The following is a 138103-nucleotide window of genomic DNA, read 5'->3' on the forward strand; positions in this document are numbered from 1 at the left end:
CCTCAGGAAAGGCTGTGCAGAGAGAGAAGAGGACCTTGTGCAAGGTCAGTCGGCAGGGCTTACTGCCTGTCTTCCTACAGAGGAGTGTGGGAAAAGATCAGCTTTGACAGAAGACTCCCTGCCCCGGGCCCCCCCCCCCCCCCCGCAAGGCACTCCTTACCTGTTAAGAGAATGAGGTCGTCTTTCCCAGCACCACACAAGTGAGTCTTGAAGTCAGGTGACAAACGTGCTCCCAAACCATGAGATGACCAACTCTGCTTTGTAAAACCAAGCTCTACTTGAAACACCCACACAGTTCTTCACGGGTTGCAAGCTACTTTTACTTTTCCCTAACTTTTATTTGCTGTGTTCTATCGGGTTTGTTTAAGAGACTCTCATGGGCCAGGAAGACAGCTTAGCAGCTAAAAACACTTGTGTAGGCCTGATGATCTGAGTCCTGGCCTCAGAACCCATGTCAAAGTGGAGAGAATAGACTTCACGGAGTTAGCCTGAGTGTGTATGTCCTCAGATACATTACAGGCATGCACACACACACACACACACACACACACGCGCACGCACACACACACACACACACCCCACAAAAGATAGTCTCTCTACACTCATGCACATCTATTGCCCTAACCCAGCATCCCTCCAACACTAGCCCCTGCTTCTGTCTGCCTGCAGCCAATGCCATGGCCAAGAAAATCAGTATCAGAGCCTGTCCTCCCCCTCCCATGTCACCAGGAGGCAGTGGTGAAGACAGGCGGAGAAGGAAGGCGGGGGACAGTGACACACAGCTATCCATCTGTTGCAGCTTGAGAAGGGCTCCAAAGCAAAATCAAAGCCAGGTGAGTGCTACTGGTCCTGACAGCGGGAACCCACCGGTCTGCTCGTGGGTTTCTCTGCATCCCACCACCCTCACCCTTAAGCTGAATAGCCCCCTCCGCCTATTGCTGGCGGCTTGAGGCATCTCCTGTCTCTGGCTCAATCTATGAGTGAAACCTCAAATCACACTGCCCTCTCCCTGTGATGCTGGGCAGTCCTGAACACCGACCCTGCCAGGCAAGTCCTGGGGGCGCTGCCTTTTGTCTAGTCATGGTGACCACAGTGAGCCTAGTCCCAGCCCAAATGCTTGCCAGTGATTTCTTTCCTTTTTTTTAGAAGCTAATAAGGAACCCCTCAAAGGGTCAGAAACCCTTTTTGTCCTTTTTTATTTATTTATTTATAAAAATTTCCACTTCCTCCCCTCCTCCCAATACCCTCCCACTCCCCCCACTCCCTCTCCTCCTTCCTCTCCAGTCCTAAGAGCAGTCAGGGTTTCCTGCCCTGTGGGAAGTTCAAGTTCCTCCCCCCTTCCTCCAGGTCTAGGAAGGTGAGCATCCAAACAGACTAGGATCCCAAAAAGCCAGTACATGCAGACGAAACAAGTCCCAGTGCCATTATCAATGGCTTCTCAGTCAGCCCCCATGTCAGCCACATTCAGAGAATCCAGGTTGATCACATACTCGTTCAGTCCCAGTCCAGTTGGCCTTGGTGAGCTCTCATTAGATCAGTCCCGTTGTTTCAGTGGTTGAACGCACCCCTCGCTGTCCTGTTGCCAGTGATTTCAAACTGGTAGGTTATATCAACTGGCCCCCAGAGCAATGGCTTTACACCCATTAGGGGATTTTACAAGGTTATCTTTGTTAAACATTGCGTGCACAAGGAACTAGTCTCTAGAGCAAGTGGCAAAGTCAGGAGCCAGCCACCTCTTCACATACAAGAGAAGCACCTCATATACCCCAAGTAACCCCAGAGCAGACACGCAGGCCTCACACCCGACCCGCACAGCTTACAGGTAAAGAACGGGAGTCCATGTCCAGATTTCCCTCTGCTAAGTGGCCCAGACTCCCCACTCCACCCTCCTAGCAGGGAATCTTAGCCCAAGCTTGTTCCTGGAGAATAGCCTCCATCTATCTTCTCACTGCCCACAAGCTGCAGTAGGAAGTTGCTCTAGGAACCACCATTCTTAGTTTCCTGTCTTCTGCATGGATCCTGCCACTCGCCAGCAGAGCCTCTGGCCTAGGTCCCCAACCTGCACTGGGCTTACCGCTACACGCAACAGACCTCCATGCTTCCTGTATACCTAATCCCCAACTCAGGACAGTCTAGAATCCTACTAGGACCCTCTCAAAAGTGGTGTTCTGCTGCCACCCAGCTCAGAAGCAGCTCCTCACGCTCTGCCTGCAGCAAAGGGCCATATAATTCATGCAACCCCCAACCAACACCCTTGATCTGTAGCACATCTATCAAACCCTTCCTGGTGTGTGTGAGGCCAGGTATGGCAAGGGTCCCCAGCAAGGGCTTTTATGTATTGTCAGTGAGGACACGGTGGGAAGGTGAAGGAAGCTCCTGAGGTACTAGTACGAACCGGAAAAGATTAGGTCTTCTAGTCATGCATCTTTCCAGAGCTCCCTCGCTTCTCTGGTGGAAGCGAACTGCAAAGCTCCTGTTTAGAGCGTGCACATCACGCTAGGGAAGCATACAGGCTCAGCTCCAAACAGTTTTCAGAAGATCCCGATCCCCCAACCCCAGCACGGTCCAACACAGGCACCTGCATGGGCAAGCTGGAAGGGCATAGGCCAACAGCAGATGAGGAGCAGGCAGCCCAGGCACTCCAGAGTTCTCCTTTTGGGTCAGACTCCACTGAGTGTGAACCGGAGAAGGGCATCTAGGAATTCTCAATCTGGGCAAAAGTCCCTTTTTCATTCAAGCTTCATCTGCATAGGCAAGAAAGTTGCCAGTCCGTGACCGGGCCTGACTGCTGGGGTCACTTACCAGTGGGGGTTGAGACAGGGGGTGCTCTTCCTGCTCCGGAGGCCCGTGGGTAGTGCATGAGCAGATGGAAGGCAGAGTAGACAGTCTCTTTGTACATGCCGCTGGCACACTCCGGCGCCTTCAGGCCTGGAAAAAACACAGCTGGGTCAGACACCAGCCCAGCCAGCTGCTCCTAAGGGCTGAAAGCTGTCTGATCAAGAGAAAAACAAAACAAAACAAAAACTGCCAAGGGGTCCCTTTCAAGTTCGTGACTTGGTAGGGAACGGGGACCGACGAAAGGGTAAGAATATCCGCAATGGTAAGTTTTGGGGAAAGACCCAGAGTCCAGACCTCCACTTTAGGCCGGGGCGTGACTCTTCACCCCACCCTTCCTTCTGGGAACCTTAGCCAAGGCTGGCTCCTCAAGGTAAAGGATTAGTCAGTCACCTGGGCTGGAGGGGAGACGGGGATGGCGGGGGTCTGTTTACTCCTATAATGGTCAGGGCACCAGAAGTGACTCTAGCTCAGCAGCGCCCGGGAAACACGCCCCCCACTCCCCGCATCCCGGGTTCTAGCGCCTTCCCGAGCCGCGCAGAGTTCACCGTCCTCTAGGGACTCTGGAAGTTTGTCCGGGAAAAGTCTCTGCGAAGTGTGCTCTCGTCCCAGGGCCTGCAGAGCGAAACAGAGGGGTCGTGAGGGGCGGAGGAGACACGAGGGTGTCCGGGGATGGGACCCACGAGGGCCGCGGGCGCGGGGGGCGGGTCCTCTCTATCCCAACCCTGGACGAGGCCCTCCGGGAAGGAGCGGGCCGGGCTCACCTCGGGCGCTCCCTCGGCCTCTCCGTGCATCCGGACGCCGGGACCCGGGATCCCGGCGCCTGCGGCTGCGCCCTCGGACTAATTCACCAGTGAGGACTTGAGCTCAGCCAGGTCCCGCTCGGGGCCCGCGGCGCTGTCGCGGCTCTTGCGGTCCAGTTCCTCCTCTTCGTCTTGGAAGGCCAACAGCTCGTGGGGGGCGCCGAGGTCATCGCCAGCACCCGCACCGCCCCCGCCCGAGTCCAGCTGCCGCATGGTGCGCTGCGCGCGCCGCGGGGCGACGGATGAGGGGCGCGGTAGGCGGCGTGCCCCGGGGTGCGGAGCTCCGAGTCTGGAGCGCGGTGGGCGGACCGCGCGCTGACTCCGCCTGAGCGGCCAGTGGGCGTGGGGAACAGCGGCTTCGAGAGCTGGCGAGTCGGAACATCAAAGGCGCGCGGGCAGAGAGTCGGGGGCGGGACGGGCGCCTGGGCGGGGCCTAGGTGGGAGGGGCTAACGCGCCAGGCCCCGCCTCTCCTCTCCCTGAAGTTTTAGCTATATAAATAAGACCACTGAGGGGATCGAAGGGATAAAAGGTGGAATGGAAGAACTCAAAGTATTACATTTTTTTATTTTTTAAATCTTTTTTAAATTTTTATTTTTCCATTCAATTATTTACACTTCCTTCCTTCCTCCCAATCCCCTCCCGTTCACCCACACCCCCTCTTCCCTCTCCTACCCTGTTTGAAAGAGGGCAGGGAACCCTGCCCTGTGAGAAGTCCAAGGCCCTCCCCACTACATCCAGCACTAGGGAGCTGTGGATCCATGTTGACTAGGGTCCCCAAAAGCCAGAATATGCCATAAAAACAAGTCCCAGTGCCTTTATCAATGGCTTCCCAGTCAGCCCACATTGTCAGCCATAATCAGAGAGTTTTGATTACATGCTCCTTCAGACCCGGTCCAGCTGGATTTGGTGAGCTCCCATTAGAATAGGCACACTACGGGCTGGAGAGATGGCTCAGCGGTTAAGAGCATTGCTTGCTCTTCCAAAGGTCCTGAGTTCAATTCCCAGCAACCACATGGTGGCTCACAACCATCTGAAATGAAATCTGATGCCCTCTTCTGGCCTGCAGGCAGACACACAGACAGAATATTGTATACATAATAAATAAATAAATATTAAAAAAAAAAAAAGAATAGGCACACTACCTCAGTTGGTGGACCAAGATATTAACTCTTCTTTGACGTTCTGGTAGAATTCTGCATTAAAACCATCCATCCCTGGGCTTTTTTTTTTTTTTTTTTTTTTTTTGGTTGGGAGGCTTTTTGTGACTGTTTCTATTTCCTTGAGAATTATAGGTTCATTTAAACTGGTCTTGATTTAATTTTGGTTTGTGGTATCTATTCGAAAATCAATAGCACTCCTATATACAAATGGTAAAGAAGCTAAAAATGAAATCAGGGAAACATCACCCTTCACAGTAGCCATAAATAACATAAATATCTTGGCGTAGCACTAACCAAAGAAGTGAAAGACCTGTTCGACATGAACTTTAAATCTTTGACGAAAGAAATTGAAGACTATTCCCTCTGATTGTGGTTGACAGTTGCATGGCTGGGGCAGACTTGGGGAGCTACTGCATTTACTGACTCTTTGGGAACCTATTCTCCTTGGATGATACCTTACTCAGCATAGATATAGTAGGCAGGGCCTTGGATCTCACCCAAAGCAATGTGCCTTACCCTCTTTGTGGAGTGAATGAAGGGTGTGTGGGGGGGAAGGATGGAATGGGATGAGGGGAGGGAGTAGGAACTGGGATTGGTACATAAAATAAGAAAAAAATAGTTGTATTCTTTTTTTAAAAGAAATAACAAAAAAACTAACTTTTGAAACAGACTGTTAATTTAAAATACTTGGGAAAGACTTTTTTTTCATTGTGAAAATATTCAAAGGCATAATCTCTAAGGCAGACAATAAACACACTTGCACATAATAAAAAAATGTTTCAAAATGTTAGAAAAGTTTTTCCTGTCAAATCCTAAGGGGTTGTGTTCTTAATATAGAAAATCGTCTGACAATGCACACAAAATCAAATACTCTGTGAAAATGGAAAATTAATACCTGGGATTCAGCTAAGAAAAGTATAAGCAGCTTCAAATTGTTGAAATATTTTAATCTTGACTCAAAGTATAATAGCATGTTAAGTTGCAAACTGTCATTTTCGGCCCACCTAGTTTTCAAACTTTAAGCAACTAATAAATCATCAAATTGGTTGAATTATAAGGATAAGGAATCATCACCTTGAAATAGTTCAAGCTACAATGGAGTTAGAAGTACTACTAACTTCATTACAAAGTATTTTGTGCATATGCCTATACCAGCAACTCTTTTCTTACAAATCTGTCCTATAATTTACTATAGAACTATATTAAAGGGCCTTAGTACAGTGTAGTAGAAATGACAAGACACTGGAAACATAGTCACATTCATACCTGAGGATCTAGTGACGTCAGGATATCTATGATTCTGATACTAAACTATGAATAACCTAAAAGGAACTGTGTTGTTTCTGTGGTATGTTACAGTAGAGCTAGTAGGTACTATGTTAGAAATGTGGGCTGAAGAACAACATGTACAATATGGTAAAAAACCATCTTGCATGTGGAAAGCCACATGTGCTGTGTTTTAGTTTTTCTCTCAGTTTCTAGGATACAACAGCTTTACAAAAGTCAGGTTTCTTTTCTTTCTTTCTCTCTTTCTTTCTTTCTTTCTTTTTTTATAGTGGTTAAGACGGGTGATATTGAGCATTGCCTGGATTCATAGATGTTTTTAAAAATATATACCAAGGTCTATGAAAATTCCATTTACTAGCTTGTTTAACTCACAACCTTCTTCCATGGCATCTATAATCTCGTCATGAAGAAACTCACCTAAGTTCATGTAGATTCCTACTTTCTAAAGATGTGCTAATAGGTGTACATTCTTCACGTAGGTTGTTAAAGTTACGCTCTACAATGTGGTAAACCTATCATCTATAGTTACATTTTAAAACTCTACTAGGGGCGGGAGCATGGGTCACATTTTCAGAGTACCCAGGTTCAGTTCTCAGAATCCATATCATTGGTGACAACCATCTGTAAATTGATTTCCAAGGCAACTGCAACTACAGTCCCATCTTTAACTTCTTTTGGCCTCCACAGGCACAAAGCATACATATGGTAGACAAACATCATCATCATCATCGTCATCATCATCATCACCATAATAATAATAACAATAACAATAATCATAGCAATAGTAAATGCTTCAGGATGTTCTGACCATAGAAGAACCACTGAGCCTTAGGCCTTGTTAGACAAGGGCCTCACACTGTGGTACTCAGGTGCTCATTTCCTTGTCTTGAACTTGGCTTTCTCACTCTTTGCTGGCCCTTTCCAAGAGAAAGGATATCCCTTCATCAGTTAGTGGCAAACAGAAGCAAAAGGAGGGAAAAAAATGTTGTTTCAGCTTCAGAGCAAAGAAATAAGTGCCTTCCTTTGTATTCTTACAAGACTCTGGCATCTAATATGCCCTTATTAAACTGTCCTGATTTTAGGTGACAGTAGTCCATCCACACTCATGTGGGCTGAGAATTGTGAGAAAGGGATAGGGATTTTGAAGCAAACAGGATTTTCCAGAAGCGGAAGACTTCCTGCGTACACAAACATGGATGGAAATGACACAGGGTACATGTAGGGTCACATTCTCTCCAGCTGCGTCTGCTGTCTAGGCAGGTTTCTGAGGAAAGTCCTGAGAAGCCTACAAGACCCAGAAGTAGCCAAATGGAAGCTGTATAGAGAAAAGATTCATTGGAAACCCAAGTCAGAGAACCATCTCTGAAGGGCGTTTGTGTTCAGCATCAAGGTATTTCAAGTTCATCTGAAGTATAGTAGCCCCACCACTCAGACATCCCCCCCCCCCACAGAACACAAAGTTGCTTAGGCCCCTGATAACTCTGAAGGATGAAAGAATTAAAAGACATGGGGAATAGCTTTGGGCTGATACTCATATTTCTACGTGACTCAGATGTTCATACCTGGTACTGAGAGCGTAATGTACCAAGGCATAAGAACAGTGACTCCCAGAACAATGGATACCTCTCTGTTTTGCTTTCATGATTTAGGGTTCTCTGGAAAAATCTTTCAAGTGGTTTCTCTGTTTTAAACCTCAGAGTTCTCAAATGTTCACAAAGACAGGTGCCTAGAACTCAGGTCCTCATCTAGGGGGTGAACATTCCTAAAGGTCTATATGCTAAGGATTCAAATGTCATTGCAAATTACTCTGGAGTAAGTCTATTATGGGTTCTTGCTCTTTATGAGGGGAAGCATGTTAGAGGTCATTAGGTCACTGAGTTTTGCTCTTGAAGGGGATTATGTAGATCTTCCCTTTCCCCTCTGTCCTTTATATCCTGTTTATGGGGAGGACAGACATTTCTTTACTCTACTCCTTTCCATTGCCTTGCTGTCTACCAGAGGTTTCTGAAAACAGATCAGTCCAATATTGGACTGATACCTGCAATGCCATGAATTAAAATAATCTTTTACTTTTAAAAAGTTATTTATCCCATGTATGTTCTTACAGTGACAGAAAACCCATTGTACTTAAAATACTTTGGCAAAATTAATCTTACTTATCATGTAATTTCCAGGAATAGCATTAAAAAGTAGCTTCATTGACCCTGCATCATGTTCCTCACAGATATTCACACATATGTGCCTCCATATGTATGCATAGAATATGACCATAGTTTGAATAGTTTATTAAAATAAGCTATAAAAGCATACATAAGTTGCTGAACATTTTCTTCTGCATTAAATTTTATCCTGAATGGTTGATTTATAATTATATCATTCATTATCTATTTTATATTATTATACTAGACATTTAATTCATATCATAATTTATATAAATGTAAAATTAACAAAAAGAAAGTTTCCTCACAGTCTGCTTTCTTGGCTCTACACTCTCATCATCTATGACAGTTAGCTTTCCTAGCTTTCTCAGTTCATGCTGAAGGTCGTCAATACATGCATGAGAACACAAGTTGTGGTGGTTAATATTAATGGCCATTTTGATGAAATCTAGAATCACCTCCACAAGGAGTTTTTCCACATCGGATTTTTCTGTGGGCAGGTTTATGGGGAATTGTCTTGATTTGACCGACTGATTGGACCAAGCCATTGAAGAAGGTACCAATTTCTGGGTAGGGAGTAGTTCCTTTACTGCTCCTGGAGACATCAAACAGATCATATCCTCATTTCTCCCTGATATTGTCTCTGCATGGAATGAGAGTACCTTTTTAAAGTCCCTGCATGGCCTACAATGATAGTCTGTATCCTCATATAAACTCTTTTTCTGCCAAAATAAAAAAAGAAAGAAAGAAAGAAAAGAAACCTGACTTTTGTAAAGCTGTTGTATCCTAGAAACTGAGAGAAAAACTAAAACACAGCACATGTGGCTTTCCACATGCAAGATGGTTTTTTACCATATTGTACATGTTGTTCTTCAGCCCACATTTCTAACATAGTACCTACTAGCTCTACTGTAACATACCGCAGAAACAACACAGTTCCTTTTAGGTTATTCATAGTTTAGTATCAGAATCATAGATATCCTGACGTCACTAGATCCTCAGGTATGAATGTGACTATGTTTCCAGTGTCTTGTCATTTCTACTACACTGTACTAAGGCCCTTTAATATAGTTCTATAGTAAATTATAGGACAGATTTGTAAGAAAAGAGTTGCTGGTATAGGCATATGCACAAAATACTTTGTAATGAAGTTAGTAGTACTTCTAACTCCATTGTAGCTTGAACTATTTCAAGGTGATGATTCCTTATCCTTATAATTCAACCAATTTGATGATTTATTAGTTGCTTAAAGTTTGAAAACTAGGTGGGCCGAAAATGACAGTTTGCAACTTAACATGCTATTATACTTTGAGTCAAGATTAAAATATTTCAACAATTTGAAGCTGCTTATACTTTTCTTAGCTGAATCCCAGGTATTAATTTTCCATTTTCACAGAGTATTTGATTTTGTGTGCATTGTCAGACGATTTTCTATATTAAGAACACAACCCCTTAGGATTTGACAGGAAAAACTTTTCTAACATTTTGAAACATTTTTTTATTATGTGCAAGTGTGTTTATTGTCTGCCTTAGAGATTATGCCTTTGAATATTTTCACAATGAAAAAAAAGTCTTTCCCAAGTATTTTAAATTAACAGTCTGTTTCAAAAGTTAGTTTTTTTGTTATTTCTTTTAAAAAAAGAATACAACTATTTTTTTCTTATTTTATGTACCAATCCCAGTTCCTACTCCCTCCCCTCATCCCATTCCATCCTTCCCCCCCACACACCCTTCATTCACTCCACAAAGAGGGTAAGGCACATTGCTTTGGGTGAGATCCAAGGCCCTGCCTACTATATCTATGCTGAGTAAGGTATCATCCAAGGAGAATAGGTTCCCAAAGAGTCAGTAAATGCAGTAGCTCCCCAAGTCTGCCCCAGCCATGCAACTGTCAACCACAATCAGAGGGAATAGTCTTCAATTTCTTTCGTCAAAGATTTAAAGTTCATGTCGAACAGGTCTTTCACTTCTTTGGTTAGTGCTACGCCAAGATATTTATGTTATTTATGGCTACTGTGAAGGGTGATGTTTCCCTGATTTCATTTTTAGCTTCTTTACCATTTGTATATAGGAGTGCTATTGATTTTCGAATAGATACCACAAACCAAAATTAAATCAAGACCAGTTTAAATGAACCTATAATTCTCAAGGAAATAGAAACAGTCACAAAAAGCCTCCCAACCAAAAAAAAAAAAAAAAAAAAAAAAAGCCCAGGGATGGATGGTTTTAATGCAGAATTCTACCAGAACGTCAAAGAAGAGTTAATATCTTGGTCCACCAACTGAGGTAGTGTGCCTATTCTTTTTTTTTTTTTAATATTTATTTATTTATTATGTATACAATATTCTGTCTGTGTGTCTGCCTGCAGGCCAGAAGAGGGCATCAGATTTCATTTCAGATGGTTGTGAGCCACCATGTGGTTGCTGGGAATTGAACTCAGGACCTTTGGAAGAGCAAGCAATGCTCTTAACCGCTGAGCCATCTCTCCAGCCCGTAGTGTGCCTATTCTAATGGGAGCTCACCAAATCCAGCTGGACCGGGTCTGAAGGAGCATGTAATCAAAACTCTCTGATTATGGCTGACAATGTGGGCTGACTGGGAAGCCATTGATAAAGGCACTGGGACTTGTTTTTATGGCATATTCTGGCTTTTGGGGACCCTAGTCAACATGGATCCACAGCTCCCTAGTGCTGGATGTAGTGGGGAGGGCCTTGGACTTCTCACAGGGCAGGGTTCCCTGCCCTCTTTCAAACAGGGTAGGAGAGGGAAGAGGGGGTGTGGGTGAACGGGAGGGGATTGGGAGGAAGGAAGGAAGTGTAAATAATTGAATGGAAAAATAAAAATTTAAAAAAGATTTAAAAAATAAAAAAATGTAATACTTTGAGTTCTTCCATTCCACCTTTTATCCCTTCGATCCCCTCAGTGGTCTTATTTATATAGCTAAAACTTCAGGGAGAGGAGAGGCGGGGCCTGGCGCGTTAGCCCCTCCCACCTAGGCCCCGCCCAGGCGCCCGTCCCGCCCCCGACTCTCTGCCCGCGCGCCTTTGATGTTCCGACTCGCCAGCTCTCGAAGCCGCTGTTCCCCACGCCCACTGGCCGCTCAGGCGGAGTCAGCGCGCGGTCCGCCCACCGCGCTCCAGACTCGGAGCTCCGCACCCCGGGGCACGCCGCCTACCGCGCCCCTCATCCGTCGCCCCGCGGCGCGCGCAGCGCACCATGCGGCAGCTGGACTCGGGCGGGGGCGGTGCGGGTGCTGGCGATGACCTCGGCGCCCCCCACGAGCTGTTGGCCTTCCAAGACGAAGAGGAGGAACTGGACCGCAAGAGCCGCGACAGCGCCGCGGGCCCCGAGCGGGACCTGGCTGAGCTCAAGTCCTCACTGGTGAATTAGTCCGAGGGCGCAGCCGCAGGCGCCGGGATCCCGGGTCCCGGCGTCCGGATGCACGGAGAGGCCGAGGGAGCGCCCGAGGTGAGCCCGGCCCGCTCCTTCCCGGAGGGCCTCGTCCAGGGTTGGGATAGAGAGGACCCGCCCCCCGCGCCCGCGGCCCTCGTGGGTCCCATCCCCGGACACCCTCGTGTCTCCTCCGCCCCTCACGACCCCTCTGTTTCGCTCTGCAGGCCCTGGGACGAGAGCACACTTCGCAGAGACTTTTCCCGGACAAACTTCCAGAGTCCCTAGAGGACGGTGAACTCTGCGCGGCTCGGGAAGGCGCTAGAACCCGGGATGCGGGGAGTGGGGGGCGGGTTTCCCGGGCGCCGCTGAGCTAGAGTCACTTCTGGTGCCCTGACCATTATAGGAGTAAACAGACCCCCGCCATCCCCGTCTCCCCTCCAGCCCAGGTGACTGACTAATCCTTTGCCTTGAGGAGCCAGCCTTGGCTAAGATTCCCAGACTGGAGGGTGGGGTGAAGAGTCAAGTCCAGCCTCTAAGTGGAGGCCTGGACTCTGGGTCTTTCCCCAAAACTTATCATTGCGGATATTCTCACCCTTTCGTCGGTCCCTGTTCCCTACCAAGTCACGAACTTGAAAGGGACCCCTTGGTCCTTATTTGTTTTTTTTTTTTTTCTCTTGATCAGACAGCTTTCAGCCCTTAGGAGCAGCTGGCTGGGCTGGTGTCTGACCCAGCTGTGTTTTTTCCAGGCCTGAAGGCGCCGGAGTGTGCCAGCGGCATGTACAAAGAGACTGTCTACTCTGCCTTCCATCTGCTCATGCACTACCCACCGGCCTCCGGAGCAGGGCAGCACCCCTCGTCTCAACCCCCACTGGTAAGTGACCCCAGCAGTCAGGCCCGGTCATGGACTGGCTACTAGCTTTTTCAGTATTTTGACTTCTTTTACACCTTCTCTAGGTTGACTCCTCAACCAGGACTGGTGGGCATCTCCTGTCGGCTTGCGGGCAGTTAGTAGTCTAGACCCATAGCCAGGGATTGTGGGGGTTTTGTATGTTTATGTGTGTGTGTATGTGTGTGTGTGTGTGCGCTCACACATGCTAGTGCATGTGTGTCAGAGTCAGAGAACTTGGGAGAGTTGTTTTCTCCTTTCATCTGTGTCCCAGGGATCAAACCGAAGCTGTGTCAGGCTTGGCAACAGGTTTCTGCTTGGTTTTTATCTTGTGTCCTCTGATTTGGGACCCAGAACAGAGTTGGGGTAAGGAGAGCAGGGAGCAAGCCAAGGCTCTGGGGGACTGGGGTGGGTGCTGGGCTGAGTAAGGTGTCGTGCCTTAGGAAACCTCGGGAAAATGGCTTTGTGGGATGGTGCCATCCCAAACAGGGCAGAGGCAACATGAATCCTTGGCCTTTCCAATGGGCTCTTGTTGGAGAGCCTATGACCTGGAATGGCAAATCATCCAAATGGCAAAATCCAGGAGAGTTAGTTAGTTAGTTAGTGGTTGCCAGGGGTTGTAGGCAGTTGAGAAGGGGGGGGGGCTGCTAGTGGTTGTGGGGTTTCTTTGGGGAGATAAAGATGTCATAGAGTGAAATCGCAATGACTGCTGCACCGCCCTCCATAGCGACTAAAGCCACAGAACTGGTTGCTTTAAAGTGGTAAGTTTTACAGTATGTGAGTTACTTCTTGCTTTTTTCTTTTTGTTTTTTAAAGCTGAAGCCTTTGTCCATGGCAGAGGCCACAGTTCCTTGTCCCTAGTCTCCCTGCAGCCCTCTGGTTACTTAATGTCTGTGCTCATCTGGAGGGCCTAAGAGCTGGTCCTGTTTGGGAGACACAGGACTCATCCTTGGGTCCCTGGGCTCCCTATAAGAGCTGGGTGAGAAGTGCCATCAGCCTTCTCCGCAGAGGGGGTTTGCTGCAAGCCTTAGTGGTGACTGGGTACCAGTCTAGGTCACGGTGAAGCTTGTTAGGGGGACTTAGGTGGGGTGTGGCGCCAGGATGCCACATGACCATAAACAGATTTTCCCCGGGAATGCCCAGCTATTTCAGAAGGCCTGGCTATGGCTGTGAGGGATTCCAGTGAGCAGCCTTGTAAGCCACTGGCTATTCAACAGAAGACGACAGGGAGGGCCCAGCATTCACTGGGGCCTCCCTCCAGACAGCTGTGTGGTTAGGGATGTGTCTCCAGATATGTCTCAGACCTCCCTGTTCTTTACTTTGTCAGGTCCCCACCCAGTATCTATCCTGTTGCTTCTTCTCGATGGCAGCAGATGCCTCCTCCAGGGTCCCCTTGTCTCCCCATCTGTCCCTGACCCATACCTTAACCAGCAATCACGTAGCAGTGAAAGGGTTCCTTAGGAACCTGGGTCAGCTCTTGAATCACCTAGGGCTTCCCCTGCTTGCAGAGGAAAGTCTAAACCACGGCAGCCTGAGTGCCGAGGCTCCCCATCTCCCCACAGTAGCCAACCCCATGTCCTTGTGGGGCCCATGCCTAGAGATCCCCCCCTTACCTCCAACTTTCGCACTTGTGCCCCCAGCTTACTGTCTCTTCCCTAGCTCTTAGCGTGGGTACCACCTTCTCATGCCTCATTCAGACCTTACTTCAGCTGTCTCCTCCAGGAGTCTCTGTCTAGTCGGGCTCAGGTCCTTGGCTCCCTGGCAACTCCTCAGACCAAGGCAGTGGGCATTGCTTTCCAGAGCACTTGCTGTATCCGTCTGTTAATGTCACCTGGTTTCCCATCTGAACAGTGGACTAGCAAGCACCCTTCTAGAAGCAGAGCAAAGATTTACAACTTCACCAGACAGGTGCCAGGGCATCTGGGGGCAGGCAGTGACCGTGGTTGACCGTGGCTCTCCTGGGCCCAGGAGTGGTTCATGGGCCTTCACATAGCTTCCCATCTAAAGGATCATGCTTCCTCTTCGGATGAGAGAGGTCTGAGTCCTGAAGGTATAGTACTCACGCTCCTATGTGGCACCTGTCCAGCCTTAGGGGTTCTTGGATGGGATGCACCATTCCTAAAAGTCCACCACAACGGGTCAGTCCATACATAGCCCTCATTCAGAATGTGAGGAAATCAGGTTTTGTACAGAAAAGGGAGCAGAGATTTCCCGTCTTTGGCCGCTGTGCCATTCGCAGGCCTTTTCCTGGCCCTGCACACAGAGGCTCCCGGTTTGGAGGCTCTGTGGAAGTATAGCCCCAGGCAGTGCCCGTATGGCTTCCAGTTCTTTACCTCAGCGTCTGTTTGGCTGATGTTCCTAAAGAGCAATATCCAGACTAATTCTGGGACCAGAAAGTAGTGAAGCCCAGGTCACTCGCTGTAGGTTTGGAGCCTGTGACTGTTCCCCAGCTCACAAAACCTGAGCACCCCTGGACTGAAGTGACATTTTGTCTTTATTGCTTTGCACTCAGTGGGTGGGCAGTGGAACTTGAAGTTTCCAGGAACTGCATTTCTTTGAAGCCTATGCGGCTGTGAAGGATTGGTGTAGCATTTAGACTGTTTGCTGCCTCTCTCTGTCCCCAAGCTGGAAATCTCTGAGGGTGGCTCACACCTTGTTGTTGTCAGAGTCAGGAAACATGCCATGCCTTACAGATCCCTGCCCTGGGCTCCAGCTGCAGGGCTGCTTCTGAAATCGTCTGGGAGGGTAGGGTGAACTGGCTCACCAGGGCAGATGGACTATATCCTCAGGCTGAGGCCAACACCCAGCCCTGATAGGGTGGTTTCTGGGACCAGTAGGATCCAGTGTTCTGCCCCAGCTCTGCCTGGTTCTGTGGTTGCTCTGAGCTGTGGGTTGGGGTGCAGTCACAGGAGGGTGGGGTGGAGGGTGCACTCGATAGTACCCACAGTTCTCCCCTGCCCCCGAAAGCAGCAAGGTTGAGTGCTAGGGGTGCCAGTTTGAAGTCCTATAACTGAGGTTAGATCAGGTCATGGTGGGCCAAGAGCGGGGGCAGGCAAGCCACAGTCCCTCTGAACCTCCTCAGACTGCTGTGGTCCCAGAGCCATGGAGTCACACCCCCTCACACCTTGTGACTGGTGTTTCCTGCCACTGTGTACAAACAAAGCTCCATTGAAGGAAGCAGGTGTTTTGTCAGGTCACAGGAACATCACCATCCCCCAGCTGTACCATGCTCAGGTTCTCAGGAACATTCCCATGCAGTCTCTGTTCCTGGTGGATAAGGCCCCTCCCTAGCCGGATGGCCCCGGGAAGGTCACCTGCCACCCTCAGAAGGCAAGGATGCCAGGGGAGCATTCTCTTTGGGGAATGAGACATCACATGTGAAATCCACAGTTGAGTGGGAGTTACACTGGAGGCCTGGGACTGAGCCGTGGCAGGCTGGGCTGGGTTCCCAGACAGCCAACATCCCCTAGTAGCAGTCCCTGCTAGAACCTTGGGTCCACACTCTAGTTCTGAGCCACATGGATGGGAGGTTACCGCTGCCCGCAGAGCTCAATCCTTGGCAAGACAGAGGTGCTGCCCGACAGTCCCAGCTCAGCTGAGGTTCTGCTCTGCTGGATAGAAGGCACAGGAGTGAAAGAGGCTGTGGGGGCAGCTGGTGAGGCTTCCTGAGAGAAGCCTGTGCAGCAGAGTGGGAGGGCGCGCTGGGTGGAGCAGAGCAGAGCAGGCCTAGATGGGCTCGTTTCCTGTCACCTGGACAAACCCAATCCCAGGGTCCTTGAGGAGTGTGAGGTGAGGCTGGGGAAGGCTGCCAGTAAGGGGCTTTCATGTGACCTTGGGACCCACGTCTCACTGGTTCCAGAGCCAGGGAAGGCGGGTGGGCACATGCAGTGGGCTGGCAGCCTTGGCAGGGCAGGGCGGTACCCACCACAGATGGTTTGGGTTGGATATGGAGGCAGAGGACTGTGGCAGGCAGAGCTGGCAGCTGGGGCAGGGTGGACACTGGGAGTGGCAGGGTGATTGGAGGAATGTGAGCAGAGTGTGGGAGGGTTGAGCTCTGGGCTAGGGAAACCTAAGGGTGTTGGCCAGAGAGCCTCCAAGGTGGGCTCTCTGTCCTTCAGCCCATTAGTGATCCAGTCAAGGTGGGGGAGGGCCTCTATCTAACCAAGGGTTCAGTTAGCAAGACACCTGGGATTTAAGGAGGTCCCTGGACCCCTGGCAGTGGGACCAGGATCTTTCGCTGGGGCATGAGCTGGCTTTTTGTAGCCCATTCCGTATGGTGGGATGCCTTGCTCAGCCTTGATGCAGAAGAAGTGTCTTGGTCCTGCCTCAACTAAATGTGCCAGGCTTTGTTGACTCCCCATGGGAGCCTTACCCTTTCTGTCTGAGGAGTAGATGGGGAGTAGGGTGAGGTTGGGGGAAAGGGTGGGCTCATCATGTGTTTTATTGGGGTTCTCTTTGTTTGTTTTTGGTGGTATTGAGGATTTAAAGAAAACCCCTCTACCACTGAGCTATATTCCCAGGTACCTCTCTTCTCTCTCACCCATTTGGTGTCACTCTGGTTAACTTGGAACTGGCTATGTAGCCCAGGCTGGCCCAGAATTTATAATCCTCCTCCCCCTCTGCCACCCGAGTCCTGGAGTCAGTAGTTGTGAGCTACCATAACCGCTTGTACTTTTTTTTTAAATTTGTTTAAGATTTATTTATTTATTATGTATACAGTGTTCTGCCTGCGTATATGCCTGTACACCAGAAGAGGGTACCAGATCTCATTATGGATGGTTGTGAGTCACCATGTGGGTGCTGGGAATTGAACTTGGGACCTCTGGAAGAGCAGTCAATGCTCTAAACCTCTGAGGCATCTCTCCAACCCACCGCTTGTACTTCTTGAGATAAGGTCTCACTATGCTTCCTAAGCTGGCTTGCACCCATTCTGGAGCTCTTGCAGCTCTTGAGCTCCTCTGGTTTCAGCCCCCTGGGTAACTGAGATTACAGGCTGGTGTCACCAGCGCTAAGAGGTTCTGTAACTAACTACTGCCGCAGGTCTGCTTGGTACACTGGGCTTCTGGAGTGTCCCTCAGGATGGAGGATGCCTGTCACTTGCTGCGGGCCTTTGCCTCAGCAGAGTTGGGAAGGGTGTGAGTTTGGCTCTGAGCTGCCAGGAGGCTGCTCTTGAGGCCTGTCCCACTCATGGAGACTGCCTCCCTGGACTGCACCCAGATTCTGCCTTAGAGCCAGAGCCAACCGGGTGACACAGCCTTCCCTCTGGCTCATCCTTAGTTAGTTTCTAATACAACCAGAGACCACCTGCCTAGGAATGATACTGCACACGGTGGTCTGGACCCTCCTGTATCAATTATTAAGACAATCATTCTCAGAAATGTATAGCCTGACCTAACTTGGTTGAGATTCTGTGTTCTTTTCTGTTGTGTTATTGTTTATTTTGGCACCCTGACCACAGTTTCCCCTCAACACCTCCTCCCTGTTCATCTGCCTACTTCTCCAATCCATTGATCCACCTGTCTATTTTTATACTAATGCAATACAATTGTTATTACTATAGCTCTATAGTAGATCTTGAAATTAGGGGTAGTGTTACCTCATATACTTCCTTTATTATACAGGATTGTTTTAGCTTTCTTGGGTTTCCTTGTTTTTCCCAAAGGAGTTGAACATTGTTTTTGAAGCTTTGTAAAGAATTGTGTTAGAAAAAAAAAAAAAAGAATTGTGTTAGAATTTTGATGGGAATTACATTGACTCTATAGATTGCTTTTGGTAAGATAGCCGTTTTTACAATGTTAACACTACCGATCCATGAGCATAGGAGATCTTTCCATATTCTGATATCTTTCCCAAAGACTTGAGGTTATTGTCATGAAGGTCTTTCATATGCTTGGTGTCTTATGGGTTATATTGCTGTGAAGAGAAACCACAATTATCATTACTCCTATAAAGGAACATATTTATTTGAGGTCGCTCACTTAGAGTTTCAGAGGTCCCACTATTGATATCATGGAGGAGAGCATGGCAGTGTGCAGACAGATAAAGGGCTTGAGAATTAACTGAGATTCCTACATCAACCATATAACAGGAAATGATGTCTGTCACAAAAGCAAATCTTGAGCAAAATAAACATCAAGGCCTACTCCCAGAGTAGCACACCTACTTCAATAACATCACAAGTCCTAATAGTGCCACTCCCTTTGGAAGACATTATCTTTCAAACCACCACTTTGAGTTAAAGTTACACTAAGGTCAATATTACTGTTTCTGGAAACTGTGAAGGATGTTTTATCTCTGATTTTTTTCCTGAACACAGTACCGTTTATATATACGAAGACTACTGATTTTTTTAAAGTAATGTTACAACCAGTCAACTCTTGGAAGGTGTTTATGAGTTTTAGGAATTCCCTGGTCAAATTTTTGGGCTCAGTTATATAGACAATCATATAACCTGCAAATTGTAATACTTTGAGTTCTTCCATTCTAAGTTTTACCCCTTTGATCTCCCTCAGTTGTCTTATTTATATAGCTAAAACTTCATGAACTCTAATACATCTTGCAAGAGTGGACAGCCTTGTCTCTTCTCTGATTTCAGTGTAATTGTTTTGAATTTTTCTGTATTTAATGTGATGTTCACTACTGGTTTGCTATATGCTGCCTTTATTATATTTAGATATGTCCCTTGTAGCCCTCTTTTCTTAAAAGCATTTCTCATGAAGGAATGGTTGATTGTTTCAAAGGCTTTGTCAGCATCCCATGAGAGATGATTACATAGAGTTTTTTCTTTTAGTTTGTTTATATGGTGGGTTACATTGATAGATTTTCATATATTGAACAATTCCAGCTTTGCTTGGATGAACCCACTAGATCATGGTGGATGATCTTTTTGATGTGTCCTTGTATACGATTTGCAAATTTTATTGAATATTTTGAACCAGTGTTCCTGAAGGAAACTGGTCTGCAGCTCTCTATCCTTGTTGAGGCTCTGTATAGTTTGTGTATCAGGGTGACTGTGGCCTCCTAAAAAGAATTTGGAAATGTTCCTTCTGTTTCTATGTTGTGGAGAAATTTGAGAGGTATTGGTATTAACTCTACTTTTAAAGCCTGGTAGAATTTTATGCTAAAAACTTCTTGCCCTGGCCTTCTTTGTTTGTTAGAATTTTCATGACTGCTTCTATTTCCTTTGGGTTATAGGCCTATTTGAATTGTTCATGTGATCTTGATTCGCCTTTGGTAAGTGGTACCTATTGAAAACATTGTCCATTTCTTTTATATTTTCTAATTTCATGGAAAACAATTTTTTGATGTATTACCTTGTGATTCTTTGGATTTCCTAATTCTGATGTTATGTACCCTTTGCTTAATGGTTTGTCTCTCTTGTTGATTTATTGTTCTCTCCATTGGTATTTTATTTATTTAACCTTCAGTTTGATTATTTCCTGCTTTCATATAGTCCTCCTGAGTGTGTTTGCTTCTTTTTGTTCTAGAGCCTTCAGGTGTGGTGATCACTATTATGAGATCTCCCTATGTTCTTTATGAAGGCTCTTATTCCTAGCACCACTGTTATTGGGTCACATAACTTTGGATATGACCTGTATTCTTTTATATTGAAATCTTGGAAGTCTTTAATTTCCTTCTTTATTTCTTCCTTGACTAAGTCATAATTCCATAGAGATTTGTTCAGTTTCCATTAATTTATGGGGTTTCTGCTGTTTTTGTTGTTGTTGAAATCCGGCTTTAATCCATGGTGGTTTGATAAGACCCAGGGGATTCTTTCAATTTTCTTGTATCAGAAAAGACTTGCATTGGTGACCAAATATATGGTCAATTTTGGATAATGTTGCGTGAGTTACTTAGAAAAGGTATATTCTTTTGTGATTGGGTGAAATGTTCTGCAGAGAGCAGTTAGGTCCATTTCAGTCATAATGTCTGTTGGTTCTTTATTTCTCTGTTAATTTTCTGTCTGGACAATATGCCCATTGATGAAATTGAGGTGTTGCTATCTTCCACTATTAATGCAAGGGGTTCAATGATTAATTTGAGCTTAAGTAATATGGCTTTTATAAATATGGATGCTCTTGTACTGGCACGTAGATGTTCAGAATTGAATTATCACATTACTAGGCTTGTTTTTTGAAGAATACATGAAATTTCTATCTCCATCTCTTTTAATTAGTTTTTGTTTGAAGTCATTTTGTCATATTAGGACACCTCCACCAACTTGCTCCTTAAGTGGTTTAATTGCAAAATCATTTCTCCAACTCTTTACTCTGATCTGGAAGTGAGTCACTGTTGAGGTTAGGAACTAGTGTTTAGAAAATTAGCTTTGCATTTTGTGAAGCATGAGGACTCTGTTCTTAGTGCTGTGGCCTGCAACTCTTCTGATAGATGTCAACTAAGCCTAAGCATCAAAAATTAGCCAGAAACAGGGACAGTGCCAAAGAGCAGTGCAGTTGATCTGGGACAGAATACTTGGTGGGAGGGGTCCTTTGAAATAGAACCTAGGGAGTGTTGCATTTCAATTGGCAGCGAGATAACTCACTAGGTTTTCTAACTAGTGTGGCCTGCGCCTCAAGACTGTTTTCACATAAGGTGATTTGGGACAATCTCAAGATGCCAGCTATTGTTAACTAGCTAATGTTTCAAACTGTTAAGTACTCCTCCTCCATAGAGAGATTCCAGAAGATGTTCCTCATTCTCCAAGTGACTACCCCTCTCTAATTGCCATGGTAATCACATGTGCTGGTCCAACCTGAGCCGGAATCGTCCTCAAAGACATAGCCTGAGTGTCACTTTTCTCACCTCCCTGATCTATTACCAGGGATGCTATGATGTCCACAAGAGATATAGTCTAGAGTTAAGGAAACAGCATCATCATAACATGTTTCATCCTGACTTATGACAGTCCTCTAAGGTACATCCATCACCTGCCTCTTCTGACTCCTTTGGAATCAGAGCAAAAGCCAATTATCAGCTGAAACAAGACAGGAAATGGAAGCACCTTTGGTAAAGGAAAATAAGCATGGGTTAAAGTTCTAAGTATTTCTTCTAGGTCATAGAGACCATGATAGCAGATGGAAGGGGTAATGCATGAGTTAGTGACAGAAAGAAAAATCTACTTTACGTTAAGTAAAGTTTTCTACTTGGGATGTTCCTCCATCCTGGGAGAAGCCCCCCCCCACTTCATATCCCAATACCAGTCCAAGGTGTGCTAACAGAAAGCAGAATTTGCCTTCAAATTTCAAGATATCATTGTTTTTTGCCTCTGAGTAATATTCCATTGTAGAAATGTACCATATTTTCTTTTCTTTTTATCAACAAACTTTTAATAAGTTAATAAGAAAGCAGAAGTGTCAAACTTTGTCCTGCCTTTAGTAATTCACATAGGCAGAGACTCTGCTTACAGCAAGAGCAGTCTCTGAACAGTCAGTTCTGTTTTATTTAGATTTGTCTTCTAAACTTGATACATATATGCACTATATGTACCAGAAACTAACATACATAGCTTGCATAAAGCTCCTTTCCTTCTATAATGGTTGAAGTGAGTGAACTCTTTAGGATCCCATATTACACAGTGCCAGTACAAATTGTCTTCTCAGAGAAAAAGTTTCTTTTTAAATAAGTGTATGCAAACTTTAAACAATACATTTCATTTTTTAATTTTGGCAGTGGTTTCTCCTATTACTGTGAGAAAGTCAACATCAATGACCATTTTTCATTAAAACCATTAGCCACGTCCTAAAGTCAATGATAAAATAAGTTATTCACGTGGGAACTTCCTGGGCTTTATCCATTCTGTGACTGAGGAGCATCTAGGTAGTTTCCAGGTTCTGGCTATTATAAATAATGCAATTTTGAGCAAGTGTCATTGTGGTATAATTGAGCATCCTTTGAATATGTGCCCAAGAGTGATATCTTTGGGTCTTGAAGTAGATTGATTCCAATTTTTTTGAGAAACTGCCAAACTGATTTGCAAATTGGTGTATAACTTTTCACTCCCACCAGCAATGGAGGAGTGTTCCCCTTACTCCATATCCTCTCCAGCATAAGCAGTCATGAGTGTTTTTAATCTTTACTATTCTGACAGGTGTAAGATGGTATCTCAGAGTCATTTTGATTTGCATTTCCCTGATGGCTAAGGATGTTGAACAATTCCTTAAATATCTTTCAGCCATTTGAGATTCTTCTGTTGAGAATTCTCTGTTTAGATCTGTACCCTATATTTTTTAAATATTTATTTATTTATTTATTATGTATACAATATTCTTTCTGTGTGTATGCCCGCAGGCCAGAAGAAGGTACCAGATCCCCTTACAGATGGTTGTGAGCCACCAGGTGGTTGCTGGGAATTGAACTCTGGATGTTTGGAAGAGCAGGCAATGCTCTTAACCTCTGTGCCATCTCTCCAGCCCCTGTGTCCTATTTTTTAACTGGATTGTATTTGTATTTTGGTGTCTAGTTTCTTAATTTCCTTATATATTTTGAAGATCAGTTCTCTGTCTGATATGGGTTAATAAAGATCTTATCCCGTCTTGTAGGCAGCCGTTTTGTCTTATTGACCATGTACTGTGCCTTACATAACCTTCTCTATTTCAGGATGTCCCATTTATTAATTGTTGCTCTCCAGTGTTTGTGCTCCTTGTGTTATATTTAGGAAGTAGTCACTGTCACAATTCATTCAAGGCTACTTCCCACTTTCCCTTCTATCAGTTTTAGTGTAACTGAATTTGTATTGAGGCTTTGATCCACTTAGATTGAGTTTTGTTCATTTTGATATATAAGGTGATAGATGTACATTCATCTACATGGAGAATCCAGTTATTCCAGCCCATTTTCTGAAGATGCATTCTATTTTTCCACTGTAAAGTTTTGGCTTCTTTGCCAAAAATCAGGTGTTCATAGGTGTTTGAATTAATATCAGGGTCCTTGATTCAATTACATTGGTCACAAGTCTGTTTTTATGTCACTACCAAACTGTTTTATTGTGAAAGCTCTATAGTATTGTTTGCAGTCAGGGATGATGATGCTTCTGGAGAATCCTTTGTTGAACAGGATTGTTTTGTCCATCTTGGGTTTTTGGCTTTTTTAAATGAAGTTAAATATTATTCTTTAGAGGTGTGTGACGATTTGTGTTGTGATTTTGATGTGAATTGCATTGAATCTGTTGATTTCTTTTGGTAATATTGCCATTTTTTCTATGTTGATCATACTTGCCCAAGAGTATGAGAGATCTTTCCATTTACTGATATCTTCTTTAATTTCTTTCTTCAAAGACTTAAAGTTCATGTCACCGGAACTTTCACTTCTTTGGTGAGAATTTCCCAAGATATTTTATGTTATTAGTAGCTATTGTAAAGGCTCAAGTTTCTCTAGTTTTATTTTCAGTCCATTTATCATTTGTATACAAGTGGGCTACTTATTTTTGTTAGTATTGTATTCTACTATTTGCTGAAGGTATTTATTAAGTGTAGGAGTGCCCTGGTAGAATTCTGAGGGTAGCATGTATACTATTATATCATCTACGCAGAGTGAAATTCTGACTTCTTGCTTTCTATTTTATATCAATTTGATATCCTTTTGTTGCCTTATTGCTTCTGCTAGAATTTTGAACACTATATAGAATAGATGTGGAAAGAGTAGACAGCCCTGTATTGCTCCCACATCGGAGCCCTTGATTGAGCTCCCAAGGTCCAGCTGAAGAGTGGAAGGAGGGAGAATATGACCAAGGAAATCAGGACCACGAGGGGTTGGTCCAACCACAGAGACAATGTGCCTGAGCTAATGGGAGCTCACCAAATCCAGCTGGACTGAGAAAGAACGAACATGGGAACAAAATGGACCCTCTGAATGTGGCTGACCCTTGGGGCAGACTGAGAAGCCAATGATAATGGCACTGGGATTTGTCTCTACTGCATGTACTGGCTTTTTGGGGATCCTATTCTATTTGGATGCTTACCTTCCTAAGCCTGGATGGAGTGGGAGGGCCTTGGACTTCCCACAGGGCGCTGTACCTTGCCCTCTCTTAGGACAGGTGTGGGAGAAGAAGTGAAAGTTTTGATTGGTATTATTTATAAAGTAATAAAAAATAGAAAGTTGTTACTAGGAAATAATGAAAAAAAAGAAAATTGGTTGACTTTTAGAAATTATTCCTTAGGAAATTAGGTACTATGTTAATGAGAAAACACCGAAAGATTTGAAATTTGGAGTTTTTTCCCTGAAAGCCAGAGCACTTTTCGGCAACTGTCACAATCTAGGTTTGCACTCCACTCCAGTCTTTTTCCCCTTTGGTTCCTGTACTTAACATGTACCAGACCCTGACTCGGAACAGCACATCTCTTCTCAAAGCGTGTTTTAAATTCAGTAATTGAATTACCCCTAATTGATACCGTTGTTAGGAAGCAGTTCTTATCCTCCTTCTCCTTTTTTTTTGTTGTTGTTTTCTATTTGCTTTTGCTGTTGTTGTTGTGACTGGCTCACTTGCTGCCTGATTTCTCTGACTTCGTGTTAATGGAAGATAGGGGTCTGTCGTGACACACGTAAACCAGCTTCAAGACTGTTAGGCCACAGAGGTGAGCAGCCATCGACAATTTGGAAATTGGAGATAATTCAAGGTGATTTGTCTCTGACCCTGCAACACTCCATCCAGCACTCCTCAAGCAAGGAAGTTCACCAAGCAAAGGGGGCAAAGAGGATGCCTGTGATGTCACCCCTGGGTGCTGGTTGGAGGCATGATCTATGCAGAGAGGGTCGGACAGGGACTGTGGCATCAGTACCCTCTAAGGAAACTTTCTGGATTTCCATCACTGTGTGGAAGTGTGCACAGGTCCACGGGGAGCAGCAAGTCGAAGAAATGGGATGCAGGTCCAATTGGTCCTGGTGTATGTGCCGCAAAGTGACCGTGTGTTCACAGCACATGGACCGTTGTGTTGAGTCTGGGCTGCAGGACAGCAAAGCATATTTTTTCTGGCAGGGGAGACACCATGATCACGCAGGTGGTTTTCCCAGGGTGAGGCTCACCCATTGCACTTGGGGTGTGTTGACCCCTGGAATTTCCCCAAATGCGGGAAACTCGACTGCATAATTTTTGTGAGTGGGGGACTTCATTTGCGCTCTCCCCTGAGCCTAATGCTAACTTGGGCTCTTTTGCGGAGTCCCAGTGGTCTCCCAGAATGCTACTCTGCCAGCATGGAGGTCCCAGAGGCCCCAATCCCCGGGCAGCCGGCAAGTTGGCTTCGAGGCCTCCTGTTCCAGATGCTTGGCCACGACATGGTAAATATCCCAGATGTGGCTGCCATGGTGACTCCTTACGACAAACCAACAACCACTTCTAGGTGCCCAGGAATGTACAGGTCTATATTCAGTGGTTCTGGGATGCTACCAACAAGTCCTGAGGGTCACTGTTGTCTTCTGTCTTTCCCACTGAACATAATGAGAAGGTCCCTGTGGAGCTTCCCCTAACTCCACAACAGGGCTCAGATAATTCTGTTCTTCCTTCCTGAGACCACTCTCGCCATCGGGGAGATAAGGTACCCTGGAGACAGCACCCCTCCAAGTCTGCACTGGGCCACACTAATTACCAACTGCACAAATTCTGTCACCCATCTCTCCATCTCTCAAGGCAGATCTCCCTGCCTGGGGTCTCCCTGCTGGTGTTCTGATGAGACAGTTCTCTCTCTCTCTCTCTCTCTCTCTCTCTCTCTCTCTCTCTCTCTCTCTCAAAACAGTCCTCATGTAGCCCAGGCTGGCCTCCATCTCACCATGCAGCAAAGGCTAACTTGCATGCTCTGATCTCTCTTTCTTCCTGGATGTCAAGGCATGTTTACATGGTGCTGAAATGCAGCTTGGGGTTTAATGTCTCCTAGGGAAGACCTCCACCAACTGAACTCCCATCCTGGTCTGCCTGTCTTCTTTGTACCAGAGTTTCTGTAGTCCAGGTTGGTCTAGAACTCCTGATCTTCCTATGCTGTACCCCAACACTGGGATGACAACCTTGTGTCTCATACACCTTCCTTTCTGATCAATGACCATCTCTCCAGTATCCTCAGGGTCTGGTATTGGGTCACTATCATGAGAATGTGGCGATGAGGGAGGTGAATGACACTAACCACCTAGGGTGCCATGCAAAGGTGCATTCCCACAGTCACACAGTCATTAGGCAGCCTGGACAGGTCTGATTTGCTCACCACTATTTTTGGCTGAAAGTTCTTGCATGGAACACTAGTGGAATGGATGAAGCCAGACCCTAAGCATTGCTCTGGGTGTCAGTGTCAGGAAAACCATCTGCTACAGCAAAGAAGAACTTGTCTCAAATATCTGACGACCAGACAGACCCATAAATTCACATATTATGATGTATGTTTCAGGTGAGGAGGTTAGGAGGTATTGAAGCCACAAGAAGCAGACACAGCTGGAAGGAGCCAGGAATACGAGGAACATTGTGGTTGGACCGATGTGAGGGGAATGTGAGCCACAGGATACCTGGGGCTAGTTTGGCAACAGAGCATCCAGTGTGGACATAAGAGAAGCCAAATAGACAGGGTCAGATCCTGAGACTCCACAAAAGTATGAAACTGAAAGGGGCTGAACTGCTAATTGTATCAGATAGGGACCGTGTGAGGATTGATGGAGGATCTGGGAGGGACAAGGTCCCATGCAGTGGTGTCTGCAGGTGCCAACGTTGTATACATTGGCATAGGTCATATCTGGAGATCATGTATTCCAGGGTGACCATGCACTGGCTTCTCTTTACAGGGACTGTCAGGATTGTAGAAATGTGGTGATGGCTATAAATCACCTGTATGGTGTAAAAACTCTGAGTCTCCCTTGCCTGTCCTTCTCATGCTCTCCCAAAGCTAGCAGCGCCACCTATTGGAGAGTAAGGGAACTGGAACAGGTGGCCCCAGAAAAGGAATTTGACTTTTATTTGCTGTTTGACCGAGCATAACAGTGATCTACAGTATGTTCTGTGCTGTAATTATGTGATTGTGTGATTGTGTGCCTGTTTTTCCTCTTCGTTCTGTGTGTGTGAATGTCTGTGCTTGTGTGCTGGTAATCCTATTTACACGTGTGTGTGTGTGTATGTGTGTGTGTGTGTGTGTTTGCTTGTGTGTGCTTCACTAACGATTCCTTTAGATGGTGCACACTGACATCTGGTCACCACTACTCTTTCCTCAGTCTATCGGTTGGGGCCATCATACCCTTTCTACGACTGTTTGCTCTCAGTATCTGAAGCTCACCTGGGCTCAGTGGCTCCGGGTAGACCTGCCAAGACCTACTGACATCTTCACTATCAACGTCATAGTTTGAGTGAGCTCTAGTGATACTCTGAGTGAAATTTTAATCACTTCCTATGTGTCTTCCCTGTGTTTTGAACCCTCCAATCTCTAAAAGTCTGAGGATCTGCACCAGGTGCTTGTTCACTTCAGAGATCTCCTCTGTTCTACCCCCTTTATCCTGACCTCATTTCTAAGCATCCTTTGTTTCTCACGTTACTTGAGTATGGAATCAAGACAGGAAAAAGCCATCCCTGGGCAGTGGTTGGGCAGTGAGCTTTCGAATTCTCACATAAAACGTAAGAAGCAGAGGGATAGATTTCTGTCTAAAGGCTTCCCCGGTGGCCCCAGAGAGGCTCTTGGAAATGGCACCTTAGTTACAGGTCACTTTCGAGTGAAGTAGTTAGCAGGGGTTAATAGCTGTATCGTATGACATCAGCAGTCCCCCACCTGGACATTCTACTGTTTCCTGGAGAGCCTGGAATTCTGTGATGTCACCAGTGTTGTGGCAACGCCAACTGCCCTTGAGGCATTCGTTCGGTGCCTGTGTGGCTCACCCACAGCCATGCTGACACGACTGAACAGGCTGCTTGGGAGACAGGATGGAGAGCGCAGGGAGACCAGAGAGAGGCACAGGAAAGATGGACTTCAGTCTCCGAGTCACACATCAAGAAGTAAATGGTTCTGGAGAAAGTGCAGTGAGTCCTGGGCAGGGGTCAGAGAGATTCCTGAAGGAGGAAGGCTTAAGTTGATCCTTTCAGGAGTGGGACTCAGGAGGTGGGAGTTTCTGGGAAGCAATGGTCCTCTTCTGCTTCTCTGAGTTACTAAAGAGCAGACCCAGCGTCGAGGATTTTTGATGGTGTGTATGGCAGAGAGCCAGGGATGGGTCAAGGCTTCAACTACTGTGCTGAGGGCTCTCCCTTAGCCTCTGCGGTGGAAGCACAGAGGGACCACGGTGGTTCCAGTTCCACCCTGCCATTCACTGGCACTGGATTTCTTTTGCTTGTGTGTCACTAAAAAGAGGGAGAGTAATGTCTCCCAGACAAGATCCCAAATAAAGCACACACACTTGCTTCTCCTTTCTTATGAATGCCTGCCCTTATCTTGGTGTGTCTCCTGTGAGCTCTTCTTAATTTAAATTATCTCGACTACTTTTGCCTCTGGGCTTTGATCGTTCTCTTCTGTAAATCTTCCTTTCATTCTTACTCCATGGCTGCTGAGTGAGCTGGTGTCTCATCCCTGGAGTTCTCCCCTCTTGTTCTTGGGCTCCTCCTTATTCTCCTCTCAGAGTTCACCTTCTATTTATACTCTCTGCCTGCTAGTCCCGCCTATCCCTGCTCTTGTCTCACTATAGTCTGTTCATCTCTTTATTAGGATGTTGAGGTGTTATAGACAGGCACAGTAACATAGTTTCACACAGTTAAACAAGTGCAGCATAAACAAAGTCAATACCTGAAAATAATATTCCCCAACATGATGGACATATCTAGAGACAGTGATATGCAAAAGAGACATGGCTTATGGGTTCGATTTGAGGATAGTTTTTCTGCTCTTTCAGGTCTTCAGTGAGTTCCATGCACTCCCTCTTCCTCAGGCCTCTTCTGAGGACTCAACATGGTCTCTCATGGCACTGTACCATGCAACTGCACAAATTAACTGATGTTTATCTACAGGGAGTACTGGAAAGGCACGGACCTCAGCCTCCCTTACTGAGCAGGAGCAGCAGATGAACAAGGTCCATGAACTGACCCTTCAGCTTCAGATGATGACCAACGAAAGGAATGAACTTCGTGCAATCCTGGCCAATTATACCAACAGTGATGTGAACAACAGGTAGTCATTATGTCCAGTTCTCTGGTGACTGTCTTGACCCCCCTGTGCCCACCCCAGCATTCCTCATGCCACTTGAGACTGCACCTCCATGGTGTCCTCCTACCCAAACTACTTTTCCTGAGTGCATCTGAGAGGCAGAACTGAAGCCTGGGTGGGAGTGAGATGGGGACGCAGACTGTTCTGCTTCCTCCCAACGAAAAGCAGAGCCTGTGACCTGAGTCACATTCTATGGATGGGGAAGTAGTGTATGAGCTCACAACACACATTTCAAAGAGGCGTGAACAGGTGTTGGCTTGTGGGAGCTTATGGGGAGTCTTTGTATTTGACTGGGGGATTACTTGCTGATTGCTGTAGGAGTTGGGCCTGCTCCTAGTGATTCATCTCAGTGTGTGACTGTAAGGCCTGGAGCTCATCTGGTCACCTCTCTACTCTTGTTCCTTGCACTCTTAGAAAATGTCACCTATTGCATGTCCTTGAGATATGATATCACAGGGGTCAGGTAGGTTCAGACCCTGAGATATGATATCACAGGTTTTAGGTAGGCCCAGACCCATAGCACAGAATCCTGGGACATCTTAAAAAGAGCTAGTTTGTTCCTCCAGGCCTACTGAAAAAGCTCATGTAGCCCTGTCTGTCTCCCTCTTGACGCTCTGCCTTTCTGACACTGAGGCAGGGTAGCAAGTCTAATAACATCAACAGGTCCTAGAACCTAGGATTCAGGATGTGGCACCCAGTGCTCTAGAATAATCTGAGACACAGCCTCAATTCGTGTGTTCATGGGGTTCTGATGACTGTGTTCATGGGGTTCTTTGTTCCTGGGCCCATGCTCTACCACAGGCAGAATTCGGAGCGTGAGGAGCTGAAAATGGATCATCAGAAGGAGACATCAGAGCTGGAGAAATTCCCCAAAGAAATTAGTGAGGACTCTTCCAGGAGCAAGGAGCTGACTGAGAAGACCAACTCCTACAGGTGAGTGTCTGATTGGATGGGACCCGCACTTCGGAAGGACAGCTGCTGCACTTATTTCTCTTTGAACCAAAGTGAGGGCTGTGGTCCTAGCTTGTTTACCTTGTACTTGTCCTCCCAGACTGATTTCTCCAGAGTGCAAGGAGTCAGAGAGCCCCTCCCAACAGTGTCCTGTCGGCTTCCAGAGCTTCTAGATAGAAAACTTGGTTTGCACCATGAATGGTCTCTGGGACTCTGAGAGGGGCTTACAGAGCCTGTTGCTATGGGATACAGATGTGGAATGTATTCCTCTTGGGTCCTCTGTCCTCCCTCAGACCATGTTTGCTCTATACCTGACGATGTTCTCCCAATACCATGATCAGTGTAAGACCAGTGTGTGTTGGGTATACAGAATCCTGTTCTCATAGCTACATCACCTGGGTGATACCGGCATGGCTAATGTGGGCTGCAGTCTGGGGCTGTCTGAGGACATGGGACCTTGCAGGGAAGGTGGTATTAGTAGGTAGGAGTGGCAGATGGAGGTGGACTGGAGCTCATCATTGTTTGTGATGGTTAAACACCCTCCACAGCCTGCCTCTGAGGGAAAGGACACAGATGAAGGAAAAAGTAGGCATGTTGAGAGAGGTCAACAGAAAGCTGCAGCAGGAGCAGATTTTCCTGCAAAAGTCCTGTGAGGAGACAAAGAGGCTCTGTGAGGAGGACCTTGAGAAGATCTATGACCTCTTGACAAAGCAGCAGCAGGTAAGCTGAGGCAGCAGGAGCAAGCTGCCCACCTATCTAACCACACACACATATGTACACCGTCATGTAACCGTCCACTCAGTTACCCAGCTGACCACCTACGTTCCATCTCAGAGTTCATTTCTGGGATCTTTCACAAGTCTTTCTGGGGAGTTACCTCTTGGAAGACACAACCCCAGTGAAAAGAAACCATCCTATTCTGATAGAAGCTGTAGATCTTTGTGGGAGATGGGTAGGTAAATCACATATCACACACCTACATGTCAGTATGGTAGGAAGGATTCTATGCTGGGAACCACTTTGGAAGAATCACAGAGCTTCCAATGAGTGTGTGAGTGAGGAAAAGGGCGTGTGGATCATTTGCTTGCTAGAACAGAGTATTTTTGGTCTGCTTAAGCTACCAGGCCAGAGCTCTTTGGATCTCCTTTCTCGTCACAGGGAGAGCTTCCTATATTTTCCTGTCTCATCTTATTGCTAAATGGTTCATTTAGTAAGAAATAGAAAGGTCTTGGTGTTTTCTCTCAATTTTTACACATTTTATTACTTTGGAATTATTGAGTTTTGTAATAGAAAATTCAAACCCCAGAGCTATTTTGAAAATAAAAAGTATATCTTTCCTTTCAGTGAACTGAAGTAACCTCCCAGGAAATGTCTGGTTTGTCTCATTCGCTTCGCATCACACAACCGGTCAAGTCTGTCTCTTTGCTGACATTTTATGCTCACTCTATCATGCGCATGGTTATATCTTAGTACAGATTCCCTTCATAGTTGTACAGAGTGATACATTTCAGAACATCGTTCTGGTGACTTCACTAAGCTCGTACTGACTGATCTGGGGCTATTTTCCTATTATATGCGCTGTGTTATGGTCCAAAGTTGTTGGGTCATGACCATGGGTGTCTTCATTCTCTGGTGCTATCAAGGTCTTCTCTGGAGGAGCCTGGGTAAGGTTTCTTAGGAGACTTAATGGGTCAGCTTAGAGCTATCAGAAGGCTTCATGTGCAGCCTCTTCCTTTGGGACTTGGTCTTTTGTGGTCAAGCTCAGGTGTGCAGAGGTTTTCACTTACTGTATAATCAGTGAGACTTGAGATGAAGAACTTTTCTGAAGGGGGAAAGAAGTTCAGACTAGGGCAGGAGCCTGACTGAGTCTAAGAGCACTGAGAGACAGCACTGAGGACCCGCTACCTCCCCCTGCAGCAGGAAAGATGCTGCAACACTCTAGTCCTCTCTGCTTTTCTGGGTTCAGGAAGGGTGTGTGTGTGTGTGTGTGTGTGTCTGTGTGTGTGTGTGTTGTGTTTATATGTATCTTTGTGGGTTGGAGAATATGTGATTGAGCCTCTATATGCATGTTCACTCATGGAAGGATGGACATCTTTCGTGTTAATAGAAAGTACTCTTCCTGCTTTGGTTAGCATCAGTTTGCATCAGTCACAGAGCACATGGAGCTGCCCATCTTTTGGCATGTCCACACCGCTAACCTGCACAAAGGACCACAAAACTGATGCAAGCTAAAAGTTTTTCAGATGTTGTAGAGGCATAAATGTTCATCTGGAAAAATCCTTTGTAGAAAACGAAGGTAATGCAGGACATGGCGGTGAAAAAGAAGCCGTTGAGGCAACTCAAGGTGCCTGAGAGCAAGAAAACCTAGCATAGGTTGTGTGTCCTTCTCTGCTCTGGGTGAAAGGTGCTTCACACTAACAACTTTTATGCATCCTATTTTGTTCCCATCATATTACCTGTTGACATTTTCCTTTCACCTTTGTCTAATCTTGACTCATTTGGATCTTGGATCGTGGCCTGGATTTTATCATGTAAGAGATTCTGAACTGCAGAGGTGTCTCCCCCAGCAGAAGTCCCACAGCCATGCTGAGCTGTGGGAACAGCTGTCTTAGTGCAGCCCACTTAGGCTCATCCTAGTCTAAAGCACTCACTGCATGTTGTGTCTGCAGCGCTCAGAAGCTGCTTTCATTCCAAGCTTCTTTACACTGAGATAAAGTTGGCCTGATGGGGTTGGGAGAAATGAGGACCCTCAGGTATTATTATGCTGGAAAAGTGTGTAGCCCTGTGAGAAGCTATGTATGATTATTCAGAAGCTTGGATTGCAGCCCTAAGATTACCCTGTGATCACAGAAGAAAATTAATGGTCCACAGAGGATCTAGGGGACACCCAGTTATAGAAACACTCCTCAGAGCACCACCAATATAAAATTTTCAAATGCCCACCAGTGATGAATAAAAATTCAATGAAGTCCACCCCTTCCATGAAATATTGTAAAGCATGAAGTAATCCACGTACCCTTTTGGCCATGAGTCAGTCTGCCTTCTGTTACTTAGAGAAATCCCTAACGTAATCATCTTACTGGAAGGCTCGGGTTTCTTTTACTTCTGGTTGTAGAGTTTGCCTGGTTTTCTGCGCTTACTTTTTACACTCATTGGGCTGAAATTTAGGTGACCTGTGGTTTAGAGAGTTCCTTTAGCATGAACCTGCTCTCTTTGGAGCCACTGAGAAGCACTGAGTGTGAGCAAGGGGCTCTTCCACCATCGGGCAGGGGTGCTGTATCATGGAACTAAGTCTTTAATGTACAGTCAGGAAACCTTGTTGTGCAGGCTTAGATAACTGGTCAAGGAACCCTGGCATCCACCATTTTCTGGCCTGGGTTTATAGGGCAAGCACTACATTGACTGCTCTGCCCCCTGTGTTCTTCTCCCAGGAACCAGGTGTGCATGTGGTGCATAGACACACAGGCAGGCAAAACACCCACACATATAAAGTAAAAATAAGATGAAAAATTATCAAAAGAGAGACAAAGTACACAATCCTCACCACATCACCGCATCCCTGTGCCTGGGTTGGAATATGGGCGGGAGAGGGTGTGTGCTATTAAAATTTAAATCTCCTCTCTAGAAGATCCCAGGTGATCTCTTCTTCCATTATTGTTAGCTAGGAACTACACATGTGGGTAAAATGCAGTGTGCTTGTATGTGTGCATCCATGTACTTGTGATGATCAGGAGTGTGTGTGTTTGTTTGTATTTGTGTACATACATGCACACATGTGTACATCGGTGCAGACAACCCTGCCCTAAGAACACAATTCTCTAATGAATAGGGACATCAAAGACTGGAGGAACAATTTCAATCCCTGCTGAAGCAGAGGGAACTGTTTACCCAGCAAAAGAACTTGGCAATAAAGCTGCAGCATCACTTCACTGAGTCCCAGACGAGGTAGGAGCATGGACTGAGAGAAGCATGGACTGAGAGTATCTAGTGGATTCTCTGTTTCGGGATCTCTGACCTCTTTGGGATTTAGAGTATTTGGCAAGGCTCCCACCCATCCAGGGAAAGAATACCTCCGAGTATCGAGTTGGCTAATCACCGAGATCTTGTGTCCAGGAAACAATATGTTTAGTTTTGGGTTTATGGGGGTTGTGTCTCCTCCTTCTCCTGTGAGAAGCGGGATGTCAATTGTGAAGGACAGTGTGTCCTCTGCCACTTCATTTCCCTTCAGCAACATTACATTTACAGATAAGTTTCTAGTCTTTGGCTGATTTGAATGCAGCACACTCCTGCTGGTTGCAGGGTCTCTGAGGGGTTCATTAGTTTCCTGTGAGAAGATTTACTCTGGCCATAAACAGATTAGGAGTTGTCAAATTCACCCCATGTAGGTTCTGAGCTATAAGAATGATCAGAGCCTTCTCTGCCGTGTTGTGTAGGCTCCACTAGAGAACAGACATGGAGTTTTACAGGTTGCCCACATTCACCTGATTTCTAATCAAGGCCATGAATATCTGACTCAGACATTGATATACCTCCAAAACATTTTTTGGAGTATTAGAAAAATATGCTGTTTTTTCAAGTCCAGCACAGTGTATTTTCCAGTTCAACTCATAAGAGTTTTTAAACGTGAAGAATTATCCAGCCCAGGGGCCTCTGACCCTTTTCCCTTGGGGAAGCAGGGAATGAGCTCAGCTGAAAGGTAATGCTGGGTTGTTCAGCTGGTGGGGGCTCAAAAGCTGATATGTCAGGGCCACACCAGGCCTGTGTCCCAGCTGCCTTCCTCCTCTAGGTTTGAACATCTCCAGCATGAAATGAAACAGACCACAGCCCAGGAGGAGAGCCTCCTGCAGATAAGGCTGCTGCATCAGGAGCTTATGTGCCAGGCAAGTGAGCCACCATTGAGCCCCATTCCCACCAACCACGGGATTCACAGTGTGGGTTTTCTTCCTTGACTTTTTCATTACTATGTGTGAATAGGCCCTGACATTTTTCTTGCCAGTGCCCCAGAGAGACTGTTCCTATGTCTGATTTCCATTTCTTCTTGACAGCACATCTTAAAAGAAATGACAAGGCTAGAGGAATCCAGAGACACCTTGGAGGAATTACATTCTACACTCCAGGATCCAGGCCTCCTCTGAAAAAGCCACATCCTTTCTCCTGTGAGCACAGCATTGAGGAAAATATCAACCGATCATCAGAGGATCCAGCCACAATCTGATCCATCTCTGTTGGCTCACTGTTTCCAGAGAAAAGACTATATCAGAAATAAGCTTGAGATTCAGAGGACACCCCACAAACTACTCAGAAGCCTAACATCCATCAGCAAGTGGACAAAACAACATGGAGGAAGATATGTGGCTCAGCAAGAGTTATTCTGTCAGCTACTGTCAAGGGCTTTGGCAAGCTGACTCCATATGTGACGTGGAATCTGACAAGGAAGACTCTGTCACACTGCTATCCAGACCACATCCAAAAGCCCAAGATTCTCTCTCTAGTGCAGAGCTGACGCTGACCCCATATCATGCACAGCTTTGATGATAATTCCCTACAGAGACTGATCCACTTCCTTTTGACTCATGTTATTGATTTGCTTTTCCTTAAAGAAAATTCCAAAGGAAGTGGGAATTTTGCTTAATTTTATTTGGTTGGTTGTTTTTGTTATGTTTTAGATTGTTTTGGTTGGTTTGGTTTATATCTCGGGATATCTGCGCATTAGTTTTTTGGTTTTCTTCATTTTAGTATAAGGTTTTGTTATGTCTTTTATATTTCCATTGTTTTTATAGTTTGCTAAGGCTGTACACCGTCTCTAATGACCACTGTTATGAAGCCCCCATTGAATAAAACGAATGTTTTATGAATAAAAATCAATTTCCAACTTTTCACTCTTCAGACTCTTCTTCAGTCAGGTGAGCTGTCACACTCCTGTAAACCCACAACTCACAGGCGTGGATCTGTATCAACAAGTTCCAGGTAGGTTGGGCTGCACAATGATTTCCCAGTCATGGTCTACACAGGCAGATTATGGCACCTTGGATATGGATACAGATGGCATGGCCTACTCCGTGTATACCCACTAGTGTACAGAAAGACTAGGCATATTGCATCCTCGGGGTCATATATTTAGCTTCAGTAGAATGTGGACACACACTGTACAACATGTTCATGAAATCATCACGCAGACCAAACTAAAGGGAAACACAACTAACTGTAGCTGGAAGCTCTCCTGTGTTCTGCCCGGTCCTGTGGATGCTTATAAATAATTATTCTGAGACTTAATATTAATTATAATTGTTTAGCCAATGACTCAGGCTTATTACTAGATAGTTCTTACATTTAAATGAATCCATTTCTATTAATCTGTGTATGGCCACATGGTTGTGATTTACCAATAATTCTCCGACATCCCACTCCTCCAGTGGCTACATGACATTTCCCAAGTTTGCCTTCCATTTGTTTGTATCTCTGTTTGGAATTGCTGTGTAGCTATAATCTGCCTTACCATTGGCTAAATCAGCTTCTTTATTTACTAATGGTAGTAAACATATTCACAGCATACAGAGAGGCGTCCGACATCACACAACTACATTGTTCCTGTCCTCTCAGGAAATGAGAACATTCAATAAAGGAATGTACAAAAGAAATCAGGAAATGCAAAGTAATCTGCCTCTGGTTTTCTTGAAATGCGAATGATATGCAGAAATGATAACCACACAGCAGAAATAATGTCATCCAAGACATGTTGGGTCATTTTGTGGTGCTTTTATTTCTACTTGTGAGTGTTTTGACACCACATGCATGCATTTCCCACTGAGGCCAGATAAGAGCTGTAGATTCCACATGGAAAACACATTTAATATGGTTGTTTGCTGACATGTGGGTCTTCTGATACAACAAAAAATGCTCTTAATGAATGAGCTGTCTCTCCAGTCCCTGCACCTGACTCTGTTCTCCTAGTCATGTGTTCTATTAGTAGATTGGATCACTTCCAACCAAAGACATACACATACACAGAGAGAGAGAGAGAGAGAGAGAGAGAGAGACAGAAACCACAAATGCTTCTCTTTATTTTGTTCCAGGGCAGCTTAAATAGGGTCTCCTTGAGTAATGGCCATGCTCTAACTCTCAGTTGAAAGCCCACCAGAAACCATTCCCCCTACCATCAGGAACTCCTGTGGGTCTCATTCTAAACACAAGAAAACAAGCTGTTTGCCCAGAGCAACTGCAAGCATAAGAAAGCAAACTGTTGACTCTGACAGGCAGGGGGTCACAGAGAATTCAGGGTCAGGGTCTACACTTCCCAACATCTCCCCTTTTCCATATAGTTAAAACAAGGTTTTGGACTGACATCATATCAGCTGTGTGGCAGATGGCAATTCCAGATGCCAAGGAGGCCACAGTGATGACAACAGTGCCCACTGCAGTCTCAGTCTGGCTTTGGGTAGATCCCAAAGTCTCAGTCTGGATAGCTTGGAAGTTGTCCTCAAACTCCAGATCCTCCTTCTTCTTCTTCCTTCAGCAAATCCTACAGGTGTGCACCACAAAAACCAGCCAGGGTGGCTCTACCAGGCCTGGCATCAAACCTGCTGGGATGATGTACCTCCTGCTGTCACTGGGAGCTGGGGTGTTAGGTATTCTTAGGGACCTTTGGCGGCGACTGCTGTGCAGGTCCCTAACCCACTGTTCACACTGCAAACCCTTGGACACACAGATCCAGGGACTTCTGCTGCCTCTATGCAGATGGGCAGCCTGGTGGGGTTTGGACGGCTCTGGCTTCCCTCACTGCCGACACCTATAGAGTCACCCTAGGCCCCACAACCTTCAGTAAACAATTATTTAGGAAATTTGGGTGTCATGCTCTCTAAATTACTTCCTGCTGTAGTTGGGTGAAGTTATTTTGGGGGAGTATTCCCAGCAACCTTTCACGAGGTCTTGATTCATCAAACCACATTAGCCTGGAATGTTTCCAAAGGTTCTCATCTTCTGTGGAAACAAAATAAGAACCTCTTTTCCAAAGCAACATATCCTTAGACTCAAATTCTGAAGTCAAGATACCATTATAATATACATGCTGATTTTATTATCAACACATACAATGAAATGTCTCTCTGTACTTAGCTCCTTCACAGTCAAAAAATTCAAAGAAAACACAATAATATACATAATCCATCTTCTCTGTGCACATTCCATCTTTTCGAGACCTTCCATTCACCCTCCTGCATCCTCTTTATTACTTTCCTGCTGGCCAGTCTTCCAGACGGCATCTCTCAGAGAGTCTCTAATTCCCGGTCTCAGCTGTGCCTCCTGTGGTGCCTTACTACCTGGAATCACTATTGGGTAAAGTCTGGAAATGAAAAAACACATAGTCACATACCCATCTTCAATTCAACCTCACCATTGCCAAGGGCCTCTCTCAGGGATCCCAAGTTTCCAATCTCAATGGGGGCCTCGATTTCTAGTGAAACTCCGACTCTGCATGCTATGTGCTACAGGACGTGGCAACTCTTCCCTGGTCATGGGACCCCTGAGAATCTCCCTCCTCATTCTTGGGAACTCTGCAGAGCCCACTCTATCTTCCATCTTGGGACCTTCCTTCCTCAATCACCTTGAGGAAGAATTTCCTCAATTTGAGATCCTTAATCAGGATCTCAAAGTTTATCACCAGAATCAAAATCTTTCTAAAGGTAATCTTCTGCATTGCCAGCATCTTCTTGGGTTCAAGCCGACAGCCAGCCAGTTCCACAAAGCCCAGAAAACACTGAAGTAACCATCCACCTCAGGATGTGGCCAAGCATACCAACTTTCCAATGCCCACAAATCAGCAGGAAGCAGTCCTGTGAGACGGAACACCACATTCCCACCCATTGTCACCCTTATCCCCCCCCCCACAACTTTTCTAATACACAAAAGGATGAAACGTTATCATTTTCATCACTCAGTGTTCTGGCAAATGTCTGGCCACCCCAAGTGCTGGCACTTCTAGGTTCCAGGTCATACCTGTGTCATCAAGCGCTCTTGCGTCTTACATAGCCACCCAGGGCTCTCAAGCCCTTTGTGATCTTGATCCACCCTGCAGAAGCCACAGCTTTGTTAGCCAAGTCCCTATGCACATGCACCAGGCAGTCTTTAAAATCTGGACATGCCCACTCCACGTTTTCTTCTCAGCACCAGTAGGAACCTGAGGAGGCCAAGAGAGGGCGGAGTGGATCCCCTCGACCAGGAACACAGACTCGGGACACCCCAAATACCGTGTCCCAACGTAGTGTCAGTCTCATGGTGTTTCTGTAGAAGAGAGCAGAGACATCCATACATTGAGAGCCTTGTAAAATGCAGTGGTGGAGACATGAGGTAGGCAGGTTCCAGGGAAGCTGGAGACCTCTGCTGTAGGGCTGGCTGTCTTGCTGCCTGACTTCTCACTTCCTATTGGCAGAAGATAGGGGTCTGCCAGTACACACCAAAACCGGGGACAATGTTGATAGGCCTTGGCAGTGAGCAGTCCTGGTTTTGGGGGCGTGGTCTATGCAGATAAGCTGTCACACAGGGCTGTGGAGTCCCCACCCTCTGAGGAAAAGTGAGGATTTTCCAGCAGGGCTTGGAAGAGAGTGAGGGTGGCAGCAGGGCACAGGAATTGGGTTGATGTCCAGGCAGGTTCTGGAGCAAGTGCAGCTAAGTGATCTTGTGTTCAGAGCACGGGGCCTGTGGGGCTGAGTCTGTGCTGCAGTATTCAAGTCTATTCACCTCATGGAGGAGACTCTATTCTCACGCTGGTTGTTATCCCAAGACAAGGCTCACACAATGCTTTCGAGGATTGTTGATCCTCCGATTTCCCCAAATGCGGGAAACTTGAATTAATAATTAGGTAGTGGGGTCCTGCGGACGTGCTCCCCCCCCCCCCCATATCATTGTTAAGAAATGTACTTGCTAGCATTTGGTGTGTTTGTTTGTTTTCTTCCTTCGTTTTCTTTTAGTTTCTGTTAGCGATCAAGCTTTTCAAGAAAACTAATACATCGGCCTTAGAAATGATATCTTTAGGAAATTATTCCCTGGGTTAGAAAGGAGCACTAGTAAATTATGCCTCAAATTTGGGATTGATTTCCAGACCTTCCTTCTTTCGTTCCTGTACTTACCATGCTCGGGACCAGCACACCCCTAGCTGAAAGACAAACACCCACACCAGTAAGCAATTCTTCTGGTTAATTAAAAACAAAACAAAACACTCCTAGTGGCTTTATTGTCTTCCTAAGATAAATGGGCTTCAAATGCTCCAGTCTCTTAATAGTCACCATTCTCTGGGATGTGCCCTGGGGCTCAGACTGGCTCTGCCTCCTCTGGTCCCTGCCATGCTTAGCCCCCAATCCCACCCCAGGCCCCGGTTGGTCGCTCTCCACTCCGGGTCAAGTTTGTCTGTCTCCAGCCCATCTGGACCCCCTGAGCACTGGAACCGCACTCGTCGCCTTTCCCACGTGGGCAGCGCCTAGGCTCCAGCATACACCTGGGTTGACCAGCTTCCTCGCGCGCCTGTGCTTGTGGTTTGTAAAGGACCGGACCCTAAAGCGCACTTGGGCTCCGTAGCAGAGTCGTGATTGGCGCCTGGACTGCGAGTTCGCCAGCGTGGAGTCCCCTTAGCCCCCGACTTCCGGGTGGGGGCGGGGTCCCAGCATCCCAGAGGCACTGGGTTCATAACGTTCCCGATAGCTAAGGAAGCAGCCGCTGAGCCGGCAGGCGCCAGGCAGGTTGGTTTTTAGGCCTCCGGCTCTGGATACTTGGCCGCGGGCATGGTGGGCAGTCGGGTGCGGCCGCCGCGGGGATGTCTGGCTCACCAAGGCGACCAGTCAAGGTCTTGTACACCTTCTCTGTGGTGGAATAGACTGTCACCTTTGACCAACTGGAAGGTTGGTCGTTCCAGTCCACCCGGGGACTTAGGCTTTTAGGCTTTTAGCAAATGGCTTTCCAAATTTACAGCCACTGTGAGCTGACATGACAACTGGAAAGGGCACACTTCTGCATCCTTCTCAACGTGATCAAGGTAAATGAGGAGCAGTGGTGTTCTTAACACGGCTAGGACTCAATAAATCTAACACACGAAAATCATGATTACATTTTGAAAGAAAAAGCACAAAATGCAAATAGGAACTTTTGAGACCGTTTTCCTTTGAAAGTAATCTTAATGCTATGAAATTCACAAATATGCTAGTTTTTATTACCCAATCTTAATCATCTAAAACACACATGGCAAACATAAAAATATCTATTCTCTCCACCTGTCAGTGCCCATTTATCATGGTTTTGAAAGTGGAGAGAATAAATTCCCCTTTAATTACAAGTCACTAACTTTAGCAAATTTCATACACAATAGTAATTAACAATGATCTTCTTTACTTGTTAACTCTCAAGGAAACACCTTCAAAACTGCATACTTTTGTTAAAGTTTATGTACTAAAATGTAGAAAAACTGAACTACACAAATATTGAAAAGTTAAAAATTCCTTAATTTTTTTTTATTCCTGGTACCACTACCACAATTTACAGGGCAATATGCCTGATGCAATGGAAAGAAAAAGACAAAGGTATAACCGATAAAGGTCCTCAGGAACGTACATATAATCGACACTGTGTTGAATTAATCAGGAACAGCACTTTTGCAAACTGTGGCTGTGACAACCTGAACAGGAGGGGTTTCCTGTTTAAGCTGCAGGGGCTTTTCTGACTGTGGATCAACCGCTCCTTCTGCAGCAGATTGTTACAGGTTCTCCACTGCATTTAGGATGACTATCTCAAAGTAACCTGCAGCTTTCCCGTCAACTCCTCACTCTCTCCTACTAAGAACCACAGCCATTTTCTGCTGCCTTTTGAAAACCATCTGCTACCATGTCCACCGCTTCCACCACCAGATCCATAGCCCCCACCACAGGGACTGCCTGAGCTTCTTCCACCAAAACTGCCCCCTTTCATGAGTCCATAATTTGATTGCTGTTCTCCACTATAGTTTCCAAAGTCATTATAGTTCCCACCATCACCATAGTTACCTCCACCAAAATTACTCCCTTCATTGTAACCATCATATTCCTCCACCACCTCCATATCCACCACCTTGGTTTCCACAGCCTGGTTCTCCACTACCACAGCCTCCTCCACTGCTGTAACCAGGACCAGCACTATAGGTGTCACCGTCACCTCCAAATCCACTGTGTCACCATCACCACCTCCATAATCACCTACACCACCATAGCCTCCTCTTGTAGGGGTCGTCCTTCCACGCCACCCACATCCCACGAGTTCCATATTGTCCTAGGGGTTAAAGCATAAGACGGACGCACACACACAGATACAGAGTTCCAGTCATCCTCAAGAAGAGAATGCCCCTTTATTGAACTAAATCCAGGGTTAAAATACCTTTGGCCCCAGTAAAGGAAAACTCCTCCCACCCAGAGGGGGCTGGGGAAACTGGCCTCTGTGGGAGTTTTTCCCCAGGCAGGTGGTCGAGGGTTTAAGGCAATGTCAGACAGGTTAGATGGGCCTTGGCGCCTGAGCTTCTTTGAGGCAGGTTGAGAAATTACCATTTTAAAGTAAAATAGATCCCTCAGGCTAATGTACCAGGCTGAAGCAGAACCAAGGACAGAACTAGCAGGAAGCTTAGCTGGTTAGCGTAAACATTATTTGCATCCAGTATTTTGGCCTCAAGGATCAGGGAGGACAGGGTCCCACAAGTCCCCCTTTTATATAAAATATGATGACTAGCACCTTGTCTTAGGTGGTGATGGCCAGGCAGACTCTTTACCCGTCGTGGAAAAAGTATTCCAGGTCAAAATACCTTTCTGTCTTAGGTCAGAATCTCCTCCATTCAATCCTTACCCGTCTTTGGTTCCTAGTCATACATTGAGTCCAGCCAGATTATGCTGAAAGATATTTTGAGGTGAATGTCAAAAGGACTTGACCTGAGTAGTCCTGACTCCGGCTTCATGAGATCATGAATGTCATGCTCCAGCATATACAAGCATTCCCAAAGGAGATTGTGCTTTGGCACAATCCTGAAAACTCTGCTCAGAATAGAGCCCCTTTAAGTAAGGTCTCAATAGCACTGGTGTAAGGTCCCTGGAAAGCTAACTAGAATAAATGACAGCCAATTAGTAAATTTTGTATTTCAGGGACCATGAAAAACAGCAAAAATCCTATTCTGTGACCAGCAAAGGTCAAAAAACCATGTCCAATCTGTCAAGATTCACCTCAGTATCCAATTCTTAATTTGAACAACCATGGCATTTTGCAACCTGCCTTGAAGATACCCATAGTGCTCAGCAGAAATAGCTGACAGGATAAGAAAAACTAATGGCAAGCAGTAACTGACAAATCAAGGGGAAATCCAGCAGTACAGCAATTGTACAGCAATAACAATATAGCAATGTACAGCAATAACAGTACAGCAATAACTGATAGAACAAGGGTAGGAGATGGATCACTTTTCAGGAACCCGCCAGCTCCGCAGCAATCAGGTCAGACAGCTCCATAGCAGAGGCTTTGTCCTCAGGCCTCTGGACAGATGAATCCACAGCATGAACAGTACCCAGATGCATGTCAGCATTCCTAGAAAAAACATAAACAAAACTCTTCTCCCAAATTAACGTTTAAGAGTACTAAAAAAACTCAGTGTAAAAATTCAGCACAGTCAGTACTGGAAGTAGGCTGGTCTTGAACTTAGAGACCTGTAGGTCTCTGCTCCAAAGAGCAAATTCTATTGGCCTGTGCCATAGCAACCGGCATAAATATTGGCCTGAATTAGCCAACCTTAAAACATCATTTTTTATTGGCCTGCACCATCATAGCAGGTTTTGAATTGGGCTGAATGGTCAGCTCCAAAACATCTTTTAGAATCAGCTCCACCTGGAACTTTTCCAGGGGCAGAAAATTATTATCTGATCCAGTACGTGAGCACTTACACAACTGGACAGAATTATCAAAATTATCTTTATGGGGACACATTGCCTCCTGTCAACATTAGAGAAATAAATAATAGGATCGACATATCTGGCTATAGATATGGAAATCTTGTCAGTCATCAATCCATATAAAAAATATTAGGACTCCATAAATTAGTCCTCCAAAGAGCAATTAATAAAATTAAAATATATGCAACAAACCTAAACTGAAAACTCTCAATAGACAAATTTAAAATGACTGAAAGACATTTAAAAAATCCTCAAATATAACATCTTTAATCATAGGAGAAGTGTGAATCAAAATAACTCTTGACTCTTATCTTATCCCTTAAACATGATTAAGATCAAATATTGCTCATAACTTGTACTTAAGAGAAACTATTCCACCACTGGTGGAAATGCAAACTAGCACAGTTTGAATTTACAGAAAATTAGGCAACAAACCATTCCAAGATTTAGCTAACCTCTTTTGGGTCTGTAAAACCTTTGAATCTATTACAGTCTCCACTTAAAACTGCTAAAGCTGTTCTGCACAGCAAGGGGGCGGGACACAGACCCGCTCCCTCCGGCTGCAAACTGTCATCTGAGATTTGGCGGGCGGAATTTAACTATTTTTTGTACCATCAAGGCCTGCTATTGTCGCTTTTTTCGGCCGCCTAGCACTCTCTTTTTATCTGTCTGCTCAGGCGCCGCCACAACCGCCATTGTGCCCTGTCCTAGGTCCCTGTGGCCCGCCGCTCACTGGCCACCTTGGGCTAGGGAGCCAGCATATGTGACTGCCTTTTGCGTCGCCTTTCTGCGTGTGATCAGCGCGGCTGTGCCTCCGGACGAGTTTGCACCCGCGGCTGAATGTACTGGCACACCGCTGCGTTTTACCCTCCTTGGCCTGTCTGTAATGGCCCCACTGCTCACAGGCAGGGCCTGGCGGCTGCCTGCGCTTCTCCCTGCACCATACAGCAGCCTGTTTCTCTGCTCCTAAGTGTACCTAGCAGAACCTCAGCCACAGTGAGTGACCCAGTGCAGTCCTGTGACCCGCATTCAAACATGCGTGGGAGCTTTCTGGTCTCCCTGAAAGACAAGCTCTGTGAAGCTGTTCTTTTGTTACTCAAAAACTCTTAATAGAACTTACAAATATATTTTTTGAATCCTCTCTCAGCCTGTTCTCCTCAACCAAAATTAAAACCCCGTGCTAGCAAAGCCAGGGATTGAATTCTCTCATAAAAATTAGGCAAAATATCACCTCAAGAAGCAAACTGTCTTAATGAACTCTCATGTGGTGTCGTCTACCTTAAAATATTGGTGCTTCTCCAAAAGCACTGTCAATTGACCTCAATAGGCCTCCCAGTTCCAAACAAGAACAGAGATACTTACATTTCAAAATCCCAATACACCCTTCTGGCTAACCTTTTTCCTTTTAGGGTGACCCCATAGGTTTACCTTTCCAGAAACTCGTGGCTGCTTCTTCTTCATATCCCAGCGGTGCCTCCATCTGTAGGGGTCGTCCTTCCACGCCACCCACATCCCACGAGTTCCATATTGTCCTAGGGGTTAAAGCATAAGACGGACGCACACACACAGATACAGAGTTCCAGTCATCCTCAAGAAGAGAATGCCCCTTTATTGAACTAAATCCAGGGTTAAAATACCTTTGGCCCCAGTAAAGGAAAACTCCTCCCACCCAGAGGGGGCTGGGGAAACTGGCCTCTGTGGGAGTTTTTCCCCAGGCAGGTGGTCGAGGGTTTAAGGCAATGTCAGACAGGTTAGATGGGCCTTGGCGCCTGAGCTTCTTTGAGGCAGGTTGAGAAATTACCATTTTAAAGTAAAATAGATCCCTCAGGCTAATGTACCAGGCTGTAGCAGAACCAAGGACAGAACTAGCAGGAAGCTTAGCTGGTTAGCGTAAACATTATTTGCATCCAGTATTTTGGCCTCAAGGATCAGGGAGGACAGGGTCCCACATCCTCTTCCACCAAAGTTGCCACCATCACCAAAATTAACTTCACCTCCTCCAAAGTTTTCTACAAAACATGAGAAGGCCCAGATGGTAGTCTAGAAGCTGCTGGAAGACACCATCCCATGGTCTGGAACTCGTTTCCCTAGGTTCAGAAAACGAACCTACATTTGCTGCCCAGTAACTCAGAACTTGGCCGTTGTGTTTGAGGGCAGATTGGAAATTACACTGTGCATATAGATCCCAAAGTTCTGGGCAGGTAGAGCGTATGAATCAGACCCTAATGACACCCTTGCCAAATTAACATTGGACTGACGGAAATACAGTTGTTCTCTTTCCCTTTGCCTTATTCTGAGTCCAGAATCCCCTTATGCCCTCGGACACACCTCCTTGGAATTTGTGTTTGGCAGTCCCTACCCAGACTACCTAACTTGAGGTAAAATTTGCTTACTAAAGTTAATGATGTTGACTTGTTTGCTTCCCTAGAGTCAGCAACTCTGGTGCGCAAAGACTTCTGGTCAAGACTACAAAAGGTGCATACACGTCACCGCTGTCCCCACCTCATCAGTTCCAGCCAGGAGACTGGGTCTGTATCCAGAGACACCAACAGAAGACCCTAGAGCCCCGCCAGAAGGGAGCTTATACTGTGACCTTGATCACCACCACAGCTATCCAGGTTGACCATTCACACACTCAAGCAGCAGATTCAGAATTGACTGGGCCTCCAGAACTACAGCCAGACAATGCCAAACTCCTCTGAGATTGGACCACGAGACCAGACCCTGTTAACCCCTCAAACTAAGGCTACAGTGGGTAAAGCCATGACAAGTCTACTCCTTCTCCTATGGCTGCCATGCCCCACCCAAGTTTCCCCACATACCCTTTGGAGCCAAACCTGAGTAATCTCCAAACCTCAAGCAGGTAAGACACTGAACCTTGCTTCTAAGACGGGACCAGGCAATACCTGGTACCAAGATTTGACATTTGATATCTGTTCCTTGGTGAAATCCTTTAATTACGTTAATCATGGGGCCACTCCTGGATTCTATGTTCAGCAGGTTGAACGAGCCATGTGCAGCAGGCCAGTAAGCAGCACTCCTCCATGGCCCTCATCAGTTCCTGCCTTCAGGTTCCTGTCCTGTTTGAGTTCCTATCCTGACTTCCCTGATGATAGTGATGTGGAAGTGTAAGCCAAAGAGAACTTTCCTCCCCAGGATGCTTTGGTGACAGTGTTTTAACCCAGCAATAGTCAGCCCAACTCATACACCAGGCAAGCCAAATCGCAGGAGGCTGTGACCCATAATGAGCAGGAAAATTGCCAGTGAACCAAAATCAGATTTGCTATTAGGTTAGAAGGAGGAAAGACTAGCTGGGCAGTGGTGATCCCTTTAATCTGAGAACTCAGAAAGCAGAGGCAGGTTCATCCATGTTTGTTTGAGGCCAGCCTGATCTACATCATGAGTTCCAGGCCAACCAGGGTAGCATAGTGAGACCCTATATCAAAAGAATTAGGAGAGATTTTTTTTGAAACAGGGCTGTCACTCTGTAGACCAGGCTGGCCTTAAAGTCACAGAGATCCACCTGCCTCTATTTCCCAAGTGGTGTCATTAATGGTGTTGTATTCCATGATGCCTGGGAGGAGAATGGACCTTTGAAAAAGCTAATTCTGCAGGTGTTTCATATGTCCAAATTGTTAAAAAAAAAAAATGAAGACTCTGTAAAATGGTTCGGTGACATTGTAGAGACTAAAAATACGATGTAGGGGACAGAGAGATGCTGCTCAGTGGTTAAGAGCACTTGCTGCTCTTGCCGAGTGTCCAGGTTCAGTCACCAGCACCGACTCCAGGTGGATCATAGCCACCTGTCACTCCAGTTCCACTTTTCTTTCTGTGTTTTGAGACAATAAATCTTCTATAACCCAGGCTGGCCTGTAACTATACAGACACTGATGATATTGAATTCCTCCTGCTCTATCATCTCCTGCGTGGTGGGATTGCAGGCAGGGGCCGTTACACCACACCCAAGTGTTCTCTCTGGCTGCCCTGAATCTGCTATGTAGACCAGGCTGGTTTGGAACTTGTTTGGTCTCACAGACAGTTCAAATAGCAGAAACGAGTTTAAACTGGGTTATAGGAGTTCTGGTGGTGAGGTAAAAACCAGCATTCTCAGGAACTTGTGAAACTGGTTCCCATACCCAAATGGAGTCATTTCCTTTGCCTGAAGGCAGAAGGGACACATGGCTGACTACCTGTGACATCTATTAGCATATCAGATCCTAGCTGGTCTCTAAGAGACTCAGTACCACAGGAACCTGTTATACATTTTAAAGCTCACTAGAATCCTAGCCCTGCATACTCCCTCCCTCCTCTACCCTAATTCCCCCAGCAACACATTCTTCTTAAAGCCAATAGCGAGGCAGGAGAAAGGTTAGAAGGGGCTGGAGGCAGAGAGGATAAATAGGAGGGGGAGACACAACACAATAAGGAGAGGGGCCAACCACACGGCCAGCCTGGGGGTAAGAGTGAAAGTAAGATACACAGAAGAGAAAGGTAAAAGCCCCAAGGCAAAGGTCAACAGGATAAATTAAGATAAGAAAAGCTGGCTAGAAACAACCCGAGCTAAGGCCGACATTCATTACAAGGATAAAGCCTCTGTGTGAATTATTTGGGAGCTGGGTGGTGGGTCCCCAAAAGAACAATGAGTAAAATAAACATTTTGACATTCTAATGTCAAAATGGCCTGGCCTTGAACTCACTGAGATCCATCTGCCTCTGCCTCCTAAGTGCTGGTGTTAAAGGCCTGCAGCACCACCCCTGCCTGGCTTTCTCTCTACTTTCCATGTCTGGTCATCCTCCCTTCTCTCACAGACAACACTGATTATGTCCAGTCTGCTTCTTTCTCTCGCTGCTCTAGAGTCCTCCAGGCATCTCTGGAGATATTTTCTCTCTTTTAGCTACATTCCTTCAGGGTCCCTCCTGTTTCACACAGATTCCAGTTTCAAGCAGAAGATGGAGGCGGGCAGGTTCATCAGGACCCCATCATGAGGGGCCTAAAAGTTAAAAGACTCTTGCAGCTTCACAGCCTGTGTCCAGAGGCTCAGTGCCTGAGCCTGGTGCGGGAGAATTGTCTGTATTCTGTCAATCATATTTTAATAAAACGCTGATTGGCCAGGCAGGCAGTATAGGCGGGAAAGCCAGACAGGAAGTAGAAGTGGAGTGAAGAGACTGGGAATATTCTGGGACACAGGAAGCCCTCAGCCACTCCTGTCCAGACCACCGAAGAGGCAACATGTAAGCTGTCACACTGAGAAAGGTACTGAGCCCATGTGGCTAACATAGATAAGAATAATGGGGTAACATAAGTTATAAGAGTTAACAAGAAGCCTGACCTAATGGGCCAATCAGTTTATAACCTTATGGAGTCCTGTGTGTAATTTCTCTTTGGGATTTGCCGGCTGTTGGGGTACCGGGCGGGACGGAAACCCCAACAAGCCGGCCGTCATGTTACATATGGCGCCCAGACGTGGATAGGTGAGTCCACGGAAGGCCTGGGAGAGTTTGGGAAAGAGTAGAGTGGGGTATGTTTTCTTGGTGGCAGCAATTTTTCGGTTCTGCTCTGCTTGCTAGAGGCGGGCAAGTGCTCTCATCTAGGAGAGGCTTCTTGACTCAGCCTTGGCTGCAAAACCTTGCAGCTCATTGGGAGGTCCTGCCACGAAACACTTGGATGCTGTTGGTGGAGAGCTGAGTGCATGCTTTTCGGTCGTAGCAGGAAAAAAGCTGTGCTGTTTTGAAGTGCCGGCTTTCTGGGCTGTCCTGCCAGGACAAACTCTGACTCTTGCAGGCAGGCAGTCCGACTGAGTGTGGTCTGTGAGCAGAATGATGCAGCTTGCTTGCTAGCAAGGACCTTGAAACACGACAAGTTGTGGCAGTGAACACAGCTGTGGCTGGTATCTCAGCTATGAGTCTGGAAAGCTAAGGAATGAGCTGGATCTAGCTGTCAAAGCCACGGCTTCCCATATTGCTTTGTAAATTAAAGGCTCATGTGGTCAGAAAAAGAGAGATAAACAGTAAAGAGAGATTCAAAGATGAAGAAAACCTCTAAATGGTTTACAGTGTGTATATGCAGGCTAAAAGTTAAAGTTCTTAAAGTTAAAAGGAAAGAAAGAGAGTAGTTGGGTGTGGTGGTACACACCTTTAATCCCAATGCCTGGGAGGCAGAGGCATATTGACCTCTGTGACTTCAAGGGGTAGAGGTAGATTGACCTCTGTGACCTCAAGGTGTGGTAGTACACGCCTTTAATCCCAATGCCTGGGAGGCAGAGACAGATCTCTGTGAGTTCAAGGTGTGGTAGCATACACCTTTAATCCCAGCACTGGGGAGGCAGAGACAGGAGGATCTCTGTGAGTTCAAAGACAGCCTGGTCTACAGAGTTATTCCAGGACAAAGATATACAGAGAACCTGTCTCAAAAAGTAAAAGTAAAAATAAAAGAAATAGAAGTTAAAATAAAGATGGAAAATACACAGAGAATCTTGATACCGTATGTTATTATGCTCTCTTTAAATTGTTTGATTGCTGAGGAAGGAGCAACAACTGCTAAAAGACTTTTGTTTATAAATGCTGCTGAACTAACCCAAGATAGGAATTTTGAAAATACCTTGGCTTCAAAATTGAAGTCAAAAGGTATGATACTTTGGAGAAGAGATTTTGCTTTTGTTTCCACAGAAAATGAGAGGCTCTGGATTTATTCAGAGTTAAGAAAAATCATCTTTGACCAAGGGAGGCCACCTGAAAAATCTCCGACAGGAATAGATGGCCCAGATGTCTGAGTTCTACATCCAGAATGGATTCAAGGCGCTGCCTGAGATGATCAGGTCTCACAGGATACTCCAGTCAGGACTTGACTATAACTCTAAATTTTCTTTAGGTCCCCATAAGATCATCAGCGCCCCCAACCAGCAGGAAGTAGCCTGAAATACTACGCCCACATTCCCAACAAATGGACTATGGGTACTTTCCTTTGTTTAAAAAAAAAAAAAAAAGAGGGAAATGATGCGGGGGAATTGTCTGTATTCTGTCAATCATATTTTAATAAAACGCTGATTGGCCAGGCAGGCAGTATAGGCGGGAAAGCCAGACAGGAAGTAGAAGTGGAGTGAAGAGACTGGAAATATTCTGGGACACAGGAAGCCCTCAGCCACTCCTGTCCAGACCACCGAAGAGGCAACATGTAAGCTGTCACATTGAGAAAGGTACTGAGCCCATGTGGCTAACATAGATAAGAATAATGGGGTAACATAAGTTATAAGAGTTAACAAGAAGCCTGACCTAATGGGCCAATCAGTTTATAACCTTATGGAGTCCTGTGTGTAATTTCTCTTTGGGATTTGCCGGCTGTTGGGGTACCGGGCGGGACGGAAACCCCAACAAGCCGGCCGTCATGTTACATGAGCCCTTAATGGTATTTCCCTTGTAGGACTCCTTTGCTGCCCATTTTCGACCACTAGACCTTGTTTAGTTTTCTTTGGTGCACCTTTGCCGTTCTTGAATCCTCCCTGTCCAATCATTGTGAACAATCCGATCACCAAGACAATTCCCCAGATAGAAAGACCTTGCCTTGAACACTGGTCCCAAAAAGGAGGAACCCACTTATTTGCACATTTAACATGAATAGCACTTTCAAACAATAGAAGCCAGAGCATTCACACAAGCAAGTCTCTTCTCTAAACCTAGAGCTTAACGCATTAGCAACAGCCTCTGAATTAAGAATCAGGAGTCAACAATTCACAAGTTTCAAGAAGTTCCTGAAATTTAAAATAGTAGCAAGGACCCACTTTCCTTGAGTTTATTTGAGCAGCAAGAATTGATGAGAGGAGATTCTCTGGCCTGTCAAGATGCCCACACAGAGTTCTAGGAGCAGCTTTCATGACTCATCATTTGTGGTAGAGGTAGGCCTTTGAGCCCTCTTGTTGGTGGAGAGCTGCTTGTTTGTCCCAGCCCCAAGTGCTCCCATAGCACCCTCTCTTCTCCAGTGAGTAATCCCTAACCAATTCTCATGTCTATAATGCCAATAAACTTATTGGTTCCCCAAGTTCAACTTTAGAAGAGTCATTTCTTTTATCTGACATCGGAGGCCCCACAGAAGTGTCCGAGGACACCCACACACCCCAGCTGGTGCCTGAGCAGGGATCTACAGAACCACTGATGAGCTTGAGAAGACTGACTTCATGGTCTTGGCTATGACCCTGCCTTCCAAGTTCTCTTTTATCCATTTATCTGTGAATGCAGATTATGGCAAGGGGTGCAACTGATGTTGTCAGTCTGAGGAGGAAGCTTCCTTAGGAGGACTCTGGATATGGCATGGCTGTCCTTTCCCGTGCAGGGATGTTGGAATGCTTCCTTGCTGTGGCTGTGGTTATGTGGGCCTTGCTATGGGTTGTGAAACATGTAACTTAGGGAGGTGGAATGTCTGGGAGGGAAATCCCTAAGTGAGCATTTTCTTCTGCTTGTATGGGGTTCTATGTCTCTTCGATGGATGGGACCCACCGAGTGAGGACAGAGGTGTCCCCAGACAGCTGATAGTTGAAAGAATGAATCCCATAACATAGCAGGCCTGGGGTAGGATCGTGTGCAGGCCTGGACTTCCCTTCATGACCCATTTGTCTTTCAAGAACGTGCTTGCTCATGGGAGGTATTACAATGAGAAGGGACACATGTCTAGCTTCCTCTACTTTAGCTTCTGAAGTGGTAGGGAAATTGGGTAAAAGTGAATTTGGGAAGCAGAGGAAAGGGGATTTCTATGAGTGGAAGTTTAGCCTAGTCTGTAATGGATTAAGAAAAATGCTGTGGAGTCCCAAGTGGCTGTAGCAGCAGAAACGCTATAGGTCCCCAAGTGGCAGCAGTGGGCACACTGTTACACCGTTAAAGTATTCTTCATCATAAACTAATGTAATACATCTTTGCCTAGTTAAAATAATATTCCACAGCAGCAGCCCCTAGTAGAAACCAGTGGAGCACTTGGTTGTTGCCTATGTGGCTTCCCATGAATATCAGGGACTGGAAGACATGCATTAGCGAGAGACCTGGGTATGGGAGGTATCTGATATGTAGCCACCTGACTAGATAAGACTACACTAAGTTCAACCATGTTGTCTAGCTTCATTCTGCAGCTGCAACAAGGACAGTGAGCAAAAACAACTTGGTAGAATGTATTTGGCCTCCACTCCCAGGTAGCAGTCCATCAGCTAGGGAAGTCTGAAACCTGAAGAAAATAGTCGATACCTTAACCCCTACATTTTAACATAAAGGCAGCAGACAATAGAGACAGGCACATTAGTTAATTAAATTAATATTTTACTTATTAATTTAATTTGGTTTTTTGAGACAAGGTCTCTCTGTGTTGCAGCTCTGGCTGTCCTGGAGCTCACTCTGTAGAAAAGACTGGATAATTTTTGTTAGTGGGGGACTATGTTTGTGCTTTTCCCTGATATTTTCTGTTACAAAACAATAGGAAACTCTTCTCTTACTTTCCATGTTTTTGTGGGTTTCTTTTTTCTATTTTGTTTTGGTTTGTCTTTTTTGTTTTTTTTTTTATGTCTACATTAGCTGTCAACCTTGCCATGACAATTATAGACCTCTTCCTTATTAGTGACATTTTTAGGAATATTAGTAAACTCCCTTCAGGACTGGAGGTTTTGTCTTGAAGTCCAGGAGCATTCTGTCTCAAATTTTGGTTACTACTCCAGACCTTCCTTCTTTCCTGCACTTAATATGCACCAACCCGAGTGTGGAGCCAGTACACCTCTAGGTGAAAGACAGGAAACATCCATTTTTAGGAAGCAAAAATTCTGGTTAATTCAAAATAAAACACCCCTCGTGATTATAATTATCCTCCTAACAAAAATTGGCTTCAAACTGCATCAGCTCAGTTCAAAAGCACCTTTCTCTGGGATATGCCCTGGGGCTCTGCTGGGCTCTGCCTCCTCTGGTCCCTGCAGGCACAACCTCCAATCCCACCCCAGGCCAACCTTGCCCCCATTGGTCCCTCTCCACTCTGGGTCAAGCCCATCCATCTCTTGCCTGTCCGGACTCCCTGAGCACTGGCACCGCACTCGCCTCCTTTCCCACACGTGTCCTGCCGAGACTCCAGCACACACCTGGTGTAGTGTATGTAGGCCCGTGCTTGCTGTGTCCATCCCTGTGAGCTCATATGCACCTTCCTTAGTTGGTTCAAGGGCCTTGTTCTCCTGGTGGCCCCCATCCTCATTGGCTCTTACAATGGCTCAGCCTCCTCTTCCATGGGCTTCCCTGAGTTTTGAGAGCAGAGATTTGATAGAGACCTCCCATTTAGAAACTCTCCAAATAATTTCTGGTTTTGGGTCTACATTGTTCCTCTCTCGTGCTAGAGGAAGCCTCTATGATGGTGACGGCATAAGGCACTTATTTATGAGTATAGCAGAATATCATTAGGGGTTAATTTATTGATACTTTTTTAAAAAACAGAAATGTTTGGTTTTAGCCTAGGTCTCTTGGCTATCTAATGCTGTCTTATCGTCTATCTATCTATCTATCTATCTATCTATCTATCTATCTATCATCTACTCTAGTTCTTGGTTACCCCAGCAAATGTTGGGTGTGGGTTCCTTCTGGTGGAATGTGCCTTAAGTTAATGCAGACACCAGTTTGCTTTTCCCACAAGTTCTGTGCCACTATTGTCCTTGTAAATTTTGTAGGCAGGACATTTTGTAGGTCAAAAGTTTTGTAACTGGTTTGATGTCCACATTTCTCTTCTGATAGCCTGCAGAGAACCTTTCCTCAACAAAGAGATGAGAACATAGGGATACAAGTTTCCTGTGTGAACCAGCTCATCTTCCCCAAGTTCCATGTGTAGATATTACCTCAGCAATGGAGCCTGCTGTCAGTTTTTGGAGAGAAGCCCTTTGTTTTAGCCACAGATTCAGTTGTTTGGGGATTTCCATGGGTCCCCCTTGGCCAATAACTCAATTGAATGCAACCCAGTCCTACCAGTAGAAGTCTTGCCTGGTGACAGGAGATGACCAGTTGATTCTCCGTTACTAGGACTCTATTGTGTCTTCAGCGCTTGAAATTCTCTCTTCTGTTTCTTGTATTCTGCTGTTCATGCTTGCATTTGTGGTTCCTGATCTTTTTCTCATGATTTCTGTTTCTATAATTCCTTCGGCTTGTGTTTTTTTTTATTGTTTTTATTTCAGTTTTCAAGTCCTGAATAGTTTCTTTTATACATTTGATTTCTTTTTCTTGGTTTTCTTTAAGTGTCTTGTTAATATCTTCCAATTTTTTGTTTGTTTTTATCTTTATTTCTTTAAGGGAATTTCTCATTTCATCTTTAAGAATTTCAAAATTCTCTTGAGATTATTTTGTAGATTATTTTCTTCTGGTTCATCCATATTTGGTTGTTCAGGTCTTGCTTTTGTAGGGTGATGTAGGAGGCCTTTCTGTATTTGTGTGGCTTTCATTGGTTATTAAAGAAACTGCCTTGGCCTAATTGATAGGGCAGAACTCAGGTAGGTGGGGAAGACAGAGCAGAATGCTGGGAAGAAGGGAAGTGTGGCAGATGCCGTGAATCTCCTGTCTGAGACAGATGTAGGTTAGACTCTTGCTGGTAAGCCACAATCGCGTGGTGATACACAGATTTAATTGAAATGGGTTAATCAAGATGTGAGAGTTAGCCAATAAGAGGCTAGAGCTAATGGTCCAGGCAGTAATTTAAATAATACAATTTCTGTGTGGTTATTTCGGGGTTAAGCTAGCTGGGTGGCGGGATGCCGCCCGCTCGTTCCTTCTACTACAGTAGGGTCTTTTTACTGGTAATGTGTTACTCTTTGTGGTGTAGCTTATGATCTTACCTTTTCTACTCATCTTTTCCTCTAATAGGTGTGGTTGGGACTGTCTGAGATTCTATTGAATAATGTTCTAGGTGCCACTGAATCCGAAGCACAGATGGTTGTTCCTCGTGGTACAGTCAGTGTCACAGTTCTGGTTCCCCCATTAGTTACTCCCGTTCCTGGAGATAGTTCAGTGCTCCTGTGCTTTGCTCTGCAACCTAGGACTTTGCTGTCTCAGGCCTACTTTGGTCTAGGCTGCTGCTTTGATCTGTTTCTGTAAATCCTCGTCTGGATCCCCTCCTGCAGAAGTCCCTGGCTTGGAGTTGAACCTGTTCCGGTGGAGATCACTGACTCTGGATCTGGTCACTGGCTCAGTCCTGATCTGCCAGTGATCTGAGACTGGGTTGGATACAATGACTGGATTTGCTCCTGGCTTCTGCTCCCAGTGGAGCTTGTTTCCTCAGGCCCTCTCTGTCCTAGGTGTCTCTGAAATTCTATACACTGAAGGAAGCCTCGGAAACCAGTTCGTGCAGGGCTGAGCTTTACTGAGGCTTAGGTGAGCACCCACTTTAGGGCTCATTGCTCGGCGTGTAGTGTCTGTGTTGTGGCAGGAGTAACCACAGTTCGAATCTGAGTCACAACAATTATTGTCCTTCCCGCGTAGTCTGGAATGTGATGTACCCAGAATATGACCCCCAGTGTCGCCCAGACTGTAATAAGCAAGGTTTAATCAGCATAATACAAACATGTTTGGAACTGATCTCCATCCACTTACAATGAGATAGGAAAGAGTTGTATCTCCTCTGTGGGGTAAGCCTTTAAAGACTTAAAGACTTTTAAGACTACAAAGAGAATCTGTGAAGCTGCTTTGGCACGGGGGAAAGGACTTTTGCTCTCTCCCATTCTGCTAAGTCAGTTTTTCCTTTTTCTTATAGTTAGGCCATCTTTATCAGCCTGTACCAGGGGGTTGGCTGGGCTGAGCTAAGTGACCTTGTATTCAGAATCTACCTGGTGGGAGAGGGGAAAACCACTATCTTCCTTGGAAAGCTTTCTGCTAGGAAATTTCTTCTCGTCCCTTTGAAAATAGAGTGTGAGGGTTCCATAGAATGCTGCTTTCTTGCCCCATGCACCCAAGCCTAGCTAATGTCTTGACACAGACTCCAGTCTCCCTAGTTCAAGTCCTGCGGACACGGAGGAACTCAAACACTATTAGTATAGTTTGTAGCTTGGAGTCTTCACTGTTAATCATGCTGTCTCAGGTGGACTCACAAAATCGCCTTCACTATCAATCACCCTAAGACTCAGGGCATAGTAAACACCATCTTTGACCAACACCCCTACCCTTGGTTTTGGTCATGTCAGCATGATGCAGGGTCTGAATGTTCCTATCTGGTATTTGTCTAAGTAATAACACATTAAGTGGGAAAGTTTATTTTCTATGTCCTGCCCTCCTTTTATGTGTCCCCCCACCCCCATCACGAGTGATGGCTCTTAGTAATGGAGTCTCAACTGGCCATCTCCTTCACCAGGCCAAGATTCCAGTGGTAGGACTGGGCTGCATTCAATTCAGTTGTTGGCCAAGGGTGCCCCATAGAAACCACCCAGGCTGCTGCTGGGACACAGGGCTGCTCTCCAGAAACTGCCAGCGAGACCCATTGCTGAGGTAACATCCACACATGTAGCATGGGGGAAGTCAAACTGGTTCATACATTAAGCCTGCATCTCTACCTTCTAGTCTCTTGTCTGAGGGAAGGTATTCTGAGGGCTATTGAAAGAGAAAAGCAGATGCCAACCAACTCAGTCACAAAACCCTTGACTTACAAAATATCCTGCCTACAACATATGAAGGACAATGGAGGCACAGAACTTGTGGGAATAGCCAACTGGTGTCTGAACTGACTTAAGCCCACTCCACAAGAAGGAACCCACATCAAAAACTTGCTTCAGAAACTAAGAATCAGAGTAGATAGATAGATAAATAGATATATAGATGAAAGATAGATATATAGATAGATGATAGATAGATAGATAGATAGATAGATAGATAGATAGATAGATAGATAGATAGGCTGACAGACAGATAGTTGATAGGCCAGTAGTAGATAGCCCCAAGACCTAGGGTAAAACCTAACATTACTGATTTATAAAAAAAAAAGTTTTTGCCCTGGGTATCTGAGCTATCTACTTCTGAGATATCTATCTATCTATTATCTATCTATCTATCTATCATCTATCTATCTATCTATCTACAGGAGGTCTGTGGCCCCTGATACAGGGTTCTTTCACTCCAGCTAGTCATAAGGCTCCTCATAATCTTGCTAAGTTAGGCTATCAAGAGGGGTTCCTGCAGATTAAGCACAATGCCTATCAAAATCCCAGCAAAATTCTACAAAAACCTTAAAAGAAACATACTCAACTTCGTATGGAAAAGCAAAAAACCTAGGATAGCAAAAAATAATCCTGTACAATAAAAAAACTTCTGGAGGTATCACAATCCCTGACTTCAAACTCTACTACAGAGTCACAATACTGAAAACAGCCTTAAATTGGCATAAAAACCGAAAGGAGGAACAATGGAACTGAATAGGAGACCCAGATATCAATACACACATCTTCAAACACCTTATTTTTTACAAGGAGGCCAAAAATATCAAATGGAAAACAGAATGCATATTTAACAAGTGGTCCTGGCATAACTGGATACCATCATGTAAAAGGATGAAAATAGACCCATATCTGTCACCATGTCCAAAACTCAAGTCCAATTGGATCAAAGACCTCAACCTAAAGTCAGTCACAGTGAGCCTTATAGAAGAGAAAGTCGGAGTTCACTTGAATGCATTGGCACAGAAGATTACTTCCTAAATATAACCCCAGGAGCATGGACACTGGGAGAAACAATTAATAAATGGGACCTCCTGAAACTAAGAAGCTTCTGTAAAGCAAAGGACAGAGTCAACAAGACAAAACAACAGCCTACAGAATGGGAAAATATCTTCACTAACCCCCACATCAAACAGAGGTTTTATCTCCAAAATATACAAAGAACTCAAGAAATTGGATACCAAAAGAACGCATAATCCAATTTTTAAAAAAATGGAGTACAGACCCAAACAGAGAACTCTGAACAGAGGAATCTAAAATGGCTGAAAGACACTTAAGGAAATGTTCAACATCCTTAGCCATCAGGGAAATGCAAGTCAAAACAACTGTGAGATTCCATCTTCCACCTGTAAGAATGGCCAGGATCAAAAACACTAACTATGACTTATGCTAGAGAAGTTGTGGGGTAAAGGGAACACTCAGGCATTGCTGTTGGGAATGCAATCTGGTACAACCCCTTTGGATGTTAGTGTGGTGATTTCTCAGAAAATTTGGAAACAACCTTCCTCAAGACCCAGAAATACCCCTTTTGGATATATATCCAAAGGATGCTCAATCGTGCCACAAGATGTGCTTAACTATGTTTATAGCAGCTTTGTTTGTCATAACATGAACCTAGAAATAACCTAAATGTCCCTTGACCTAAGAATGGATAAGGAAAATGTGGTACATTTACACAATGGAGAACAGCAGAAAAAAATAACGACATCTCGAATTTTGCAAAAAAAAAAAAAAAAAAGGATGCTGCTAGAAAACATTATTTTGAGTGAGGTAACCCAGACACAGAAAGACAATTATCACATGTACTGACCCATAGGTGGTTTTTAAACATAAAGCAAAGGAAGCCAACCTACAAACCACAATCCCAGAGAATTTAGGCAATAAAGAGGATACTAAGAGAGACTTACATAGATTTAATCTACATGGGAAGGAGAAAGTAGAAAGAGACAAGATCTCCCGAGTAAATTGGGAGCATGGGGATATTGGGAGAGTATTGAAGGGGGAGGGGAGAGGCAGGGAGGGGAGCAGAGAAAAATGTAGAGCTCAATAAAAATCAATATAAAAAAGAGAGGTTCTTCACCCTACCTTTAACCAATAGGGTCTTCTCAAATTCTGCATTTGATTAGACAGTCCTAACCTGCATTGTCAACCTAGATGAGGGGTGAAGAAATCCGTTCCAATCAGTCAGTGATGCTGGGGCTGGGTCCTGAACCTATGTGAGCCCTGCATGGATGCGTGGCAGCCTAAGACAATCAGCATGCCTACTCCATGAACCTGTCCCTACAGGTCTCAAGAAACTTCTGTCCTTGGTTGGAGGTGATCCAATCTATTGATAGAGCACATATGACTGGAAGGAGAAAGTCAAGTGCAGGGACTGGAAAGATGACTCATGCATTAAGAGCTCTTTTGGCTTTCTCAGAAGACCAACAGAATAGCAAACAAATGTCATTAATGTGCTTTTCAGTTGGAATCCACTGCCCTCATCTCGTCACTGTGGGAATTGCATGTATGTGGTGGCAAAACACCCACAAGCACCACAAAACGACCCAATATGTCTTGGAGGACATTTCTTCTGTGTGGTTATCATTTTTGCTTATCACTTGGGTTTCAAAAACAACAGAGGCAGATTGCTTTGAATGTTCTGATTTCTTTTGTACATTCCTTTGTTGATTGTTCTCCTATCCTGTGAGGCCAGGAACAATGTAGTTGTGTGATGTCAGACGCCCCTCTGTGTGTTGTGAATTTGTTTTACTTCCATTGGTTAATAAAGAAGCTGATTTGGCCTAGGGTAAGACAGATTAAAGCTATGCAGGAAATACAAACAGAGATAAAAAGAGAAAAAAGGCAGAGTCTAGGAGGTGCCATGCAACAACCAGAGTAGGGGGATGCAAGAGAATTAGTGCTAAATCACAACCATGTGGCAATACACAGTTTAATAGAAATGGGTTCATTAAAATGTAAGAATTAGCTAGGAATAAGCCTGAGTCATTGGCTAAACAATTATAATTAATATTAAGCCTCAAAGTAATTATTTATAAGCATTCATGGGACCGGGCAGAACACAGGAAAGCTTTCAGCTACAGTTAGCTGTGTTTCCTTTTAGTTTGGTCTGCGTGATGATTTCATGAACATGTTGTACAGTGTGTGTCCACATTCTACTGAAGCTAAATATATGACCCCGAGGATGCAATATGTCTAGTTTTTCTGTATACTAGTGGGAATACATGGAGTAGGCCATGCCATCCATATCCTTATCCAAGGTGCCATCTGCCTGTGCAGACCTTGACAGGGAAATCATTGTGCAGCCCTAGTTACCTGGAACTTGCTGATACAGATCCACGCCTGTGAGTTGTGGGTTTACAGGAGTGTGACAGCTCACCTGACTAAAGAAGAGTCTTTAAAAAAAGTTGGAAACTGCTTTTTATTAATAAGACATTCATTTCATCAATGGGGGCTTTAAGACAGCGGCCATCACAGACAGTGTGTAACCTTAGCAAACTATGAAAGCAATGGAAAGAAGAAATGAAATAACAAAGCATAGCAAAACCTTACACTAAAATGAAGAAAACCAAAAAACTAATAAACAAATATCCTGAGATATAAACCAAACCAAACCAAAACAATCTAAAACATAACAAAAACAACCAACCAAACAAAATTCCCACTTCCCTTTGGAATTTTCTTTAAGAAAAAGCAAATCAATAACATGAGCCAGGAGGCAGTGGATTAGTCTTTGTAGTGAATGATCTTCAGCAAAACTTGTGCGTGATATGGGGTCAGCATCAGCTCTGCACTAGAGAGAGACTCTTAGGCTTTTGGGTGTGGTCTGTTTGGATAACAGTGTGACAGAGTCTTCCTTGTCAGATTCCACATCACATATGGAGTCAGCTTGCCAAAGCCCTTGACAGTAGCTGACAGAATAACTCTTGCTCACCCACATATCTCCCTCCATGTTGTTTTGCCTACTTGCTGATGGATGTTCGGCTTCTGAGTAATTTGTGGGGTGTCCTCTGAATCTCAAGCTTATTTCTGATACAGTCTTTTCTCTGGAAATTGTGAGCCAATAGAGATGGATAAGATTGTGGCTGGACCCTCTGATGATTGGTTGATATTTGCCTCAATGCTCACAGGGAAGAGGAGGTGGCCTGGATCCTGGAGTATAGAATATTGTGCCTTCAAGGTGTCTCACATTTCCTCTAGGCTTCTCAGTTCTCTTACGAGGTGCTGTCAGAGAAGAAATGGAAATCAGACATAGAAACAGTCTCTCTGGGACACAGACAAGAAAAAAATCAGGGCCTATTCACTCTCAGTAACGAAAAGTCAAGGAAGAAAGCCCACATTGTGAATCCTGTGGTTGGTGGAAATGGGGTTGGATGGTGGGTCACTTGCCTGGCACATAGCGCTCCTGCTGCAGCAGCTCCCTCTGCAGGAGGCTCTCCTCCTGGGCTGTGGTCTGTTCTAGTTCATGCTGGAGATGTTCAAACCTAGAGGAGAAAGGCAGCTGGTACAGAGGCCTGGTGGGGCCTTGCCATGTCAGCTTCTGAGCCCCCACCAGTTGGAAAATCCATTGTCTTTTAGCTGAGCTCATTGACTGCTTCTCCAAGGGAAAAAGGGTCTGAGTGTCCCTGGGAGGGATTTTATTTCTCAACATTTAAAAACTGCTATAAGTTGAACAGGAAAATACACTGTGCTGTACTTGAAAAAAAACAGCATATTTTTTCAACAGTCAAAAAACATTATTTAGGAGAAATATCAATATCTGAGTCACATTTCAGGAAAGATACTCCTGGCCTTAATTAGATACCAGGTGAATGTGAGCAAACTGTAAAACTCCATGTCTGCCCTCTAGTGGAGCCCACACAACACCTCAGAGAAGGCTACACTCCTACAGCCCAGAATGTGCAAGGGGTTATTATGTCAGCTCCATATCTGTTTATGGCCAGAGTAAATCTTCTCACAGGAAAAGGATGAACCCTACAGAGAGCCTGCAATCAGCAGGAGTGTGCTGCATTCATGTCAGCAAGAAGATTAGAAACTTATCTCTAAATGTGATGTTCCTGAAGGAAAATAAAGTGGCAGAGGACACACTGTCGCTCACAATTGACCTCCCACTTCTCACGGGAGAAGAAGGGGACACAGTCCCTAGAAGATTCATAACCAAGCATACTGCTACCTGAACAAAAGTTTCTGGTGATTCACCAAGTCGATACTCTGAGGTATTGTTTCCCTGGATGTGTGTGGGAACCTTGCCAAATACTCTAAATCCCAAAGACGTCAGAGATACCGAAACAGAGGATCGACTAGACAACAACTGCTTCTGTCAGTCCGTGCTCCTACCTCTTCTGGGACTCAGTGAAGTGATGCTGCAGCTTTACTGCCAAGTCCCTTTGCTGGATAACCAGTTCCTTCCGCTTCAGTAAAAATTGAAGGTGTTCCTCCAGTCTTTGATGTTCCTATTCATTAGAAGATTGTGGTTCTTAGGTCAGGGTTGTTTGCACCCACGTACACAGGTCTGCATGCTTGTACACAGACACACTCACACAGTTCTGATCATCACAAGTACAGGATGCACACATACAAGCACACTACATTGCATCCGCATATGTAGTTCCTAGGTAACACGAATGGAAGAAGAGATCACCTGGGATCTTCTAGAGAAGAGAGTTAAATTTCAGTAGCCCACACCCTCTCCCCATGTATTTTAAAACAGGCACAGGGATATGGTGATGTGGTGACAATTGTATACTTTGTCTCTGTTTTGATAATTTCTCATTTTATTTCTACTTTATATATGTGGGATTTGTGTGCCTGTGTGTCTATGAACCACATGCATGCCTGGGAGAACACAGGGGCAGAGCAGTCAATGTAGTGCTTGCCTTACAAACCCAGGCCACAAAATGGTGGATGTCAGGGTTCCTTGACCAGTTATCTAAGCTTGCATAGCAAGTTTTCAAGACTGTACTTTCTTGGAAAGGGAAAGAAATGCAGACTAAGACAGGAGCCGGACTGAATCGAAGAGCACTGAGAGACAGCACTGAGGACCCGCTGCCTCCCCCTGTAGCAGAAAATGTACTGCAACACTCTAGTCCTCTACTCAAAAAGCTTAGTTCTGTGGTACAGGACCCCTGCCTGATGGTGGAACAGCCCCTTCCTCTCACTCAGTGCTTCCCTGTGGCTCCAAGGAGGGCAGCTTCCTCCAAGAGGAGCTTTCTAAACCACAGGTTACCTCAATTTCATCCCAATGAGTTTAAGGAATGAGCTCAGAAAATCAGGAAAACTCTACAATCAGGAGTTAAAGAAACCCTATTCTTGCAGTAAGATGGTTAAGTCATAGATTTCTCTAAGTAACAGAAGGCTGGTTGATTCATGACCAAAATAGGTACGTCTATTACTTCATGCTTAACAATATTCCATGGAAGGGCTTGACTTCACTGAATTTCTACTCATCAATAATGGGCATTTGGATATTTTCTGGTTTGGCGATTGCTCTGAGAAATGCTTCTGTAACCCAGATGTCCCCTAAATTCTCTGTGGACCCTACTTCTCCTTCTGGGATCACAGTGTCATCTTGTGACTGCAAACAAAGCTTCTGAAAAGTTATACATAGCTTCTCATTGGGCTACACAGTTTTCAACCCTCGCAATATCTGAGGGTCCTCATTTCTCCCAACCCCCATCAGCCCAACATTAACTCAGTGCAAAGAAGCTTGGAATGAAAGCAGCTTCTGAGTGCTGCAGACACAACATGCAGTGAGTGCTTTAGACTAGGATGAGCCTAAGTGGGCTGCACTAAGACAGCTGTTCTCACAGCTCAGCATGGCTGTGGGACGTCTGCTGGGGGGGACACCTCTGCCGTTCAGAATCTCTTATGATAAAATCTAGGCCAAGTTCCAAAATACAAATGAGCCAAGATTAGACAAGGTGAAAGGAAACTGGCAGCAGGCAATGATGAGGAGAACAAAACAGGATGCACAAAAGTCATTCGTGGGCAGTCACCTTTCACCCAGCAGAGAAGAACACACATCCTCATCCGGGCTTTATTGCTCTCAGGTCCCTTGATTTCCCTCATCAGCCTCGTTCTCACCTTAATGTCCTGCATTTGCTTGGTTTTCACCAAGGATTTCTTTGCAGATGAATATTTATGTTTCTACAACACCTGAGAAACTTTTAGCTGCATCGGTTTGTGGTTCTTTGTGCAGGTTAGCTGTGTGGACATGCCAAAAGATGGGCAGCTCCATGTGCTCTATGACAGATGCAAACTGAGGCTAACCAGAGCAGGAACAGTACTTTCTATTAACACTGGTCTCCATCATCCTTAAGGATGTCCATCATCCCACAAGTGAGCATACATATAGAGGCTCAAACAATTCTCAAACCCACAAAATTACATATGAACACAACACACACACACACACACACACACACACACACACACCCTTCCTGAACCCAGAAAAGCAGAGAAGACTAGAGTGTTGCAGCATCTTTCCTGCTGCAGGGGGAGGTAGCGGGTCCTCAGGGCTGTCTCTCAGTGCTCTTAGACTCAGTCAGGCTCCAGCCTTCGTCTGAACTTCTTTCCCCTTCCAGGAAAGTCATTCATCTCAAGACTCACTGATCATACAGTAAGTGAAAACCTCTGCACACCTGAGCTTGACCGCAAAAGACCAAGTCCCAAAGGAAGAGGCTGCACATGAAGCCTCCCGATAGCTCTAAACTGACCCATGAAGTCTCCTAAGAAACCTTACCCAGGCTCCTCCAAAGAAGACCTTGATAGCACCAGAGAATGAAGACACCCATGGTCATGACCCAACAACTTTGGACCATAACACAGGGCATATAATATGAAAATAGCCCCAGATCATTCAGTAGGAGCCTAGTGAGGTCACCGAGTGTTGTTCTGAAATGCATCACTCTTTACAACTATGAGGGGAATCTGTCCTAAGACATAACCATGCACATGATAGAGTGAACATCAAAATGTCAGCACTGAGATGGACTGCCCGGTTGTGTGTTGTGAGACCAATGAGACAAACCAGACATTTCCTGGGAGGTTACCTCAGTTTGGTGAAAGGAAAGAAGTCTACTGTTTCTCTTCAAAATAGCTCTGGGGTTGAATGTTTTATTACAAAACTCAAAAATTCCAAAGTAGTAAAAATATGTAAAAATGAGAGAAAACACCAAGTCCTTTCTTTTTCTTACCAAACAAACCAGTTAGCAATAAGATGAGACAGAAAAAGACAGGAAGCTCTCCCTGTGAAGAGACAGATGATCCAAAGAGCTCTGGCCTGGTCGCTTACCCAAAATGAAAATTTTCTATTCGACCAAGCAAATGATCCACACACCTTTGTCTTCACTCACACACTCACTCAAAGCTCTGGGATTCTCCCTATGTGGCTCCCAACATTGAACCCTTCCTACCTTACTGACATGTAGGTGTGTGATATGTGATTTACCCATCTCCTTCAAGGAACTGCAGCTTCTACCAGAGCAGGATGTTTGCAGTCAGATTGTGTTTTCAAAGAGGTAACTCCCCAGAAAGACTTGTGAAGGATCCCAGAAATGAACTCTGAGATGGAGCGTAGGTGGTCAGCTGGGTAACTGAGTGGACGGTTACATGACGGTGTACATATGTGTGTGTGCGGTTAGATAGGTGGGCAGCTTGCTCCTGCTGCCTCAGCTTACCTGCTGCTGCTTTGTCAAGAGGTCATAGATCTTCTCAAGGTCCTCCTCACAGAGCCTCTTTGTCTCCTCACAGGACTTTTGCAGGAAGATCTGCTCCTGCTGCAGCTTTCTGTTGTCCTCTCTCAACATGCCCACTCTTTCCTTCATCTGTGTCCTTTCCCTCAGAAGCCGGCTGTGCAGGGTGTTTAACCATCACAAACAATGATGAGCTCCAGTCCACCTCCATCTGCCACTCCTACCTACTAATACCACCTTTCCTGCGAGGTCCCATGTCCTCAGACAGCCCCAGACTGCAGCCCACATTAGCCATGCCAGTATCATCCAGGTGATGTACTTCTGAGAACAGGATTCTGCAACCCCAACACACACCGGTCCTAAACTGATCATGGTATTGGAAGAACATCGTCAGGTATAGAGTAAACATGGTCTGAGGGAGGACAGAGGACCCAAGAGGAATACATTCCACATCTGTATCCCATAGCAACAGGCTCTGTAAGCCCCTCTCAGAGTCCCAGAGACCATTCATGATGCAAACCATGTATTCTATCTAGAAGCTCTGGAAGCTGACAGGACACTGTTGGGAGGGGCTCTCTGACTCCTTGCACTCGGGAGAAATCAGTCTGGGAGGACAAGTACAAGGTAAATAAGCTAGGACCACAGCCCTCACTTTGGTTCAAAGAGAAAAAGTGCAGCAGCTGTCCTTCCGAAGTGCGGGGTCCCAGCCAATCAGACACTCACCTGTAGGAATTGGTCTTCTCAGTCAGCTCCTTGCACTTGGAAGAGGCCTCACTAATTTCTTTGGGGAATTTCTCCAGCTCTGACGTTTCCTTCTGATGATCCTTTTTCAGCTCCTCACGCTCAGAATTCAGCCTGTGGCAGAACATGGACCCAGGAACAAAGAACCCCATGAACACAGTTATCAGCACCCCATGAACACATGAATTGAGCCTGTGTCTTGGATTATCCTAGTCCACTGGGTGTCACATCCTGAATCCTAGGTACTAGGACCTGTTGATGTTATTAGACTTGCTACCCTGCCTCAGTGTCAGAAAGGCAGAGCGTCAAGAGGGAGACAGACAGGGCTACATGAGCTTCCCCAATAGGCCTGGAGGAACAAACTAGCTCTTTTGAAGATGTCCCAGGAGTCTGTGCTATGGGTCTGGGCCTACCTGAAAACTCTGATGACATGTCTCCTCTATTCAGAATAGGGATTGTTTATTCTGTGTTCTTGTTATCACAGAGATCCCAGAACTCATTATCAGGATTTCCATTGAGGAGACCATACAGCACAATGACTTTATAAACTCTCCAGGGAAATTCATTCAGTCACCAAGGCGAGCACCAAGAATGAGGGCAGGGATGCTCAAAGTGGGACTCCCTGACCTCAGCACTTATATCACCAGAGACTCTCCTCAGGACAAATCCTCAGTCCTGCTACCAATCTCTGACTCACAGGACCTTGATGGACACACATACGAATACACACTATAAGGGAACCCTCAGAGACAGTACAGAACACACTCAGACACGACAGCATAAAGAAGATTTGTTGACACAGAAGAGCAATCATGGAATTGGTCCTGGGTGGAGAGGAGCCTTATCTGAATCAGGCAAAGGCTGAGAGCAAGCAACTGGTGTTTTTTTCAGCACTGGGTTTTTAAGGAGATAAGGGGAAATCTGTGCTAGGATGAGTTGGTGAGACCTGATTGGACAGCTAAGCCAAAATAACCAATTAATGAATTTTGATTGCTGGACCTTAGTGTTTGGTTTCAGAAATGAGTCAGTGGCCAAATAAGGGTATGAATCTTGGGAAGAAATTTTAGGAATTCAATTTAATGTTTTACCAAGAGAGTGGGAAGGGAAAAGGGCAAAACCTGGCACTGCCGTGTTGGCAGTGTTGGGCAATACACAATTAGGATGCCAGAGACATGCAAGCAGGTGGCATTATCTCAGAGTGCAAGGAAGAAGGGCAGAGAGGTGCCGGGATGAGCTCTAGGCCTTCTGATCACACACTGAGATGGACCAAGTGGAACCAGGCCCTGCTCCAAGAGCAACCAGCATGAAATCCTCCGTGTCAAATACAAAGACTCCCATGAACTCAGCACCCAGCATCTCCCACAAGCCAACACCTGTCCAGGCCTTCTGGAAATGCATGTTGTGAGCTTACACACTACTACTCCACCCATAGAATGTGAATCAGGCCACGGGCTCTGCTTTTCATTGGGAGGAAGCAGTACAGTCTGTGTCCCCATCTCTCTCCCACCCAGGCTTCAGTTCTGCCTCTCAGATGCACTCAGGAAAAGTAGTTTGGTCAAGAGGACACCTTGGAGCTGCAGCCTCAAGTGGCATGAGGAATGCTGGGACTGACACAGTGGGGTCAAGACAGTCACCAGAGAACTGGACATAATAAGTACCTGTTGTTCACATCACTGTTGGTATAATTGGCCAGGATTGCACGAAGTTCATTCCTTTCGTTGGTCATCATCTGAAGCTGAAGGGTCAGTTCATGGACCTTGTTCATCTGCTGCTCCTGCTCAGTGAGGGAGGCTGAGGTCCGTGCCTTTCCAGTACTCCCTGTAGGTAGACAGACATCAGTGATTTTGTAGATGTAGATGGTACAGGGCCATGAGAGACCATGTTGAGTCCTCAGAAGAGGCCTGAGGAAGAGGGAATGCATGGAACTCACTGAAGACCCCACAGAGCAGAACAACTATCCTCGAGTTGGGACCCATAAGCCATGTCTCTTTTGCCAATCACTGTCTCTAGATATGTCTATCAATGTTGGGGAATATTATTTTCAGGTGTTGACTTTGGTTTTACTGCGTTTGTTTAATTCTATGAAGGTGTGTTACTGTGCCTGTCTATAACACCTGAACATCCTAATAAAGAGATGGACAGCCAATAGTGAGACAGGAGCAGGGATAGGCGGGACTAGCAGGCAGAGAGTATAAATAGAAGGTGAACTCTGGGAGGAGAACAAGGAGGAGCCCAACAAAAGAAGGGGAGGACTCCAGGGATCAGACACCAGCTCACTCAGCAGCCACGGAGTAAGAGTGAAAGTAAGATTTACAGAAGAGAAAGATAAAAGCCTAGAGGCAAAAGGTAGTCAGGATAATTTATGTCAAGAAGAGCTGACAAGAAACATGACAAGCTGAGGCTGGGCATAGATAAAAAGGAGCCTCGGTGTGTGATTTATTTGGCAGCTTGGTGCTGGGCCCCTCCAGAAAGCCAAAGGAGTAAAATTTTTCACAAGACCTCAGTCTCTACTGCAGCCCCACTGACCCTGGGAGGTACAGGCTAGCCCAGTCATGCTGGTTTGGAAATGTCAGCTCATGTCTGATGAGAAGCAGGAAGGTCCTGATGCCCTACTGCTTTTCACCTCCCACACCTGCTAACCTGTGTCCAAGACTAAAAGCAACTGAATGTCTCAGAGCTGAGTGCAGGGAAAGGGAGTTTCCCTCCCAGATATTCACATCAGATACCCACAGAACCAACAGAAATCCACTGGGGATGAAGGCAGGAACACCCAACCATGACAACTCACAGTGACACTGTCTCCTGCTGTATTCTTCCCACTCACAATTATAGTAAGGAGCTCCCAGCATAACCTTGACCATTCCTAACTCCCTGCCAAACTAAACGTCAGAAACCCTCCAATTGTGGTCTGCTCTTTAGGAACCCAGAGAAGAAGCATAGGCCCATTGCTTCAGATGGTCCCTGCTTCCAAACCCCATTTCTAGAAGGTCCAATTTGAGTCTCACTTTCTTCTTAGAAAACCAGAGATTTGTCTGCCAATCGGTGTGCTTAGTCTTGCCAACACGTCTCTTAGTGAACCATATAAACAATGAATGCCTCAAGGACAACTGGTGTCACAACTACAGTGGTAATTTCACAGAAGATGCCAAGGGCTCTTCAGGATACAATAAAATGTCCAGACAAGAGACTTGTAGGATCACAAACTATCTGATAGATAGCACTTTCCCAAATCACAAAAAACCAATCTACCCTTTCCAGGAGCCTTCCCTGGGACACAGTGGAAGCCCTTCAGCACCATTTCCTGTCAACCCAGAGGTTTCCCTGATTCATTAGAATCTAGTTCATTCTAATTCATCCTGTGTGGAGGTCAAGTTTTACTTTCCATACACTACCCAGGAATGACTCTTCCCATCCTTAAGATGACTAATCAGTAAGATGAGAAATAAAGGATGCTAAGACATTAGCTCAGGATGATGGGGAAGGAAGATCAGATTCATGAAGTGAACAAGCACATCTTGGTAGGTCCTTGGGACTTAAACAATGTTTGGGGTAGTTGGGGATTGGAGTGTCCTGTAAGAACATTAATATATCACATAGGAAATAATTTAATATTCATCAAAAGCTTCAGAAGAATACTTTCCAGCCCTCACAGTGTTAGGAAAGACATAACCAACTGTTCCTAGTTAAGGCTGAATATTCCTAAGCCTGGGCATCCCCAGGGGAGCCCCCAGTCACCAGGAATAAACAGTTGCAGGAGGAGTGAGGGTCCATTCCTGCACTCTAGTTAGAAGAGAGATGATTGGCTAGCGAGAGGACAGGAATTCTACCTTAGGGGTCACTGACATGCAGCAATAATTGGTGGCTCCTGCCCGGCAAGAGGATGTGATGTAAAATATGAGAACCTCCAGCTTTGTCTGGGAGAAGTTACTCTCCCTCTTTTTAGTGACATGCAAATAAAAGAAATCCAGTGCAGGTGGAGGGCAGGGCTGGAACTGGAACCACCGTGCTTCCTACACAGAGGCCAAGGGAAAGCAGAGGGCCCTCAGCACAGCAGTTAAGCCTTGACCATCCCTGGCTCTCTGCCAAACACACCATCAGAAATCCTCGACCCTGGGTCTGCTCTTTAGTAACTCAGAAAAGCAGAAATGGGCCATCGCTTCCCAGAAACTCCCACCTCCTGAGTCCCACTCCTGAAAGGAACAACTTAACCCTTCCTCCTTCAGGAATCTCTCTGTCCCCTGCCCAGGACTCACTGCGCTTTCTCCAGAACCATTTACTTCTTGATGTGTGACTCGGAGACTGAAGGCCATCTTCCCTGTGCCTCTCTCTGGTCTCCCTGCGCTCTCCATCCTGTCTCCCAAGCAGCCTGTTCAGTCGTGTCAGCATGGCTGTGGGTGAACCACACAGGCACTGAACGAACGCCTCAAGGGCAGTTGGCGTTGCCACAACACTGGTGACATCACAGAATTCCAGGCTCTCCAGGATACAGTAGAATGTTCAGGTGGGGGACTGCTGATGTCATATGATACAGCTATTAACCCCTGCTAACAACTTTACCCAAAAGTGACCTAAAACTATATGTGGGATAGAGTGTTCCATGATGTGATGTCTCTCACAGGGTCCCCACAATACAGCTGACTCAGGCTGCACTCTTGGGCTTCTGATACAGACTTAGAGCCTGACACTATGTCACTGATAATCCCACCATCCCTGTGTCCTTGGATGGCTCCCACCACAGGTCCTTAATCTGATCTGTCTTCCTAGTCTGGAAATAAAATGCCTTTCAAAGCAGATTGGGAGTCTCAGTCACTCTGAGGCAGGAGGGTTAGGAGCCTAAGGTTAGTCTGTGCTCCAGAGGGAGACACTTTTGTTTGGTTGAGTTTGTTTGTTTGTTGAGATGGTGAGTGATTTCCTGCCTCTATGTGGCCCTGAGATTGCCATAAGACTCGGTTGTCTCACTAATTTAAAAAGCAGCAGGCTGGACATTGATGCCTCCTGAGGTCTAGTGACAGGTGCCCTGTGGAAATTCTAGAAAGGTCCACAGAGATATCTGTTCTGTGCGTGGAACCTGACTGCTGCCTAGAGTTCTTTGACTTTATTTTGCAGCCCACGGGGCACAGGAAATGTTCCCTACCCTGGGCATTCATAGGGCCTGTGTCACACCTCCCATCTGCAGCCAGTGCCTGCCTGCTTGTCATAGGTCTGACCTCTGCTACTGTCAGCAATGTTGGCACCTGCAGCTACCACTGCATGGGACCTTGTCCCTCCCAGACCCTCCATTAATCCCCACAGTGTTCCTATCAGATACAAGTGGCTGCCCAGCTCCTTCCCTCTTTTGTGGAGTCTCAGGATCTGACCCTGTCTGTTTGGCTCCTCTCATGTCCACACTGGATGCTCTGTTACCAAACTAGCCCAGCTGGCCTGTGTCTCACATTCCTCTCACATAGGTCCAACCACAATTTCCTTGTATTCCTGTCTCCTCCAGCTGTGTCTGGTTCTTCTGGCTTATATGCCTCCCGTCCCCCACACCACAAACACACATTATAACATTTAGATTTGTGAGTCACTCCAGTTTTTGGAAATTTCTGATAAGTCCTTCTTTGCTGTAGCAGATGGTTTTCCTGACACTGGAGGACCCAGAGCAATGCCGAGGGCCTGGCTTCATCCATGCCAGTAGTGTTTTATGCAAGAACTTGCAGTCAAAAATGGTGCTGAGCAAATCAGTCCTGTCCAGGCTGCCTAATGACTATGTGACTGTGGGAATGCACCTTTGCATGGCATCCCAGGTGGTTAGTGTCATTCACCTCCCTCATGGCCACAATCTCATGATAGTGACCCAGTACCAGACCCTGGGGTACTGGAGAGGTGTTCATTGATCAGAAATGAAGATGTATGAGACACAAGCCTGTCATTCCAGTGTTGGGGGTACAACATAGGAAGATCAGGAGTTCTAGACCAACCTGGACTACAGAAACTCTGGTACAAAGAAGACAGGCAGACCAGGATGGGAGCTCAGTTGGTGGAGGGCTTCCCTAGGAGACATTAAACCCCAAGCTCCATTTCAGCACCGTGTAAACATGCCTTGACATCCAGGAAGAAAGAGAGATCAGAGCATGAAAGTTAGCCTTAGCTACATGGTGAGATGGAGGCCAGCCTGGGCTACATGTTGGAAGAGAGAAAACTGGATTTTCAGGACACAGGCAGGGAGACCCCAGGGATGGAGAAATGCCTTGAGAGATGGAGAGATGGGTGACAGAATTTGTGCAGTTGGTAATTAGTGTGGCCCAGTACAGTCTTGGAGGGGTGCTGTCTCCAGGGTACCTTATCCCACAAATGGCAAGAGTGGTCTCAGGAAGAAAGAACGGAATTATCTGAGCCCTGCTGTGGAGTTAGGGGAGGCTCCACAGGGACCTTCTCACCATGTTCAACTGGGAGAGACAGAAGGCCACAGTGACCCTCAGGACTTGTTGGTAGTATCCCAGAACCACTGCATGGAGAACACACCGTGTCCCTTTTTGGGCACCTAGAAGTGGGTGTTGGGTTGTGCATACGTGAGTAATGTGCATTCAGAAAGAAAGAATCGAATTTAAAGAAGTATAGAGAAGTGGAAAGTTTAAATCAGGAGTAAAAAAATTGTAAATAATAAGTTTCATATATGGGATAAGGAAAGAATATTCAGTTAGATATGCTGATAGCTAAAGGGAGTTAAAATGGAGCAGACACAGAGGCAGAGATATTTAGAGTCTGTAAGCGTGATAGCCGCAGAAATGCAACTTTTATCGCTAGCTAAACAGGTAGGAGAAGTAAAAGAACTATGGCATTTGGCCTAAGAATCGCCTAGGTTGCTGCTGAGATTGAGGTGCCAGGCACAGGAGGCACACAGTAGCCGCTGAATCTGACCCACCTGCGGATGAAAGGCAAGCCAAAGTGTAGAGAACAAATTTTACCCTACACAGTCAGTAGCCCAGAGTAGTCTAATAGAACAATGGAGAGGATTCAGGAATTCTCCTAATTTTATGATGACAAGTTAAAATTGAAAAAAAAAAAAAAAGTTTAAAATCGGTGTGGCTATCCGCAGCAGAGCTTGTGGTGGCAGACTGACAGGCAGAGGGAGCCTATGCCCTGCCCCCTGCCACATGGCCTGGCTTCAGCAGGGAGCTGAAAGGCAGCTTTGATAAAGGAGCCTCAGAGAGCTGCAGCTTCAGGACAATTGAAAATAAACAAGCAGGTTAAATATGCTTCTTTTTCCAGTTCACAATTTTGCTTGTTTGTCAAAAATCTGCTGTTTGGGGCTGGAGAGATGGCTCAGAAGATAAGAGTTCAATGCCCAGCAACCACATGGTGGCTCACAACCGTCTGTAATCAGACCTGGTGCCTTTCTTGCTAGCAGTACATTGTATGCGTAATAAATAAATAAATTTATTTTAAAAAATCTGCTGTTCAGAGGCGTGTGGATTCGTATCCAAGGTTATTGATACCAGTTCTTTTGATCCTCAACTCCTTTTCAGTCTGTTTTCAGGACTGTGACTCTGCAGTGACGTTTAAGCCCATGGATTGTGATGCATTCAGAAGTTCCTTGATTTACAGGAGTTATAAGATTGTTTAGGCTATCCTGAGCATTTTTTCTTACAAAGTGGAAAATTGTTCTTTGAGGTCTGTGAAGAATTTTGCTATAATTTTAATGGGCATTGCATTGAATCTGTAGATTTCAGTAAGATTGTTATTTTTGCCATCTTGGTTCTACCTTCACAAGAGAATAGCAGATCTTTCCATTTTCTGATGTCTGAAATTTCTTTCTTTAAAGATTTAAAGTTCTTACCATATATTATTCTCTACTTGTTTGGTTAAAGCTACTCCAAGATATTTTATGGTGTTTATGGCTATTGTAAAGGTTGACGTCTCTCATTTATCATATGTGTAGAAGAGGTGCATTTTGGGTTGTTTTGAGGCATTCATATCAAAGAATAAGTCTCTGTGTGTGATTCATTTGGGAGCCTGGTGGCGGGCCCATAAGAAAGCCAAAGGAGTAAAATATCCCACAACACATCAGTCCCTACTGCAGCCCCACTGACCCTGGAAGATACAGGCTAGCCCAGTCACGCTGGTTTGGAAATGTCAGCTCGTGTCTGATGAGATGCAGGAAGGTCCTGATGCCCTGAAGCTTTTCACCTCCCGGACCTGCTAACCTGTGTCCAAGACTAAAAGCAACTGAATGTCTCAGAACTGAGTGCAGGGAAGGGGAGTTTCACATCAGATACCCACAGAACCTGCAGAAATCCACTGGGGATGAAGGCAGGAACACCCAACCATGACAACTCACAGTGACACTGTCTCCTACTGCATTCTTCCCACTCAAATCATAGTAAGGCGCTCCCAGCATAACCTTGACCATTCCTAACTCCCTGCCAAACTAAACGTCAGAAACCCTCCAATTGTGGTCTGCTCTTTAGGAACCCAGAGAAGAAGCATAGGCCCATTGCTTCAGGTGGTCCCAGCTCCCAAACCCCATTTCTAGAAGGTCCAATTTGAGTCTCACTTTCTTCTTAGAAAACCAGAGATCTGTCTGCCAATCAATGTGCTTAGTCTTGCCAACACGTCTCTTAGTGAACCATATAAACAATGAATGTCTCAAGGGCAGTTGACGCTGCTGCTACACTGGTAATTTCATAGAAGATGCCAAGGGCTCTTCAGGATACAATAAAATGTCCAGACAAGAGACATGTAGGATCACAAACTATCTGATAGATCGCTCTTTCCCAATTCACAAAAAGCCAATCTACCCTTTCCAGGAGCCTTCCCTGGGACACAGCGGAAGCCCTTCAGCACCGTTTCCTGTCAATCCAGAGGTCTCCCTGATTCATTAGAATCAAAATTAACTTAGGGGTATTTTGTAGACTTTTGTCTCATATTGTGTTATTTGGGCATTTTTTTCTGTTTGATTTTTAAAGAGGGAGCTGGGTGGGTATGGAGATGGGGAGGATCTGGAATTTAGGGAAAACTTGATAGAATATATTGTATGAAAAAATTCAACAAAAATAAATAATTCAAGCAGAACAGCAGTGGCACACACCTTTAATCCCAGCACTCAGAAGTCAGACGCAGGCAGATCTCTGGGAGTTTGAGCCCACACTGTCCTACCAAATGAGTTCCAGGACAGCCAGAACTACACAGAGATATCATATCAAATAAATAAATAAATAAAAAACAATAATAATAAGAGATAAAATTCAAGCAAAAGGCTTTACAACTTCACCAAATACACAGATGATCTTTATTTCATTCCATTACATACTCAAATTCAAAACTTTAAAAAACTGAAAATTTTTTGCTGTATTACTTTGCTTCATGGTTATGATTTCAACCTAAGGGAAACATCTTCTTAAAGTATATACTTCTGTATGCTATTTTTGGATATATTTTGTATCACAAGTTTACAAGATAAAGTTCTCCACATGGCTTCTATTTGTTTTGGCTTATTGTACCTCTTCACTCAGGAGGCAGAAGCCAGCAGATCTCTGTGAATTCAAAGCCAACCTAGTCCACATAGTGAGTTCTAGGCCACCCAGAGCCAAATGGTGGCAGGGCTTCAAAATAAATAAATTTAAAAATGAGTGCTCATAGAAAAATAGCTCAAATTATTTTTAGTTCATGGGACTTGAATATCTGATGAAGAAATTAAATTAGTTTTGTTGGTAAGGCAAAATAAAACATCTCCTGTCTATGAGCATCTCCCCTGAGTACACATTCACAGCTGTAGAATGTTTAAGATGTCATGTCTGTGGTTTCCATGCTTCACATCTAGCTGCCTGGGCTTTTAACAACAGGGATGAAACAGGGCCAAGGAAAAGGACCTCAGGCCCAGAGCTGAGCCCAAGCAGTGGCCGTCACCTTGAGGACCGACACATTCCCAGGCCCATAAGGACACCCGAACCCTCAGAGAAACCCAGATTCTGTACAGCTGTGGTTTCAAACCCACAGCATGAGGAGAGGATGGCCCCTGTTGAGTTTATTGTTAGGACTTGGAAACAGAGGTGATTTCTGTCCATTGCTAACTGTCCTGAGAGCGTCTGTTAGCTTAACAAGTTCAATTTACCTTTATTTGGCTTCCTTAATGGTTAACAAATCCACAAATGAAAAAATATGGTTGTCATTCTGTCTACTTGCCTAATTCTCCGGCAAAAAAATCACTGACAAGATCTAGACTATAAAGCAGACTGGTAGGAGCGCTGGCTTCACACGGTGTCCCAAATATTAAAGGACACTTGAGGCTTCAGCGTGGAGTCTAAGGACTCAGTGGAAGAAATGTTTTCTTAGGATTTGTCATTATTAATGTGGGTGCTGCCGTTCTGGGTCCAAGAGTTGACGTCAACAACTTTCCAGATAAATACGTTCTCTTTGTAGTGTGTGAGAAGCACACTTGTCTGGATATGTCCTCATCGCAGCCATGGATGTGGGCCCTGTATTTATTATCACCAGTATTACTGTTGGAAGTCAGGCATGGTGCTACACATCTCTTACCAGCATTTGTGGTGGCGCAGGCTTTTAATTCCAGCACTTCGGAGGCAGAAGTAGGTGGGTCTCTGAGTTCGAGGCCATCCTGGCCTACAAGAGCAAGTTCCAGGACAGGCTTCGAAGCTACAGAGAAAGTCTCAGGGAAAAAAGAAAAAGAAAGAAAGAGAAAGAAACAAATGAGGGTATTACTGAAATTTTGTTTGGGGGGAAAAAATTTACTGATGCCGGGAAGTAGTGGTACATGCCTTTAATCCCAGCACTCGGGAGACAGAAGCAGGAGAATCTATGAGTTCGAGGCCAGCCTGGTCTACAGAGAATTTCAGGACAGCCGAGGCTACACAGAGAATCCCTGTCTTAAAACAATAAAACAAAATTTTAAAAAACTGACTGTTTAGACAAAAATAATAACAATAAATTGTGGGGTCTACAAACTTGGAAGAAGCAAACTTCATGGTAAGAAGCCGGTAAGCGCGGGGAAGGAAGAGCGGTCCTTGAGCACAGGCTGTGGGACAGTAAAGGTGACGCTGTAAACCTTAAAGCAAAAGTTCAGAATATACCAAGACCAAGGAGTCAATAAAATAGCGAAAATGGCTTGAGGGTAAACCCACACCGGGGGGGGGGGGGGGGGAAGGGGTGGTGAGGAAGGAGAAGCAGACTAAAGGCAGGACCTGTAGCCAGAGGGCGTGATCTATGCAGATAAGAGGCGCGTAAGAGCCGCCGGGTCTGTGTCTCTTTGGAACTGTAGAGATTTCTCATGACTTAGGAAGAAAAGCCAGGCTGTAGGTGACAGATAAACTTAGAACTTATATATGCGTCTCAGAAAGCTAGCACAAGAATTCGGAGAAGTGACTGCGTGTTCAGAGCACAGGGTGGGTGGGGCTGGGTCGGGGCTGCGGGGGGGGGGGGGGGAGTAGGAGAGACACCACGATCAGGTGGGTGGGTTTTTCCAGGCTGAAGCTCACCCATTGCACTTGGAGTGTGCTGACCTCTGCGATTTTGCTCCCAAGTGCGGGAAACTGGACTGCATAATTTATGGCAGTGGGGAACTGTGTTCGCGCTCTCCCCTGGTTTTCCTTGTAGCTAAAAAGAGGTGGTCTGATTTTGTTTACGAGAGGCGGGGGCTGATGTTTAACTACTGCACTGCTCGACAGTTGTTCTCTGTGGATGCGCTTCGTTTTGCTTTCTTTTCCTTGCAGTGGTCATATCAATCCGAATTCCATCTAACGTCCTGTGTGGGTGCACGTTTGGTGTGTACAAAAGGAGCGAAAGCAGTCCTAACGTCCTCAAAAGACAGTAAAGATGTCTCTGCCACTGACAAGTGCCTCCTTTTCTTTGTCTTTTCTGGTCTGTAACGCTAGAAATGAGAATGTAATAAAACAAACCCACAAAGGTTTTGCTTTTGAAGCTTTTGTGTATGAATATTTTGCCTACTTTGTATGCATGAAATACTTCTCAGTCGTAACACTGGTACTGTAGAGGTCGGAAGAGAAACCTTATGTGGGTGCATGGAGTCAAGCCAGGTTTGTGGAAAGAATGCTGAGTTAATCCTGGTGGGAACTATAAGTTTTAACGAAGTGTGTAGTTAGCATTACAATTGTCCCCGGGCTTTGTGGTTTGTTTCCTCTAACCTGATTTTTTTTCTAATTCGATGTTTAGGATACTATTTAGTTGCTGTTCTCGTACAAAATTGTCATCAGAAAGGATGGTGGGGAGACATTCCAACTCTGAGACTTCTATTTGGCTTCATTAACTGCAGCTCAGGGATGCTGAGAAAAACCAAGACAGGATCCACAGACATGAAATGTCTTCCAAATCATTCCACTATTGTTTTTAATTTTATTTATCTATTTATTTATCATTTCTGGTTTTTAGGTGGTGGTGGTGGAGAGATTGGTTTTTGTTGTTCTTTTTGTTTTTTGCCTTTTTAGAGACAGGGTTGCTAGAGATGAAAGGCTTTTTGTTGTGGTTTTTAAGACAAGGTCTCACTCTTCAGTTTTTCCTGGCCTGGAGCTCACTATGTTAGGTAAGGATGATCTCGAACTCACAGAGATTCTCCTGCCTCTGTTGAATTTAAATTTCCTGAATGCTGAGATTAAAGGTGTGTGCCACCACACCAAGCTTCACAGTCAGTCCATTTTAACCCCAACAAACTTGACAGTCACCTTCCTTTTCTGGCTGTCTTGCAGCAAGGCGTTACCCAGCTCAGTTACAGTCTAGAGCAGATAGGCAGAAGCCTCTGGGGATGGTACTCTTCCCTAAACAAAACATGTTTGCAAACCTTCTGCCTGCCCGTCCTATTCTCTTTTTCCTGTCTAGAATATCGGTGTGAAGGCGTCTTCTGCTCTAAGAATAAAAACCTCAGGCTAAGGTGTCTGAACGAAAGCAGGAAGACTGTTTAATTACAGCTGTGGGAGCGACAGTCGCTATTCACAAGTTTGTGCCGGGACGCATTGACAAATGAGAGTGCTTACCTGTTTGAGCCACAGCTAGTCAAGTTCACTGTTAACATTTCCAAAATCAGTCTGAAAGGAGAGAGTACTGGCCCATTCTCTGCTCACACAGAAAAATGCTGTGGGTGGCAGGCGGAAGAGAACAAAAAAAAAACTGCATTGGCCGGGAATCGAACCCGGGTCTCCCGCGTGGGAGGCGAGAATTCTACCATTGAACCACCAATGCATCCTCAAGAGGGCCTTGTGATGGCACATTGAGAAAAGGTAAGAGAAGCCATGCATCTCAGTGAATTTTTACTGAAAACAGCGATGTAAACCAACATTTCCTCATGACTTTCTGAATTTTCCAATCCTGACGAGGAAACACAGGTCCTCCTACATGCTAGATTGTGATAAATCCGGGCCAGATTTGCCACTCAAGGACTTTCAGGGCATGACCTGCAGAATTTTTTCTACTTCTGCCTGACTTTCAGCTCGTTAGAAGGGAAATGCTAATTCCAGTTCCAAACTCGTGACTCTGAAAGGCCTCCCTTTATGTTTACCAGTGTCCAAGCAATCAGTTCAGATGTCGTGGAAACACACTGGATGTAGATCCTGGGGACAATTCTATACCACACCCTATCTGTGTGAACAGAGGAGGATCACTCTATCTGTGTGAACAGACGGAGGATCACCCTTCTCGGGCAGTCCTCACTCCAGGTCCACTGGATTGGACAGGAAGAGGGAGAGGTGTGAACGAAGCCAGCCGTCCTTCAGGTAATGCGCTGTTTTATTTCCTGGGCCCGCGGCATCCTAATGTACAACAGCTGCTCTTCTAGGACTTTGCCAAAGTGACCAACATGTGACAAAAGCAGTGAAGTAGTTGACACCATTTCCGCGGAAATGCAGACCGTTCTTAGCGCTTAAGCTGCTATTGGTTCTTTGTGGATCCCACGCCGTGCATCCGGACCCCACCCATTTCCCTACACCATTCTTAAAACCGCCCAGGAGATGGACAAAAGCAAAAAGGAAGAGCCCTTTGATGACTGCGTGACTACTGTGTGGCTATTGTAAAGCTAACAAAGTGGGGCTCCCTTAGAGAAGCCCGCACCTTGCCCTCTGGTACGTACCTTGCCCTCTTGCCTTCTTTCCGAGTGCCTCTTCTTTCTTTTGACCTTGAGCTTAGAATCTATATTTAAAACATCCTTTAATAAACCTCAATTCGAAGCTGGCAAGATGGCTCAGCAGGTAAGGTCTCTTGCTACAAGCCTGATGACCTGAACTTGACCCTGAGATCCTGCAAGGTTTTCTGACCTTCACACATGCAACAGAACCTGTACCCCACCCTGAACCCCAGAACAATGGTACTTGTGCCCTACCCTGAGCACCAGAAATAAATGTTTAAAAAAATTAAATGAACCCCAAATGTACTTTATAGTGGCTAGCTACACTGAAGCTCTTTTCTGCCGCAAAAATCTGATTTTTACCTGAATGGAGGTCCTTAAAGATAAAGGGACCCTGTAGAGTGCTGGGGGCTCCAGCATGGAACTGTGCCTGCCTGCCCTTGTCGCCACTGATAAGGACACAGTGAAGTCAGGCAGGATGCTGATCACATAGCTAGGCTTCCCAAAGTCTGCTCACTGCCCAGTACTCTCCCTTGTGTTGACTAGGGTCACGAAGAAACGCTGTATAGAAATTTATGGCTGGTGGATGTGGCCAGTGAGCAGTTTTCCCAAGATAATTTTATCACGTAAAGGTTTTAAGAACTACTGCGTAAACAGTGCCTGACTACCTCAGTCAGTAAAGCATGAGACTCTTAATCTCAGGGTTGTGTGTTTGAACTCCGCACTGGGTGCATAGCAATATTTTGTGGGCTGGAGAAAGGGTTCATTGGTTAAGAACACTGACTGTTCTTCCATAGGTCCTTCAGTCCCCAGCAACCACACGGTGACTCACAACCATTTCTTGTGGGATCTGATTCTCCCTTCAGGAGCACATGAAGACAGAGCACTCATATACATAATAATACATAAATAAATACACAAATCTTAAAAAAAAAAAAAAGAATACCTCACCAACCAGTCATAGTGTTGCATCCCTTTAATCTCAGCACTTGGGAGGCAGAGGCAAGTGGATCTCTGAATTTGAGGTAAGCCTGGTCTACAGAGAGAGTTCCAGGACAGCCAGGGCTACACGGAGAAGACATGTGTGGAAAACAAAAATCAACAACAAGAAAGAGGTCATTACGCAGATATGATTATGGCCTTCTCTCCAGGATGTGCTTGAGTCCATGGGATGGAGCAGGGATACATCCCTGCAGATGTGGATTCACAAAGAATGCTTTGTAGTTTGAAGGAGGTTGCTCAAAACGACCTGGTAAAGAAGGACTTCTCCATCTGACTGATCCAATGGGCATCTTTTCTCACAAGTCTTTAGTGGTCAGTCTTCTGGCTGTAATCATGGCTCATATATTTTATTGCCAGAAGCTGGAAGGGCATCAATATTATATATTTTAAAAATTAAGATATTATGTGTATGAGGTGTTTTATCTGCATGTATGTCTGTGTACTATGTACATGTCTGGTACCCAGTGAAGTCACAAGGGGACGTCAGAATTTCCTGGTGTTGTTATTGAACCTGGGTCCTCTGACTCATTTCTCCAGTATCCCGCATTACCATATTTTAATGAAGATTTCTGTACCTGTCTGAAATTAATTATGTGTTGACCATTATTTGGGTTTGTTGGAGCTATTATTAGGACAGAGGTTAGAAAGGGCCAACAGTTGCTGGGCAGTGGTGGTGCAGGACTTTATTCCCAGCACTTGGGAGGCAGAGACAATCAGATCTCTGTGAGTTCGAGGTCAACTCTGGTCTACAGAGTGAGTTCTAGGACAGAGAAACTCTGTCTCAAAAAACAAAACAAAAAGAAAAGAAGGAAGGGAGGGAGGAAAGGAGGGGGGAAGGAAGGAAGGAAAAGAAAGAAAGAAAGAAAGAAAGAGAGAGAGAGAGAGAGAGAGAGAGAGAGAGAGAAAGAAAGAAAGAAAGAAAGAAAGAAAGAAAGAAAGAAAGAAAGAAAGAAAGAAAGAAATAGGGTCAACAGTAAAGCCTCTCACAGGGCTGAAGTATGAGGAGACCTTATGAATAATTCTCATTTTCTCATTCTTGGTGCAGAACAGCTTTTCCTAACTAGGGTGTTGTGGAGGTGAGAAATTATCTCTGACATTTCTCTTCTTACATCTTTGCATTCCACAGTTAGGGACACCAATGTCAATAAGACCAAACCATCACAAAAAGTCCTGTGCCCACTTGATGTGAAGGTTTCAAAGTTCCTGCGTCACACTCCTGATGTTTGGATTGCGCCTCTCCAGTGACAGCACCTGAACTTCTAAAAGGATCAAAGTCAGTTTTCTCTTAACATTATGGATTCTCTGGGGACTTGTCAACAATTTCTATTTCCCTCAGAAATATTAAGCCCCTGTCTTCCTTAACCTACCCAACCAAATGTTTCTGTTGTTGTTGTTTGAGCTACATTTTATATACCACAAAACTCACTCTTGTGGAGTGTGCACGGGAGTGCCATTTAATTTTTATTCATAGGTTACGACCTTCACTGTTATCTGCTGCAAGAACATGATCTGGACAGGAGCCATTCCCAGCCACCAGTCACCTCTAATCTATTTTCTGTGTGTATTTTTCTATCTGTGCATTTCTTTTGGGTAGCAAGTGTAGCCTTTAGCAGCCACACCCCTGTTGTGTGCATTTCATATACGTGAGATTGTACCTGTGACACTTTGTATGACAGGTTTCTTTTACGAAGAATGATGCTACCAATATTTCTAGTGAAAATGCCAGAGGCATATAATCACTACCTCGTGTTCCTATGCCTGAATCATATTCCTTCGTATAAGTTTACCCTGCTGCCTGTGCACTCATCTGCTGATTGGTGTGTGGCTCTTGGGACTGGTACTGTACGTGCTTCAGTGTGGAAATCTAGCTTCAGCTCTCTTGGTTGTGTGTGTTTAGGAGTGGATTGCTGACCTCTGTGCCCAATGTCTAGGGGTCTCTCTTGGGAACTGCCAAGCTGACTCCAGCCGCAGCTGCACCACATGGCCCACGGCAATGTATGTCTATCTTATCACCACCTCTACTTCTTCTTCTTTCTCCTCCTTTTCTTCGTCCTCCCCTTCCTCCTCCACTTCTTCCTTCTTCCTCCTCTTCTTCCTCTCCCTCCTTCTTCTTCATCTTCTATATAGGATCTCCTTATGCAGGAGACCTGAACACACTCTAGAGAAGAGGACAGCGTTGAACTTCTGGTCATCCTGCCTCCATCTCCCAAGTGTAGTAGCATTTCAATTGTATTTTAATAAATGAAGATCGCCTGAAGATCTGAGAGTAAAGCAGTCCCACTGCTCAGCCTTACAGACCAGGTATGTTATCTATGGTAACACACATCTTTAATATCAGAAGCCACAATAACACACACCTTTAATCCCAATAGCCACAATGACACGCACCTTTAATCCTAGCAGTGCACACCTTTAATCCCAGCCCTAGAGAGGAATAGAAAACGGAAGGAGACAGCTCTCAGACACACAGTCTCATTCTGAGATCCCGGGAGGCAGGATCGCCATTTCAGACTAAGGGCAAGATAAGAGCCAGTGACTGGCTGTTTTACTTTTCAGATCTTCAGGTTGAACCCCAATTTCTGACCCTGAATTTTTACCAATTGTGCTTCACCCTAGTGCTGGCATAGCAAGTGTACAGCACCTCCCCAGCAGCTCTGTGGAAAACTGGCATGTTTCCTACATTGTAGGTAGGTAGGCTCCTTCCATCTGGCCTACATCTTAGCCTTCTTATCACTTAACATTCACTTTGATTTTTTAAAAACTCAATACTTCTACTAGTTATAAAATAGTATCTGGCATTCATTTTCAATGTCAAGTGGCTAATGATATTGAATATCCTTCAAAACATGAACTTATTGGCCAGTTGTATACTTGCTCTATATCTGCAAAATGTTTTGTCTCTTATAAATTGACTATCTTTTAGTTGCTGAAATGTAATCAGTTTTAGTGATTTTGAGGATGTAAGTGTTTTTTTTTTTTTTTGAGGATACAAGTTCTTTATCCAATGCATAAATTACAATCATATTCTTTCCTTACCGAGAGATCTATTTCTTGAATTCACTTAAATATTTTATTTCTACATACAGCAGGGATGATATGTTGGATACAGGGTTTGCGTGTGTCAAAACCAAAGAATTCGGGTCACTCCAGAGGCTCAGTGGGAAAAATATTCAACACCATTATTGATCCAGATCTGCCTAAAATGGGGTGTCATGAGGAGCCGGTGATGGCTCCACTGCTTTGTTTCAGTGATAACTTCTGAAGAAAACACAAACCCTGGGAAAAGAGAGATGGCTGAGAAGGTAAGGGCCCTTGCTGTTCTTTCAGACGACCTGAGTTGGGTTCCCAGCCCCCACACTGGGTGGCCACAGCTGCCTGTTAACTCCAGCTCCAGAGAACCTGATGTCCTTTTCTGGCCTTCATGGCCAGTTACACACACATATACCACCTGTGACGGCTCTATTCTCGGTTGTCAACCTGACTACATCTGGAACTAACTAAAACCCAAATGACTCAACACACCTGTGAGAGATTTTTTTTCTCAATTAAGCATTTGAAGTGGAAGATCTTTGAGGTGGGAAGACAAACCTTTAATCAAGATTGGAATGATTCACCTCGAATCTGGACCACACCTTCTGCTGGCAGCCCACGTAAAGACAGGAAAGAAGGAAGCTCTTTCTCTTTGCCTGCGCTGTCTTGCTTGCACTGGCGAGTCCATTCCTCCACTGGCATTGGAGCCTCCTTCTCCAGTGCTGCACGATCTATTGAAGACCAGCTGTGACAGCTAGCCTCATGAACTGAACAACGGCTGGATTTTTGAACCTTCCGTTCATAGGTAGACATTGTTGGATTAGCTGGGCTACACCCTGTAAGCCATTCTACTGAATTCCATCATATATACAATTAATTGAAATTAGTCTTTCTTTAAAAATAGCAAACAAACAAAAACTGTGTGTTAGAACATGGTCCATGAATGAAGTTGCGTGAGAATTCTGAGTGCTTGTGGGAAAGCCAAGAAAACAGGACAAGAGTCTTGTGACCTCAGAACTGCAAAGCACAGGGTCATTCTTGGCATATGCTTTTGTGCGCTTCTCAGGTGTAAAAATAGGACTGGGTTTGCTTCAGATCACCCATTGCTGTGCACTGTTGGTATTCAGCCATGCACAGCGTGTCCTTGTGACTGTATACAGTTGGAACTCATAAACATTGCTCATATGACCTTGCTTGACTGTGTACAGTTTGAACTCATGCAAACTTTGTACATATGACCTTTCTTGACCCTCAAGGTATAAACTGTCTGATGCGCCAAATAAAGTTGACCATTGCATCAAACTTTAGTCTGCCTCATTTACAGACTCCATTTTCCCAGATCCCATGGCTTCTAAAGTTGTCGCTGTGTAACATGAGGGCTGGCTTGTTGGGGTTTCTGTCCCACCCGGTACCCCACAACCGGCATACCCCAAGGAAAATCATACACAGGACTCCATAAGATTATAAACTTATTGGCCCATTAGTTCTGCCTTCTTGTTAACTCTTATAGCTTATACTAACCCATTATTCTCATCTATGTTAGCCATATGGCTTGGTACCCTTTTCAGCTGTCAGCTCACATGTTGCTTCCTTGGTGGTCTGGGCAGGAATGGCAGAGGGAGCTTCCTACTTCCCAGAATATTCCTGTTCTCATTGCCCCTCCTCTACTTCCTGTCTGGTTGACCTACCTTTACTTCCTGCCTGGCCAATCAGCGTTTTATTAAAATACATGATTGACAGAAGACAGACAATTCTCCCGCACCATCGCTGTGAAACCAAACAGGGGCCATATTGCTGTTAAGAAACCACATTGTTATACATTGCTATCGAGTCCCCATACCTTACAATAAGTTTCTGCTTTCTAAGCCTGGCATATCCTGTAAATCATGGTTTTCAACCTATACTGAACTTGTGACCTCATGACCTAGGCCCACCTTTTTGCCTGTTAAACCTGTGATATATGATTGCCCCTTTGCCTTATGAAAATGTATCTTCACAGACACCTTGCTGACTGCCTTCCGCAGGATGGATTTTGGCACTTATTCCTATTGCCTCCCTTCTAACCGCCAACAGCTGTTCTCTCTCCCACTTCTCTGCCCCACAGGCAGCCTTGTGCCCTGAGCCCCGCCACCTTCTATCCAGGTGCTAAGGGTCAAATTGTCTCACAGCTGTTGTCAATCATCCTTAACCCTTTCTCAGAAAAGGGACCTCAAAGGCCAGTGAGGGGCTGCTCTCTGAAACCCCGATTTGGGGGAGGCAGCCATCTGGCCGGTCCCTTTAGCACTTTTAAAAACAGCTTACTTTAATCAGAATGCTGTGGAAACGTTTTTTCTGCAGGTCCAACATAACACCTGTGAAAGGCTGCTGGGTTGACTGTAAAGTGTCTCCTGTAGGCTTACGTGTCTGAATACTTGGTTTCCAGCTAGTAACACTGTCTTGGAAGGCTCTGTATGACCTTTGGGAACAGGAGACATTCAGGAGCAAGTAGGTCACTAGAGATCAGCTTTGACACTAGATAGCCTGAGCCCACTTCCTCTCTGCATTCTGCTTCCTGATTTGTACTCAGTGTAATGGGGCATCTCAGGCACCATCCTGCCTTCACCTCTATTACAAGTTGTGTCCGCTTGTACTGTAAGCCCAAAAGAACCCTTCCTCTCTTAATTTTCCTAATGTCAGGTGTTTGGTCTGAGCAACAAGAAAAATAACCAATCCAGGAATAATAGGGAGGGTTGTCAGCATGCTAATTCTGCTTGTACAGAGAGAACACACATCCCTGCATCCAACACAGACAAAAGCAATTCATAAAGAAAACAGAAGAGCACTGGGCATGGCTTACACCTTTGATCCTAGCATTTGGGAAGCAGATCTTCATGAGTTCAAGGTCAACCAGGGCTAGGGCTACATAGTAAGACCCTGTCCAAAAAAAAAAAAAAAAATGAGGAACAAATGTCTGGGATCAGCAAATTTCCCCTTCCTGTTGGATGAGCTGTTTGAAGAACCTAGGTGGGCTCAATTCAGTCAGTCTTCTCTGGGCCTGCGCAGACCCCAAGGACTCAGTTATCATCACTGAAAAGCAACCACGAAACACCAGGCATGCCGAGACCCAGGGAGCCATTTCCATCAGTGAAACCGAATCAGACGTGTCCTGGTGTTAGCATTAGGAGACAGGACTTTCAGTTATTATGCCTGAATTCCATAGACCCAGATCTTCAAAAGGAGATTCAGAATATGGAAAAGTCAAGCAAGTGAGACAGCAGAGATTAAAAGTAAGATGTTAGAGAAGGCAGCATCCCTGGAGGGATTAGTAGCAGGTTACACATTGCAGAACACTGATCAGGGAAGTATATCCATGAGCAATTGAGATGTCCAATCTGGGGCTGGAGATGGCTCAGGGGTGAAGGCCTCTGACTGCTCTTCCAAAGGACCCATTATCAATTCCCAGCATCCACACAGTCACCCATAACTGTAACTCCAGTCTCAGGGCATCTGGTGCCTTCTTCTGGCCTCCTAGGGCATCAGGCACACAAGAGTTGTGCATTACCGCCTTGGCCCATAACCATACTGATGAATATTTTGCTTATCACCATAGAACCTTCATCTGGTGATGGATGGAGATAGAGACAGAGACCCACATTGGAACACTGGACTTAACTCCCTAGGTCCAAACGAGAAGCAGAAGGAAAGAGAACGTGAGCAAAGAAGGCAAGACCAGAGGGAACCTTCATCCGACGATGGATGGCGATACAGACGGAGACCCACATTGGAGCACCAGACTGAGCCCCCCAAGGTCCAAATGAGGAGCAGAAGGAGGAAGAACATGAAAAAGGAAATCAGGACCGCGAGGGGTGTGATCACCCACTGATACAAGGGGACTGATCTAATGAGAGTTCACCAAGGCCAGTTGTCTGGGACTGAGCGAGCACGTGATCCAACCAGAGTCTCTGAATGTGGCCGGATTCTCTGAATATGGCTGGCCCGGAGTCTTTCTGAAAAGCCATTGACAATGACACTGGGACTTGTTTCCTCTGCATATACTGGATTTTTTGGGATCCAGTCTGTTTGGATACTCACCTTCCTGGACCTGGAGGGAGGGGGGAGGAACTTGAACTACCCACAGGGCAGGAAACCCTGACTGCTCTTAGGGATGGAGAGGGAGGAGGAGAGGGAGTGGGGGGAGTGGGAGGGTGTTGGGAGGAGGGCGGAAATGGAAACTTTTATAATTTAATAAACTTTGAAAAAAAAAGAGTTGTGCATTGATATATGTTGGCAAAACCCTATATGTATATAAAAAACTTAAAAATTTAAAAAGAAAATATTCAGACTGAGATTTAAGGGCAAAAAATGAATTTTTAAAAATTGAGCAGATTCATGAATTCTAAGACAAACTTAAATGACCTAATATGTGAAAACTGGGACTCATGAAAACTGCAGGTAGTGGAGAAGGAAAAATATTTGAAGAAACAATGGCTGAAAATCCCCAGCCATGGCAAAGATTATAGTGTGGGGTATCCGCCAGAGAAGACTCTCTTGTGTGGGAGGTTCTTCTGTCTCTGTGTTGCTTTTATTGGTTAATGAATAAAGAACTGTTTTGAGCCTAGGGGAGGAGAGAACAGAACTAGACAGGGAAAGCTAGGCTGTATGCTAGGAGAAAGAAGGGCGGAGTCAGAGAGACATCATGGAGCTGCCAGAGACAGATGCCAGAACTTTAGCCAGTAAGCCACAGCCACATGGCAATATACAGATTAGTAGAAATGGGTTAAATTAATATAAGAGTTAGTCAATAAGAAGCTAGAGCTAATGGGCCAAGCAGTGATTTAATTAATACAGTTTCTGTGTGATTATTTCAGGTCTAAGCTAGTCGGGTGGTCAGGAACCTTTCTCCTAGCCCCTTCTCCAACACTACTCGGACATGGTTTAAACCAATAGAAAGTCATTAGTAAGCCAGACATTACAGTAGTGCAGGCCTTTAATTACAGTACTTAGGGAAAGAGGCAGGCAAGTCTCTGTGAGTTTGAGGACAACCTGGTCTATACAATGAGTTCCATAACAATTGTTACACAAGAAAAGCTCTGTCTCACAAAACTAAAACAAACAAGAAAGGAAGTCATGATTAGGAGCTGGTTGTGACCACACTGGGTGTTCAGGATCCCATTGTAGATGGAACCTTTCTCAGGATGAGCTTTTAAACACAAAACCACATTCTGGGGTGACACTCCTTAGTAAACAAGAACAGTTAGCCAGAAGCAGAACCACAGAATCTGAAAAGCAAGGTTAGTACATTTAGAGACTTTCTCGGACCGGTGGACTTTGACAGACTAAGTCATTGTTTTCGTTTTGGCAGATGCTGCTGTCTACATGCTGAGTTTATGGCATGAATGGCACTTCTCCCAGGGCATCACCTGGGCTAAGGGGGGTCTGGGCCTGTTGCAATTAAAGGAAGAAATGCAAAGACTTGAGAAACTCAATCCAGGAGGCATTGAGCAGAATAAGCCCCAGACAGGCTGCAATCAGCTCCAATGAAAACAGTGTTGCACATGCACGGGAACGGAGAGCAAGCACATGTCAGATTTCTTTCTGCAGTTCCGAAGACTCCATCTGACGGCATGTAAACGAGGACAAAACAAGAAAAATCTATGCTATAACATAATCTTTTATGGTATAATCTTTTTGTGTCTTTGCCAAGGTGCCTTCTGATTGCTTTAATAAAGAGCCAGTAGCTAGGCAGGAAGAGGGGGGGGGCAGAGAGGAGGAAAGAGAGATAGAAAGAGGTTAGGTGGGACTTCCAGCTAGAGAGAGGAAGAGGAGATGAATTTAGGCTCTGGAGAGACATCAGAGGACGTGGAGAGGAAACAGGAGGTACAAGATGGAAGAGAGGTAAGAAGTCACAGGGCAATTGAAGGTTAAATTAAGTTCTAAGAGCTAGTGGGACAAGCCTGAGCTATTGGCCGAGCTCTCATAATGAATAAGTCCATGTCATTATTTGGGAGCTGGTTGGCAGAACAGAAAAAGACTTATTAAAATAATATTTATCTTCTAATAGTTGATCAAAAAAACTCAGGCTTAGACCTGAAACCCCAACATTGGAAAAGCTGAGGCAGGAAGATGGGGAGTTCAAGGCCATGTCCTACACATAGGGAACTGAGGCCAGCCTGGGCTACATAAGGTCCTACTTTAAAAAAATAAGTCATCTAAAGAAGGGCATTTCCAGAGATGCTGAAATATTTCACTGAGAGATGACACACTGATTAAGCTGGAAAGGGAAGAATGTCACTTAAACAAGGTCCGTAAAAAACAAAAGGCATGTCAGAAACCCTAAAAGAGTTTTAGAAAATACACCTCCAAAGGAGAGAAAAAAAATTAATGAATGTTTAAAAAAATAAAATATATAAACACTAATATAGTGCAATTGGACTTCCCCACCCACCAGAAAAACTTAGATCATTGGTCAAAGACATGGGGACAAGAAGGGAACCAAAGCTCATGTCAGAACCAAATTATTTCAAATTGACGAGGAAAAATGGCAAAAATGCCTCTATGGTGAAGAACTCCGAGACTACCGGTGACTGTTTTATTATTTCAAAGAGTCTGTGTTTCCTCGCTGGCTCTTTGAAAGGATCCCAGGGAATGACTTTTAACTTCTATCTTACTTTTTATTTGAGTATCGTTGTTGTTTTGAGTAGAGTCTTACTGCGTACTGAACTCACTATGTAGGCCAGGCTGGTCGTAGCTTCTCGAAGAGCACCAGACACAGCAAAGACTTGGAAGGCAAGGAAAGTGGCTTGCGAACAAAAGCACAAAAAGAGAGTGAAAGTAGCAGAGGATCGAACTTCTCACCTCCATCTGAGCACATACCCTAACTAGCCAACTGAGCCACAGAAGAAAACAGGAATGTCTCTTCTCGTTGCAGCAAGAGGAAGTCTCTAGCTCGATGCTAGCCGCAGCCACAGCCTTCTGTGTCGCTGGTCACTCAGAGGCGACGCTAACTAGAAACAGATCTATCCGCGACCCGCTCGCTTCCAGCAGAGCAGCGCGTTACCGCGCAGGCATCCCGGGAGAAGCAGAAGCCAGGGTCAGTGCTAGGCGGAACTGAACTAAGGCTTGGCCAATTGTGCGAGTGCTGGTGACGTCCGCGTCGTTCGGCGTGTGGCTCGCCGTGATCGTATAGTGGTTAGTACTCTGCGTTGTGGCCGCAGCAACCTCGGTTCGAATCCGAGTCACGGCACTATCGTCCTTCTGCCCGGCGATCTTTTGCTCCAGCTCGTCCCTGCCAATGCTCTCCCGCAGCTCTATAGAGCGCAAACACCGGGAACTGCTCTCTCGAGCGCTGGGATGGGCGACAACACTCCCCCCCTCCACTTCCTCCACTCCATAACCTACAACAGCAGGCCAGCAGGTGGCAACCTTACACTAGGACCTGCCTGCACTCACAGCCTCACAGATGTTCCTAGGATCACCGAGGAAATTTTACATCAAACAGGAATGAACGTCTTCAAATTCATCCTTACCATCAGTAGCAGGCTGTCAGCAAACAGAGTTTCCCTTTATCATATCTGTATGCTAACAAAAGTTTTAAAGCATCTTACAATAAAATGGTTTTTTAATTGATATTTATTGAGCTTACATTTTTCTCTGCCCTCCTCTCTGTCTCTCCCCTCCCCCTTCAACCCTCCCCCAAGGTCCTCATGCTCTCAATTTACTCAGGAGAGCTTGTCTTTTTCTACTTTCTACTTCCCATGTAGATTATATCTATGTAAGTCTCTCTTAGTGTCTGCATTGTTGTCTAAGTTTTCTGGGATTGTGGTTTGTAGGCTGGTTTTCTTTGCTTTATGTTTAAAAACCACCTATGAGTGAGTACGTGTGATAATTGTCTTTCTGTGACTGGGTTACCTCACTCAAAATAATGTTTTCTAGCTCTATCCATTTTCCTGCAAAATTCAAGATGTCGTTATTTTTTTCTGCTGTGTAGAACTCAATAAAATGGTTTTTAAAAGTCAACTTCTGGACCAAGTTACTGCGAATTCTTATCCCAGCAAGGCCTGTGAGTGGAGGGGGTAAAGAGGGAGGGGGACAGAGAGAGGGAGCCATGGTGACCTATGAAGGTCAGAGGACAGTTTTCAGAGCTGAAGGAGCTCGGCTGCATCAGGCTTGCTGGCGAGTCTTTTCACCACCTTTAGAAAATAAGGCCCACTGACTTTTCCATTTTGTTTTCTTCTGTTTTTGACAGGGTCCTAGGTTGATGTCGCTTGAAATCATGATCCTCTTGCCTAGGAGCCTCTGTAGAATTTAGAATTACAGACATTAGCCAACAATCCAGGCTGCCTTTTATTCATGGATAGTAACGTGAGTTCCTGTGCCCTCCTGGCTTTTCCCAAGCTTTATAGTTTTCAGGCCTTGGAAATCTGTCCACTTTGGTGTGGTCGTCCCTCCCTCATTTGCTGTCCTCTCTGGTCTGACTCTTAGTCCGTGTTCTATTGCTGTGAAGAGACGTCTTGGCCTCAGCAACTCTTATAAAGGAAAACGTTTAGCTAGGACTGGCTTAATGTTCCAGAGGTCCGTTATGTTTCTTTTCTTCTTCTTTTCTTTCTTTTCTTTCTTTTTTTTGATTTAATAAAGTTTTATTTTTCCAAATGTACAGTCAATTGTACCAGTTTATGCATCTTCACCAGCAGCTGTGGCGTCCCCACCCTTTGTGATTCTGGTGGAAATTACGTGGACTCTGTGATTTGAAACCAGCTTGATGAGCCCCGCCCTAAGCAGCTCCTGAAGGGCTGCCCTGGCCGAGGAGCCCTGAACCTTCAGTCTCTCGGGGACCACAATTGGAGGAATAAGCTTACAGTTAGGAACTTCCTCACGGAGTTTGTCATATGTAGCCGTGTCAAACAGGACTAGATTGTTGAGCTTTCCCTGAACTTTGCCTTTGGACCACTTCTTCATTTTGGCTTTGCCACCAGACTCATTTACTGGGCCTTTGTCCTTTTTGGCTGACTTTCCATCATCTTTCTTCTTCTTGTCATCCTTGGGCGGCACAATGAAGCTTGGAGAGTGGAGACAACCACTGCAGCCTCCCTAAGATGTCGGGAAAAAGTCAGAGGTCCATTATCATCACGGTGGGACATGGCAGTGTGCAGGCAGACATGGTGCTGGAGAAGGAGCTGAGAGTTCTACATCTGGATCCTCAGACAGCAGGAAGGAAGAGAGAGCCACTGGGCCTAGCTTGAGCCTCTGAGACATCAAAGTCCACCCCAGGAGACACACTTCCTCCAACGAGGTCACACATCAGAGCCTACGCGGGCCACTTTCATTCAAACCTAGTGGGAGGAAGATATGCACACAGTCCATCTTGGGCAGAGAGCGTGCTAAGTACCTACTCCAGCACGGAACTATACCTCCATCCTTATTTTGGTCTCACTGATGAGTGTGACCACCGTATATGAATCAAGAGGTGCTTCTGCTTCTATTGTGTGAAGTGCTTTGGAAAGGCTGTCAGGTCCATGAAGTCTTTCTACCTCCTACTCTAGAGCAGAAGAAAGGGTCTGGGGCCCAGAAGACTTCCTTACTTACAGGAAGGAGTCCTTGTGTTCAGTGCTAAACTTATCAGATCTCAAGCCACAGCCTGACCAAGCCTTGAAATTCCTGTGTAGCCCAGTGAGTGTGGCCTTGACCTTACAGCAACTCCCCCTGCCTCAGGGTCCCAAACGCTGGGATTACAGCCACTCACAGCCGAGAGCCACCGCCTCCAGCTAACTTAGTGCCTTTCATTGAAACCATTTTCTGTGTGCCTTTTAAAAAAAATAGTACTTTAAAAAATTATATCTATATGGGGGGTGTGGGATCATCTATGTGTATGCACCAGCAAAGGCTCTAAGAGGGTGTCAGCGCCGAGCCTTCCGCCGCGGGTCCTGTGGGAGAGCAGAATCGCCGCTCTCTCTGCCTCTACCTCCCAAGATCTGATGTTCAGGCAGATTTCCAAATTCAGCTCCATTTTTTTGTGTGTGTGTTTATATTTTCTTAGGTGCTATTTAGCATACCTTTGTATATCAACATATCACCATCTCCTTGAGTACTGTATCAGTAAATTTTAAGGTTTGGTCTATGACACATCAAATTAACTTGGGTGATGCTAGGGCTCAAACCCAGGACCTTGTACACGCTAGGCAAGCCCTATACTACCTTAAACCCACAGCCTCAAATTCATGTGGATATGTAGTGTTCTACAGAAATAAAGTTGATGACATTTTGCTCTCCAACATGGACACTGTGTTAAGTTGTTCTGACACCATGTATTAAAGCTATTTTCTTTCCCTCTCTGAACTGCTTTAGCTGAAATCCAATTGATTAAATAGCTACGAATTGATTTCAAATCTCGTTATTCGTCCATTTATATATTTGTGCTTCGTGTTGCTACTCACTCATTGTCTAGTCTAAAGTGGCTTTCATTAACTCTAAAGTCAATTAGTTTGTCCGTTTTCTCCAATGGCGCATCACTGGGCATTGCAACCACACTCCCGAGCAGGCCCCGTATTCGGGAATAGTCGTCCAGCAAAAATTAATTTCTCATTTGTTTTGTGGACTTTTTGTTTTGTTTTGGCATCTTTTGTCTTATTATGTTTCTGTTTATCTGTTTTTATCTCAGTGTTTTGTTTTGAAGAATGTGAGAGAGTAGGGGCATGATTGTGAGTGGTTGGGAGGATTCGGGAGGAGTCGTGGGAAGGAAAAACATAATAAGAATATAGTGTATTCAAAAAAATTGTGCCATTATGTTCGCATATAGTTCACCTTTTTATATAGTTCAAAATATTCTGGTACCCTACCCTTCACAATCATTGTGAGTACATGCCTTCCAATATGGGCTGATTGTCCCCTGTGGCCAAACACTCCAGTGGGCCAGGCAGGGACTGTTGGAGAATTATTATTTTCAGGCATGTGACTTTTGTTTATGCTGCATTTGTTTAACTCTGTGAAGCTGTGGTTCTTTGCCTGTCTAAAACATCTGATGGTCTAATAAAGAGAAGAACAGCCGAATGTAAGGGTGATCTGACTGCGACATCTGTCACCCCCTTGATCGCCAGGGTTGATTTGACTGATCTGGCTGGCTAGGCGATCCCCTTCCTCCCTCACCGCTCCCTGTGCCTCCCTCCAGAAGCTGCACTCAGTCAAAGAGGACGACCTTCCCTGAATAGAGGAGGACCGGTCTTCAGTTAAGGGTATATGAGTAGCTGCGCTCCCCTGCTAGAACCTCCAAACAAGCTCTCTAGAGATGAACGGCCAATAGTGAGGCAGAAGCAAGGATCGGCAGGACTGGTAGGTAGAGAGAATAAATAGAAGGAGAAATTTGGAAGAAAAGGACAACAAGACAACAAGGGAAGTAGGACTCCAGTCACGGAGTAAGAGTGAAAGTAAGATATACAGAAGGAAGAAAAGGAAATTTCTCTCTACAGGGGTCGAATGATCCCATGTACTTCCTGTTGGTGGAAGATAGAGGTCTGCTGGTACACACCAAAACCAGCGACAAGGCTGTGAGGCCAAAGCGGTGGAGAACCATCGGCTATTTGAGGTTGGAGATAATTCAATATGATTTGTCTCTGATCCTGTAACACTCCATCCAGCTCTCCGCAAGCAAAAAAGTTCACCAAGCAAACGGGGCAAAGAGGATGGGTGTGATGTCACCCCTGGGTGCGGTTGGAGGCGTGGTCTATGCAGATGAGGGTCGCGCAGGGGCTGTCGCGTCCGCAAACTCTGCGGGAACACGCTGGATTTCCAGCGCAGCGTGGAAAGGTGCACTGATCCGCGGAGAAGCGAGTCGAAGGAATGGGGTGCGCGTCCAATAAGGTCCTGGAGTATGCGCGGGGAAGTGACCGTGTGTTAAGAGCGTGGGGCCAGTGGGGGTGAGTGGGGGCTGCGAGGGAAGAAAGCATACTTACCTGGCAGGGGAGATACCATGATCAGGCAGGTGGTTTTCCCAGGGCGAGGCTCACCCATTGCACTTGGGGTGTGTTGACCCCTGCGATTTCCCCAAATGCGGGAAACTCGACTGCATAATTTTTGTTAGTGGGGGACTGCGTTCGCGCTCTCCCCTGAAATTGTCGTTAGAAAAAATAGGCTATCCAAATTGCGTTCGTGCTGTTGTCTAACTAAGATAGACAATGAGGGGTAGGTAGTACCGGGTTTTTATTTTATCCCACAAAGAAAGAATACCTTTTATTATTCTCTTCTCGTCTACCTGCTTTTTTTTCTGGTATTTGTTAAGAGATTTGCTATTAGCTGTTACAACTTATCCCTTAGAAAATTAGGTACTATGTTAATGAGAAAACACTGAAAGATTTGAAATTTGGAGTTTTTTGCCCGAAAGCCAGAGTACTTTTTGGCAACTGTCACAATCTAGGTTGGCACTCCACTCCAGCCTTTTTCCCCTTTGGTTCCTGTTCTTAACATGCACCAGACCCTGACTCGGAACAGCACGTCTCTTCTCAAAGCGTGTTTTAAATTCAGTAAATGATTTACCTCTACTTGATACCTTTCTTTTTTTGTCCCTCAGGTGTTTTTATTGTTCACACACACACGCTCATCCTCGTGGAATATCACTTCCCAACACGCTCCGGTCTCTTAGTCGTCATCATTCTCTCAGATATGCCCTGGGGCTCCGACGGACTCCGGATCCTCTGGTCCCCGCGGTGCGTAGCCACACTCGCACCCCCAACCCACCCTCGCCCCGCCGGTCCCTCTCCATTCCGGGTCAAGTTCATCCACTACTCTCAGGTCCGGACTCCCTAAGCACGGGCACCGCACTCGCCGCCTTCCCACGCTGAGGTTCCAGCACACATCTGGGATGGATGACCAACCCCTCGCGCGTCCGTGCTCGGGGTCTGCAAAGGACCGGACCCTAAAACGCACTTGGGCTCCTTCCCCGGGTGGCGGCGGGGTCATAACGTTCGCGCGAGGTCGGGAAGCGGGGCATCCGGGCGTCCGGCCTGTTGGCTTTGAGTTTTCCTGCTCTGGATGCTCGGCTGCGGGCCGGCGGGCTTCCCAGGTGTGGCCGCCGCGGTGACGCCTGACTCACTAAGGAGACGGTTCAGTTGTTAAACCATCGTCTCTGTGGCGCAATCGGTTAGCGCGTTCGGCTGTTAACCGAAAGGTTGGTGGTTCGAGCCCACCCAGGGACGCTGGACTCCAGGCTTTTAACAAGCCAGTACACAGCCGCTTGTCAGTTTGAAGTACACACTGCCACTGCTTTCTGAGCGAGCCTCCGAAAATCCCTAGCTTATGTGCCTGCTGTACTGTACGTTTTTTATGGCCTGGCCTCTGGCAGGGAAAACAACAAAGCCAATTTTTATTTTGGGCGGGAAGGGTGACACCTGTGGACAACCACCACCGGCTGTCTTTAGTTTATTTGGGGATGGGTAGAGTGGAATCCTTTCTTAATAAAGGAAAATTATGAACAACAAGTCACCAAACCACAGGAAACGGACCAGATTTTAATCAAACAGGTAAAGTACACTACTGGCTAAAGATATGCATACGACAAGGGCGACCACAACATAATTCGTAATCATAAACCCTAGAACCGATTTATTTCGAAAACCATGTGGTGTGGAAACACCAAAATAAACCACAGAAACGGGCAGGCCCGGCCGTGTTTGGTAAAGGAATCCGGGAACTGGCGGTGATGGTTTTGGCCTCTGTAGGCGGGCAGCGTCTAGGAAGGCTCTGGACCGCTGGTTTGCTCCCCAGCTCTTCGGAAGGACCCCAGGAACAGTTCGCCCCGTCTCCAGGTTCCCCAGCCACCGCGGAGAGGAGGGCGATGGAGGACTATCAGGTGCTGGAGGGAAATACTACACCTGCAAGACTGGCATCGACCCACCGACTTCACAGCGGTCTGCCCTCACCACCCATACGAAGCACAGACGCGTGCAATCGACGCCGCTCCCAAGCTCCCACCCAGCTACGTTGGAGAAATCACTTCTGCAGGACAGGCCGGTCCGGTCTCGGAAACCAGCACAAGCTGGCGGACTACTTCGCCCCCCACCGATGCCAGACCGGAACAGACGCACATCTGGACCGAGCTTTTATCACTAGTCGTGTGACTTTCATGATCTATAGTACTCTGTGTTGTGACTGCAGCAACCTGGGTTCGAATCCGAGTCATGGCACTATTGTCTCTCTTGCCCATCCCAGCATACTGCTGTCTTACCCGCTGCACCCCACGCCTAGCTAATGTCTTGCCACAGACTCCAGTCTCCCTAGTTCAAGTCCCGCGGACATGGAGCTCAAACACTATTAGTACAGTTTGCGGCTTGGAGTCTTCGCTGTCAATCACGCTGTCTCAGGTGGACTCACAAAATCGCCTTCACTGTCAGTCACCCTAAGACCCAGGGCAACATCTTTGAGCAACACCCCTACCCCGGGTTTTGGTCATGTCAGCATGATGCAGGGTCTGTATGTTCCTATCTGGTATTTGTCTCAGTAATAACACATTAAGTGGGAAAACTTGTTTTCTATGTCCTGCCCCAGCCTCTTGAGAGTAAAATCTTTATTGTCTACATGATGATTGATTACTAAAAGTGAAATCCATTCTAACTAAGCAAGAAGACTACAATTTCCTTAGAATATTCTATGATCCAATCAACATGAGAAAATAAGAATACTCCCTCATATAAACATATGTCCTGGCCAAAGAGATCTGAGAAGTATGAGCCACATCCCTGCAGTGATCAGTTCTCCAGAGCTGAATCTTACTATCATGTTCCTGTCTCTTGGCATTGCTGGTCACTAATGAGGGAGGTGACCTTGTATGCCTGGCCACATTTCTGTGTGTTTCGGGGTTCACCTGTCACCCCCACTTTGTGGCACCATTTTTTGGAGAACAGCTTCAACAGAAATACCACTTACCATGGTAGGGGCATGGGGGTCAGAAAAATAGTAAAAAGGACAAAGATGCGGGTGAGAATAATAAAACAGAAACACAGGATAGTGTCAGGAGTGAGTGCACGAGGAGAATCATAAAACAGAAACACAGGATAGTGTCAGGAGGGCTTTCCGGTGAATACTGAAATCTTCGTGGTTAATTTCCATTTGCTTAAAATACCCCATCCCAAAAGGTAGGAGGAAGATTTTAAAAAAGATACTGCATTAACATGAAACAAGGAAATGAACACACCAATTGAAGGTTGTGGACTACATCCTTAGGTAAATTTTCTGTTGCTAGAACAAGACAAGTTAACACTCAAACCCTAGACCAAAATTTTCTGTAGGCAAACCACTCCCTGGGTGGAATCCATTGTTATCTCCTTCAGGGAGTAGGACCTTAGTCAGGACCTTGGACTTTCGTTTGGGGTGGAAACACGTCTACTTCTCTATTCCTGAAATGCAAGGTCTGCATATTAGCCACACCTGCTGATAATAACCTTGAGAGAGCAGAACTCTCTGCTCCAAATCTAGGTGGGACCTTTGTTTGAGGTAGAATCAGACAATGACCTTGAAGGAACAGACTCTCTGACCTTTGCTCAAGGTGAAAATACGCTCACTTTTTGGGGCCTCAGGCCCCAGAGTCTAGTGGTGTCTGTCTCTCCTTAGCTCTCAATAAGGCACAACCTGTGTTGAGGATCAAACCAGCCAATCACAAAAACTATCCCTTCAGCAGTGGCTGGAACACAGCACAAGGCACAGGGCACTGACTTGTGTGTGTGTGTGGGGGGGGGGAAGCACTCCTACTTGGATTCCACACTGCAGAATCAGGACCTCATAAAAAACTGACTATGTTTAAGTTACATGCTCAGTACCTGGGTGCCGCAGACTCTGCTACACAGAGGAAACTTTGCTGTTTGTTTGCTCTCCCTGCTATCTCCTAGGCTGGGACGTTCCAGAAAATCTGGAGTCCCCAGTAGGTGTGCTCCTCGGAGAGAGAGTTCAGGCAATCTGCTAGAGCATTCACTATGGGGTCTTCCACGCATTACAAGGAAATGTTGCTTAGAATTCTAGCCTCAAAATCTGCCCAATGGCATGGATTTATTTTATTTCGAGGCAAGGTTTCTCTGTGTAGCCCTGGCAGTCCTGGAACTCTCCCTGCTGCAGGAAGTAAGAATGCGGGAAATGACTCCTTTTGTCAGATGGGAACTGGCTACGCAAGTTCCTGGGGAATGCTGACTTTATCTAACTGCCAGAAATCCTCCTGTAGTCCAGGTTGAGCTCATGTCTAGATACTTAGATTGCCTTTTGGAGTTGGGGAATTGGAGTTTCTTTGGATTTGACAGCCTCAAACTGAGAAATCTCCTGCCTCTGAGTGCTGGGATTAAGGGCACGTGCTATCACATTCAGCAAGTTAAATGTGTTTTTGCAATATGCATTTAATTGAAATGGGTGATCATATTTGAAATGTCCATCTGTCATTATCCTGAATGGCTTCAAGTTGTCATCTTACCTCCACACCGTCTACAGGTTCCACAGGCACACACAAACATGACACTCATCCTCCACAGGCACACGTACATGACACACAGTCTCCACAGGCACACACGAACATGACAGTCAGCCTCAACAGGCACATGTACAGGACACACAGCCTCCACAGGCACACACGAACATGACACACAGCCTCCACAGGCACACACGAACATGACACACAGCCTCCACAGGCACACACGTATATGACACTCAGCCAACACAGGCACACGTACAGGACACACAGCCTCCCCAGGCACACACATACATGACACACAGCCTCCACAGGCACACGTACAGGACACACAGCCTCCACAGGCACACACGTACAGGACACACAGCCTCCACAGGCACACACGAACATGACACACATAGCGAAATTCTAATTGGTTTTAGTAAAGAAAAACCCAAGTCAGATGTGGAACTAAATGCTGAAAGATCAAAGAAGCAGAGCAGACAGCCACTGGTTCTTACCTCTAACGGATCCTCTAACTGAGTGGGCGATCCTGTCTCTTCCCAAGTACTGAAGTTAGTAACCTTTTCATCTGATTGTGTGAACTACCAAAGTTTTGTTTGGGGAATAAGGAGAAAGTCACACTAGAGACAAAGATCACTAGGTTGTTGTTTTGTTTACAGAAGGACTTGTTTTGGCTTTAGAGACAGCTTCTCACTTTGTAGCCCTGGCCAGCGTGGAGCTCACTTTACACACCAGGCTGGCCTCGAAATCACACAAATCTACTCGTCTCTGCTTCTAAGCGCAGGGATTAAGGCCGGGCACACCTTGTGAGGTATGTGCTTTCTATTTTATGTGTACAGGTGTTTTGCCCGAGGTGTGTAGTGTACCGATTATATGCCAAGTGCCTGCAGAGGCCAGAAGAGCGATCTGGATTTCTTGGAACTGGAGTCGCCGCCTTTAGCAGGACAGCTTGTGGATGCTGGAAAATAAAGCTGGGTCCCTGCAGACAGCAACTGCTCCTCACAGCTGAGCCACGTCGCTAGCTCCCAATACAGTAGTTTTAAATTTTGTTTCAACAAAATTGCTTTTTTTAATGTTCCAAATATTAATAGCACAGATAGCAATAAGAGGTTAGACTTGTATGTTTGTGGGCTTAACTAAATATAATTCCCCTTTCTCCCTTCCCTCACTATATAACTGTCCATAACCAATAAAATCCTAAAAAGCTATTCCAACGCTATAGAATCATAACCACGAGCTTCTTAATATGTCTGAAATTTATCTCTTTTTAAAAATGTAAACATTCCCATGAACTCCAGAGAGCCAAATTGGACCCACTTATCACCCAGGATAAGTATCACTTAACTCTTCCTTGATCTTGGGACCCCTGGGAAACTCCCTCCTCTATCTTGGGGACTCTGGGGATCACCTTCCATCATCCAACTTGGAACCTTCCTCCCTCAATCACCAGGATCTCAAATTTTATCACCAGGATCTAAACACAATCTTCTGCACTGCCAGCATCCTGTCAGGTTCAAGCTGCCAGGCAGCCAGTCCCACAAAGCCTGGAAATCACTGAAGTAACCAGCTACCCCAGGATGTGGCCAGGCACCCCAACTTTCCAGTTCACACAGACCAGCAGGAAGCAGTCTTGAGAAACGCGACGCCCCATTCCCACGCATCTGCTACCCTTAACCCCCCCCAATTTTTATAATAAACAAAAGGGTGAAATATTAACATTTCCATACTTAGCGTTATGGCAAATGTCTAGCCACCTGGCACTTCCGGGATCCACGCATGCATCATCAAACATTCTGGCAACTTGCATAGCCACCCAGGACCCTCAAGCCCTGTGTGATCTTCATACACTCCTGTCAAAGCGACAGCAACAAACGCTATGCCCTATGCCCATGCGCCAGGCCGTGTTTAACCCTGGACTCGCCCACTTCACATTTTCTTCTCAGCATCAGCTCCCCCCAGGCCTGCGCATGTGTCTTTTTCTCTAATAAACTCTTAAAGTGGGTTCACTTGTATGTCTTGTGATCTGTTCTTTCGCCTGGTAATTTTACCTTTGTGATATGTTTGCTCATCACTGGATGAGTATATCAGGTGAATCGTTTTAACCTTCTTTGCACCTGCAGCTACAGATCATTCTTGTTCCAAAAACATTGTAGAAGAGAAAGTGCACGTCTGTGATGTCATGATAAACGGTATGATCATCTGTAAACCTTAAAATGCTGTGTTATGTCTGCACGTGGGCTAAAGAGGTTTTAAGGCTCTTATTGCCAGCACTATGTAGACAGACCCTGTCTGAAGTGGTGGTGGTGCTGGTGGCTTAAGGGGGAGGCAAGAGGCAGACAAAGACATAGGGGGAGAGATTTTCAAGGGACATAGGTTTCCATGCAAAGGCTTGCCCTCAGACCTGGTCATCCAAGAGCTTGATCCACAGAGCAGTGCTACATCCACGGCTGTCTCGCCAGTGTAGCAGAAATGCTGACTGGATGGGCAAATATTGCCGGAGGAACAGGATCCGCGCTTCTCGGAGTTGAGTCCTGGGCTGCCCCGTGGCAATCAGTTGTGGTGTAAAGCTACCTGAGTCGCCATTTGTACTGACTCGACCTGGCTGTCCTTGGAGCCATATGTCTGTCTTTTCCCCTTGTCTGTGTGTTCTTTGTGATCCTTGCATATTGCTAACAGATCAGACTATTCCAGGCAGTTGCGGATACAAACAAGACAGCTGAGGACATTTTTGAGTTTTGCGCCCCTATTCATTAAAGCCTTTAAAGAAATAGCCAGTTCTGGAAATAGGGGAGTCATCGTTAAAATAATTCCTTAATGATGTGGAGCAAAAGCAGTTGCTCTTATCAGGAGAAACCTTAGAAGCCTTCTGTAGGAAAACAGCTGCAGCAACACTAGATGTTTGCCTGAGAATTACGTGCAGGAGGCCTATGCAGCCTTCATTATGGCCAGAACAAACCTAGGCTAATTACAACATCTGACCCTGAGAGTCGGGGAGGGAAGAAAGTTGAGATTTATGGTATGAAACCAGATTCAGACAAGTTTGAGATCATGTCTAAAATTTCCTAGCAGAAAGTTTTCCCAGGAAGATAGTGGCCTTCTCCTCTCACACCCCAAGATATTCTGAGCACAAGGTCACTTAGCCCAGCCAGCCGCCTGGTACAGACTGGGCAAAAGTCCTTGTGCCCAAGTCAAAGCATTTTCAAAGATTCTTTTTGTAAACTGTTCTATGCTTTTTTTTTTTATGATCTGATGATGTATGCCTTTGCCAAGTTCTTTGTAATAATATAAAAACCTCACACTGAATAAGTAAAACACAGCAGCATTTTCAAAAATACATTGAGAGTGGTCTGTCTGTCAATTCCTCCGCCGTATCCTGAAATCTTCCGTCCTTCGCCCTGATTTCCTCATGGTCTGAGTGGCTCCCCTGAGCCGGTCCATAGCAGAGCAGGAACGGCAGAAAGCGATCCGACTGCCACAAACTGTCCGCTGGCCTCCACATGCGAGTCATGGCACAGACACACCTGCCCATCCCCCAGATACACAACACAGAAAAGGGAGTACTTATTTATTTTGTGTATGTGTGTTTGTTCCTGGGTGTACGTGTGTGCACGACACACATGCAGGAACATGAGGGGGACCAGGAACACAGACTCAGGTCACCCCAAATACCACGTCCCGACATAGTGTCAGTCTCATGGTGTTTCTGTAGAAGAGAACAGAGAAAACCATACATCAAGAGCCTTGTAAAATGCAGTGATGGAGACATGAGGTAGGCAGGTTCCAGTGAAGCTGGAGACCTGTGCTGTAGGGCTGGCTGAGTTGCCGCCTGGCTTCTCTGACTTCGTATTGGCGGAAGACAGGGGTCTGCCTGTATATAAACCAGCGACAAGGCTGTTAGTGCATGGCGGTGAGCAGCCATCGGCTATTTGAGGTTGGAGATAATACAATACGATTTGTCTCTGATCCTGCAACACTCCATCCAGCTCTCCGCAAGCAAAAAAGTTCACCAAGCAAACGGGGCAAAGAGGATGGGTGTGATGTCACCCCTGGGTGCGGTTGGAGGCGTGGTCTATGCAGATGAGGGTCGCGCAGGGGCTGTCGTGTTCGCAAACTCTGCGGGAACACGATGGATTTCCAGCGCAGCGTGGAAAGGTGCACTGGTCCGCGGGGAGCAGCGAGTCGAAGGAATGGGGTGCGCGTCCAATAAGGTCCTGGAGTTTGCGCGGGGAAGTGACCGTGTGTTAAGAGCGCGGGCCCCGTGTGGGTGAGTGGGGGCTGCGAAGGAGGAAAGCATACTTACCTGGCAGGGGAGATACCATGATCACGTAGGTGGTTTTCCCAGGGCGAGGCTCACCCATTGCACTTGGGGTGTGTTGACCCCTGCGATTTCCCCAAATGCGGGAAACTCGACTGCATAATTTTTGTTAGTGGGGGACTGCGTTCGCGCTCTCCCCTGATATCTCCTGTTGAAAAGATAGACACCAGTTATTTTCTCTATTTCTTCTCTTTTTTCCTCTTTCCTATCACCTTAAAAATGTGGTCAAGGTTCCCCAGAGAACTAACTTTTAAATGTCATTTAAGGAGGAAGTTAGTCCCTTGTAGGGGTATGTTTCAAATTTTGGTTATCGACTACAGACTGCCAACAAAAGCAAGAAGCTCGCTTTTGTTTTGGTTCTTGTTTTAGGAACAACCAACCACGACAGTGTAAAACAGGTCAAGTCGGGGTGCGAAGGCCTGTCCTATAGGGACCCAACACTGGACTTTCCTTAATTCGTTTCTGCCCTTAACGTGCACCAGACCCGGGCTCGGGACCAGCACACCCCTAGCTGAAAGACAGAAACCCTTGCTAGGAAGCAATTCTTCTGATTCATTCAAAATAAAACACCCCTCGTCGTTTTATTGTCTTCCTAACATAAATTGCCTTCCAACTGCATCAGCTCAGTTCAAACGTACCGTTCTTTCGGACGTGTCCTAGGGCTCCACCGGCCGGTCTCCGCGGTGCGTAGCCCCCAATCCCACGCCCTGGCCACCCTCGCCCCCGTCGGTCCCTCTCCACTCCCGGTCAAACTGGTCCATCTTCAACCCATCCGGACTCCCTGAGCACTGGCACTGTAGTCGCCGCCTTTCCCACGCCCTCCGCCGAGGCTCCAGCACACACCTGGGGTGACCATCTCCTCGCGCGTCCGTGCTCGGGGTCTGCAAAGGACCGGACCCTAAAGCGCACTTGGGCTCCTTGGCGAAGTCCTGACGGGCACCTGGCTAGCGTGGAGTCCCAGGCGGCACCGACCCCCGGGTGGCGGCGGGGGCCCAGCGTCCCGGAGGCGCAGGGTTCATAAGGTTCGCGAGAGCTCGGGAAGCGGTCGTGGGGCACGTAGGGCGCCCGGCAGGTTGACTTCGAGGCCTCCTGTTCCGGTTGCTTGGCCGCGATATGGTGGGCACCCCGGGTATGGCCTCCACGGTGACGCCTGGCTCATGAAGGATACGCGGCTTTCCCTTCGCAACGTTTATGTGGCGCAGTGGATTAATGCGTTGTGTTGTTACCTGGGAGGTTGGTGGTTCGAGACTACCCTGAGACCACACTCTTTAGGCTTTTAACAAACAGCTTTCTAAATTGACAGTCCCTTCTGTGCTGACTTGGCAAATGAAAACACTCCTACATACTTCTCTGAAATACCGGAATCCCACTCAATAAAAAAGAAGAAAAAAAAGCCCTTTGTAATTAAGGTATTTAAGACCTTACCTTTCTGTCACATGCTATTTATGGCCTGTCCTCTGGTAAGCTAAACAATAAAGCCAATTTTTATTTTGGAGGGTAGGATGGGGAGGGGGACACCTTTGGACAACCCCCTCCTGCTGTCTTTGGTTTATTTGGAGATGGGTAGAGTGGGAAACCTTTCTTAATAAATGAAAATTATGGAAAACAAGTTACCAAAGCACAGGAAACGGACCAGATTTTAATAAAACGGGTAAACTTTACACCACCGGCTAAAGATACGCATATGACAAGGGCGATGACAACGTAATACGTAATCACGGGCCCTAAAATCGATTTATTTCAAAAATCATGTGGTGTGGAAACACCAAAATAAACCACAGAAACGGGCAGGCCAAGCCGTGTTTGGTAAGGAGTCCAGGGACTGACAGTGACAGCTTTGGACACTTTAGGCGGGCGGCATCTAGGGAAGGCTCTGGACCGCTATGTGGTTTGCTCTCCAGCTCTTCAGAAGGACCCCAGAGCAGTGTGTGCCCTCCCCCGGTGCCCCAGCCACCGCGGAGAGGAGGGCGATGGAGGACTATCGGGTGCTGGAGGGAAATACTGCACCCGCAAGACTGGCATCGACCCACCGACTTCACGGCGACTGCCCTCACCACCCAGCCGAGGCACGGACGCGTGCACTTGGCACCATTCCAAGCGCAGCAGCGTTGGAGAAATCACTTCTGCAGGACAGGCCGATTGAAGAAAGTCTCGGAAACCGGTCTGCGCCAGCTGAGCTTGACTGAGCCTTAAGTGAGTACCTACCACAGTCAGGCGCGTGTGTGGCTTGCCGTGATCGTATAGTGGTTAGTACTCTGCGTTGTGGCCGCAGCAACCTCGGTTCGAATCCGAGTCACGGCAGTTATTGTCCTTCCTGTCTAGCCTGCTGCTTTCTTGCACCCCACGCCTAGTTCAGTCTCCTTAGTTCAACGCCCCCTCACTTGGAGGCACTCAAAATAGTATTATTACAGTTTGCGCTCTCTCACGCGGACTCACAAAATCGCCTCCACTGTCAATCGCCCTAAGACCGAGGGCGTGTTAGGATGAGGACTTTAATTTTATTGGCCATGTAGATTTGGTGAGCAAAAGGGGGCTTTGGATGACTGGACTTCATAATTGACTGCTGGACCGTGGTGGGTGGTCAACGTCAGAAGGAGGAAAAGGCCACATAAGGGAATAGACCTTTTGGGGTTTCCTCCAACACTGGGAATGGAAACCAAGACCTCATCAGTCCGAAGTTGCAAGGACCATGCTTCGGTGTAGAAAGTCCAGAGATCTGGAGAACATGCCTTCCAGGCTGCCCATGGACTGCTTCTCTTCACAGGGACTGTCGGGACACGTAGAAAGGTGGTGATGGCTGTAAAACACCTGTATGGTGCAACAACTCTGAGTCTCCCTTGCCTGTCCTTCCCATGCTCTTCTAAAGCTAGCATCGCCACCTATTGGAGAGCATGGGAATTGGAACAGGTGGTTCCAGAAAAGGAATTTGACTTTTATTTGCTGGTTGATACAGCATAGCAGTGATCTACAGCATGTTCTGTGCCGTAATTCTGTGATTCTGTGGGGTGTGTGTGTGTGTGTGTGTGTGTGCTTGTGTCTCCATCGCCGACGACTACTCTAGATGGTGCACACTATCAACCTCAGAGCTTGAGTGAGCTCTAGTGACACTCTGAGTGAAAATTTTCATCACGTCCTATGTGTCTTCCCTGTGTTGTGAAACCTCCAATCTCTAAAAGTCCGAGGATCTGCACCAGGTGCTTGTTTTCATTTCAGAGATCTCCTCCGTTCTACTCCCTTTATCCTGACCTCATTTCTAAGCATCCTTTGTTTCTCACGTTCCTTGAGTATGGAATCAAGACAGGAAAAAGCCATCCCTGGGCAGTGGTTGGGCGGTGAGCTTTCAAATTCTCACATAAAACGTAAGAAGCAGAGGGATAGATTTCTGTCTAAAGGCTTCCCCGGTGGCCCCAGAAAGGCTCTTGGAAATGGCACCTTAGTTACAGGTCACTTTCGGGTGAAGTAGTTAGCAGGGGTTAATAGCTGTATCGTATGACATCAGCAGTCCCCCCACCTGGACATTCTACTGTTTCCTGGAGAGCCTGGAATTCTGTGATGTCACCAGTGTTGTGGCAACGCCAACTGCCCTTGAGGCGTTCGTTCGGTGCCTGTGTGGTTCACCCACAGCCATGCTGACACGACTGAACACGCTGCTTGGGAGACAGGATGGAGAGCGCAGGGAGACCAGAGAGAGGCACAGGGAAGATGGCCTTCAGTCTCCGAGTCACACATCAAGAAAGAAATGGTTCTGGGGAAAGCGCAGTGAGTCCTGGGCAGGGGTCAGAGAGATTCCTGAAGGAGGAAGGCTTAAGTTGATCCTTTCAGGAGTGGGACTCAGTCTTACTCCATGGCTGCTGAGGGAGTTGATGGCTGGCCCCTGAATTCTCCCCTCTTTTTAGGCTCCTCTTTAGTCTCTCCTTCTATCTCTACTCTGCCTGCTAGCCCCGCCCATCCCTGCTCCTGTCTCGCTATTGGCTGTCCATCTCTTTATTAGACCATCAGGGGTTTTAGACAGGCACGGTAACACAGCTTCACAGAGTTAAACAAATGCAGTAAAATCAAAGTCACGCACCTGAAAATAATATTCCCCAACACTGGTGAACCTATCTAGTGAGAGTGATTGGCAAAAGAGACATGGCTTACGGGTCCCAACTCGAGGATAGTTGTTCTGCTCTGTGGGGTCTTCAGTGAGTTCCATGCACTCCCTCTTCCTCAGGCCTCTTCTGGGGTCTCAACATGGTCTCTCATGGCCCTGTACCATCCAACTGCACAAATTAACTGATGTTTATCTACAGGGAGTACTGGAAAGGCACGGACCTCAGCCTCCCTCACTGAGCAGGAGCAGCAGATGAACAAGGTCGATGAACTGACCCTTCAGCTTCTGATGATGACCAACGAAAGGAATGAACTTCGTGCAATCCTGGCCAATTATACCAACAGTGATGTGAACAACAGGTACTTACTATGTCCAGTTCTCTGGTGACTGTCTTGTCTCCCCTGTGTCCACCCCAGCATTCCTCATGTCACTTGAGGCGGCACATCCAAGGTGTCCTCTTCACCAAACTACTTTTCCCGAGTGCATCTGAGAGGCAGAACTGAAGCCTGGGTAGGATGAGATGGGGACGCAGGCTGTTCTGCTTCCTCCTAATGAGAAGCAGGGCCCGTGGCCCGGTTCACACTCTATGGATAAGGCAGTAGTGTGTGAGCTCACAACACGCATTTCCAAGAGGCCTGGACAGGTGTTGGCTTGTGGGAGATGCTGGGTGCTGAGTTCATGGGAATCTTTGTATTTGACTGGGGGATTTCTTGCTGGTTGCTCTGGGAGCAGGGCCTGGGCCCACTTGGTCCATCTCAGTGTGTGACCGGAAGGCCTGGAGCTCATTTCGGCACCTCTCTGCCCTTCTTCCTTGTACTCTGAGATAATGCCACCAGCTTGCATGTCTCTGGCATCCTAATTGTGTATGGGTTTATGTGTGAGAAGGGCTAATGGGCCCAAACATTGCCAACACGGCAGTATCAGGTTTTGCCCTTTTCACTTCCCTCTCTCTTGGTAAAACATTAAATTGAATTCCTAAAATTTGTCCCCAAGGTTCATTCTCTTATTTGGCCACTGACTCAAGAAGGGCTGAGGATTTGTCTGTCTGAGTTTCAGGTGATATAAGTGTTGAGACCCTGGAGGCCCACTTTGAGCATCCCTGCCCTCATTTTTTGTGCTTGCCTTGGTGACTGAATGTACTTCCTTGGCGAGTTTATAAAATCATTGTGCTGTATGGTCTCCTCCATGGAAATCCTGATTATGAGTTCTGGGCATCCCTGTGATAACGGGCACACAGAATAAACAATCCTTTTCTGAAGACAGGAGACATGACATCACAGGTTTCAGGTAGGCCCAGACCCATGGCACAGATGACTGGAACATCTTAAAAAAGAGCTAGTTTGTTCCTCCAGGCCTATTGGGGAAGCTCATGTAGCCCTGTCTGTCTCCCTCTTGACGCTCTGCCTTTCTGACACTGAGGCAGGGTAGCAAGTCTAATAACATCAACAGGTCCTAGTACCTAGGATTCAGGATGTGACACCCAGTGCACTAGGATAATCCAAGACACAGCCTCAATTCATGTGTTCATGGGGTTCTGATGACTGTGTTCATGGGTTTCTTTGTTCCTGTGCCCATGCTTTACCACAGGCAGAATTCTGAGCTTGAGGAACTGAAAATGGATCATCAGAAGGAGACGTCAGAGCTGGAGAAATTCCCCAAAGAAATTAGTCAGGACTCTTCCAGGAGCAAGGAGCTGACTGAGAAGACCAATTCCTACAGGTGAGTGTCTGATTGGCTGGGACCCCGCACTTCGGAAGGACAGCTGCTGCACTTATTTCTCTTTGAACCAAAGTGAGGGCTGTGGTCCTAGCTTGTTTCTCTTGTACTTGTCCTCCCAGACTGATTTCTCCCGAGTGCAAGGAGTCAGAGAGCCCCTCCCAACAGTGTCCTGTCGGCTTCCAGAGCTTCTAGATAGAAAACATGGTTTGCATCATGAATGGTCTCTGGGACTCTGACAGGGGCTTACAGAGCCTGTTGCTATGGACACAGATGTGGAATGTATTCCTCTTGGGTCCTCTGTCCTCCCTCAGACCATGTTTGCTCTATACCTGATGATGGTCTCCCAATACCATGATCAGTGTAGGAACGGTGTGTGTTGGGCGTACAGAATCCTGTTCTCAGAGGTACATCACCTGGATGATACCGGCATGGCTAATGTGGGCTGCAGTCTGGGGCTGTCTGAGGACATAGGACCTTGCACGGAAGGTGGCATTAGTAGGTAGGAGTGGCAGATAGAGGTGGACTGGAGCTCATCATTGTTTGTGATGGTTAAACACCCTGCACAGCCGGCTTCTGAGGGAAAGGACACAGATGAAGGAAAGAGTGGGCATGTTGAGAGAGGACAACAGAAAGCTGCAGCAGGAGCAGATTTTCCTGCAAGAGTCCTGTGAGGAGACAAAGAGGCTCCGTGAGGAGGACCTTGAGAAGATCTATGACCTCTTGACCAAGCAGCAGCAGGTAAGCTGAGGCAGCAGGAGCAAGCTGCCCACCTATCTAACCGCACACACACATATGTACACCGTCATGTAACCGTCCAGTCAGTTACCCAGCTGACCACCTACGCTCCATCTCAGAGTTCATTTCTGGGATCCTTCACAAGTCTTTCTGGGCAGTTACCTCTTGGAAGACACAATCTGACTGGAAAAGAAACCATCCTGCTCTGGTAGAAGCTGCAGTTCTTTGAAGGAGATGAGTAAATCACATATCACACACCTTCACGTCAGGAAGGGTTCTATGCTGGGAGCCACATAGGGAGAATCCTAGAACTTTGAGTGAGGGAGTGAGTAAGTGTGTGAGTGAGGACAAGGGCCTGTGGATCATTTGCTCACAAGAACAGAGTATTTTTGTTCTGCTTAAGCTACCAGGCCAGAGCTCTTTGGATCTCCTGTTCCTCACAGGTAGAGCTTCCTATCTTTTTCTGTCTCATCTTATTGCTAACTGGTTTGTTTGGTAAGAAAGAGAAAGGACTTGGTATTTTCTCTCAAGTTTTACACATTTTTAGTATTTTAGAATTAGTGTGTTTTGTAATAGAAAATTCACCCCAGAGCAAGTTTGAAAATAGAAAGTAGATCTTTCCTTTCACCAAACTGAGGTAACCTCCCAGGAAATGTCTGGTTTGTCTCATTGGCCTCACAACACAGAACCGGGCAGTCTGTCTCTTGGCTGACATTTTATGCTCACTCTATCATGCGCATGGTTATATCTTAGTACAGATTCCCTTCATAGTTGTACAGAGTGCTGCATTTCAGAACAAACTCGGTGACCTCACTAGGCTCCTACTGAATGATCTGGGGCTATTTTCATATTATATGCCCTGTGTTATGGTCCAAAGTTCTTGGGTCATGACCATGGGTCCCTTCGTTATCTGGTGCTATCAAGGTCTTCTCTGGAGGAGCCTGGGTAAGGTTTCTTACCTTAATGGGTCAGCTTAGAGCTATCAGGAGGCTTCATGCGCAGCCTCTTCCTTTGGGATTTGGTCTTTTGTGGTCAAGCTCAGGTGTGCAGAGGTTTTCACTTACTGTATGATCAGCGAGTCTTGAGATGAAGAACTTTTCTGAAGGGGGAAAGAAGTTCAGACTAGGGCAGAAGCCTGACTGAGTCTAAGAGTACTAAGAGACAGCACTGAGGACCCGCTACCTCCCCCTGCAGCAGGAAAGATGCTGCAACACTCTAGTCCTCTCTGCTTTTCTGGGTTCAGGAAGGATGTGTGTGTGTGTGTGTGTGTGTGTGTGTGTGTGTGTGTGTGTGTGTGTTGTGTTCATATGTAATTTTGTGGGTTTGAGAATGAGTTTGATCCTCTATATGTATGCTCACTTGTGGAATGATCGACGTCCTTAAGGATGATGGAGACCAGTGTTAATAGAAAGTACTGTTCCTGCTCTGGTTAGCCTCAGTTTGCATCTGTCATAGAGCACATGGAGCTGCCCATCTTTTGGCATGTCCACACAGCTAACCTGCACAAAGAACCACAAAACCGATGCAGCTAAAAGTTTTTCAGGTGTTTGTAGAGGCATAAGTTTTCAACTGCAAAGAAATTCTTTGTAGAAAACCATGTAGTGAAGGACATTAAGGTGAGAACGAGGCTGTTGAGGGAAATCAAGGGGCCTGAGAGCAAGAAAGCCCGGATGAGGATGTGTGTCCTTATCTGCCCACCTACCCATTTTCTACATCCTGTTTTGTTCTCCTCATCATTGCCTGCTGACATTTTCCTTTCACCTTTGTCTAATCTTGGCTCATTTGGATCTTGGATCTTGGCCTGGATTTTATCATGTAAGAGATTCTGAACTGCAGAGGTGTGTCCCCCAGCAGAAGTCCCACAGCCATGCTGAGCTGTGAGAACAGCTGTCTTAGTGCAGCCCACGTAGGCTCATCCTAGTCTAAAGCACTCACTGCATGTTGTGTCTGCAGCGCTCAGAAGCTGCTTTCATTCCAAGCTTCTTTACACTGAGATAAAGTTGGCCTGATGGGGTTGGGCAGAAATCAGGACCCTCAGTTATTGCTAGTGGTGTAAAATGGTGTAGTCCTGTGAGAAGCTATGTATAATTTTTCAGAAACTTGAGCTGAGGTCTCCAAATGATCCAGTAGTTTCAAAATGAGAAGTAAGGGTCCACCGAGAATCTAGGGGACACCCGGGTTATAGAAGCATTCCTCAGAGCAACCCAAACCAGAAAATATTCAAATGCCCATCATTGATGAATAAAAATTCAATGAAGTCAAGCCCTACCATGGAATATTGTTAAGTATGAAATAATAGATGTACTCATTTGGCCTTGAGTCAGTCAGCCTTCTGTTACTTAGAGAAATCCCTGACATAATCATCTTACTGGATGGAAAGGTTTATTTTGACTCCGGGCTGTAGAGATTTTTTGGCTTTCTGATCTCATTGCTCGAACTCATCAGGCCGACAATGAGGTAACCTGTGGTTTAGAGAGCTCCTGCTGGAGGAAGCTGCCCTCCTTGGAGCCACTGGGATGCACTGAGTGAGAGGAAGGGGCTGTTCCACCATCAGGAAGGGGTCCTGTATCACAGAACTAAGCCTTTATTGCAGACTGAAAATCTTGCTATGCAATCTTACAAAACTGGTGGAGGAACCCTGGCATCCACCATCTGTGGCCTGGGTTTATAGGTCAAGCACTACATTGACTGCTCTGCCCCCTGTGTTCTTCTCCCAGGGACCAGGCATGCATGTGGTGCATAGACACACAGGCAGGCAAACCCCACATATATAAAGTAGAAATAAAATGAAAAATTATCAAAACAGAGAAAAAGTACACAATCCTCACCACATGACCCACATGACCGCATCCCTGTGCCTGGGTTGGAATACGCAGGGAGAGGGTGTGGGCTAATGAAAGTTAACTCTCTTCTCTAGAAGATCCCAGGTGATCTCTTTTCGTTAGTGTTAGCTAGGAACTAAACATATGGATGTAATGCATTGTGCTTGTATGTGTGCATCCGAGTACTTGTGATGATCGGGAGTGTGTGTGTTTTTGTATGTTTGTGTACATGCATGCAGACATGTGTACGTGGGTGCAGACAACCCTGCCCTAAGAACACAATCTTCTAATGAACAGGAACATCAGAGACTGGAGGAACACCTTCCATCCCTGCTGAAGCAGAAGGAACTGGTTACCCAGCAAAGGGACTTGGCAGTAAAGCTGCAGCATCACTTCACTGAGTCCCAGACGAGGTAGGAGCACGGACTGAGAGAAGCAGTTGTAGTCTAGTGGATCCTCTGTTTCGGGATCTCTGACTCTTTGGGTTTTAGTCTATTCGGCAAGGCTACTACCCACATTCGGGGAAAGAATCCCTCAGAGTATCGAGTTGGCTCATCACCGGGAACTTTTGTCCAGAAAACAATATGTTTGGTTTTGTGTTCCCTTCTTCTCCTGTGAGAAGCAGGAGGTAAATTGTGAAGGACAGTGTGTCTTCTGCCACTTTATTTTCCTTCAGGAACATCACATTTAGAGATAAGTTTCTAGTCTTAGGCCGAACTGAATGCAGCACACTCCTGCTGGTTGCAGGCTCTCTGCAGGGTTCATCAGTCTTCTGTGAGAAGATTTACTCTGGCCATAAACAGATTAGGAGTTGACAAATTAACCCCATGCATGTTCTGGGCTGTAGGAATAATCAGGGCCTTCTCTGCAGTGTTGTGTAGACTCCACTAGAGGGCAGACATGGAGTTTTACAGGTTGCTCACCATTCACCTGGTATCCAATCAAGGCCAGGAATGTCTGACTCAGACATAGCTATTCCTCCAAAATAAAGTTTTTAGACTGTTGGAAAAATATGTTGCTAAAAGTGTATTTTCCAGTTCAACTTATAGCAGTTTTTAAAAGTTGAGAAAAAAAAATCCAGCCCAGGGGCCTCTGACCCTTTTTTCTTAGGAAAGCAGGCAATGAGCTCAGCTGAAAGGTGATGCTGGGTTGTCCAGCTGGTGGGGGCTCAGAAGCTGACGTGGCAGGGCCCCACCAGGCCTCTGTACCAGCTGCCTTTCTCCTCTAGGTTTGAACATCTCCAGCATGAACTGGAACAGACCACAGCCCAGGAGGAGAGCCTCCTGCAGATGGAGCTGCTGCAGCAGGAGCGCTATGTGCCAGGCAAGTGACCCACCATCCAACCCCATTCCCACCAACCACAGGATTCACGGTGTGGGCTTTCTTCCTTGACTTTTCGTTACTAGGGGTGAATAGGCCCTGGTTTTTTTCTTGCCTGTGTCCCAGAGAGACTGTTCCTAAGTCTGATTTCCATTTCTTCTCTGACAGCACCTCGTAAGAGAACTGAGAAGCCTGGAGGAAACGAGAGACACCTTGAAGGCATGACATTCTACTCTCCAGGATCCAGGCCTCCTCTGAAAAAGCCACGTCCTCTCTCCTGTGAGCATTGAGGCAAATATCAACCTATCATCAGAGGATCCAGCCGCAATCTGATCTACTACCTCTGTTTGCTCACAATTTCCAGAGAAACGACTTGCATCAGAAATAAGCTTGAGACTCAGAGGACACCCCACAAATTACTCAGAAGCCTAACATCCTTCACCAAGTGGACAAAACAACATGGAGGGAGATATGTGGGTGAGCAAGAGTTATTCTGTCAGCTACTGTCAAGGGCTTTGACATGCCGACTCCATATGTGATGTGGAATCTGACAAGGAAGACTCTGTCACACTGCTATCCAGACAGACCACACCCAAAAGCCCAAGATTCTCTCTCTAGTGCAGAGCTGACGCTGACCCCATATCACACACAAGTGTTGCTGAAGATAATTCCCTACAGAGACTAATCCGCTGCCTCCTGGCTCGTGTTATTGATTTGCTTTTTCTTACAGAATATTCCAAGGGAACGTGGGAATTTAGCTTAATTTTATTTGGTTGGTTGTTTTTCTTATGTTTTAGATTGTTTTGGTTTGGTTTGGTTTATCTCTCGGGATATCTGTGCATTAGATTTTGGTTTTCTTCATTTAGTGTAAGCTTTTGTTATTTTTGTTATTTCTTTTATTATTTCCATTGTTTTTATAGTTTGCTAAGGCTGTACATTGTTTGTAATGACCACTGTTGTGAAGCCCCCATTGAATAAAACGAATGTTTTATGAATAAAAATAATATTGGAGAAAGGTCATCAGTCTATGTGTTGCTTTCATTATTAATGAAGAAACTGCCTTGACCCTTTGATAGGACAGAAAATTAGATAGACAGAGTAGACCGAACAGAATGCTGGGAAGAAGGGAAATGAGGCAGATTCTGTAGCTCTCCTTTCCGAGAGGGACGCAGGTTAAGATCCTTCCCAGTAAGCCACCACCTCGTGGTGCTACACACATTAATAGAAATGGGTTAATCAAGATGCAAGAGTTGGGCTGGTGAGATGGCTCAGTGGTACTGACTGCTCCTCCAGAGGACCCGGGTTCAATTCCCAGCACCCACATGGCAGCTTGCAGCTGTCTGTAACTCCAGTTCAAGAGAATATGACATCATTGTACCAATGCACATGAAATAAAGTTAAATAAAATTTAAAAAAGGAAAAAAAAAGATGTAAGAGTTATCCAATAAGAGGCTACTGATAACGGGCCAGGCAGTGATTAAATAGATACATTTTCCATGAAATTATTTCAGGTAAAGCTAGCCGGGAGCCGGGACACAGCTCTCCGTTCCTTTAACATAGTGTTCCTGAAGTGGTAACTAAATCCACTTGAAAACCTGAGAGGGCTTTAAAAATAAGGAAAAGAGAGTTTAACACAGCTTTTTGCTGTTTGCTAGGACGAGCTGTAGAGAAATTTTCCTGACTCAGCAGCCTCAGCAGGAAAAAACCTGCGCCATTTTAAAACGCAGCTTCCTGGGTCCTGTCGCTGGTGCAAACGCCGGCTATGGAGCATTTCTGGGCCCGGACGTTTGTGTGCCCACTTGGGGTCGGGAATTAAGTAGCTGAGACCATGCCCATGACTTGGCTCTTACTACCTGAGTAAGCAGTGGGATCAGGTCTACTAGAACGTGGCGGTGTTGAAATACCAGTTTCTGGGCTATGCTGCCATTGCGATCTCTGTCTGGCTCCTGCGGGAGACAGAGCTTTTGAACGGAACATTTGGAGTAAAGTGCTACGATTTGTTTGATGGCAACTGGACTCGCTGTGTGCCTAAAAGGGGGTCATTGCATGCTGCGGCTCAGAGGCACAAGCACCTCCGCCACGCTAGCAGTGCAATGTGCAAGGCTTAGAGGCAGGAGCAGCTCCACCATGTTGGGCTGGGCGGGTCAAGCAGGCAGTACCTGTTTTGGACCTAGGAATGTCACAGCTTAGATTATTAAGTGCTTAGTGATTTAAAAATGCAAACCAAAAATACTCCTGGATAATAAAGAATTACAGATTCACAATAGGAAAAACTCAGACATAAAAGACCTCTAAATGGGTCACAATGTTGGATGAGTGTACGTAGGCTTGGGAGAGAGAAGAAAAAGAATATAGAGAATTAAATTAATGCCTTTAAAAAAGGGTAAAGTCTTTAAAGAGACAGAGTACAGATAGTTATAGATTAAAAGAAATAAATAAAAATAAGCCACATAAAAATGGAAAATTTACAGAGAGTCTGGATTATGTACATTGTGTTTTCTTTAAAATTTTTGATTGTAAAGGAGCTAAATACAGAGAGACATTTCATTGTGTGGGCTGCTAAGCTGATCCAACATGTATGTTCTAAAGGTATCTTGACTTCAGGATTTGGGTCTAAGAATATGATGCTTTGGAAAGGAGGTCCTTCTTTTGTTTTCACAGAGGATGAGACCCTCTGTGAAAAGGGATTGTTTCTATCCCAATATGGTATGATAGACCACGCCCTCCTGAAAGGTTGCTGTGAACACCTTCAGAAAATTACTTCACTCAACTGCCGACTGAGATGAATCTAGCACACAGGTTATACCATGAAAGACCTGAATAACAGCGTCCCCATTCAGCATGAAGCAGTTTGGAGAGAAATAACTGCGCCCATATTCCCAAATATTGTTTATAAATGTTCTTTTACATTTAAAGGGGAATATGATATAGGTATGAATAATTTGCATTGGTATAAATCTTGACTTATTGATACAAGTTTAAGGTCAATTTTGTTATATGGATATGTATTTCTGATCTTGATTAAGGTATTGTGATTGTGTAGTTCATTTAAAAGTGTAATGTAGTATAATTAGAAAATATAGGTTGTTAATGAATAATCATCAATAATAGTCAAGTTTGTAGTCATCTTAGTTGGATTTTCTGGATGTATAGAGATATATTTCAGTTAGACAGGCATTCTTCATATCTTTCAAAGACTACAGAATATGGCATTTTAAATGTTTTAATAACTTAGGGCTTTTCATGACAATGAGACACATCTGCTCCTGGCAACACCAAGCTACTTCAAGAGGAAGATGGGCATCGAAGAGGCTCCTTATGGAGTTTGATAGCCATTTGGGCAAGAAACTGCTCTTGCCTGGACTGTTGTATAAACTGGACACAGAGAACCCGCAGAGAGAGGACTGCTGAATTTGCCTAAAGGTGAGATGGTCTTCTGGGGTTCCTGATTCATGAAAGAGTCTGCGAGACATTCTGCAGGACACAGCAGATAGTGACTGAACTGCCTTTGAAATTTCCTGCTTCGTGGAAATATCTTCTGGAAACTATGGGCCTGAAGGCTGAAGATGGATGCCCCAATGGTACAGAAGAACTTTGGGTGACTGTTCAGGCAGTGAGATGTCTCTGTCATTTCTAGAGTTTGGAAGTTGCTTATTTCTTGTTTGCTTAGGTAATATTATATCCTTCTGGAGTCTTTGATGGAGTTGAAGAATGGATAGTTATAGTTTTCCTTAGTTATGATAAAGATAAAATAGATATAAATATTGTAACTGTAATTCTTACTTGATAACTGTTTTGTTATATGTAATTTTGCTAGGTTAAAGTTAAAGCCTTTCTTTTTTGTTTAAACAGAAAAAGGGGAAACGATGGAGGAAGGTCATCTGTCTATGTGTTACTTTCATTGGTTAATGAAGAAACTGCCTTGGCCCATTGATAGGACAGAAAATTAGGTAGACAGAGTAGACCGAACAGAATGCTGGGAAGAAGGGACGTGAGGCAGATGCCATAGCTCTCCTCTCCGAGATGGATGCAGGTTAAGATCCTTCCTGGTAAGCCACCACCTCGTGGTGCTACACACATTAATAGAAATGGGTTAATCAAGATGTGAGAGCTAGCCAATAAGAGGCTACAGACAACGGGCCAGGCAGTGATTAAATGAATACAGTTTCCTTGTAATTATTTCAGGTAAAGCTAGCCGGGAGCCAGGACACAGCCCTCCGTTCCTTTAACACCCACCTGCCAGAAAGAACACAAACATCCTTGTCAATTACAGACCACAAGGAAGTTCCGCTGTCAGTCAGGGGGAGTGAGGGCAGCTTGATCACAACAACTCCCCCCATTTTATTTTATAATACCTTGCCTGTCATGGGGAATAGCCCTCTAACACTCTTTGTCTTAGGTGGCATCCTGCCCCCAAAGTATTGCCCATCCATGGCTACCCAGACACATAGCCCTAAACCAAGTATCCTCAGGACTGACAGCGCCAATGAGCCAGACCAGCGCTGCAACCATCTAGCTTGCACTAACTGGGTGGTAAAATTAACAAAAGCATTATTCCAAACCCCTCTCATATGACGGTTAAGTTCCATAACTGCAGCAGAAGCATGCAATACAGTGCCATGAGTAACACACATAACATGATTAACTGTTGAAAAGTCCAAAGATAGTCCACTTACTCCTGAACCAGAGTCACTTGTTGGTTCAAGGTCAATATGCTCAATTGAATCTTGAATGTCCAAAGCATTGCTGACTCTTTTCAGCAAGCTGGTTGACAGTCTCAGCCGTCTGGTTGACAGTCTCAGCCGTCTGCACAGTCTGTGAGAGAGCAAGTCTGGCAGCAGTAGCTGTGGTGGCAAAGCTCTGCTCCAACTGCCTTCTGGCCCCAGCCACACTCACTCTGGATCCAAACTGCTGCATGGAGTGGAGCAAAACTCAGGGAAGCAGACTTGCTGCTTCCGCTCCGGAACCATTGAAGGAGCCCCACTTTAACAATCTTTTAGGGAATTTGGGCATCGTCAGCCTGTCTGGCTACTTCCTGCTGAGTGGGGGTGCTGCATTCTTGGGAGTATTTTACATCAACATTTCAGGGGATCTCAGTGATTCAAACCACATAAATTTGCAATAAATCCACAGGTTCTCATCCTCTGTGGAGACAAAAGCAGAACCTCTTCTTCAAAGCATCAAATCCTTAGGCCTGTATTTTAAAGTCAACATACCTTTCTTAGCAGTTCCCAGATCAAATCTCTTTCTCCAGTCCAGAACACAAAAGACAACACAACATAATAACATACATCTGTTCATATTCTATCCTTTGAGGCCCTCAATTCACCTTCCTGCCTCCTCTTTATTGCTTTCCTACTGGCCAGTCTGCCAGAGGGTGCCCCTCAGAGTGTCTCTGGGGATGAAAAAACACATACTCATTTTAATCTGACTTGGCTTGTTCCCAGTCTGGAACATTTAAACCCCCTCCTGTACAAAATCTTTGGCTGTCTTCCTTGTTACTTCCATGCCTTGTGGCTTTAAGAGTTTTGGTTACTTTTTGAGGCCTTTCAATTCACCCTCCCACCTCTTTATACTTGCTTATTTTTGGAGGATGTCCCTCATCTCTAGGGATGAAAAATAAAAACACTCTACCTTCCCCAATGCGCTCCTCGTTTTAGCCGGTGGTTGGAGCGACCCTGTTCACGTATCCCCACTTTCCACATCTCGGTGGGACCTCCACTTACTGCAGCCAGTGCAGCCTGGATAGCCAAGACTGGCAGGGGTGCTGGGATTGGGACTCGGAGGCTTCTTTTAGGGTGGAATAACAACAACCTTTAGTTTGCCCAACAACCTTTTATACCTCTACTCCTTCTGTGGAGACCCGCTGGCCAGAACACAAACATCCTTGTCAATTACAGACCACAAGGAAGTTCCGCTGTCAGTCAGGGGGAGTGAGGGCAGCTGGATCACAACAGTTTTACCCTAGGACTCTGGGTTTAAACTATTGGGCTATCATCTATCTATCATCTATCTATCTATCATCTATCCATCTATCTATCTATCATCTATCTATCTATCTTTCTATCTATCTATCATCTATCTATCTATCTATCTATCTATCTATCTATCTATCTTCTTTCTCCTTTTTTATAGTCTTGCACAGAAACACTCTCCACAGGAGGTCTGAGGCCCCTGATACAGGCTCCTTTTACTCCAGCTAGTCATAAGGCTCCTCATAATATTGCTTAGTTTGGCTATCAAAAGGGCTTCCTTACCCCACCTCTACCCCTAGTAGGGTCTTCTCAAATTCTACATTTTATTAGACAGTCCTAAGCTGCATTGTCAACCTAGATGAGGGGTGAAGAAATCCGTTCCAATCAGACAGTGATGCTGGCACTGGGTCCTGAACGTGTGTGAGCCCTGCATGGATGCATGGCAGCCTAAGATAATCAGCATGCCTACTCCATGTACCTGTCCCTACAGGTCTCTAGAAACTTCTGTCTTTGGTTGCAGGTGATCCAATCTACTAATAGAACATATAGGACTGGGAGGACAAAGTCAAGTGCAGGGACTGGAGAGATGGCTCATGCATTAAGAGCATTTTTGGCTGACTCAGGAGACCCATATTTCAGCAAACAAGTCTTTAATGTACATTCCAGCTGGAAACCACTGCACTCGTCTGGACACTGAGGGAATTGCATGTAGGTGGTGGCAAAGTACCCACAAGTAGAAATAAAAGCACCACAAAATGACCCAACATGTCTTGGAGGACGTTGTATCTTCTGTGCGGTTATCATTTTTGCATATCACTCACATTTCAAGAAAACCAGAGGCAGATTCCTTTGCTTCTCCTGATTTCTTTTGTACAGTCCTTTGTTAAATGTTCTCATTTCCTGAGAGGCCAGGAACAATGTAGTTGTGTGATGTCAGACGCCTCTCTGTATGCTGTGAATATGTTTTACTAGCATTTGTTAATAAGGAGGCTGATTTGTACAAGGTTCAGGCAGAATATAGCTATGCAAATCCTAACAGAGATACAGAGAGGAGGAAGGCAGAGTCTAGGAGATGCCATGTAGCCACCAGAGGAGTGGGATGTCAGAGAATTAGTGATAAATCACAGCCATATGGAATACAAAGATTAATAGAAATGGGCTAAGGTAAGCTCTATCTAGTAATAAGCCTGAGTCATTGGCGAAACAATTATAATCACTATTAAGCTTCAGAATAATTATTTATAAGCATCCACAGGACCGGGCAGAACACAGGAGAGCTTCCAGCTACAGTTAGTTGTGTTTCCCTTTAGTTTGGTCTGCGTGATGATTTCATGAACATGTTGTACAGTGTGTGTCCACATTCTACTGGAGCTAAATGTATGACCCTGAGGATGCAATATGCCTAGTCTTTCTGTACACTAGTGGGTATACACGGAGTAGGCCATGCCATCCGTGTCCATATCCAAGGTGCCATCCGCCTGTGTAGACCATGGCTGGGAAATCATTGTGCAGCCCAACCTACCTGGAACTTGTTGATACAGATCCACGCCTGTGAGTTGTGGGTTTACAGGAGTGTGACAGCTCACCTGACTAAAGAAGAGTCTTAAGAGTGAAAAGTTGGAAATTGATTTTTATTCATAAAACATTCGTTTTATTCAATGGGGGCTTCACAACAGTGGTCATTACAAACAATGTACAGCCTTAGCAAACTATAAAAACAATGGAAATAATAAAAGAAATAACAAAAATAACAAAAGCTTACACTAAATGAAGAAAACCAAAATCTAATGCACAGATATCTCGAGAGATAAACCAAACCAAACCAAAACAATCTAAAACATAAGAAAAACAACCAACCAAATAAAATTAAGCTAAATTCCCACGTTCCCTTGGAATATTCTGTAAGAAAAAGCAAATCAATAACACGAGCCAGGAGGAGGTGGATTAGTCTCTGTAGGGAATTATCTTCAGCAACACTTGTATGTGATATAGGGTCAGCGTCAGCTCTGCACTAGAGAGAGAATCTTGGGCTTTTGGGTGTGGTCTGTCTGGATAGCAGTGTGACAGAGTCTTCCTTGTCAGATTCCACATCACATATGGAGTCGGCATGTCAAAGCCCTTGACAGTAGCTGACAGAATAACTCTTGCTCACCCACATATCTCCCTCCATGTTGTTTTGTCCACTTGGTGAAGGATGTTAGGCTTCTGAGTAATTTGTGGGGTGTCCTCTGAGTCTCAAGCTTATTTCTGATGCAAGTCGTTTCTCTGGAAATTGTGAGCAAACAGAGGTAGTAGATCAGATTGCGGCTGGATCCTCTGATGATAGGTTGATATTTGCCTCAATGCTCACAGGAGAGAGGACGTGGCTTTTTCAGAGGAGGCCTGGATCCTGGAGAGTAGAATGTCATGCCTTCAAGGTGTCTCTCGTTTCCTCCAGGCTTCTCAGTTCTCTTGCGAGGTGCTGTCAGAGAAGAAATGGAAATCAGACTTAGGAACAGTCTCTCTGGGACACAGGCAAGAAAAAAACCAGGGCCTATTCACCCCTAGTAACGAAAAGTCAAGGAAGAAAGCCCACACCGTGAATTCCGTGATTGGTGGGAATGGGGTTGGATGGTGGGTCACTTGCCTGGCACATAGCGCTCCTGCTGCAGCAGCTCCATCTGCAGGAGGCTCTCCTCCTGGGCTGTGGTCTGTTCCAGTTCATGCTGGAGATGTTCAAACCTAGAGGAGAAAGGCAGCCGGGACTGAGGCCTGGTGGGGCCCTGCCATGTCAGCTTCTGAGCCCCCACCAGCTGGACAACTCAGCATCACCTTTCAGCTGAGCTCATTCCCTGCTTTCCTAAGAAAAAAGGGTCAGAGGCCCCTGGGCTGGATTTTTTTCTCAACTTTTAAAAACTGCTATAAGTTGAACTGGAAAATACACTTTTAGCAACATATTTTTCCAACAGTCTAAAAACTTTATTTTGGAGGAATAGCTATGTCTGAGTCAGACATTCCTGGCCTTGATTGGATACCAGGTGAATGGTGAGCAACCTGTAAAACTCCATGTCTGCCCTCTAGTGGAGTCTACACAACACTGCAGAGAAGGCCCTGATTATTCCTACAGCCCAGAACATGCATGGGGTTAATTTGTCAACTCCTAATCTGTTTATGGCCAGAGTAAATCTTCTCACAGAAGACTGATGAACCCTGCAGAGAGCCTGCAACCAGCAGGAGTGTGCTGCATTCAGTTCGGCCTAAGACTAGAAACTTATCTCTAAATGTGATGTTCCTGAAGGAAAATAAAGTGGCAGAAGACACACTGTCCTTCACAATTTACCTCCTGCTTCTCACAGGAGAAGAAGGGAACACAAAACCAAACATATTGTTTTCTGGACAAAAGTTCCCGGTGATGAGCCAACTCGATACTCTGAGGGATTCTTTCCCCGAATGTGGGTAGTAGCCTTGCCGAATAGACTAAAACCCAAAGAGTCAGAGATCCCGAAACAGAGGATCCACTAGACTACAACTGCTTCTCTCAGTCCGTGCTCCTACCTCGTCTGGGACTCAGTGAAGTGATGCTGCAGCTTTACTGCCAAGTCCCTTTGCTGGGTAACCAGTTCCTTCTGCTTCAGCAGGGATGGAAGGTGTTCCTCCAGTCTCTGATGTTCCTGTTCATTAGAAGATTGTGTTCTTAGGGCAGGGTTGTCTGCACCCACGTACACATGTCTGCATGCATGTACACAAACATACAAAAACACACACACTCCCGATCATCACAAGTACTCGGATGCACACATACAAGCACAATGCATTACATCCATATGTTTAGTTCCTAGCTAACACTAACGAAAAGAGATCACCTGGGATCTTCTAGAGAAGAGAGTTAACTTTCATTAGCCCACACCCTCTCCCTGCGTATTCCAACCCAGGCACAGGGATGCGGTCATGTGGGTCATGTGGTGAGGATTGTGTACTTTTTCTCTGTTTTGATAATTTTTCATTTTATTTCTACTTTATATATGTGGGGTTTGCCTGCCTGTGTGTCTATGCACCACATGCATGCCTGGTCCCTGGGAGAAGAACACAGGGGGCAGAGCAGTCAATGTAGTGCTTGACCTATAAACCCAGGCCACAGATGGTGGATGCCAGGGTTCCTCCACCAGTTTTGTAAGATTGCATAGCAAGATTTTCAGTCTGCAATAAAGGCTTAGTTCTGTGATACAGGACCCCTTCCTGATGGTGGAACAGCCCCTTCCTCTCACTCAGTGCATCCCAGTGGCTCCAAGGAGGGCAGCTTCCTCCAGCAGGAGCTCTCTAAACCACAGGTTACCTCATTGTCGGCCTGATGAGTTCGAGCAATGAGATCAGAAAGCCAAAAAATCTCTACAGCCCGGAGTCAAAATAAACCTTTCCATCCAGTAAGATGATTATGTCAGGGATTTCTCTAAGTAACAGAAGGCTGACTGACTCAAGGCCAAATGAGTACATCTATTATTTCATACTTAACAATATTCCATGGTAGGGCTTGACTTCATTGAATTTTTATTCATCAATGATGGGCATTTGAATATTTTCTGGTTTGGGTTGCTCTGAGGAATGCTTCTATAACCCGGGTGTCCCCTAGATTCTCGGTGGACCCTTACTTCTCATTTTGAAACTACTGGATCATTTGGAGACCTCAGCTCAAGTTTCTGAAAAATTATACATAGCTTCTCACAGGACTACACCATTTTACACCACTAGCAATAACTGAGGGTCCTGATTTCTGCCCAACCCCATCAGGCCAACTTTATCTCAGTGTAAAGAAGCTTGGAATGAAAGCAGCTTCTGAGCGCTGCAGACACAACATGCAGTGAGTGCTTTAGACTAGGATGAGCCTACGTGGGCTGCACTAAGACAGCTGTTCTCACAGCTCAGCATGGCTGTGGGACTTCTGCTGGGGGACACACCTCTGCAGTTCAGAATCTCTTACATGATAAAATCCAGGCCAAGATCCAAGATCCAAATGAGCCAAGATTAGACAAAGGTGAAAGGAAAATGTCAGCAGGCAATGATGAGGAGAACAAAACAGGATGTAGAAAATGGGTAGGTGGGCAGATAAGGACACACATCCTCATCCGGGCTTTCTTGCTCTCAGGCCCCTTGATTTCCCTCAACAGCCTCGTTCTCACCTTAATGTCCTTCACTACATGGTTTTCTACAAAGAATTTCTTTGCAGTTGAAAACTTATGCCTCTACAAACACCTGAAAAACTTTTAGCTGCATCGGTTTTGTGGTTCTTTGTGCAGGTTAGCTGTGTGGACATGCCAAAAGATGGGCAGCTCCATGTGCTCTATGACAGATGCAAACTGAGGCTAACCAGAGCAGGAACAGTACTTTCTATTAACACTGGTCTCCATCATCCTTAAGGACGTCGATCATTCCACAAGTGAGCATACATATAGAGGATCAAACTCATTCTCAAACCCACAAAATTACATATGAACACAACACACACACACACACACACACACACACACACACACACACACATCCTTCCTGAACCCAGAAAAGCAGAGAGGACTAGAGTGTTGCAGCATCTTTCCTGCTGCAGGGGGAGGTAGCGGGTCCTCAGTGCTGTCTCTTAGTACTCTTAGACTCAGTCAGGCTTCTGCCCTAGTCTGAACTTCTTTCCCCCTTCAGAAAAGTTCTTCATCTCAAGACTCGCTGATCATACAGTAAGTGAAAACCTCTGCACACCTGAGCTTGACCACAAAAGACCAAATCCCAAAGGAAGAGGCTGCGCATGAAGCCTCCTGATAGCTCTAAGCTGACCCATTAAGGTAAGAAACCTTACCCAGGCTCCTCCAGAGAAGACCTTGATAGCACCAGATAACGAAGGGACCCATGGTCATGACCCAAGAACTTTGGACCATAACACAGGGCATATAATATGAAAATAGCCCCAGATCATTCAGTAGGAGCCTAGTGAGGTCACCGAGTTTGTTCTGAAATGCAGCACTCTGTACAACTATGAAGGGAATCTGTACTAAGATATAACCATGCGCATGATAGAGTGAGCATAAAATGTCAGCCAAGAGACAGACTGCCCGGTTCTGTGTTGTGAGGCCAATGAGACAAACCAGACATTTCCTGGGAGGTTACCTCAGTTTGGTGAAAGGAAAGATCTACTTTCTATTTTCAAACTTGCTCTGGGGTGAATTTTCTATTACAAAACACACTAATTCTAAAATACTAAAAATGTGTAAAACTTGAGAGAAAATACCAAGTCCTTTCTCTTTCTTACCAAACAAACCAGTTAGCAATAAGATGAGACAGAAAAAGATAGGAAGCTCTACCTGTGAGGAACAGGAGATCCAAAGAGCTCTGGCCTGGTAGCTTAAGCAGAACAAAAATACTCTGTTCTTGTGAGCAAATGATCCACAGGCCCTTGTCCTCACTCACACACTTACTCACTCCCTCACTCAAAGTTCTAGGATTCTCCCTATGTGGCTCCCAGCATAGAACCCTTCCTGACGTGAAGGTGTGTGATATGTGATTTACTCATCTCCTTCAAAGAACTGCAGCTTCTACCAGAGCAGGATGGTTTCTTTTCCAGTCAGATTGTGTCTTCCAAGAGGTAACTGCCCAGAAAGACTTGTGAAGGATCCCAGAAATGAACTCTGAGATGGAGCGTAGGTGGTCAGCTGGGTAACTGACTGGACGGTTACATGACGGTGTACATATGTGTGTGTGCGGTTAGATAGGTGGGCAGCTTGCTCCTGCTGCCTCAGCTTACCTGCTGCTGCTTGGTCAAGAGGTCATAGATCTTCTCAAGGTCCTCCTCACGGAGCCTCTTTGTCTCCTCACAGGACTCTTGCAGGAAAATCTGCTCCTGCTGCAGCTTTCTGTTGTCCTCTCTCAACATGCCCACTCTTTCCTTCATCTGTGTCCTTTCCCTCAGAAGCCGGCTGTGCAGGGTGTTTAACCATCACAAACAATGATGAGCTCCAGTCCACCTCTATCTGCCACTCCTACCTACTAATGCCACCTTCCGTGCAAGGTCCTATGTCCTCAGACAGCCCCAGACTGCAGCCCACATTAGCCATGCCGGTATCATCCAGGTGATGTACCTCTGAGAACAGGATTCTGTACGCCCAACACACACCGTTCCTACACTGATCATGGTATTGGGAGACCATCATCAGGTATAGAGCAAACATGGTCTGAGGGAGGACAGAGGACCCAAGAGGAATACATTCCACATCTGTGTCCATAGCAACAGGCTCTGTAAGCCCCTGTCAGAGTCCCAGAGACCATTCATGATGCAAACCATGTTTTCTATCTAGAAGCTCTGGAAGCCGACAGGACACTGTTGGGAGGGGCTCTCTGACTCCTTGCACTCGGGAGAAATCAGTCTGGGAGGACAAGTACAAGAGAAACAAGCTAGGACCACAGCCCTCACTTTGGTTCAAAGAGAAATAAGTGCAGCAGCTGTCCTTCCGAAGTGCGGGGTCCCAGCCAATCAGACACTCACCTGTAGGAATTGGTCTTCTCAGTCAGCTCCTTGCTCCTGGAAGAGTCCTGACTAATTTCTTTGGGGAATTTCTCCAGCTCTGACGTCTCCTTCTGATGATCCATTTTCAGTTCCTCAAGCTCAGAATTCTGCCTGTGGTAAAGCATGGGCACAGGAACAAAGAAACCCATGAACACAGTCATCAGAACCCCATGAACACATGAATTGAGGCTGTGTCTTGGATTATCCTAGTGCACTGGGTGTCACATCCTGAATCCTAGGTACTAGGACCTGTTGATGTTATTAGACTTGCTACCCTGCCTCAGTGTCAGAAAGGCAGAGCGTCAAGAGGGAGACAGACAGGGCTACATGAGCTTCCCCAATAGGCCTGGAGGAACAAACTAGCTCTTTTTTAAGATGTTCCAGTCATCTGTGCCATGGGTCTGGGCCTACCTGAAACCTGTGATGTCATGTCTCCTGTCTTCAGAAAAGGATTGTTTATTCTGTGTGCCCGTTATCACAGGGATGCCCAGAACTCATAATCAGGATTTCCATGGAGGAGACCATACAGCACAATGATTTTATAAACTCGCCAAGGAAGTACATTCAGTCACCAAGGCAAGCACAAAAAATGAGGGCAGGGATGCTCAAAGTGGGCCTCCAGGGTCTCAACACTTATATCACCTGAAACTCAGACAGACAAATCCTCAGCCCTTCTTGAGTCAGTGGCCAAATAAGAGAATGAACCTTGGGGACAAATTTTAGGAATTCAATTTAATGTTTTACCAAGAGAGAGGGAAGTGAAAAGGGCAAAACCTGATACTGCCGTGTTGGCAATGTTTGGGCCCATTAGCCCTTCTCACACATAAACCCATACACAATTAGGATGCCAGAGACATGCAAGCTGGTGGCATTATCTCAGAGTACAAGGAAGAAGGGCAGAGAGGTGCCGAAATGAGCTCCAGGCCTTCCGGTCACACACTGAGATGGACCAAGTGGGCCCAGGCCCTGCTCCCAGAGCAACCAGCAAGAAATCCCCCAGTCAAATACAAAGATTCCCATGAACTCAGCACCCAGCATCTCCCACAAGCCAACACCTGTCCAGGCCTCTTGGAAATGCGTGTTGTGAGCTCACACACTACTGCCTTATCCATAGAGTGTGAACCGGGCCACGGGCCCTGCTTCTCATTAGGAGGAAGCAGAACAGCCTGCGTCCCCATCTCATCCTACCCAGGCTTCAGTTCTGCCTCTCAGATGCACTCGGGAAAAGTAGTTTGGTGAAGAGGACACCTTGGATGTGCCGCCTCAAGTGACATGAGGAATGCTGGGGTGGACACAGGGGAGACAAGACAGTCACCAGAGAACTGGACATAGTAAGTACCTGTTGTTCACATCACTGTTGGTATAATTGGCCAGGATTGCACGAAGTTCATTCCTTTCGTTGGTCATCATCAGAAGCTGAAGGGTCAGTTCATCGACCTTGTTCATCTGCTGCTCCTGCTCAGTGAGGGAGGCTGAGGTCCGTGCCTTTCCAGTACTCCCTGTAGATAAACATCAGTTAATTTGTGCAGTTGGATGGTACAGGGCCATGAGAGACCATGTTGAGACCCCAGAAGAGGCCTGAGGAAGAGGGAGTGCATGGAACTCACTGAAGACCCCACAGAGCAGAACAACTATCCTCGAGTTGGGACCCGTAAGCCATGTCTCTTTTGCCAATCACTCTCACTAGATAGGTTCACCAGTGTTGGGGAATATTATTTTCAGGTGCGTGACTTTGATTTTACTGCATTTGTTTAACTCTGTGAAGCTGTGTTACCGTGCCTGTCTAAAACCCCTGATGGTCTAATAAAGAGATGGACAGCCAATAGCGAGACAGGAGCAGGGATGGGCGGGGCTAGCAGGCAGAGTAGAGATAGAAGGAGAGACTAAAGAGGAGCCTAAAAAGAGGGGAGAATTCAGGGGCCAGCCATCAACTCCCTCAGCAGCCATGGAGTAAGACTGAGTCCCACTCCTGAAAGGATCAACTTAAGCCTTCCTCCTTCAGGAATCTCTCTGACCCCTGCCCAGGACTCACTGCGCTTTCCCCAGAACCATTTCTTTCTTGATGTGTGACTCGGAGACTGAAGGCCATCTTCCCTGTGCCTCTCTCTGGTCTCCCTGCGCTCTCCATCCTGTCTCCCAAGCAGCGTGTTCAGTCGTGTCAGCATGGCTGTGGGTGAACCACACAGGCACCGAACGAACGCCTCAAGGGCAGTTGGCGTTGCCACAACACTGGTGACATCACAGAATTCCAGGCTCTCCAGGAAACAGTAGAATGTCCAGGTGGGGGGACTGCTGATGTCATACGATACAGCTATTAACCCCTGCTAACTACTTCACCCGAAAGTGACCTGTAACTAAGGTGCCATTTCCAAGAGCCTTTCTGGGGCCACCGGGGAAGCCTTTAGACAGAAATCTATCCCTCTGCTTCTTACGTTTTATGTGAGAATTTGAAAGCTCACCGCCCAACCACTGCCCAGGGATGGCTTTTTCCTGTCTTGATTCCATACTCAAGGAACGTGAGAAACAAAGGATGCTTAGAAATGAGGTCAGGATAAAGGGAGTAGAACGGAGGAGATCTCTGAAATGAAAACAAGCACCTGGTGCAGATCCTCGGACTTTTAGAGATTGGAGGTTTCACAACACAGGGAAGACACATAGGACGTGATGAAAATTTTCACTCAGAGTGTCACTAGAGCTCACTCAAGCTCTGAGGTTGATAGTGTGCACCATCTAGAGTAGTCGTCGGCGATGGAGACACAAGCACACACACACACACACACACACACCCCACAGAATCACAGAATTACGGCACAGAACATGCTGTAGATCACTGCTATGCTGTATCAACCAGCAAATAAAAGTCAAATTCCTTTTCTGGAACCACCTGTTCCAATTCCCATGCTCTCCAATAGGTGGCGATGCTAGCTTTAGAAGAGCATGGGAAGGACAGGCAAGGGAGACTCAGAGTTGTTGCACCATACAGGTGTTTTACAGCCATCACCACCTTTCTACGTGTCCCGACAGTCCCTGTGAAGAGAAGCAGTCCATGGGCAGCCTGGAAGGCATGTTCTCCAGATCTCTGGACTTTCTACACCGAAGCATGGTCCTTGCAACTTCGGACTGATGAGGTCTTGGTTTCCATTCCCAGTGTTGGAGGAAACCCCAAAAGGTCTATTCCCTTATGTGGCCTTTTCCTCCTTCTGACGTTGACCACCCACCACGGTCCAGCAGTCAATTATGAAGTCCAGTCATCCAAAGCCCCCTTTTGCTCACCAAATCTACATGGCCAATAAAATTAAAGTCCTCATCCTAACACGCCCTCGGTCTTAGGGCGATTGACAGTGGAGGCGATTTTGTGAGTCCGCGTGAGAGAGCGCAAACTGTAATAATACTATTTTGAGTGCCTCCAAGTGAGGGGGCGTTGAACTAAGGAGACTGAACTAGGCGTGGGGTGCAAGAAAGCAGCAGGCTAGACAGGAAGGACAATAACTGCCGTGACTCGGATTCGAACCGAGGTTGCTGCGGCCACAACGCAGAGTACTAACCACTATACGATCACGGCAAGCCACACACGCGCCTGACTGTGGTAGGTACTCACTTAAGGCTCAGTCAAGCTCAGCTGGCGCAGACCGGTTTCCGAGACTTTCTTCAATCGGCCTGTCCTGCAGAAGTGATTTCTCCAACGCTGCTGCGCTTGGAATGGTGCCAAGTGCACGCGTCCGTGCCTCGGCTGGGTGGTGAGGGCAGTCGCCGTGAAGTCGGTGGGTCGATGCCAGTCTTGCGGGTGCAGTATTTCCCTCCAGCACCCGATAGTCCTCCATCGCCCTCCTCTCCGCGGTGGCTGGGGCACCGGGGGAGGGCACACACTGCTCTGGGGTCCTTCTGAAGAGCTGGAGAGCAAACCACATAGCGGTCCAGAGCCTTCCCTAGATGCCGCCCGCCTAAAGTGTCCAAAGCTGTCACTGTCAGTCCCTGGACTCCTTACCAAACACGGCTTGGCCTGCCCGTTTCTGTGGTTTATTTTGGTGTTTCCACACCACATGATTTTTGAAATAAATCGATTTTAGGGCCCGTGATTACGTATTACGTTGTCATCGCCCTTGTCATATGCGTATCTTTAGCCGGTGGTGTAAAGTTTACCCGTTTTATTAAAATCTGGTCCGTTTCCTGTGCTTTGGTAACTTGTTTTCCATAATTTTCATTTATTAAGAAAGGTTTCCCACTCTACCCATCTCCAAATAAACCAAAGACAGCAGGAGGGGGTTGTCCAAAGGTGTCCCCCTCCCCATCCTACCCTCCAAAATAAAAATTGGCTTTATTGTTTAGCTTACCAGAGGACAGGCCATAAATAGCATGTGACAGAAAGGTAAGGTCTTAAATACCTTAATTACAAAGGGCTTTTTTTTCTTCTTTTTTATTGAGTGGGATTCCGGTATTTCAGAGAAGTATGTAGGAGTGTTTTCATTTGCCAAGTCAGCACAGAAGGGACTGTCAATTTAGAAAGCTGTTTGTTAAAAGCCTAAAGAGTGTGGTCTCAGGGTAGTCTCGAACCACCAACCTCCCAGGTAACAACACAACGCATTAATCCACTGCGCCACATAAACGTTGCGAAGGGAAAGCCGCGTATCCTTCATGAGCCAGGCGTCACCGTGGAGGCCATACCCGGGGTGCCCACCATATCGCGGCCAAGCAACCGGAACAGGAGGCCTCGAAGTCAACCTGCCGGGCGCCCTACGTGCCCCACGACCGCTTCCCGAGCTCTCGCGAACCTTATGAACCCTGCGCCTCCGGGACGCTGGGCCCCCGCCGCCACCCGGGGGTCGGTGCCGCCTGGGACTCCACGCTAGCCAGGTGCCCGTCAGGACTTCGCCAAGGAGCCCAAGTGCGCTTTAGGGTCCGGTCCTTTGCAGACCCCGAGCACGGACGCGCGAGGAGATGGTCACCCCAGGTGTGTGCTGGAGCCTCGGCGGAGGGCGTGGGAAAGGCGGCGACTACAGTGCCAGTGCTCAGGGAGTCCGGATGGGTTGAAGATGGACCAGTTTGACCGGGAGTGGAGAGGGACCGACGGGGGCGAGGGTGGCCAGGGCGTGGGATTGGGGGCTACGCACCGCGGAGACCGGCCGGTGGAGCCCTAGGACACGTCCGAAAGAACGGTACGTTTGAACTGAGCTGATGCAGTTGGAAGGCAATTTATGTTAGGAAGACAATAAAACGACGAGGGGTGTTTTATTTTGAATGAATCAGAAGAATTGCTTCCTAGCAAGGGTTTCTGTCTTTCAGCTAGGGGTGTGCTGGTCCCGAGCCCGGGTCTGGTGCACGTTAAGGGCAGAAACGAATTAAGGAAAGTCCAGTGTTGGGTCCCTATAGGACAGGCCTTCGCACCCCGACTTGACCTGTTTTACACTGTCGTGGTTGGTTGTTCCTAAAACAAGAACCAAAACAAAAGCGAGCTTCTTGCTTTTGTTGGCAGTCTGTAGTCGATAACCAAAATTTGAAACATACCCCTACAAGGGACTAACTTCCTCCTTAAATGACATTTAAAAGTTAGTTCTCTGGGGAACCTTGACCACATTTTTAAGGTGATAGGAAAGAGGAAAAAAGAGAAGAAATAGAGAAAATAACTGGTGTCTATCTTTTCAACAGGAGATATCAGGGGAGAGCGCGAACGCAGTCCCCCACTAACAAAAATTATGCAGTCGAGTTTCCCGCATTTGGGGAAATCGCAGGGGTCAACACACCCCAAGTGCAATGGGTGAGCCTCGCCCTGGGAAAACCACCTACGTGATCATGGTATCTCCCCTGCCAGGTAAGTATGCTTTCCTCCTTCGCAGCCCCCACTCACCCACACGGGGCCCGCGCTCTTAACACACGGTCACTTCCCCGCGCAAACTCCAGGACCTTATTGGACGCGCACCCCATTCCTTCGACTCGCTGCTCCCCGCGGACCAGTGCACCTTTCCACGCTGCGCTGGAAATCCATCGTGTTCCCGCAGAGTTTGCGAACACGACAGCCCCTGCGCGACCCTCATCTGCATAGACCACGCCTCCAACCGCACCCAGGGGTGACATCACACCCATCCTCTTTGCCCCGTTTGCTTGGTGAACTTTTTTGCTTGCGGAGAGCTGGATGGAGTGTTGCAGGATCAGAGACAAATCGTATTGTATTATCTCCAACCTCAAATAGCCGATGGCTGCTCACCGCCATGCACTAACAGCCTTGTCGCTGGTTTATATACAGGCAGACCCCTGTCTTCCGCCAATACGAAGTCAGAGAAGCCAGGCGGCAACTCAGCCAGCCCTACAGCACAGGTCTCCAGCTTCACTGGAACCTGCCTACCTCATGTCTCCATCACTGCATTTTACAAGGCTCTTGATGTATGGTTTTCTCTGTTCTCTTCTACAGAAACACCATGAGACTGACACTATGTCGGGACGTGGTATTTGGGGTGACCTGAGTCTGTGTTCCTGGTCCCCCTCATGTTCCTGCATGTGTGTCGTGCACACACGTACACCCAGGAACAAACACACATACACAAAATAAATAAGTACTCCCTTTTCTGTGTTGTGTATCTGGGGGATGGGCAGGTGTGTCTGTGCCATGACTCGCATGTGGAGGCCAGCGGACAGTTTGTGGCAGTCGGATCGCTTTCTGCCGTTCCTGCTCTGCTATGGACCGGCTCAGGGGAGCCACTCAGACCATGAGGAAATCAGGGCGAAGGACGGAAGATTTCAGGATACGGCGGAGGAATTGACAGACAGACCACTCTCAATGTATTTTTGAAAATGCTGCTGTGTTTTACTTATTCAGTGTGAGGTTTTTATATTATTACAAAGAACTTGGCAAAGGCATACATCATCAGATCATAAAAAAAAAAAGCATAGAACAGTTTACAAAAAGAATCTTTGAAAATGCTTTGACTTGGGCACAAGGACTTTTGCCCAGTCTGTACCAGGCGGCTGGCTGGGCTAAGTGACCTTGTGCTCAGAATATCTTGGGGTGTGAGAGGAGAAGGCCACTATCTTCCTGGGAAAACTTTCTGCTAGGAAATTTTAGACATGATCTCAAACTTGTCTGAATCTGGTTTCATACCATAAATCTCAACTTTCTTCCCTCCCCGACTCTCAGGGTCAGATGTTGTAATTAGCCTAGGTTTGTTCTGGCCATAATGAAGGCTGCATAGGCCTCCTGCACGTAATTCTCAGGCAAACATCTAGTGTTGCTGCAGCTGTTTTCCTACAGAAGGCTTCTAAGGTTTCTCCTGATAAGAGCAACTGCTTTTGCTCCACATCATTAAGGAATTATTTTAACGATGACTCCCCTATTTCCAGAACTGGCTATTTCTTTAAAGGCTTTAATGAATAGGGGCGCAAAACTCAAAAATGTCCTCAGCTGTCTTGTTTGTATCCGCAACTGCCTGGAAT

At 46.0% G+C, this 138103-nt stretch overlaps 5 protein-coding genes, 1 long non-coding RNA gene, 10 other non-coding genes and 1 pseudogene across 18 annotated transcripts in view; 10 read left to right on the plus strand and 7 right to left on the minus strand.

Moving 5' to 3' along the window:
• The window catches only part of LOC146895971 (disks large homolog 5-like), a 23000-nt gene extending 19079 nt beyond the window's left edge, over nt 1-3921 (minus strand). The window contains exons 1-3 of one of the 2 annotated variants that reach the window (XM_087897740.1): nt 3600-3921; nt 3384-3450; nt 2803-2928 (exon numbers count right to left, since the gene is read on the minus strand). In XM_087897740.1, coding sequence (XP_087753866.1) covers nt 2803-2928; nt 3384-3450; nt 3600-3629 — 223 coding nt within the window. In that variant the 5' untranslated portion in view covers nt 3630-3921. Of the gene's footprint in view, nt 1-2802; nt 2929-3228; nt 3451-3599 lie in introns of both variants that reach the window. The other variant, XM_087897742.1, reaches the window with a different exon arrangement.
• A 7456-nt stretch (nt 3922-11377) lies between these two features.
• On the plus strand, nt 11378-36495 carry LOC148119435 (disks large homolog 5-like). Of its 2 annotated transcripts, none has more exons than XM_087897738.1 (10): nt 11378-11713; nt 11863-11929; nt 12385-12509; nt 25676-25793; nt 29470-29629; nt 30467-30598; nt 31165-31336; nt 34446-34561; nt 35403-35483; nt 35621-36495. In XM_087897738.1, the coding sequence occupies exons 1-10, from the start codon at nt 11684-11686 to the stop codon at nt 35829-35831; spliced, it is 1212 nt and encodes a 403-aa protein (XP_087753864.1). In that variant the 5' UTR covers nt 11378-11683; the 3' UTR covers nt 35832-36495. The 2 variants fall into 2 exon arrangements, with proteins under 2 accessions (XP_087753864.1, XP_087753863.1); XM_087897737.1 differs by having other exon boundaries at nt 11380-11713; nt 35403-35496; nt 35662-36495.
• LOC125396153 (U1 spliceosomal RNA) lies at nt 25479-25643 on the plus strand. The gene has a single exon (XR_007230731.3). It is a non-coding gene; the product is annotated as a U1 spliceosomal RNA (small nuclear RNA).
• A 4888-nt stretch (nt 36496-41383) lies between the features above and the next one.
• On the plus strand, nt 41384-66398 carry LOC148119436 (uncharacterized). Its single transcript, XR_015735369.1, has 3 exons — nt 41384-41636; nt 46982-47416; nt 65825-66398. It is a non-coding gene; the product is annotated as an uncharacterized LOC148119436 (long non-coding RNA).
• LOC148119437 (disks large homolog 5-like) lies at nt 62623-72108 on the minus strand. The gene is made up of 6 exons (XM_087897739.1): nt 71929-72108; nt 69334-69493; nt 67658-67789; nt 66920-67091; nt 63579-63694; nt 62623-62725 (listed from the first exon to the last, which is right to left on the minus strand). Exons 1-6 carry the CDS (start codon nt 72059-72061, stop codon nt 62623-62625), a joined length of 816 nt encoding a protein of 271 aa, XP_087753865.1. The 5' UTR covers nt 72062-72108.
• Nucleotides 72109-79097: 6989 nt separating this feature from the next.
• On the plus strand, nt 79098-79253 carry LOC148119438 (U1 spliceosomal RNA). Its single transcript, XR_015735384.1, has one exon. It is a non-coding gene; the product is annotated as a U1 spliceosomal RNA (small nuclear RNA).
• Nucleotides 79254-80792: 1539 nt separating this feature from the next.
• Nucleotides 80793-80863, minus strand: Trnag-ccc (transfer RNA glycine (anticodon CCC)). The gene has a single exon. It is a non-coding gene; the product is annotated as a tRNA-Gly (tRNA).
• A 12059-nt stretch (nt 80864-92922) lies between these two features.
• Trnah-gug (transfer RNA histidin (anticodon GUG)) lies at nt 92923-92994 on the plus strand. Its single transcript has one exon. It is a non-coding gene; the product is annotated as a tRNA-His (tRNA).
• A 1427-nt stretch (nt 92995-94421) lies between these two features.
• On the minus strand, nt 94422-97314 carry LOC125396096 (small ribosomal subunit protein eS25 pseudogene; annotated as a pseudogene).
• A 371-nt stretch (nt 97315-97685) lies between these two features.
• On the plus strand, nt 97686-97849 carry LOC148119440 (U1 spliceosomal RNA). The gene has a single exon (XR_015735391.1). It is a non-coding gene; the product is annotated as a U1 spliceosomal RNA (small nuclear RNA).
• Nucleotides 97850-98858: 1009 nt separating this feature from the next.
• Trnan-guu (transfer RNA asparagine (anticodon GUU)) lies at nt 98859-98932 on the plus strand. The gene has a single exon. It is a non-coding gene; the product is annotated as a tRNA-Asn (tRNA).
• Nucleotides 98933-106475: 7543 nt separating this feature from the next.
• LOC148119442 (U1 spliceosomal RNA) lies at nt 106476-106639 on the plus strand. Its single transcript, XR_015735385.1, has one exon. It is a non-coding gene; the product is annotated as a U1 spliceosomal RNA (small nuclear RNA).
• A 2088-nt stretch (nt 106640-108727) lies between these two features.
• On the plus strand, nt 108728-108799 carry Trnah-gug (transfer RNA histidin (anticodon GUG)). Its single transcript has one exon. It is a non-coding gene; the product is annotated as a tRNA-His (tRNA).
• A 1278-nt stretch (nt 108800-110077) lies between these two features.
• On the plus strand, nt 110078-117198 carry LOC148119444 (disks large homolog 5-like). Its single transcript, XM_087897433.1, has 6 exons — nt 110078-110257; nt 110791-110950; nt 112179-112311; nt 112866-113048; nt 116165-116280; nt 117096-117198. Exons 1-6 carry the CDS (start codon nt 110125-110127, stop codon nt 117196-117198), a joined length of 828 nt encoding a protein of 275 aa, XP_087753559.1. The 5' UTR covers nt 110078-110124.
• An 8582-nt stretch (nt 117199-125780) lies between these two features.
• LOC148119445 (disks large homolog 5-like) lies at nt 125781-132893 on the minus strand. The gene is made up of 6 exons (XM_087897745.1): nt 132714-132893; nt 132021-132180; nt 130660-130792; nt 129923-130105; nt 126697-126812; nt 125781-125883 (listed from the first exon to the last, which is right to left on the minus strand). Exons 1-6 carry the CDS (start codon nt 132844-132846, stop codon nt 125781-125783), a joined length of 828 nt encoding a protein of 275 aa, XP_087753871.1. The 5' UTR covers nt 132847-132893.
• Nucleotides 132894-134171: 1278 nt separating this feature from the next.
• On the minus strand, nt 134172-134243 carry Trnah-gug (transfer RNA histidin (anticodon GUG)). Its single transcript has one exon. It is a non-coding gene; the product is annotated as a tRNA-His (tRNA).
• Nucleotides 134244-136331: 2088 nt separating this feature from the next.
• On the minus strand, nt 136332-136495 carry LOC148119447 (U1 spliceosomal RNA). Its single transcript, XR_015735389.1, has one exon. It is a non-coding gene; the product is annotated as a U1 spliceosomal RNA (small nuclear RNA).
• Between the last annotated feature and the right edge of the window lie 1608 nt (nt 136496-138103).

Source organism: Myodes glareolus, chromosome 17, assembly GCF_982192425.1.
Source record: "Myodes glareolus chromosome 17, mMyoGla1.1, whole genome shotgun sequence".
Classification (NCBI taxonomy): domain Eukaryota; kingdom Metazoa; phylum Chordata; class Mammalia; order Rodentia; family Cricetidae; genus Myodes; species Myodes glareolus.

Bases quoted from the DNA above. Each gene is read 5' to 3' on its own strand.
- LOC148119445 (XM_087897745.1), bottom strand. From the start codon at position 132,846: ATGCTGACACGACTGAACACGCTGCTTGGGAGACAGGATGGAGAGCGC. The intron at 130,793-132,020 runs GTACTTACTATG...GCTTTACCACAG, and splicing joins AACAGTGATGTGAACAACAG to GCAGAATTCTGAGCTTGAGG. The intron at 126,813-129,922 runs GTAAGCTGAGGC...TCTAATGAACAG, and splicing joins TCTTGACCAAGCAGCAGCAG to GAACATCAGAGACTGGAGGA.
- LOC148119435 (XM_087897738.1), top strand. From the start codon at position 11,684: ATGCACGGAGAGGCCGAGGGAGCGCCCGAG. The intron at 11,714-11,862 runs GTGAGCCCGGCC...TTCGCTCTGCAG, and splicing joins AGGCCGAGGGAGCGCCCGAG to GCCCTGGGACGAGAGCACAC. The intron at 30,599-31,164 runs GTGAGTGTCTGA...CACCCTCCACAG, and splicing joins GAGAAGACCAACTCCTACAG to CCTGCCTCTGAGGGAAAGGA.
- LOC148119444 (XM_087897433.1), top strand. From the start codon at position 110,125: ATGCTGACACGACTGAACACGCTGCTTGGGAGACAGGATGGAGAGCGC. The intron at 110,258-110,790 runs GTGAGTCCTGGG...GTTTATCTACAG, and splicing joins ATGGTTCTGGGGAAAGCGCA to GGAGTACTGGAAAGGCACGG. The intron at 116,281-117,095 runs GTAGGAGCACGG...TTTCTCCTCTAG, and splicing joins TTCACTGAGTCCCAGACGAG to GTTTGAACATCTCCAGCATG.
- LOC148119437 (XM_087897739.1), bottom strand. From the start codon at position 72,061: ATGCTGACACGACTGAACAGGCTGCTTGGGAGACAGGATGGAGAGCGC. The intron at 67,790-69,333 runs GTACTTATTATG...GTTCTGCCACAG, and splicing joins AACAGTGATGTGAACAACAG to GCTGAATTCTGAGCGTGAGG. The intron at 63,695-66,919 runs GTAAGCTGAGGC...TCTAATGAATAG, and splicing joins TCTTGACAAAGCAGCAGCAG to GAACATCAAAGACTGGAGGA.